The sequence below is a fragment of the Thalia democratica genome, chromosome 2 (genome assembly GCF_965202585.1).
Source record: "Thalia democratica chromosome 2, ktThaDemo2.hap1.1, whole genome shotgun sequence".
NCBI lineage: Eukaryota > Metazoa > Chordata > Thaliacea > Salpida > Salpidae > Thalia > Thalia democratica.
The window spans coordinates 28,969,188-29,113,366 of record NC_139166.1 but is presented as its reverse complement, the minus strand read 5'-3'; the positions used below and the strand labels follow the sequence as shown (position 1 = coordinate 29,113,366).

Genomic DNA, 144,179 nt, shown 5'->3' with positions numbered 1-144,179 from the left:
TTTTTTTAAATAAAAACTTTAATTTTACTAAATTTTTTAAATTATACAGATTAAACAAGTAATAACAAAGAACTGTCGAATAAATATTTTTCAAACAAATATTTTAGTCACTATGCCATAAAAACTTTTAGAGTAATGTAAAACGACAAATATAAACTACAAAATTAACAGGTCAACACAAAACTATTAACAACTTTAAAACATAAACCACCTAATAAATACAGTAAACTTCCGCTTGAGTTCGCACTTTGAACGAAATCAAAAAGTGCGAACTCAAAATATCATTAACATTTTTTTACAAAATGGCAAGTTTCAATATGTTATAATGCAATAATGTTATGAATAAACATAAAACCCACTAAAACATAAAATAAGCAGACATTAAAAATATAGATTTATATAAGCTATTAAATATCATAAAAATTTTTGTTTTATAAATACTTAATTAGAAATAGACTTTATTTAAATTAAGCTTTAAGAAAATATAAATTTCACGTTTTTAGGGTTAAAAGTGCGAACTCAAGAGGAAGTCTACTGTAATTAATATTTATTAGGAATTAAGCAAACCTGTTAAAGAATAAATAATTCAATAAAATTGTTATTACAAAAAGGCTACTTAAATACAATTCAAACCAAGTCAAATAAGGGATATTAAAAAAATCAAATAAATTTAAAAAAAAATTACATAAGATAATGTCTGCTACTGAAGTCTAATCTAATGTGAAGTATGAGCTTCATCACTGCTTGCAAGTTATTCTATATATGGTTCTAAATCAGTCAAATAAAGCCTTAAGTCATCTCCTTTAAAAATATCTAGACTAGATTTTTTGCTCAAGATGTTAATAACTGAACTAAAAGCTTTCTTAACAACATAGCAAGAAGTTCAGCTAAAGCTATATAAAACAATCTAACTTCCTCCCAAATGATTGGATACTTTTGCCTTAGTATTTGTTGAGTCCAAAAGCTTTCATATCGATTTTTGGAAAAATTTACTTAAAGTTTAAGGTCAGTTTGTAAGTCTAGCAAGGTTTCCTGTAAAGCAACGTTTACTTCAAAAATATCTGCCTTGAAGGAATCCATAATCCACTTTGGGATGTTTTATTGAAAAACGTCAGTAAAACGTTTATCAATATCACATTTAAGCTGTTCCAGATAAGATGAAAATACTTCTATTTCACCTTCACTTATTTGAAGTTTTAAGTTTTCAAAACTTGCAAACTATGAAAACTGATTATTTTTAAAATTTCTTCTATACAGTTCAAGTTGGTTTCTGAAACTGGTTATCTTACTTTTAACTTTCACAAGGTTCAAGTTTTTACCTTGTAAAGTTTTGTTCAGATCGTTAGTCTTATCCTTTTCAGAAAAAATCAATAACTGAATTAAAAACAGCCAAAGCCCTTTCTGGACAGTTTCCTTTTGAATACCATCGCGCTTCTGTATGCATTATAAAATTATCAAAAACCTCATCGTTGTCATTGCACAGCTGTTTAAACAGACGACTTAGTAAAGCATGCCTTTTTGTTTTGCTGACAGCTTTTATCACTAAGTTTAATGAGTCGTTTAAACAGACGCTCTAAATTTTTGCAATTAAATGTTGGCGATGTATAACGCAATGAAAGTAAATATTTCAGGGTTTAACTTTTTAAAATATGTGATTAATCCACGATATTTTCTTAACATAGATAGTGCATTATCTGTTGCAATTCCTATAAGATGTTTTGAAGGTATTTTATTTACTTCAAAATATTTTTAATTTTTTCAAACACAGCCTTCCTATGCTATGCGTTTCCATCAGTAGGAAGGACGCTAGTTCTTTGTATGGTGTATCATCAACTATTAAACGCACGCAAACAAGAAGAAGACATTTATTTCCTGGAAATGTTGACTCGTCAACGTGCATCGAAAAAAAAACTTTTTTGTTCAACAAATTTCGAACTAATTTTTGTTCAACACATTCTGACATTTCATCTATACGTCTGTTAACAGTTGTTGCTTAGAGGAATAGAACGTAAAATATTACTGGTGTTTTTGTAGTGAATGACTTTTTCCACAACTGTTTTTAAGACAGGAATAAACGTTTTATCCCCAATGGTGTGAGAAAGTCCTTGTTTAGCAACTATGAGAGACAGATAGTAAGAAGCTAATTTTCCATCTTCAGTACTTTGTGTAGATTTCTTGAACATGTATGTGATTTTACACTGTTTTGCTTTCTAAACTCGACGTTTTCTGAAAAACTTTACACTTTTATTTACATGTTCTGAAAGAAATTTTTTAAGATGATCTTTAATTTTAAATTGTCAAATTTCAGGTTTTTCCAGGTTTCCAGGTAAAGTGGCAACCCTGTATAGCTTTATTTTTTAGTCTAACTAAGTGACTTTTCAAAAAACAACTGGAAATATCATGAGGTGAAAGTTAATAATAGATAAAATAGATTTTTACAAACTATTTATTATCCCAAATATCATATATGTCAAATTATGAAATGGTGAGAGGGGTTCCGATCGTTTATGACCTATGTAGTTGTTAAATAAGAAAATATATGAATAAAAATATGTAATTTAGTCGAAAATAGGAAATATAAGATTTTTATTTTTTCTATATTTTACGTAAACAAAATGAACTTATTTTGTTAAAGTTTTACCTCAGGGTCAAATATTTTATAGCAAGCTAAAACTAGTGAAATAGCAAGATAAAGAGTAAAAGTATTATGACTGCCCAAAATTTAAAAATCGCCCCCCTTTTGCCCCCTTAATAGTCATTGCCCCCCTTTCGCCCCTTTACTAATTATCGCCCCCCTTTCTACTAAAATCGCCCACTTTGGGAAACCCTGATCTAAAATCACAATTTTTCTTTAAAAAATGAATATGTTTTTAGTTAATTAAACATAAATGTATGATAACTCTTTAAATATTTGAAAACCTACATTACATATTTTCATTTTTTTAATATGTTATATTATTAATTATTGATTATTTACTTGTTTATTTTGATAACTTTTTCTTAAATATATATACATATACAAATATTAAATTTTGTTTTATTTTTAATTGTTATTTTACTTAATTTTTATTATTTAATTTTGTTTTATCTTTTCTACAAGGATTTTTTTTTTTTTTAATAAACAAAAACCGTATCTTATCGAAAAAGGCCGGATCTAATAAATCTCTAGTTATAATTTTCCATACCGAGAAATTTAATTTAAATAACTTGATGATGTTGAATTATCGATTAACAAATTTAAAAAATTATAAAAGTTCTATGCTCTAGAAATAGGTTTTTTCGAATAGATTTATTACGAAAAAAATAATGCCATTTAACAATAAAATTACGTTTTTTTCGAAATATATCTATTTTAAAAGTATATTTTCATAAAAATACCTCATTCTAAACATTAATGTAACTTTATGATATTTATAAAACACTCATAATCTATGGTGTGTTCTTTAAAATCATTTATTTCGGTTCTTTCATGAGATTTCATTCTTTTAAACATAAATTAGTTCAAGTTCTATAATTTATATCTAAAACTACAATGAAATTAAGTAAAATTTTGTAGTTAGTTTTAAAAGTCATAAGAACGTAATTAATAATAAACTTAGTTATTATTTAGCTAACTTGTCAAAAAGTTGTCAGTAGCTTTTAATTTAACAGCTGACGAGCAGGATTTATTTTTTTTGTTTTCAAAGATCAACTCTATTTACTTGCCGTTTTATTTTGTGAACTTTAAAAAAAAATATTAACCGTGCAATTAACTCTTTACCTTTCAACAAATAAAACACATTGGTGGATTTTAATCTAAAAAAAATTATTGATAGTTTCAATTTATAAAATTCGTTTAGTATTAGTTTGTAATTCTTTACTACTATAATTTAAAATCGTTATACGAATTAATCATATATTGTTTTGTCCTGGACAAGGTGTAAAAGGATATCCAAGAGGTAGGCGACTCGATAACCGAAAGGTTCTTCGTGCACCAGGTCGTATGACCAAATATTTTGAACGTATTTTTTTTGTTCAATAAACTAATAATATTATTAAGAGTAATAAAGTTACATGCTATTATTAAAACTTTAATTGAAATATACCCTTTTAATTTATTTACTACAATAAGAGTAAATTTGTTTAAAATCGTATGTTTTTACAATAGCGTAATCAAAATTATAACTGTTATTTATTGTATTACCTAAATAAGTTATACTTAATGTAGTTTTCCGGTACAGACTTAAATGCTAATATCTTTCTAGAGAACTAAACTAGAAAAACAGGAAAATAAGTTGTTTTATTATACTTAAGTGTTTATTAACAATACTTATTTAATAAACGATAAAAATAATATATTTTAATACTATACAAAGCTTTATATACACATGTTTACTAATCAAAGCGCTTTCTTTATTTTAATTAAAAATATTTACTAGTCATTCTCTATAATTTTTATCATATGTCGAGATTAAATGTGTACTTTATAAATTTTAAAATACACCTGAATTATACAGGGTGGCCACTTGTTTTTGAGAAATATCTTTCAGGCTTTCTGATATTCTTCCAGGTTTTAAAAGTACGCCTTTTTGGGTTTACTTTTAGTTTAAAATTAGGTTTAAGGTAACAAAATGTGTAAAGTAGTATAACAAGACTTAAAAATTCTATAAAGCTACTTTAAATGTGTACATGTTATTTGATAATGACAATATTTTTTAATCTATATGGTAGATTTTTTGAGTCAAAACGAAATTTACTACTAGCATGTAAAAATTGTTAAAAATTCCAGATTTTTCTAGCTTTTTTTTTATTTGTCCAATTCCAGGTTTTTCCAGTTTTCATGTTTAGTGGGCACCCTGATTATAGCTTTACTCTTATGTATAAACAAAACAAATTATTTAGCATATTATCAAGTACTTTACTCTGTCGCAAATTGTTTAAAAAGTAATACTTTCAGGACTACTTAAACAAAAGTATGCTTTCATAACATTAATTTTGTTTTATAAATTTAGAAGACTAATTTAGTAGACACTTTTAAAAACAATTAATTTATTTTTCAGACATAATATAAAATAAATAAGAAAAATTCTTCGACTTCTAGACTGTTTAAAAAGAGTCCTTATTGGGTTAAAATTATAAAATTAATATTAAATGTACTCTCATCATTGAGTTTTACTACAAAAAATTACTAGGTATTTAGTAACTAATAAAAAAATTATAACAAAAAACACTGTTGGCAAGTTAAACAACTTTATCTACACTCAAAATTCATCTAAAGACTCCAAAAACAAGTTTACGTACAAAATTAGTCTTTCAGTCTTATTTCATACATTTCAATACAAGAACTTCCGGGCATTTTACTTCCAGCTATGTCCAAACTGTCACCTTCAAAAGATTTCAATGGTATCATTGTAGATTGTAGCTTCCATTTCTCAAGTAAATACAAAATGTTCCAAGTCGAATCTCTGAATTTATAAAAGTCAATAACAATAACTTATAAAACTACTTTTTAGTTACAATCCTTAATATTTTTGAAATTAGTCTTGATTAATTAATTTCTTATAATAAAAAAATGGTTATATATTAATCGAAATATATTGAAAATGTAAATAAACTACTTTTTATGATCATAAATGTATAAAAAATAGTTCAAATGCAGTTTTTTTATAAAAAATTGGTCAATGGTGCTCAACTAGAAACTTAAGCTAGATATTTTTTAATTTATATAAGAATACACAGTTTTTTAACCTTATCAATGTAACTTAATGGTTTTTTGACTTTTTAGAAATATATTTGTTATAAAAATTAGTCTATTTTCGTTTATATTTTTCAGTGTTTTAAGTAACATAAAATAAGTAACATTTATAGTTCTCAAAAATTTTAATAATCATTAAGTCAGATACATAATCTCATAGTAATTAAACATCATCAATTGTATTATAAATACTGAAGTTCCTTAATGGATGCTGAATTTATTCCTAGATGTATAAATTAAACTATAAAAATCATTAGGTATTTTGTACAAAAAAAAGTTGAGTTTAAGTTTTGTTGCATTGTAATGAAACTAACATTTCATTTTAGTATTTTAAAGCTTGTGAATAAATATGCAATTTTTTGTAACTATAAAAGCTTTTCCAAAACATTTTTCATTATTTTCAAAACAAGCTTTTCCAAAACAATTTTTATAACTCTTAAAACAATTTTCTAAAACAATAAACAATATTGTTTACTTAAAGGAGTTACATTTATTTCAGTGCTTATAAAACGGAATTTTACTTGCTTTTACTTGCAGTAGCAGTAGCAGTATCAGGTGTTTGGTAAAGCTCGAAATGCTGTATTATAAAATGTTTAAGTTTAAGTCTGAAATACTTCGTTTTCTTTAGTTTAAGATATTCTTGTTACTTGTGTTCAATTGTAGTTTTAGTTAGTGTGTCGTGTGACTATTTTATATTTGTAAATAAACTTTTGTTGACTTTTAAGTATCTTAGATGTATTTATCTTATCTAAAAATATCTATCCCCATTTAATTACCCTTAATACATAGATTAGTTACAATAGACATCACGTAGGGCAGTGCTTCTAAAATGGGGTTCCGCGAAGCATTTCGAATTTAAAAAAAGAACATTTATTTAATTAAACATTTTATGTAAAATTAAAATTGGGGTTCCGCGGAAAAGTTGAATTTTGGAAAAGGGTTCCGCCACTTGAAAAAGGTTCAGAAGCACTGACGTAGGGTACTCTTATCGAGACAGCATCCATAAGTATTTTATAAGTGTGTATAATTAATTTTTTATAAAAAAACGAAAAAAAAGGGTATATGAAAATAAAAACTATTTTAGTCTTTAAAACTAAATTAAAATACAACCTACTTTGTTTAATCTGTTAATGGTGCTAAAATAAATGAAGTTATCATATAATTAAAATAAATATCAAAATTAGTGATATACCGGATATGAACGGATACAAATAATTTAAAAGAGCAAGAATATTTTTGTTAAAGTAAAACTGCTGTATTTGATAATTCAATCACTTTAGAATAAATAAAAATCCTGAATATACACAAGTAAATCATCAAGCATAAAAAATCCACAGTATTGATACTTTTACAAACTCTTAAGGTTAAGAAATATCAATGCTATATTATCGCTATGTAAGTTAGAAAAAAAATTTGAAGAAAAAAAGGTTTATTTTACATTTTACATTTTTTTAGCATATGTTTTATTTGCTAGCATCTTTAAAGATCAGTCTGATTTGAACATTTGCTGAGTCAACAAAAAAGCTTTTTTCATATTATTTCTAATTTTAAGGTATAAACTTTATTTTTGATTCATTTTTATATGTTTCGGAAAGATGGGTTAAGGATAAGGGTATAATAAAAACAAAGTTTTTTTAAAAAATTACAGACTTAGCAAATGTGCAAATCAGACTGATCTTTAAGTATACTTTCCTGTTTTATTTAGATCAGGGTTTCCAAATGGGCCAAAGGGGGGCATGAGATCATAATTTGAAACTTACACTAGATATTCTGGAGTTAATGAAAAGCAAAAAAAAAGGTCTTACGCGTTTTTAATGGTAGTTTTTTGAGAAGTCTTGTCTAAGGAGGCTTTTTTTAGTTTTTAAAAGGGGGTCTTTTGAAAAAAAAATTTGGAAACCCTGATTTAGATCAATAAAAGTATCAATACTACTTCCTTCTTTTCATTAAAACCCCCAAAAAAAATTTAGTGATTTTTTATTATGTACTTTTTAAATTTTGATGTTTTTTTATTTCTAAATCAATTTACTTTTTTTTTATCCAAAGTTCTATAATATGGCTTGGAAGTCTTTTTAGTCAGTGTAAATTTGCATCACAGTTTACTCTCAATTTATTTATATCATAATTGAAAAATTTTATTCTTAATTCATTTTTATAGTAAAATTATATCACTATTGAAATTTAGTCGCGGATCAAACTTCCAGCAGGACGTATGATGTTCGCCTATCACAAAACTGAATAAACAGTAATCGATAAACAGTATATTGTTTATTTAACTATGTTTTACTATTAGATAGAAAATGACTAAAGGGGTAATAAACAAAAGAAAAAATTATACGAAACGTAATTCAACATTGACAACTTAAAAATTTATAACTATCTAATCTAGATCTCAATTTGTAAAAAAGATACGGATGCAGTTCCAACCGGATGTTAATTTGAAATAAAAACTATTTTGTGTATCCGGTAGATCAATAATCAAAACAAAACTTATATATGAACCTAAAAAGATGTATATTTTAAATTGTTTGCTAAATCAAAAAATTGTATTAGTAAAAAAAGTCACGTAGATTAAAGTTGCTAACAACTGCTGACATTTTGATAGAATAATAAAGTATGACAGAACATTGTTTACTTTTTAGAATGAAAATTGAAAAAATAGAAACTAACTGGACTTATAGCTTTATAAACGATGTATTAAGATTTTCTTTATTAAGTGGTTGAAATATTTGTTGTATAATTTTTAATATACGCTTAGGAAACCTGTTAGTATACTTTAAGTAGTTTAGATATTTTTACATATTTATTTGAAACTTTTAATACATGTACATTGTATAATAAATACATTGCAAGTACATATATTATTAAAAAAATAATTAATAAATGTTCATTTTTTATTTAAATCATACATTTGAACTGTATCAGCTTTTTTTGAAAGCAACTGTACATTAATATTTATGACTTATATACAAACTCTTTTTTAATGAAAATTTAAAATTTAATACTTGCATTTTTCAGGATATTTTTTTTCAGAATTATCACATAAGAGTTGCAACAACTTAACTACTAATCTATTGCGCTTACCTAACTTGATATGTAAAGTAAAACACTGGGTCAGAATTGGAATCCATTTCTTTTTTAGTCCTAAGCAGAAAATAGACTGTTTTCAGGACAGGTTCAAACAATTCTTCCTCGTAGAAGCAGTCAGCTCCGATTATTATTTCAGGAAAAACTTGCGTTTCAGTCAACCAACTTGGTATAGTGCCCCAGTTTAGCGGAACTATTTTTGTATTCGAAGCTTCCAGGTCAACATTGTTTAATTTAAAAGCTTCTTTTAATATTTTCGTGTATCTGTGAGTAACATAGTAGCTTTAAAATTTTATAACACATTAACCTCATAATTAGGGTGTGTACTACTCTTTAAAACGAAATAGAATAGCCTAGATAACTTTAAATTAAGCTAGTTTTTAAGTATAATGAAGCCCTTAAACATAAAAATTTTTGAAACTAGCACAAAGCGATAATAATAACTAATGGTGGTACAAAAAGAACCTAAACTTAGACTAACAATGTAAGCTATACACATTACAGCTGATTAATCGTAAAAATAACTAAAATTTGTGTTTAGTTTTTGAAAAAAAAAATTTAAATATTTTTTTATATAAACGTAACATATAAAAGTAGATTTTATTAAAAAAACATATTTATAATCTAACAGGGAACATTTTATAAGTATTAATATTGAAGTGAGTAATTTTCTGCTTAAATAACCAATTATTATTATTTTGAATACTGTTTTTTCCTTTTTTCTATAAGTTAAAGGAAAATTAATTCGATAAAATTTAAGTTTTTTTAAACTCTCTCTTTTTGTCTAATGCTCTCCTACAGCTTTCATTAATAGTGACTCTGTTTTTATATGAGATTAGAACCAATTGCTAAAAAAATTAAAATGGAGAAAAACTTTTTAGTAATCATTTAAACTTACCAGAAACTTGACATTGAAAAAAATGCAGTTCATATGTTTTTGAAAACATATTACTTAAATGTCTATATCTCAAAAATTAGCTATAATATTTATGTTCCATAAAAACTGAGTTGTTATAGTTTATACTTTAGGCTCTCATATAAGATCCATTGTTAGTTTAAAAATATATTTTACCTCTATTTATGCCTTTGATGCTTTTATTTAGACAAATAATTGTATATAACTTTGTTTTAATTTTTCTATAGTGAAAAGTTTAGTTGATAAAAATATGTTGTATCTGAAACAAGAATAATTTACCATTTCATTCTTAATGATTACTATTCAAGCAAAGTGCTGTTATGCTCTTTTACTAATCTATATGATTCTAGACAGTGTTACAAAAATTTAACAGCATTATAGCTGAAATTTGAATGAATCTTATCCAAACGTCTGTTATGCTATTGAAAATTATTAGTTTTACATTAAAATAGCAGGCAGTTTTGTTAGAGATTGTTTATGTCAAGAGGTTTAAATCAAAATTGCACAAACTTCTTATTTTTCTAAACTTTTTTTACATTAAAGAAAAAGAAAAACTAATTTTCTGACCACTAAAAAATTTTGACTCTATCTTGTAAAAATTTTTACTTTTTGATTATTTCGCATAAAAAAGTTTTTATCTTTGACTTCTAATTTAAACGGCAAGCATGGCTTACCATAAAGAATCATTTCAAATAAGGTTTATATATAAGTATTCTATAAGAAACTGAATCAAAATCTAACAATTATATTGTGCCGCTTACGCGGTAATTGTCTCTTTTTTACTTTCTTCTTTTTTCTCAAGCGAGTATAAATTCAACAATCTCGAGTAATTTAGAGTTCTTTTAGTTTCTACTGCATTGCAGCAGACTGAACTCAGTGCAGCTTTTCGCTGCACTTAAGTTTTAATGGTTTCAATCTTGTTGTCGAGTTGATTTCGATTTTAGAATACTTTTTGAGTTTGGTTTAAACATTTAGTTTTTAGTTTCAATTATTCGAGTATTGTCGTCTTTTAAAAGAATTGATAATTTGGTTTATTAGTGTGTTGTTGTGCAGTATTTTATCATCTTTTCGTTTCGCAAATTCATTGTAAATATAATCATTATCACAGATTCGAACTAAGTTTAAATTAGTATAAGTAACTGATTTCTTAAACCTTTAGTAAATAGTAAGTAATTCATATTAGTTTATTTAAGTCGACTATAATTTAAGCGTTATCTTGGGGCATCTACTATACAAGTTAGAGCGCACGTTGCGTAGTAAATCAGGTCCATAATAGTGTATAAGTAGAACCTTTTGGGATAGCGACAATATTTAACGTAGAAGGAAGATAAAAACGGTATACAACTAAACTAAGCAAATGTATATAAAACAAAATCAGGAACGAGTCACTTTTGCACGAGCGTCATTTTTACACAAGTGGATACTTTTGCAAGAAGGGTCACTTTTGCTTGAGTGGACAATTTTGCACGGCAACTCTTTTACACGAGCGTCACTTTAGCACGGAAGGTCATTTTTGCACATTGGGTCATTTTTGCACGAGAGTAAACATAAAATAAAAGGAAAATTAAACTATTAAAAAAAAAAACAAGATAAAAATAGAAAAATATTGAATAATAGAAAAAAAGTTACCGACCAAGGGTAAGGGTTAGTGGTAACAGTTAAAACAAAGTAAAATAGAAAAAATTACAAAACAAAATAAGAACTAGACAAAAAAAAATATTTTGACTGAGGGTAAAGGTTAGGATTAACAGTTATAGAAAAATTATACATACCAAATAAAAATAATCAAGAAAAAAACAGGAAAAATATATATATATTAATATATAAAAGAAAAATATATAATAAAGTTTAGGGGTAGTGGTGTAAGTAAAAACAATATCAATTAAAGTTAATAAAAAAAAATCATCAACTTGTGCAAAAGTGTCTTTGTAAAAGGTGACACTTTGTGTAAAAGTGACGCTGTGCAAAAGTGTCCCCTTGTGCTAAAGTGACGCTCGTGCAAAAGTGACACCCACCCATATAAAACATATGGTCTACAAGTAACCTAACTTAAGAAAAACAAAACATTCAATGTAAAAGTTATTCTCAAGTTATAATTTCTATATCTTGATCTCAAGTAAAAATTATATATATTTAAAACGCACAATAACTTTTAAAAACAAATAATAAAAAAAAAAGATTAAATTAAATTTATTCAAAAAAGGGAATGACGTTTTAGAAACTTAATTGGTTATTTTTAACATTTATAAAAACTTTAATTAAATTAAATGTACATTGAGATTCTAAGAATACAATATTTATTAAACATTTACTTCGTTTTTTTATGTTTAAAACACGATATTATATGCACAGACTTACAAATGCAAATTTATTACATAATAGTACAGTTTTTATAAATTTTGAAAATGACCAATGAAGTGTTGAAATGTTGACTAATTTCGGATAAGTTTGTTTAAATGTAATATGTTTGTTGTGGGTAACAAAACCTAAAGTATTACCTTAAAAGTTCTGGTCATTTTCAAGTTATGATTTTAATTAACCAGGTAATATATACAACAAAACTGCTTAATAACAACTAACTTTTCACCTTGATATTTGTCAGTTACATATAGCATAGAATGCTGGCAGCACTTTGAAATTAAGATGCTTGGCAATGAAGTTCCTGAACCTATTTCCATGACACACTTGTTTGTAAACATTTTATTATGAAAATAGACAAATTGAGCGAGCACAACGGAACATGGCCACAGATAAGACCTGTTTATTACATAAATTTAAAAAAAAATTGATATATATTTCAAATACAAAAGTTGGATAAATAAAGTAACAACTATTATCTGAATATAATGTAAAATTAGCTCAATCAGTTGCTAAAATATATACTATACTATTATATATTTATGAACTTATGGATTTTTTTTAAAATAGCTATATAAAATTATTGATGGAAATTGTCCTACTTTTTATTCAATAACTTTAGACATATGAAAAATTTAAATAACTTATGCACTTTACCAACATTTAAAAATAACAAACATAGGAGTTTACTTGAAAAAACTTAAGTTTTTTAAACTACAACAAACCATACACAGTATACAATTATTATAATAAGTTTTTTTTACAATAAGGGTTAAAGTTTTTGAAGTAAATTATTTAGCTTTGAAAATTAAAAATAAAACCTTGATAAAAGCTAGTTTATATTTATGGATAAATATCAGGTAATTGCATTAACTATGCGTTAAAACACACATTTTATAACAACTAAAAATTAAATTACTGTTTATACATAATACTTGTACTCTTAGTAGTCCACATAAAGTAGTGAAAACACTAAATTATTTGTGTAAAATAAATATTTATAAGTCTTTTTGTATTTAAGTTAATAAAGACTTAACAAGCATACTTCAGCCTTTATTTTGCTGGATTTCACACTGTAAAAGTGTTGGACTAGTTTATGCATTATACACTAGTGGCATAGGGTAGTCCACATTGTTTTATAAAACTTGTGGTTATTTTGTCCAGTTATTTTATCTTAGTCATCAGATATTTTTATCTACTGAGTTATGTAAAAATTTGCTTATGATGTACAAGCAATAAGTGATTTTAAATAGGTTCTGTGTAAGAGGCTAAAACGCAAAAAAATACATTTTTTCTACTTCATTTTTAAACTAATCTTCTTCAAATTTTCATAGATAGTCAATTAATAAAACTTTAATAATTGACCCGAATGAAATCTTAAATTAAAAAGTAATAATAATGTATCAACCTTATTTTCATTTGCTTATATCTTAAACTTTAACTTTTTAATATTTTAAATACTTTCATGTGTCATTTATTTTGAACTATTAAAGGACTGTTTTGTGAAAAATTGAGTTTCCTCATACAATTCATCTAAAAAAACCAATAAAAAAAAACACAATTTGTAGTATGTGTGGCAAATGGGCTGAACATTTTTCATAGAACAGGAAAAACTAAGGTTATATTGAAGATTCTGTATGTAAAAAATACTACACAAAGTTTAACAGAAAAGCTCATCAATGTGGCAGAAAGCTAATAAAATTGATGCATTGTTGATTGGTGGATTAAGTTCACAGAGATTTAATGGTTCTGTAAGTTTACACAGGGTTCCTTACCTACGCAAAATTGTGCAAATTTAGACTAACATTCAAAAATATATAACAATTAGACTGTGATTTTTTATCTAACCCTTGTTGGTTGGCTAACTGTTAGGCTTATAACTATATGAAACAACATAACCTATTAGATTACTTCTACCTGAGTAACTTATTAATAATAAAACTTTTTAGCACCTTAATATTTGTTAATTTCAAAACATGTACTTAACTAGATATATAGCCCATGAAAATACCATTAAAGTTTTAGTTTTCTGAACTCGAAGTGTTATTCAAGTGCTACACACATAAACATTTTATTTTCAGAATGCTAGCTAACTTAGTTTATTTTAATAATTAATTACAACAACACTGATACATTGACTTTATGATATTGCCCTTGTACAACTAATGCATTCAAGAACTTCTTGCAGAGAGGTATATATACTTATCAAAAAAGTACATTTCTGGTAAGGAAGTTATAAAAGGAAGTAAAAAAAATCTAAAACTTATTATTTTAAATTCAGAAACTTTCAAGAATTTGTACTGACAAATAATATCATTTTGCCAATATTGCATTAATTTTGGTAAATTTAAGCTACAAAAACCAAATGCTTACTTTAATAGAAGTTTACAATTCATAAATTGTTTAAAAAAATATTCCCAAACTTTCTAGCACTTGAGCTGAAAAACAAAAAAAACTTGAGAAATTTTCAAGCATCTGAACTGACAAGATAAATGCCACTGTGATAGTGAGTATATCAGCAGAACTTTCCAAAGATTTCATATAAGAAAAGACCAACATATATTAAAATCCCTTAGAAGTTGAATGGACAATGGTTTGAACAAACCATCTAATAGGTCATTAGCAATTGCTGAACACTTATTAAATAAATATGATTGTGCAAAGAAATAGAATAGTAGTCATTTGTCTATTTTGAGTAAAGCACATAATGAATATCTTTAGAATATTTACTTATAAAAACGTTGGTAATTACCTAGGATGATGTTGCACCAATATCAAGCTGTAAATATATTATAAATGATGTCTTTTTTACCCATAACTTTAGGATAAAAATTTATATTTTATAATTACATAAACAAAACTCAACTTATTTATCATAAACTAATAAAACTTTCTTATGTAATTGCTTTTTTATTACAATATAAAGTTATTATATCAATACAATAATTTATAGTGATTACAATATTAAAAAATAAAATTGATTATATATTTTAGATTATAATAAACAAACTTAAATGTTACTATTTAACTATATAGCTTGTTTAAAACAAAGCATCTTTGTAGATTAACCCTAATGGGCTTAAAACATTTATTTTTAGCCTAAAATTATGGTTTAAAAAACATCATATATAAGTAATTTCAGCTTGATGTTGGTACAACATCATCCTGGGTAATTACCAAAACATTTAGACTTAAGTTATGCAAGCAACAGTAAGTTTATAAATATAATTTTTAAAAGATGTTATAAGTGTGCTGTTTTGTTGCTTATTTTATTGTCTGTTTTTTTTTAGTTTTTTTTTTTTGTGCGTATGCTTATCTTATTTAAATCACTAAATAATATATAATAATGAATTTATAAATAGTTTATATATCTATAACTACTTTTGCTTAAATTTTTTAATTTATTAATTGTGTATTTTCTGATGAAATTTAAAACTGTTTACTTACTCAAAATTTAGTTTTTAAGTTAGTTGCTATCAGTAGTATTTGATAAGGGTTAGCTGAAACATATCTTACTTGTTTGTTTGCTCAAAAAATGTTTTTGAATGAAATGTGTTGCAAATTTTGTATAATGTACCATTTATTACAAAGTTAGTTTTTTTAGCTTCAACATCATTAACAATAGAAGAAAAACTGTGAGTCATAAAAACTAATTATTTTTCATTTAAACTAGAAAATATGAATACCTATAGTTTGTTTCTATCCTTTCAATCAGTTTTAGTTGAGTTTCTGGGAGATTTTCACCTAGTCCTTTAAATGTTAGTGTTTTAGTAAAATACTTTACTTCTTCATTCATTCTTTTAGTAGTATGTAGATAGAAATTCACAGTTTTTTTTTTTTTTTTGAGAAATAGTTTTTTTAATTTGTGTTATTAATTAGTTTGTCTATTAAATTTAAAAAAATTAAATAGCATTTTTAAATGCTTCACTACTTAAAAGTACCTAACTTAAAACTACAAACTATTATAGTTCGCATTAGCTGCAAATCTAAGGCGCTTCTGATTAGCTTTTATTCTACTTATCTTTCTTGTAAGTTTTAAATAGTAAAACTTTTATACCTTTTTTCAAGTTAGGTATATTACGGTTAAAGTTAGAGAGATAAAGATGTTCTTTATACACTGCTGTATTATCACTTTATCTCGTCTGCATACAGTTATTATGAATGAAAAAATTTCCACAATTTTACGACTGCATACGAACCGACGATGTATAGAAGTCTTGTAGGGAAAGTATACTTAAAGATCAGCCTGAGCCAAAAAAAGCTAAGTCTACAATTTTTTTTGAAGCTTTAATTTTTCTTTTTTTTATTTTAGATCCTTATTCCCAACGCTAACCTACTTTACCCTAACATATTGAAAATTCATCAAAAAAAAAGTTTTTGGTAATTAAAATTAAAAAAAAACATGATTTTTTTTTTTGTTTACAGCTTTTTCTTAGCTCAGCTCAAGCTGTCTTCTAAGTGTAGTATAGTAGCCCTTCCTTCGTTTATGTATTATCTTGTTAAATTGTTCATTTTTCTTATAACTTTTTTGCAAAATTAGTAACCTAAAATTCTAATAATATTATATTAAATTTGCTTAAGGATATGACAGTAAAATGTTTAGTTTTACTGTTTAACAATATATTTTCGGCACACTAGAATTAGCTACATATAAATACCGTTTTAAAATCAAATCAAAAATTTAAAACTAATGTAGACAACATAAATTTTAGTTTGTATTCTTTTAATAAATGCTTTCTAATACGTCATATTTCAAGTCTATTTAATATATTTCAAACAAGTTAATTAAACATTTAAATACAATGATTGAAAAAAAATATTTTGATTACATGTATAATGAATAAATTGCAATTAGTTTTATAGTTTAAAAGATTAAATTTGTTTAAGTTTTTTTTATAAAAAGTAGTAGCTAAGTTAGTATTGTTTAGCACTTTTGTAGATTTTTATTTTAAGCCTTTTTTATAACTATATAAAAACTAATTATACTGTATTAAACAAAAACTTGACCACAACACTACTAACAAAAGTGTTATAGTTTTTAAACATTAAAAAAACTAAATTAAAATAGACTAAGGTAAGCAGTACTCAGTAGTACAAATTCTATTACAAAATATCTTCTTCTTTTTATAACAGTACCTTTGTGAAAGTTAATTGTTTAATTTTGCGTAAAAAATTACTAAACACTCAATTTGAGTGTCTCAAACATGTTTTACTGTCTGAACATCTTTTATTAAATAGTTTGTTTTAGAAAAATAGTTCGATTAGTAAATTATCCTGTTTACTTATTACCTATGTTGTTTATAAAAGGTTAAGCTAATAAAATCTACAATCTACAACATATTACAATCATAGATAATTTTAATCTTTTTTATAAAAGCAGAATTTCCATAATTATAGTTTTTGTTAATCATTCGGTTTTAATTATCTTGTTAAAATAATAAAAATTAAGCGCAAAATATTACAAAAAACTAGAATTCAAAGATTTGAGGTAGTGTTGCTTAATACTACAATCTACATGCCTTAAAAAATCTAAGTTGTGGCGATAATCACCATCGCTAAGCTGACAACTAAAACATAAAGCCACAACCTAAAATTGTAAGTATATTGATTATTCGAGAATTTAATGACTTTTCCTAAACTTTTCGTGAAGTTCTGAAATATCTAACGTTTTTTATGAAAAACTTTGAAAAAGTGAATCTAGGAGTAAGAAAAATAATACTATTTTGTCTGTTACAGATGCATCTGACAGATTTGTCTATTGCTGACAGTTCTGGACAAGACATTAAACTGAATCCGTGGTGTATGACTCAATAACTGGAAAGTTTTTTCGTACTCCAGGTCCTGGACAAAACTTTTTGAGTGCCTATGTTTTTGTAGTTCAATAAACAAAATTAAAGTGGCTGTTTAATATCTGTCTTAAACCAAGGCAACCTTTAAAAAATTGGTTTACCCAATTCAAGCAGTATATTGTTTTTAATATTTTTGAAATAATAAACTGCCTTCTAGAAAAATATGGAAAAGAATTAACAACACTGTGTTGTCCTGGCTTGTTAGAGTACCTTATTAAGGCTACTTTGAAGTTTTAAAAAAGCTAAGGCTTGTTTTATTTTTTGGCTTAACTAAAGCTAGTTTAGATACTTTTCCTAAATCTCAGACTAGTTTTTAAGGTGCTTAAATCTTTTTTTTTTATTATCAGTTAATTAATTATTTTGTTTATTATTTTGGTGCTTAAACTTCATCCGTGATTTAAAAAAAATTTGTCTTGTAGTATTATTTTTAAAATTTATTATAAACTTGAGCTAGTGTTTGGTCTTTTTGGTTCCTTGAATCAATTACAAGAGCTAGATTTTATTGATAAAAACTGAATTATTTACAAATCAATAAAACAGTTAAACATATATTTAATAATTTAAAATTTTTACATACCTACAAGCTCATATACTAAAAATATACAAACACTGTTTAAAAATACATAAAGCTCTTATAGTATTATGATTATACTAATTATTTTATTAATAGTGACAATACCAATTCTCCCCACTTATTTAATTTTGAGTTATTTGTTTAATTTTTTGTGGTTGCTTTTGTAGAAAGGGCAAAAATGAAAATGTGAATATAAATGATCATAAAAATAAAAATCTAGGGAGGAGACTGTATAGAGCCCATGGTAGTTTATGGTTCCCATGGTCAATATTGGCAGTAATGTGTTTGTATTTTGGCTGCTTACCATTTTAAAACTGAAATATGTTTTTTTAATGTATATATATATATATGTATATATATAAAATAAATTATTATTCAAACTTGAACGCCTTCTACAGAGCCCACTTGAAGGGCTTTTAAATATGTACCAGTATTTTTAAAATTGTACTATTCCAGTAAATTGTATATATATATATAGTTTCTATTATAGTTTTTTATTATATTAAGTCTTTCATTACTGTTTTAAAGTTAGCTTAAAGTATTAGTTACAAGCAAATGGTGCGTAGCTCAATGACCAGAATGTCTTTCTCCAACCAATCCATTGACCTTATTTGTGAGAGTTCACATTTTTCTTTCTTCTTTGAGTGAGAACCCTGTCTACAGTTATTTTGTAATAAATTTTTTAACTATTTTACTATTTAAAAAATGACCTCAATTATAAAGTTTACAAAAGAATAAAAACTTGTTTTGTTTTGTTATTCTACTTTTATTTTCTCTAAATAGAAAAAGAAGTTTTACACATTAATAATAAAAACTAATTCCAAAAATAGCTAGTATTTTTAAAAACATTTGTTACAAAGGGTAGAGTATGAGACTTATGTTAGAATTAATTATGAATAGCAAGAACAAATGACATTATCAATAGCAACAGAAAAAATTATTTAATATGTTTATTGAACAACAACATATAATGTTTAAAAATATTAAAATATTCGGTCCTAGGACCTGGTGCACAAAAAAACTTTTTGTAATACTTTTGTGATTGAGTTGCACACCACTTGAATACCTTTTACGTCTTGTCCAGGATGTATTAAAGCAACAAAAATTAAACTTAGCTTATCTATAAATTTATTTGTGCTAAAAAAACTGCAATTACAAAATACTTTTTTACAGCATTAAAAATTTAAAGTATTTGATATATCCTATTTTATTATAAAAATTTTTGAAATTTTATGCAAATAATTTAATTAATTGATAACAACAATTTAATGCTTAAGTTTATTTTTAACTCACCAATTACTCTTTAAACAAAAATCAGTCAGTGTTATTCAACTTTGAAAAGTTAAATTTAAAACAATAACTTCTCAGTAACTCAAAAATTTCCCCTTTTATGCTCATTTACTAATTTTTACCCATTAGGTGTTATAAATTTCCCCAAAAGATGGTCCTTTTCCCATTTTGGAAACCTAAGTTCCATAATCTAAGTGGTTTTATCATTAAAACTAATTTTAATCTTGTTAAATTTTTATTATTAAGCACTTAAGTTAAAAAATATCCATAAAGGAAAGTGAGTTTTGTTGAACATATTTAAAAGTATTAAATATATGTATACAGTTTTGTAGTAATAAATTCAACCATAGTTAAAATGTAGGTGTTGTCCTGTTTTAATAGGTTATAGGTTTTAATAGGTTAACTTTAAGTTCTTATTTTTTTTAGTTGATTTCGTTCGAGTATTTGGCAATAAAATGACTAACCATAACCAGAGTTCATAAGCATCAGGCTAAATCGGTTTCCTTGGCAATATTAGCAAAATTTCAATTTTTGACAGTTCAAATGTTTTAAAAATTTTATGAATTGTTCAATAAATTTTATAATATTTTTTTGTTTAAACTGTAAACTTCTTTCTTAGTAAAAACCTGGCTTTGTAGTCTTATTTTTACTAAAATTAAAGCAATATTGGCAAGTTCTCAGATTTATCAGTTCAATACTTAAAAATTTCTTGAATTCTAATACAATATTAATAATTGGTTTGTTTTTTAAAAAATTTATAAAATTTTGTAAATATAATTAAAACAAAATTTTTACTGAGTTAGTTGCTTTACAAATGTTTCTTGCTCACGCGATGGTCACTAGCAAAAAAACTCTTTTGTTTTAATTATTTTTTTATATGCACCTTAAGTGTGTAGCTAGCTCTCTAGTAATTTATTGTCTAACTCTCAAGATTAAATTTTGTATTTGGTTCTAGTTGAGAATTTAGTCTTTGTAACCTTAATTTTACTAAATTATTGGCAAAATGTCAAAACTTGTCAGTACAATAAATAAAAAAAATGAATTTCTAAAATATTTTTGAGAATCAGTAAGTTTTATTTTGAATAGATTAATAATTGTAAATTTCTTTTTAAATAAGCATTTGGTTGTTATAGCCCAGCTACAAAAGGCTGTTGTTAAATATGTCTGTAGTGATTACATGACAATTCAAGTTCAGACAACTCATATTATAATTATTTTTCTCTTTGGCCTTATCTAATAAAATTTGAATATAAAAAATTGAAGAATGTACTAAAATGACCTATTAGTAAAAGGCTATGGCTATGCTATTTAAATAAACTTATAGGCTATGTAGTTTTATCTGGTAATAAGCCCAATTAGGTGCCTACCAATAAGAGTTAGGGAAATGTCAGTCTAAATTGGAAAACATAAGTCAAGAATTGCAAAATATTTAGTACTCACCCTGCATCACACAAGTAAGCAGCTTATTTTTGATGTTTTTAATTTTGATTTAGATTTAGGTAAACTTTTTAAAACCAATGTATATTAAAGTGCTCAAAAGTTGTTGTGAATTTTTTGAAATTGGTATAACATTTTTAATTAAAGAGTATTAAGATAAATTATGAAGCATTTATTACGAACAAAAACAATTTCAACACATTATTAGTAGGTTATATTCATTTGTTTTTGTTTGAAATAGTTTTGTGTTATTTGTGTACCACTAAAAATTTGAAATTAATAATTATTTTTTAGGACAAGTTAATTTTATGCTAACAATAGTTTATATCATTAAATACATTAACATTTTACTAAATAAATACTTTTTTTCAACTAAAAGCTGGTTTTGTTAGTAAAAATAATAAAATCAAATTTAAGATAGAGACAATTGTAACCTTTTTTATTCAAAAAAATTATTTAAGCTAATATTGTTAATTTTAAGACAACCATCATTGTTTATTGTAAGACTAATAGTGTTAAATCTAAGAGTCCACTTAAGATTAAGTTTTTTGATACTCTGCAAATTCTTTGGTGCTTGTATTTATCCGTAATTCTAATTCAAATTTAATACAGCACAAAAAACATTTAAGAAAGTTTTTGTAATACGGAATTCAAAACACTTTCACAAGCTTTTAGTACTTCATCATAATCAAGTGATTTTGTCCATAATGTAAAAAAATATATAATGTCTTTAACAAGTAGATTTAGTTTAATATCTTGATATACTTAAAAATTGTAGTTCCAATTAGATTTATTTTTAACGTTCATTTTACCACTTAAAATTAACTTTTTTTTTTTAGAATGAAATAAGTACCGCTAAATGTAAAAAATGGAACGTAAAGGATTTCTTATTGAGTTTCAAAACTACTTAAAGGAAAACAATGATGAAGACTTTGAAATTGTGGTAGACAAATTAAATGATATTTTAAGTTCAAACAAAGACAAATTTGAGTTGTCTAGTGTTGTAGAAAACTTGTCTAGTGTACAATTTTCTCAAAGTCCCCATGAGCAAGCTAACAAAGATCTTGAACGTTTCAATGAATTCAACTACACAGCTCTTGATGTATCAGATACCTCAGGTGATGGGTTTTTTGAGTCTTTATCAGTTTGCTTGTTTGGAAACACTTCTAACAGCATAAATTTAAGGTTCAAGACATTAGAGTACATGTGTCAAAACTATGATAATCTGTTTCATGTTCGAAAAAATTTAGACTATTCTCCTCCAGTCAAAAAAACTATTTTGGATTGTTCAAATGATACAGGCGATTCCAATGTGTTAACTTTTTGGTGTGCTTCGAAAGCACTTGGAGCACAAATAGTTAATATTTACCCTCCATACAATGGTATATGTGATAAAAAGTTTAACTTTATGCCGAGAGTTTTCAGTCCTGATACACTTGATGAAAGTTCAACAACTTGTTTTCTTTTGTGGTATTCTGCAACTGGGTTGAAAAATAAGAAAAAAACTCTACCATTAATTCCAAAAAGTGACTTCAAAAATTTTGGTGACCACATTTACTGTTCTAAAAGTTATACTGCTAAAATTAAAAACAATGAAGTACGAACTAATTCTAAACATTTAAATATGGATTGTGATAAATCAATCTTGAATAAGAAAAGTTCAGCAATTGAAGACAATAGTTGTCAAATTCATGATTCCAATCAACAAAATAAAGGTGATAATGCTTTTAAAGCTAACAATAATACAAATACTAATCAAAATGAGGATCAATCTTTATCATGTTTAGCAGAATTATTAACCTCAAATACAAAATCTAAACTCCAAAATAAACGCTCAAATGATGGACTACCCTTAGCCTCTCCAAAACAAATGTGTTTTTTCCCTCCTAATAACCTTACCCCTTTCAGTACCCCAAATACTATATTGTTGAGTTTAGATGAATGGAATAGTAAAGTTTGTCATAATAAAGAGAATAATGAACAAAATATTATTGAGAAACTAAGCAATATAACTGTATATAAAAATAGTGATGATCTAGTACAGAATCCTCTAAATACTTCATTTAAAGATCCAAATTTTGTTAAGCACAGTTATAAAGAACAAGTCGCCCAGCTACCAGACATACCAGAGCTTGATTCTAATGTGAATAGTATAGATGTTCCTTACAGAGAATTTCAGTCAAAAGAACATCTAATAGACTACATGCTGAACACTCCCTGTACACATACTTTTTTACCACAGCATGCTCCACACTATGAACAGTTTCTTGTGCCCAAGTCTCAGATTGAGTTTTCAAAATTTTGTGGTCCTTGGACTAGGCTCAGACACCACAAATCTCATTCAAAGAAATATGCAGGAGTTTGGGTAATGGTTTCTCACTTTGTGCACACCTACTGTGGCAGCAAGTATAGAAAAGTAGTTTCTAAGCTAAGCACAGGAAAAATGTTATACCAATTTGAAGGAGATTGTCCTGATTACATAAAAAAGATGCAAACATATTCTACTTTTGCTCAAAAAACTGCTGCAGACACTTTACTAAACAGTGCACCAAGCAAACAGATAAAAGCTGATTTATCAAACTGCCATATTATTGTAGAAGGAGATGTTGATTCAATGCACAACTCAAGTCTTATAAAAGGCTGCAGGTTTGATATTAGCTCAACAAGAAGCTACCATTGTGTAGTTGAAAAGTTTAATGGTAATTACAATGCATTCTTCAATGACTACAATGCATTTTCCAACGATAGTCCTCAGAAAAACACAGTGGCCAAACTTACTCAACAAACTTACTCAAGCAAATGTTGTGAATTCTATAAGCGTATAGTATTCACTTTAGAAGGGTGCTCTAATAGCTTGGTTCAATTTGTTGGTAAAAAACCTCAAAAGTGTCACTGTGAAATAAAAGACTCACCAGTTCCTTTTTGGTAAAGAAGCAAAATTGTTATAGGATTTTATAAAAAGTATCAGTTTTTGCTGAGGTATAACATTGTGAGTGTTTTTTGTGTGTAAACATTTTGAAATATTTTAACATAAATGTAGATGTTTTTCATAGCAAAGGTCTATCAAAAAACTATTGCTAACTCAAACTTTTCTTATGCACAAATAACTAGTTCAAAAATTAAGGTATGGACAGTATTTCTTACTAAAATATTTTTAACTGTAATATTTATTTAAGTTATGCTTTTCATAGTAAATTTAGAATATGTTGTACAAGTCTAGCACAAATTTTTATTTCTTTTTTATAGTTTTTCCAATAATTTGAATAGTAAAAACTATAAATTCGACTTGATCAATTTAGCATTTGGTTTTAGTAAATTTTACAGAAACTTTTTATTTAATTATTTGTATGTAAAAAACAGTTCTTACTTATGCACAGAAAATTTATTGCTTATATATGTATTTTTTTTTAACTTTCACGGCTAAAACAAAAACTTTTTAAACACAAATTCATATAATGTTTTTGAAATTATGAATGAAAATAATTTGTCAAGTTGAATGTTGATAATCATACAAGAGTTTTTTAAAGCTATTTAAAAAAACTCTAAACGAATGAAAATAAACATTTTAATCTCTTTATTAGTTAGAGCAAAAGTCATTTAAAATATTTTCTAAAATTATTGTCTTTTTCTAATTAAAAAGTTTGTGATGTTTTAAATAGAGACTGATCTCCTTCAAGTTATTATAGGTTTATTATTATAATGAATTTAAAATTTAAGATAATATATCATCATTTGCAGGGTTGCCACACACTCAGGCTACTCAGACTAGTTTAAATTTTTAAATCATGGCTTCTTGAACTTGTTTGAACTTTTTAAGGGTTTTTGAAAAAATCATGTAACACTCAAAGTTGTTTGATTTTTTTGAAAAATCCTGCTATTTTTTGTTAAAACTAAAATGAGATTGAGTTGTTTTTTAACATACATTATTCTTAGTTAATTTATTTTGCCACCCGTAGTTTTGTTTCAATTTTATAGTGTTGATTTAAAATTTTAAGTAAAAGTTTATTCTGGGGGCTAGCTCTAATACAATATTTAAAGTGATTTTTTAAATGTTAATATTACATTTTATGATGATATCATAAACAGTTAAGATTTGAATTTAAATTTAGTGTTAAAAAGTTTTAGTATGTACTTAACTAATACAATAATTGTCATTTTCAAACTAAATGTATAGTTTAATTTGTCTTCAAGCAACGGTAATAGTTTTACAAATCACTATTCTGAAATTTAGTACTGTTGTGTAAAGAAATATGTGTTTACTTCAAACTCTTCATAAATACTTTAAAAAACTTTTAAGCGTTTTAAATGTTAAAAGTGTTTTATAAACATTAAATGTGTAAGCATATATTTAAGGTCATGATCTTGGTGGTTTGTTAACAAATTAAAATTTGTAGAATTCCAATTACAAGTAAATAACACCATGGGCTCAAAAAAAACTTAAATATGCTCAGGCTAACTTTTGTCACTCAGACTAATTTTTTGCCTTACCGAGTGGCAACCTGTATTTGTATGTATATTTAAAATTTAACATATGTACTACTTTAAATCTTGAAAATTTTTAGTTTGTGTATTGACTGTTGTAAAATTAATTCAAGAGCGTTGAAGCTTTAAAAAGGAGTTTTTTAAACTTTAAACAACTCGAAAAAGTATAAACTACAGTTGTTGTTGTTTTAGGAAATTTTCTTTTAGAATCTAATATTTTTATACTTGAAATTAACATTTAGAAATTAATAAACATAAAAATGAATTGAAGAATTTTTGTTTGGAGCAGTGGTCTTCACGGTGAGCACCTATGCACAATAGTAAGCATATAAAATGTTTTTGCTCAAAAACTCAGTGAGGTAAAGTAAAAAGGTAATGACGTTTGTTTTATATTTTTGTACTAAAAAAGCTAAATATAACTATTTTTTAGTCTGTGCACGGCTTTTGAAAAGACTCAAGATCACTAGTTTAAAGTATTTCTGATAGTAAGAAATTTATTTTTCCTTTCTAAAATGGAAGAGTTTTGAATCATAAAGGATAAACATCATGTTTTACAAGGTATTGTTTCGTTTCAAGTTAGTGTAAATAATTCAAGTAAACTATAATAAAGTTTATTAAAATAGTAAAGAATGTGCCTATTTTATTTAAAGTTTGTTTTTCAGCTCAAGCTATCTATTATTGAAATGAACAATAATGTTAAGAAGAGTTACTAATAGAAGAATAGGAAACAATTGAAATAGTCTTAAACTAGACCAACTCTTTTGATAGTATTGTTAGTGAAGCTTTATTTAAAAACTGTTTTAAAAGTAAAAGGCTAGTATTTGTATAAAGTTCTCTTAATTATCAGTAGTGAATGCTGGAGGAGATGAACTGTTTTTCGATAAAGTTGTTTTTAGCAAATTTTAACTTTAAGTATACAGTTTTACTGTTTTATCTAGCAGAATTCTAATTGAACAAAACTAAGTAACAACATTTAATTGAACTTGCTTTTTTGTTTTAGTAATTAACAATGATTATCGTTAAAAAATATGCCTTGAGTTTTCTTTGTATTTATGATGTAATAAATTAATTAACTTCTTCACTTAAGTTTTTAAAAATTAGATTAATTTTCATGTGAATAAAACTTCAAAAATACTTTGATATCTAATATTTAGTTTCTATGATTAGCCAAATCTATATTTGAATGTCTGCTAAATAAATTTAAAAATTTATATCATTGTATTTTATTACATATAATATTAAACACTGCCTTTTTATGGTTACATGAAAAATATGTCTTGAAACAGTAGTTTTATATTATTTGAAATTTTAGAAGTTTTTATTCGTTCAATTTTTCTAAAATTTCAAATATATTACTATATTAACATTATTACACTTCTTATATCTTTAATTAATTTTTTCTCACTCTATAATGGTTATCTTAATTTACACGTAACATTTAATTGATTAGCTAATAAATAAGTACACTTACTAGTTGAAAATTTTTAATTTTAGAATATAAAAAACTTTTTTAAGTAAAATATTTTTATAATCATATAAGTTTTAATTGTTAACGGTTTTGTAGAAGAAATAGTGTATCTTGATGAATAAATCGATTTTATACAAATTGATATTTTATTAAAAAAAATATTGATTTGTTTTTTTTTATGTGCATATTGGGTTGTAAAAAAAAAACATTGTTTTTTTTAAGATGAAATACAATTAGTACTTTAAAATTTAACTTGTGGCAGTTTACTATACCTCACTCTAGCTAAATTATCTATTTTTATATACAAGCAATTTCTTATTGCTTAATTAAAAGTCTTTAATTAAGTTTCAACAGTTTAAACAAAATAAAAATAAATCCTTAAAAAATAGTATTCTTTAAAATTGCTCTATAAAGTTTAATATTGTAGTTAATCATATAAACAGTTTTAATAATTGAAGATTTAGTAAAAAATTATAATATCTATAAAACCTTTATACTTGGTTATAACAAGAATAAGTTTTTAAAGTATCAAAGTATATACACTGAGTGATAATTATTAACATTTTTAAAATATTATTAAAATTTACTAGTTATTCTACCTCTTTTATAATAAAAAGTGAATTACAAACGTAAATCATTATTTAATAGCTCAACTTAACATATAAGTCCATAAATTTTCAAGTAAATTTTGCATTAAAAAAAAAAAGTTCATTGATTAGGACAAATTATGTGTCCTAAAATTTTAAGTACACAATAGAACCTTAGCTATTTTGGTCTTTATGATCAAAAGTGTAGTATTAACTAATTTTTCAATTAAATAACTTTCAAGTTCAACTTGAGAACTAACAGAGTTACTGTATATTGAAGGACCAAAAAAGCGCTCAAAATATTTTGTCTTAAGACCTGGTGCATGAAAAAACCTTTAGTAGTTAAATAAATTTAAAGTAATAAAACAACAATTTCCTTCTTGCTAAAAAATATTTCAATGTTACTTGTACCAACTGTGTCAGAGCGTAGGATAGAGAATACATTTAAAATACTTGAAATCAATTCTCTGTGCCAGCAAAATGTAAATTCATTTAAAACAACATTAAAATGTTCATTCCTCCTAGGTTTTCTATTCAATATTATTTTTCACTGTTAATTCAAAACTGAAAATTTTTTCTTTAAGGAATATAAATACTTTATACTCTGTTTTTTTTTTGTTTTTTTAAAGCTTTTATTTAAAAATGTCCCTTCGTGCATATTTTACATTTACCCGAAATATAGTCCTAAACTGTATCAATAAAAGCATGTTAGTTGATTTGTGACATTTTTGCTTGCTTCTTGTCGTAACAAAGTTTTTTATTTTTAACTCAGTTAGTCTTTGTACAGTTTTTAAATATTTATAATATGGTTGAGGACCTCCTTTAGTTGGTCGGCTATTTGTGGCAGCATTTTGTGCATAACAGACCATAAAAGTTTTACATAGTCTTTTGCAGGACACTATATTTTTGTTAAACTATGTAACTTTATAAAATTAGCTGTATCAGTATAAGAGTATAAAGATAACTAAGCACAGTTTTAAACTTAGAATATATAAAAATCAGGGTTGCCAAAAAACCTAAAGTTTGACAATTTAGACATAAAAAAAACCTAAAATCTTAGAAACTTTAAAAAATAACCTCAAATTTCAAGTCAAAGACCTAGAATTTTTTAAGTAAAGGAATAAAATTTAAATAAAATACAACAAAATCTATAATAAGTATATTTTTTATTTATATTTTCTTACAGTATCTTTTTAATGTTGCTGAGCTTTTTAACTTTATACTACAATATAATTAAAAAAGCTATTTTTTAAAAACCGGGAAAAAATTCAGAAAACGAGGAAAAATTACAAGAAACTTGTTAAATACACGATCTTCCTTGCGATAAGTAATGTTCAAAAATAACAATTGTACAAAAGACGGAATAATTTCTATTTAGAAAACAATTGATTTATACATTAATGGTTACAACAAAAATGCTAAACGATTATTTTTTAATCGTAGTCTGTATTTTAAATTTTTTTCTCTATTCACCAAAGTATACAATAGTGTAAATTCTTTTACTGTTGTATTTTATTACTTCGTTTTAGTGGGTTAAACTGACCTGATCAAACAAAAATAAAACAGATAAAGAGTATTTTGAGTACCTAAGTCTATTCAGTATACATGCATAAAAATTAGAATTCAGTAAAGATAGGATTAATTTTTGTAACCATTGAAACAGAAATCAAAAAAACTAAAGTTTATTACCTTTTCAAACTTTATATATAAACATTTTTGTAAAAAAAAAATAAATAAGTACATGTATATTCTATTTATAATAAAAATAAATTCTTTTTTTTAAGTAGATTAATATTTTATTTTTGTATAACATAGAAAAAAATTTAAAACACAACAACAAAGCATCAATGAAGTTTAAAAATCAAATTAATTCCAAAATAAACAAAGCTATATAAAGTTTATATTACTTAAGAACACTTAATAATATTTTGGTTTCTTTTTAGTTGACAATGATAGTTTTTTCTCAGGTCTGCAAGAGCTCATTTTTTTGTAAGGTAATCCTTATCTTTTTTGAACTTTAGTAGAACTTATTTCGTTTAATATTCAGAAAATTTCTCGACAATAATAAAGTAGAATAAAATGTAGCACAAATGGTTAACCAACATATCAAATATTAGGATGATAAAGAGTTATAAATATGATTTAAGATAAGTCTTGTCAAAGTCTTTCGATTTACTGTTTAATGAATAAAATGTTGAATAATAAAATATTTTTATAACTTAAGTTGATTATTAGCTAGACCATATTCATAGATCGAGATAGGCAAAGAAAGGTCCAAGGACTGGACATGGCCTACTGAATAAAAACCTCTGGCGTGCGATGCGACGTATGTTTAAGATTAAAAACAACTTGAGCCAAATAACTAACATTGATATTCTTAATTACAAGTGTACTGTTAGATTGATTTTCCGTGCAAATGATTACTGAAATAAAATCTTGCGTGTAATGATTTAGAAATTAAGCACTGACTTTCTTAATACTTTCTGCGACCTACTTTTGTCCTCATTGCGACTTATCAGGCAAATATATTCACAATGAACCGTATAATAATTCAAACCAGACGTGCTTACCTTTTATTAATAGTAAGCTATAACTTTAAAAAACTGCACCAAAACACACTTTTGTAAAAACGTTAAAATCATATGAATTTAAATCATATTTATTAATGATTAAAAAAAAACTCTAAGTTAAGTTATGAGCAAGCATGTATATTTTAATAATAAAAAGTAATTTCTTTATTCAATAAAAGCGATCAATTTGTATCATAAACAATAAAAATTATAATTCTATAAAGTTATACTGTTTGGTTTACAGTATATCTTTTTTTAAAACAAAAAAATAGTAATTTGCTTTTCTGTAACATGTTTCTTTTTGTTGTGCTTAAAAAGTAAAGTGTAGCATACGTACTTTTTATTTGAAGTTTTTACTCAGCTCAAATGACTTTTTTTTTTTGAAAACATTAAAGTAAAGTTATTATTATAAGAAGTTCAAAACAAAATAATAAACTAAGTAAAAAACCAAGTCTTTAGAAAGTATTGTAAAAGCTTTTTTAAGGAAGCTTTATTTAAGAACTGTTTTAAAATACTAGCTCGTTGTACTATGTTTTTTTTCGATTACAAACACTGGCTAGAAGGACAAACGTTTTTGTTGAAATTGTTTGGATTTCTTTAAACTTAAAACTTTTATTATTCTGTTTTTACGTAGCATATTTGTGGTTTTATAAAGTAAAAAAAACAGAATTTAAAAAATTGAACTTACTTTTGTACTTCCGGTTTATTTTGTATTTTCTACTTTTGTTTAGGTTTTTTTATGTTAGCTACGAAATTGTGGATAAATGAAATCTTTTAAGAACCCTTGTAATGTACTATAGAATAAGAATTTGAAATCTCTCTAAGTAAAATTTAGCTTAAAGTTTTAGATCAGTTATAATTTGTCTAGTTTCCTGCACAATTTTAGAGTAATAGTCTTTTACTAATTATATAAATTTTTACTTTGAAATGTTGTTAAAACTATTAAAAACGGGCTTATACTTAAATAAGCTTTTATTGAAGTGTTTTTTTTCTATATAAAACAACTGAACTCTAACTTATGACTAATTACTTTTGCTTTAAAACGGCTACATTTATCTAAATTTTGTATGATTATACACTTAAAATTTAGAATTTCAGTGAAAATGAACAATCAATTCACCTAACTTCAGTACAATTAAATAATAAAATACTGGTTGCAGCGATCCATCTAAAGTTTTCCTTCTATTTTAATTTTGCTTAAAATAGCATAGGTTTCAAAGAGATGTACCTGATCATCATACAATCTTTTTTAATAAGATATATTTAAAAGACATAATCTAATATTAAACATAGTGATTGTTTTATTTAAAAAAGAGTTTTAAAATATTTTTTTTTATAATTTAAAAAACAAAACTTTAATTATGATATTTTAAGCCCATACACAACCTACTTATTATATTTCATCATATACTTTATACTTTTTGTTATTTCAATTTCACTTATGCGAGTTTATTACAAGTAAATTAAAAAAATTGATAGTTATCGGAAACAAAAAAGTAGAGCAGTATAAACTTTGTCGTACAATACTACTAGTGCGCTATATTAGTATTTTTGAACGTTTATCTAAATATATCATGTTTAACTTAATTGGGATGGTTAATTTTAATTTGAGAAAACTTTTTCTGCTTGTTCCTAGCGTTGTAAATGCAAACAATAAAAAAAAAACTGTTATCTAACAGTTTAAAAAATATTAGATAAACATATTCTAACCTGATTGAAAAATTTGTCATTTTATTTTGTGTTAAATTAATAAATTGTTTAAGGGAGAAACCATTTGAGCCAGAAATAGGAAATTCTTTCTTCAACATTTTCAATGTAAGAAAAAAAAAATATGCCGTATAATTGAACAAAAACTCTTCTTGTATTTCGCAGTATTTTGTGTGTTTATACTGAAAATAAAAATTCAGACAACGTAATTAACAATAAATACTACAATTACAGTTACTAGCAATTTACTTACAATTTTAATAGCGTCAAGTCTGACAAGTATGTAAAATGATTTTATTTATCTTAGCTTATTTGGATAAGTTTTAAAAGTATAATACTCCGCGAACCATAATCTTTACAAAAGCCATACTTTATTTTTTCTTGATTATAGCTAATGCGTATTTCTTTTTTGGATTTTCTTACAGTGACTATTAACTTACTTGCTTTATTTTAAGTTTAGTAATTTTTATGAATTCTTTTAGTTAAATAATCAACGCCTGTCTAAACAAGCTAGGCTCAAGTATAAATAAAGTTTAAAGTAGCTATATTTTAATATACCTTTTTTAACGAATCTGCTTAAAAAAGTTACAATTACATAACGACGAATGTACAATACAATTAGATTTTCCAATGACAACTATTATATGCAACAAAATTACCATTTCGCAGTCGTATGTAATTTAACAAAAAGTCGATTATTACAAACATAATAATGTCTATTATATCTAGCGGTTTTGAATTACTTTGTTTCTCGCTTAATTCGTCAAAAACAGACACTTTATGGTATAAGTGTAATAATTAAGAAGCTTGAGCAACTACAGCTACTACATTTACAAAAATTTTAAAATGTTAGAAAACTATATTAGCAGCAAGCAAAATAACAGCTTTTAGAACAAGCTTTTATACAATAGCTAGGAAAAGTAGGAACGAACTATCGTAGGTAAAAAAAATACTTAAGTTCGTTTCAATGTATGAAACGGTTTTTTTTTACTATTTTGTAAAAACGTTATGATGTAACGAAAATTTTTTTTTGTAATAAAATTAGTACAAGTTATTTTATATTTTAAATAATAATGATTGATATTTAAGTATGTTTGCCCAAACAAGTTATTCTATTGTCGAGCAAAAAAATAGTTTAACGTGTTTACTTTAATTCTTTTCCTAGCTTTATATAAATTTAATCCGTAGTAAGGATTGTATTTACGTCAAAACTGGTTTATAACAATAAACTAAAAGGTTTTTTTAGGTCACTTAATATTATATAACAAAGTTTTCCAAATTCAATTGTATAAACGGCCCCTTGGCAAAAGTTATATTAGATACCGCACCTTTATTAATATTGTTTATTGAACGAAAAAAAGCGCACAAAATATTTGATCCAAGGACCAAGTGCACAAAAAAACTTTCCGTAACTAGTCGCACACCACTTGGATACAGTTTAACGTCTTGTCTAGAACTTTAGTAGTTAATTATCTGTTTACTATTTCGCTGCCTTACTAATTAACGACCCATGATAGCAAATATCACCCTTAAAGGAATGATATCGTATAGTTTTAAAACCCTGCTTTAATTTCATCTAAATATTTAAAATTATGTTCATTTGTTCATATAAAATGTTTTTAAAAACAAATATAACGAATTATTTTCTAAACCCTTAAAATAACTTTAAAGCTTTATCTATTTAGTTAAAACTTCTATGAAGAAAATTTTATAAAGCTTTTGTTTTGATAAAGAAGTTAAAAACTGATATTCTCCCAGTAAAATATATCAATAAAACTTTGTCAGTAAGCAAAATGTTATGAAGTTCACAGAAAATCCATAATGTATATAAACAAAAAAATAGTAAATATTTATACACACAATCACACCTTTCATCACAATATATTTGAAAACTTCGAACTTGACCTTTATAAGTGGAATTATGTCTCAACAACTGAAGAACTTTGTAAGATTTGGTCGTAAAATAGTTTGTGTTGGTAGAAACTTTAAAGACCATTGTTTGGAGTTAAACAATCCTATTCCAAAAAAACCTCTTATTTTCATGAAGCCAACAACTTCCTATGTTGTACAAGGAAACCCTATAAAGATTCCAAAAGGTTGTCATGACATGCACCATGAGGTAGAGCTGGGTATTGTGATTTCCAAAGATGGCTTTGAAATTTCAGAAAACAGTGCTATGGAATATGTTGGAGGTTATTGTCTTGCTTTAGACTTGACTGCCAGAGACTGGCAAAGTGAATCTAAAAGTAAAGGTAAACCCTGGTGTTTTGCAAAGGGTTTTGATACTTCTTGCCCTGTTAGTGAGTTTATTCCACTTGAATCGATTGATGATCCACATAATGTGAATTTATGGCTAAATGTGAATGGAAATGAAAGGCAAAGTGGATCTACCAATGAAATGATTTTTTCTATCCCTTTTTTGATTTCTCACATCAGTCAAGTTATGACATTGCAAAGAGGTGATGTAATTTTAAGTGGAACCCCAAAAGGTGTAGGGCCTCTCGTTTCAGGTGATAGTGTTGAATGTGGAATTGATTCACTTGCAAAAATGAGTTTTAATGTTCAGTAAAACAGAACTTGTTCTTATTTATGTACTTGCTGGTTTATCTTTTTAATATATAATCATGCTTATTATTTAGCCTTAATTATATTGGTGTTATAGTTAATTACTTTTCAATTGTGTGTGATCTACATATATTATTGTATATTTACTGTTTTACTCCTTCAGTATCATTTAATAACTACTATTTTTTGAAGTTCTTTATGGTATTGTTAATTTTATGTTAAAAAAGTAATAGTGTTAATTTATATATTATTTTAAAAGTTTCTAATACTTTACTAGGTAAAAAGTCTATTGAAGTTTAAACAACTAAGTATACAAAGCTTTGAAGCTTTGATTTATGTAAATATGTTTTACATAGCAGATTTCAACGCCTTTATCAGCTTAATAATTATTTTTTGACACTTTTAAATTCTTTTGCTTATAGTTAACTAAAAACTATCAATCCATTTCAACCAATTATATTTTATTAAACTCAACATTAAATGATGAAATTTCATGTTTTTAAAACTGTTTTAACTTTCTTCAGGGTTGCCACTCTTTGAGCCAAAAAATCTTCCCTGAGTGACCAAAAATTTCCCTGAGTAACCTTAAATTTCCCTGAGTTTCCCTGAGTATTTTTCAAATCTTAAAAAAAAATTTTCTCTTCTAACACAAATTATTAATAACTTATTCTCATTTTTCTTCTTTAATAATAAAAGGAAGGTTGTATGTGTATGCTTCTGCATTAAATTTATGAAAAAAACTGTTTTCAAAAACTCAATCTTAAAAAGTTTAAACCAATTAAAAATTAAAAACTAAATTTTTGCACAACTTTGTGTAAACTTGTTAGTTAACTTTCTACATAAAAGAATAAAGTTTAATTTGTTTGACATTTTAATTGATAAAATTTAATTATACTATAATAATTATTTCACATGAAGAACTCACTTAAATGCATACATAATAACTCCATTATGACTTGTATGTCTTTCCTAGCAACTGTTCTGAATGCAGTAAATAAAACTTAAAAGCTTAACATTATTGTAAAAAAACCTGCAAAAAGAAAGTTTAAAGAAATAGCTAAAGAAATATCTCATATCAAAGTACAACTTAATACCTAACAACTGATACAAAATAATCTTAAATTTTTTTTTTATGTCTTTTAGATGTTTATACACAATCTATTTTAAATAACTGAAAACATAATTTTGATTTTAAAACAATTTCACATTACCTAATAAAAAAATCTTAATACTGTTTTTTTAAGTATGCAATTTCTAAATCAATAGTTTTAATTTTATTTTCAAGTTTATTTGCGTTGTCCTTAGCAGCTATTCCTCTTGCTAATAATTCTTTCATTGCTTCTAAATCAGACTGTTTGTTGGCATCTGCAGTATATTTGTCATAGTCTTCATTCAAACATTTGAGTTGCTTTGTAAGTTTACTTTTTTGTTCTCCTAACTTGCTCAAAGCATCACCTTTATTTGGAACATTTTTAGCAAAGCGCTGTTGCTCAAGATATGCCAAATATTGGGCCCTAGAAGATTTTATAAATTTTAACAATTCAGAACTTAGTTCAACTGTGCTTGGTTCTAGACTGTTTGCATATAGATGATCTTTGATCATTCTTCCGGACCTTATTGTCATCTCTCCCATATTAGTTGATATTACTTTCTTATTTAAGCTAAAGCCCCGTTCAACACTTGCCTGGCCATTGTGAAGCACAAAAACGGTCTCAAGGACTCTTGTTAAATCTTTATACTTGCTTGGGATATCGAGTGTGTCAAAATAAAAGGTGTCTAAACTGTGACTTTTTTCAAGAAAATTTTCAAAAAGTATTTGAGTGTTAGAAGAACTTAACAAATCAATGTATTGATTAATGCTGTCATCACCCTCTTTTGCTTTTAGTATCTTCATGCTGACAAGTTGTTGGACCAACCTTGTAAAGTTTCTGACACAAAGGTCTTTACCCATTCCAATTAGACATGCCGGATTTAAAACAGCAGCCCTTCTTAAAAAGTTCAAACCAACAGTCATTCTTATTTTAATTTTTTTTATTATAGCAAATAAAAAAAGTTTACATTCATTGTGAAATGACTTGAACAAAATGTTAGAAACTTTACCTTGATTTAGCAAATCTTGAATTAAAGTAGAAGCAGCACATCCTAACTCTGCATCTTTTTTGTGAAAATTTTTATTTTGAAAATGCTCATTATTTAGTTCAAGTAGCTTTTTTTCCATTTAAATGGGCTTCCATGAAAGAAGTAGTAAAAACAATATTCATTAACTTGTATACTAACTTCTGTATATCATCATACATGAAAGGAATGCTTGGGCTGTTTTCCTGATACCTTGTTAAATATGGAACCAAAATTGAGGCAACAAAGCTAAAAAAATTCAATTTCATAACTATTAATACATCATCCTTTATAGCATTGCTTATAGTTATAAAATCTTGACCTGGTGGCTGTTTGTAACCAGGCAGTTTTTTCCAGTACTGTACTATTTTAACAACATTAGGCCAAATTAAAATGGCTCTGTCAGCTACCTGCTTTGACTCTAACCATCTTGTGGCGCAAAATGATAAAGGAAAGGTGGTTGACCCAGTTACATAGTCATCTCTTTTGGCTGATGTGTGATCAAATAAGCAATGGAGATGTTTTAAAACTTTTTTTATTTTCCAAGGTGTAGCTTCAACACCGAACTTGAATGCACCATGAATAATGTGCAAGCTGCAGGACCCTGTGTTAATAAGTTGAGGCCTCTCTATCAAAGTCAACTTTTTTTGCAAGAGCAACGTTCACATTTGGTCCATCCATTGAAATTTGGATCAAATTTTTTAGGTTTAACTCTTGAATTTCGATCAATAGGGCTTTTTTAAAATTATCTGCAGTACAGTGACCTAAAAATGCTGAAGTAAAGTATTGACAGTGTACTTTTTTTTCTTCATGCATCTCACCACCAAATCTAGTTGAGTTTTTTGCAAGACTTTATTGAAACACTCATCAAATGAAATGGAATAAAAAGACGAGCACAAAACTGTTTTTTTTTAAGACATCTTTAAAAAAAGGGGCTATACCAAAGTTTGTTATATATGAATATTTGGTTCTATTCATGCAGAACTTTTTTGCAATTTCACTATCAGGAAACATGGTAGTGAATAAAGTGTTATTATTATCGCAAGAGTTTCCTGACCAGTTTTCTTTGGTACACTTGAGAGCCCAATAAATTTCAGCAGCTGTTGAAGAAGTTGCAGCTGATATACTAGTTGAACTATTAGCCCCACCAAAATAAGAAGTAATTGCATTATTTTTACTCTTAGAGGCTTTCAATTTAAGATGTTTTTTTGACATACTGTGCGATTTCAATGCCCTTATACCCATGTTGGATAAGGCCATTGGTGTATCATCACCACACCACTTACATTTAAACTTCTCTTTGTCTACATCCTCAAATAACAAATCTTTGAAGTCTTCATGGTTAAGCCAACTTTTTTTAAACAAGGTTTTAAACTGTACTTTACTCATAATACTTAAAAAAGCTTTTAAATTAAATCTGCAAAAAAGTTGTAAAGTATATTAAAACATTCACACTAAAAAAATAATTACCATTACTGCTACTACTTTTGAAATTATTATTTATAAACAAAAATTTAACCTCTATTTTTTTAACAAAAGTAATACAACACTAATCTTTATTCATTTTAATTTTTTTTACTGAAAACAAGTAGTTGTAAACAAATAACAAATAACTTTATTATTTAAAAAATAAGAACTAATAGCACAACATAGTGTTTTTTTAAACTACATAAGTAACTAAAAATAAAAAGTTTATTAGAACTTTTCAATGAATAGTTAACAACAACTTTCATTTCTCTAAACTGTTTGATTTTACTAAAGTAAATATAAATTTAAAACTTAAAAAAACTATAATGTTAATACTAAGAATATTGAAGAACTAGCTGCATGGCTAAAAAAATTCTAAATAACCACTTGAATAATAAAAATTACTACTTTTGAACAAAATATTGAAACTGGATTAACTAAACCTCATTCTAGATCTAGAAAAAAATTTCCCTGAGATTTTCAAAAACTTCCCTGAAATTTAGAGAAAAAATCAAAACTTCCCTGAGTTTCCCTGAGTTAAAAGAAAAATGCCAAAATTCCCTGAGTTTCCCTGAGATTTTCTATAGTTTGAAAATTCCCTGAGTTCCCTGAGTGTGTGGCAACCCTGTTTCTCTAGAAATACTTTAAGAAACATTTTTAGTTTTAAGTTTAAGTTAAAATTTAAATAAAAGTTGAAATGTAACAGTGATAAGTCGCAGTACAGATTTTTTTTCTAGATTTTGAATGAGATTTATTTGATCAAGTTTCAACATATTTTCTTTTATGATTAATTTTGTTAAAAAACATGATTATAATAATCAAAAAACATTAATGAGTTTATAAAAACTCAGGATGACTCAGGACAGTTAAAGGTCACTCTGGACAATTAAAGGTCACTTAAGACAGTTTTTTTGACTAAAAAAGTAGCAGCCCTGTTTTAATTTTGTAGAACAAAATTATTAATTGTTTAATAGTTTATTGTAAGTTAAATACAAACAAAAATGATTATATTGTATTAAATTTCAATAAACACATTTTTTGCTAATTCAGCACTGTTTTTAATGTTCATATAATATAAAATAACATTATTCATATGTTTAAGTACTTCATTTTTTGTATTAAATTTTTTATTACTTGAGACAAAAATATTTTTAGTTTTACAGTCATATGTTTTTATGTCTGTCTAGTTAAAGTAATTTCAAGTGCATGGCTAACTATGATCCAAACTACGGAAGAGAGTCTGAGAAGTTTCAAAGAAAATTCAAACTTAATATACCTCCAATACTTACTGAAAGCAAAAATGTTGTCTATGAAGTTACATCACCACTTCTGACAGACACTCAAGCTGACAATACTACCTTCAAAAATGATCCTCCATATATAAAGCTTGTGAGTGTAAATTTATGTTTTGAATTTGTTAATTTAGATATATATGTTTGTTTATTTATAATGTATAAGTTTCTTGTTACCATCCAAAAGGTTAGCATTCCTTCATTGTTTAAAATTTGTGTATTTATAAGTATGTATATATAATATAATAATGTATATATAAAGTATGTATATTTTTACTTGTTTATTTAGGTATTTTAACTGAATAGTTAATAACCAATTGGTTGTTAAAGTTTTTGATAATTTTTTGTTATTTACCAATGTTTTTACTTTTGTATGCAAAATTTTAAGGTAAATTCAGGACTTAAAAATGTTCTAAATGTTAAGGCCAATTGTTTTTTTCTGATCAGGAAATTTTCATTCTCATAAGTTAAAAAGCAATTGAAAAAAGGTTTATATATTTTTTATTTAAAAACTCTTATAAAATCATCTCTAGAAAATTTAATAAAATAATCTCAGTCAATTTTTATGACTGAGCGGATATAGAAAAGTTTGTTTCAAAATTTAGCTTCAATTGTCACAAATCTTTTGGTAATTCCAAAGTTATGACAAATTATGATCAGTAAAAGAACATATGCATGACTAAAGCATAAAGCCTGTAGAGTTAGCTATAAACAAACATTTTTTTCGTAAGTGAATTATTTGTGGTCCAAGTAGAAAATATAAATTTCAAATAAGTTTTGCAATTAATAAAAAATAACATGCTTTTAGACTTGTTAAGGCCATAGGGGGGGGGGGGGGGTCCGACTTTTTTTTTTTACAAAAAATAACTTTGGCTTTTATATGAAAGCTTTAAATACAAACTACAAGTCTGTTTTTATAGAATTCAAAAATATAATTTAACTTTTGAGATATTTTATTTTTTGTAAAAAGTTTCCGATACAAACGTATGGACCGCAAATTTTTCGGGGTCAATTTTCTCGGAAATTTAAAAATTCACTAAAAACCTATCTCTTCCTTCATTTTTTGACCTAGAGACTTCAAATTTTCAGGAAATGTTCCTTTTAATATTTTGAAGAATCTGAATGTTGGAATTTTTGAAATTTTGAAAAATAAAAATTTTATCCACAAAAAACTAAAAAAAAGGGTAGTTTTTTGACAATAATTTTTTTTTACTCAAAATTTTAAAAATTCCTACAATAGATCTCTTTTAAGTATAATAATACACATTCTGTAAAAATTTGAGAAAGATTACTCAAAAAATGAAGGAGAAGATAGATTTTTAGTGAAATAGTCTTTTTTCGCATTTTTAGTTTTTGCCTTCCATAAGGAACCTATTGAACGCCCTTTCTTTGATCGCTTATATCTCAAAAGTTACTTTGAGTTTTTTAAGCAGTTAAAAGTGTCTGATAGCTCAGATTAAATTCTACAAAATAAGATCAAGTTGTAAAAAACAAAGTGGACCCCCCTATGGCCTTAAATGAAAACATGAGGAAAATTAAAAAATGTATATTTTTGTTTTATTTTGTAAACATTTAATTGGTTATTTTATAAATTATAAAACTTTAGTTGCAAAACAGTATTTAGGGTTGCAATCTAAAAATGTAGAAAAAAAAGTAATTTCACTACCAATGAAAGCTACAGAAGCAAAAAGACAGGAAAACGGATATTGTTGAATAAAATAAAAATGTCTTTAGTTAAAAGAAGTGAGTATTAATAAAAAAAATTAACTATGGTGATTGACTTAAGTTAGTGATTGGTTTCTCTAAGCATAAACTTGTTTACTTAAATTTTAAAGGCATAAATTAGAGTTAAAAACATTTAAAAAAAAAATTTAAGGGCAAAGGAAGTTTATCTTGTTTTTTAAAATTTAATTTTATTTTATACAGTTTTATCTGAGCTATCAGAAATTTTCAACTTTTTAAAAAGAATCTAAGTAATCTTTGAGATATAAGCAATCCAAGTCGGTGACCTCAATAGGTAGGTAATAGAAGACACAAACAAAAAACAGGAAAAAAATATTTCACAAAAAATTAACCTTTTTCATATTTTTACAGAAAATCGGTTATTAAATTTAAAAAAGATTGAATGCATTAATATTTTAGTTTTGAAAAGTAAAAATTATTAAAAAAACCACCTATTTTTTTTTATATAATTACAATTGCAACATTAAAAGTCTTTTAAACTATGAAACGGTCATTTCCTGAAAGTTTGAGGTCTCTAGCTTAAAAAACTAAGAAGAAGATAGATTTTTTATGAATTTTAAATTTTCAGAGAAAATTTACCCAAAAAGATTTGCAGTCTGTATGTTTGTGTTGAATTTTTTTTACAAAAATTACAGTATCTAAAAAGTTAAATAAGATTTTTTGATTCTATAAAAACTGGCTTTTAGTTTGTACTTGAAGCTTTTGCATAAGAGCTAATGTTATTTTTAGTAAAAAAAATGTCGTCTCCCAATGCCCTTAACAATGGCTTATATACAAAAGTATGAAATATTTGAAAGGTTTTGTTGGATAATAAGTTTTAAAAAAGTTTTAAGAAAAATTAAATAACATAAAAATTTTTAGATACAAGCAATATAATATAATACAACATTAAATTTTTACTGAAAAATATATAAAATCACTAGTCTATCTTTTTCTTATTTTTTAAAATAGTTGAACTTAAATTTTCATGAAATGTTCCTTGCTTTATAAAAAAACCTATTGTGGATTGTGAATAAATTAAGTAGTAATTTATGGCCAAAAAACACCATATCCTATTTTAATTTGAAATTTTAGAAGTTATAAGGTTCTTTACTATTAAGTTAAGATTAGGCTGAAAAAGTATGAGAATTATTGCTGAAAAATTGTAGGAGAAGATTAATATTTGAAGAAATAGTGTTTTTGTCTTTTCGACTTTGCACTTCTAAAAAACCTATTAAACACTCCGAATTTGTCAACTTATATCTTATAAACTTTTTTTTAACTGAAAAAATGGTGGAAACCAACTTATAGCTAAGTAAAAGGAAATTAAAATGAGATCAATATTTAAAAGTGTTTTACATCCCTTATGCTCTTAATACTTAGACAAAAGATGTATTTTAGGCATAGTAGTAAGTAGTATTATTGTTTACAAAATCGAAAAACTTAAGCTTAAAAAATTATTACGATTCCAAACATGCTAATTATAAAAGTTCTATTGACTGTGATACTTTCTTGTTAAATGTTTTATCTGATTTTTTATATTTATAAAACTATTATGTTTACAAGTTTTATTAAACCTAGGTTATTATACACAGTAATGGTGACCTACTAAAACTCTGGTACTGCACTTAGTACGAACAATATTCTCACTATTTACATTAGAGTTCTTATTCCAAGTTTTAAGATATTGTAATTGTAAATGTTTTGTTTATTATTGACTATTTAATAATAAAATTAAGCTTAGAGTCTAAAAAGATCAAAACTAATGAACTCCAAACAAAAGTGAGTGAAAGTAATTTTTTCTATAAAAAGTCACACTTCTATATAGATATAAATAAATATATATAAGGGCATAGGTGGGTAATCACCTTTTTCACAATTTAGTTTCCTTTTATTAAGTTTTAAGCAACTTAAAAGTTGCTATTTACAGATTTTTAAGATATAGCCGGTCAAAGTTTTAGACCAAGGTTTCCCATTTTTTTTTTTTAATTGCTCCCTTTGAAAAATTAAAAAGGCTATTGCCCACTCCTACCACACTACCATTTAAAACACCTAAGACCTTTTTTTGCTCTTAATCTGCAACTCAAGAATATCTAGTGTAAGTTTTTTTTATTAAATTGCGCCCCTTTACTAATTATTGCCCTCCCCCCAACTTACTAAAATTTCCCACAGGGGGCAGTACCACCCACTTTGGGAAACCCTGTTGTAGACTATAAAAGATTCCTAATGGAAGGCGCAAACTAAAACAGCAAATAACTAGAAATCACTTGAAATCTATCTCCTCCTACGTTTTTTAAGATAACTATCTCAAACTTTCAGGAAATGTTCCTTGGAATATTTAGAAATTTTTGTCAAAATAAAATTAAAAAAATTTAAAGACAACAATTTTATGACAAAAAAAAATGTTTTTTTGTTTATTTTTGTATAATTTATTTATTTTCCTAAAAGTTTGAAGTATCTCAAAAAACGTAGGAGGAGCTAAATTTTTAGTGAAATAATCTTTTTTTTGCCATTTTAGTTTGCGCCTCTCATAAGGGACCTATTATTGGCTCCGACTTTGACCTGCTCTATCTAAAAAGTTGCTTAAAATTTTTTAAATTTGTAAAAAGCATTTTTAGCTTAGTTAAAACTCTATTATATAAGATCAAATTGTGAAAAAAGTTATTTACTCCTCTATGCTTATAACTTATTTAAAATATTTGATTAAAAAAAAACCAGAACTTACATTTCATAAAAACAGAGGTTGTTTTTAGACTTTAGTTAGTACGATTTTAAATAAATAGCACTGTGCCAAACAATGATTCAAAAGTTAGACAAAAACACTATAATGTAACTATTGAATATTGTACAGTACAAATATTTAGTGCAAAAACTATTCTTCCACCACAACAAACAAGTAAAATTCACATAACTACAATTAAAACAACTATGAAATACTTTAAAAATTAATTGTATCTTGAGAGGAGCTTTTTCATATGAAAAAATTGAAAACAATCTTTGTTTTTATGAAAAGTATGTTCTGTATTTTAAATTGACTTTTCTAAATAAATTATTTAAAAGCCCTTTAAGTGGGCTCCTTGGAAAGTGTTAATGTTTATTTAAGCATATTATTTTATATATATATACATATAAAACTAAAACACACAAAATAAACTTTTGCTTGGGACAACTGTTTCTGTGTTTAATACGCGTCTTCAGCCAAGTTTTATTCAATGAAAAGCAAACTTTTAATGTACATATATATAAACATATGTAATTTTTATTTTATAACAGTCAGATTTAGTATTAAGTATTTTACTTATTATTAAGGGCATAGGGGGGGGTAAACACCCTTTTTTGGTTTTTGATCTTATTTTATATAGTTTTTACTAAGCTACAAGATGCTTTTTACAGATTTTAAAAATTCAAAATATTTTTTTAGATATAGCCGGTCAAAGTCGGAAGCTACAATAGGATCCTTATGGGAGGCGCAAACTAAAACGGCAAATAACTAGAAATCACTAAAAATCTATCTCCTCCTACATTTTTTGAGCTAACTACCTCAAATTTTCAGGAAATGTTCCTTGCAATATTTAGAAAATTCTGTCGGAACAGAATTTAAAAAAATTAAAAAATAAAAATTTTATAATAAAAAAACTAAAAAAAAACTGTTTTTTTTGTTTATTTTTTTTATAAAATTTTTATTTTTCAATTTTTTACAAATACCTTCCGACAGAATTTTCTAAATATATCAAGGAACGTTTCCTGAAAGTTTGAGGTAGTTATCTCAAAAAACGTAGGAGAAGATAGATTTTTAGTGAAATAGTCTATTTTTGCTGTTTTAGTTTGCGCCTCCCATAAGAAACCTATTGTTGCCTCCGACTTTGACCGGCTATATCTCAAAAATTATTTTGAATTTTTAAAATCTGTAAAAAGCATCTTGTAACTTAGTAAAAACTATATAAAATAAGATCAAAAACCAAAAAAGGGTGTTTACCCCCCCCTATGCCCTTAACTATTATCTGTAGTAATTATTTTAATTTGATATATAACATGTATACACCTACTTTATTCTATGCTTTATCCTTTCATTACAGTAATTATTTTTTTACACAACCCAGTTGAAGTGTGTTGATTCGTTAACACACAGAAACATATGTTGGTACAATAAAGGAAGATTACTGTACAATTTGTTTTTACATACACATATGTATATTTATAGTTTTTATAGGTTTTAGTCAATAGTCCTCAACAAGTAAGATTGGCGGTAAATAATTATTTATATAATAAACGACAGTTTTTTACAGATGTTTCATATTTGAGATATTTCTATTAGATTGTTTTCAAAATGCACAAGTTCTTAAACTAATAACAAAACAAAAAGCAGCGTATATTCAAACTTAAGCTACTTTAAAGACTACGTCACAATAATTAAAAAGCATTTAAATTCTAAATTTCTGCAGAACATATCTAATAAAATAAAGCTTTTCTGAGGATTATGTGAGATAAAAATATCTCAAATATGACAAAGTTTTGAAAAACTGTTGTTTATTATTAAGAAATAAATAAATATATATATATATATATACAGAGTTGCCACTTTACCTGGAAATACCTGGAATTTGACAATTAAGGCAAAAATAACCTGGAAAAACCTGGAATTTGAGAAATTAAAAAAAAAAAACTGGAAAAAACCTGGAATTTTGATCGAAAAACCTAGAATTTTTAATAATTCTAACAGTTTCAGTAGTAATTTTTCGATGATACACAAAAAATCTATCATATAGATAAGATTTTTTGTCTTTATCAAAAAATATTTTTATTAAAAAACACATTTAAAGCAACTTTACAGTATATTTTCAATGTTATTATACTATTTAGCACAGTTTCTTATAAATAAATTAACTTAAAACTAAAAATAGACCCAAAAATGTGTACCTTTAAAAACCTGGAAGAAATTTGGAAAACCTGGAAAAATGTTTGAAAAAACAAGTGGCAACCCTAAATATGTATATATATATTTACATGTATACAGTTTAAGAGAATATAATGATATTTAATCTTCTTGAAAAAGGCTATCAGCTTTTAAAATAATCTAATAGTTCATATTTATTACGATAAGTTTTTCTATAGCAAAGTCAGGAATTTTGTTTAGTTATTTGAATTTTTTTTTTATCAATTTTCAGTGGTAACCATATATTAAGTGGGTAGTTGTCAAATATGTCGGAAGGGAAACGTTTGCAAAAATTATCACTTTTCCACAAAGATATTTTTGTACAAAGACACTTTTACAAGGGTTGAAGTTTTTTTTGTTTTATTATATTTACTGTTATTCTTTTGTTTATATTTTAACTATCACTGTTACCTATAACCGTTACCCTTGGTAAACTTAGTTTTCTTATTGTTTATTTTCTTATTTTAATTTATTCGTTTGTTAATTTTATTACTGTTTTCTACTTTCATTGTTACCCCTAACCCTTTTCAGTCCGTTATTTTTTCTACTTTTTTTACTCTTAAGCAAAAATTACTCTTCATGCAAGATGACCACTCGTGCAAAATTGTCCCTTCGCGCATATTTTACCTCTTTGTGCGAAAATTACTTCAGGCATATTAAGTAGAATTACAATAAGTATATGTTTTGAGTATGAAATTGTGTAGTACAAGTTTTTGTAACTGTTTTTACATAATTTATGCTTTGTGTCAACTTAAAATAAGCATAAAAAGTACTTGTATTAAAGTATATACTTATTAAGCATTACTAGTATTATTATGAAGTAATTTGAGTTTAAAAAATTATAAAGGAAAAAACAGTATAAAAATATTTAATTTTATGGTTTAAATCTGATAAAAAGGTACTTTTGTTAATAATTGATTTCAGTCATACTTTCTTAATAAACATTTGATGATGATGTAATTCTAAAATGAATTGATTAAATTGTTGTTATAAAGTCTTAAAGGTATAACGTTTATATTAAAAATTACGTTTTCTTAGATTAAAATTTTTTTAAGTATTAAATATTTTTCATTTAAAATGGTTAAGTCTCCCAACATTTGCAAGCTAAAATCTGTTTAGATAATCCAATAAGCCTGTTACAGTTGTACACCTATTAACTAAGTTTCAGTTAGCACTAGATTTAGGTGTTAATAAATAAAAAATAAGTCTATACAGTATACATTTCTAACCTAAATTGGATCAAAAACTATATTATGTATTATGTTTTGAACCATGTTCAACTTAGTTATAATGTTTTTTTATTGTCTTAAGAAATTTAATTTATCTAGTATTTGTGATAGTTGCATACATACTTTTTTAGTTAAAAACTCTGACAATTCAATAAGTTTTAGAGGTCTTTAAACTAGATTATGTTTAACAAATTTTTCTTTCTATTGCTTTTTTGAAGCTTATTATTTTATAATTATTGGAGCTAAATGTTTTATTATAGCTGATCATTAATTTTCTAACTTCAATTCTTTGTGTTCTATTTTTTCAATATTATCATGAAAAAATGTTTGATTCTGCACTAGTAGAATAGGTAAAATCTCTTCCCAATTTTGATTGTTATAGATAAGTTTATGTGTTCATGATTACAGAATCATTAATAACTATAATTTTATCTTTTAATAACAAAAACTACTTACAGGGAACAGATGACTTACTAATTACATCACCAATCTTACAAAACAACATTTCTGAACTGACTGTAACAAAACCTATAGTGAAGATTGGTAAAAATGAGTTTAGTTTCAATAGTTCAGTGCTCCGTACTTTAAAAAACAATGACAATTTTTCCCACTCATTGCCACAAATGAGCGCTAAATCAAGCAGCACTAACTTAAGTTATTCTACGGCCAAAATGAGAAAACAGGGCAAAGACAGGTTGCATCACAATGTTCCGGCAAACGTCAGAAGATCATCAGGTGGTAAGTTCTACTGGAAGACACCAAAGATGACAGCAAACTCAAAAGGTAGTCTTAGTTTTGCAGGACCACGTATAATAAACAAATACCAAGGAAAACTGGTCCAAAATTTACCGAAAATAGCAAGAGGCAATTCGACTTTGAAAACAGCTGAGCCGCACCTGAGTCGAGGAACTGACGTTTTCGAAATGGAAGAGGACATTGAAAACTATAAGCTAATTGGAGGAAATTTAGAAGGTACTACATTGGAAATGAGTGAACCAGTCATAGATATAAGACCAGACGTGCTAGAACGTTCGGATCCTTTAATTGACCTTAGGGAGTCTATTTTACAAAACCCAACTCCTTCTATCTTGCTTAAACCAACGACTTTTGAGCATGCCAATCCAGAAGTTGACTTCAGAACAAGTGTTTTAAAGCACAATGAAATTGTTGAGCTTTCGAGGGAGTTTGAACTCCTACACAGTTTACCTGAGTTTATTAAAGATCAAGTTGTGTTGTTCATTCTCCCTGAACCTCTTCTGGTGATAAAACCTGACATATTTGAAATCACTGAACCTGAACTAGAAGAACAGTAAATTAATTCAAAAATATTTGAAAGTTTTTATTTCAAAACATCTTATATCCAAGCTAAATTTTGTGTATTACAATTAAATTGTAAACATGTTAATATTAAAAAAAGAAATTATTCATATTTTTTTTTACATTTTATTTTGCACATTTGTTTTGTTTTTTACGATTTATTGATCTATATCATCCACATAGTTATATTTGCAAAAAAAGGTTATGCAAACATTTTATAAAAAACTAGTCTTGTTTGAAAAAACCAACTGTTTTTGTTTACTGAAACTGTTCAGTCATCATGAATTTAATGTTTGTTTAGTGAGTGCCTTTAAAGGTTTGATAGTGCGATTTGTATTTTTAGATACTTTATTATTCTTTACTATTTCTAATATAATTAGTGAGTTTCTAAAAATCTACTTACAGTTTGCATAGTTTCTTTAGTTTGTTTTGCTGAGTTTGTCCAGTATAATAATTTTGTGTAGAAGCTTGGTGATTTTAAATTTTTCCTTAATTTTTTTTTTGTTACTCAGTTTACTAACATTCTCAAACTTTTTATTAAAGTATTGTTTATACTTGATCAATAGTTTCGCTTTTAGAATTTTCTTCAACTACCTATCAACTGCTTTTTATTACTTCGAAAGCTATTGCAATGCCTACATATTTTATTGTCTAATGTTACAAGGTTTCTGCATTGCACAAATTCTTTTATAGGGAAGTAAGTGTTTTTATATTTTATGCGTGACTACCTTAGTTTTTATTTGTACAGTAATTTAGATATACTTCCTGTATAAAGTATTAATATGTTTTAACTATCATACGTTTAAATCTTTTGTTGGTTTATTTGTTCACTTTACGAAAACTGCAATTGAACGTAATTACTTTAATTTTGTGCACAGCAGTATAAAATATGTTAATTAATTAATAATACTAATAAAATTCAGTTTGTTCTCTTTTTTTAAGTTATAGTTTAATATTAAACATTTATGTTTAGAATAGATTGCAATATGACCTTACAAAAGATTATTTATGAATCTTTAGTGATAGCTAACTTACTTAATTTTTTTATAATTTATTAGGCAATTGAAAAAGTTATATTCTAACTAATTGTATTATGACTTACATTGTAGCGATGACTAAAGTACTTAGTGATAAGTTTTTACTATTTTTTAATAATTAAGTTTTTTTGCAATTGGTTGTCAAGCATTAAACTGTTTCTATTTTAACTGTTACAAAAATACTTAAGGTCATAGCAACTATCAATTATCAAGAATGAGCCTTTAAAAAAGTCTTACTATTTAAAGATTATACTTATGTTTAGATGTAAAGTTAATAACATTTACTTAAATTTGATAATGTTTTGTGTGGTTTTAACTTATTCTTCGATTTAATAGGAAATCTTAAAGTAAGTTTGTTAAGTAGATATACTTATTAGCTCAACTACAAATTTCTGTATATACACCATTAGTAATACTTGAGTATTAACAAATGGATACAAATATTTGAAAATTTACATTAAATTAAATGTTTTACCTTTTTAAGATAGGTAACAAGACGACTAATGAACCGTGCATGTGAATTATCTTTTATGTAATTAACAAAAAACTTAAGATTTAAAAAATAAAGTTACTTTTAGGTGATTTTTTTTATGATTTAGAAGATTATTTGTTTGATTTAAACTGTAGCATTTACAATAAAATATATTTTGTTGTATATGTTACAGAACTAAAGCTTTAGTTCTTGAAAAAAAAAAGAAGAATGACCTTAACAGATTTTCAACTAAATATTAATATAAGTTTATTTAAACGTAAAAGCTAAGCTTTGATGTAGACAAATAAAATTATATAATTAATTAACTAAAAGAGTAACAAAGCCTATTTACTTTATACATAAAAAAAAACAAACATTACTTTCGCCGTGAACTAACTTCAGAAATAATAACGGTCCAAGTTTTAATTTTTAGGGCTAACTAATTTTTCTAATAAGGGTTTTTATTAAGTTAAGCTTAATCATCTATTGCTTTTTTATTGATGCACTGTTTATTATTTATTCTAGATTTTAAGAAAAATTTAAGAGTTTGCGCTTTGGAATTATTTACGATATTCTCTATATGTATTAAATGGTTAAAAACGTTGAATTATTTTTTTATGTAAAAAAAAAGTAGTATTTGCATATTAAGGGCGCTTATAAAAGTGGCTATTTTTGAACTTTCAGCTGCAAATTAATTTACATTTAAGAAATATCACAAACAATATGTGAAATTTTTTAACTATCTGAAGAAGCGTAGATTGGGGAGAAATAGATTTTATGAAAACAACCCTTATGTAAAAGTTGTATAGAACCTTAAAAAATTCACCTGAAATTGTTTGTTTGAAAATTTTCTACATATAGCAACTATTACAAAAACACACTACGCATTATAAGACAATTTGAAAAAAGGTTTATGGAGGCAACTCTTGGTTTTTTTAATATACTTAAAATTATAAAATCAAAGGTTTTAATTTAGTTGTGTTTTGCACATTTCACATATTTTTTAAAACTTAATTAAAACAAAAAAATATTTTTTTTGCAATCATTATGACTAATAAAATAATTCTAGAAGAATCTAAAAGTAACGCTTTTTTATAAAGGAAATTGATAACAACTATTTTTTTAATTATTCTTTTGAATCATGCATTTAATTATGCAATTTATGTAAGTTTTTTTTTTTTGTTCAAGTATATGATATTTAAAAAAACCTTATTTTTCTTAAAAGGGAGATAAATGTAGGTAAAATTATTTGTTATAGTAGTTAATAATTCTACAATAATAAGTATGTTTTCAAAAAATGACGCTAAATTAGTTTTAATAAAAATTTAAAGTTTTTCTCCAACGAAACAAAGATTATAAAGCGTGTTTTTTAACTAATTCATATCATAAAAAAGAACTAAATTTAAAAAAAAAGCTCTTTACAAGCCGTTTGTGAATAAATCCAAAAAATTGTTTAAATGGCATGTTCATGAAAAAAAAAAATATCAAAACGTTTTTGTATAAAAAACTAATTTGTTTAGAAATATCAAAGAGATGTTATTAAACACATACGTATATATTTTTGTTCATATAATTTAAACAAATTGTTTAGAGATTAGTAATTTTTTTTAATATTTACTGATTTCATGTGACTTCGTAAGTCAGTAGTCTTTTAAGTAAATTATAATCTGTATTATTTCACTACTGGATGCTTTAGAACTTTTTGGTTTAACAACTAATAAAAACACTTCAATTTCTGTACTATAAACTGTTTTTTTTTTCTTATTAACACTTACTAAAAATGGGTTATGTTGTTTCTAACTAAAGTAGTATCGTTTTTATTCCTTAAACTTTTCGTGTTGGTCTATTCTTGGTTTAGAAAAATGACTACAATTTTTAATGTACTTTTTACTTTTTTTTTAGGAATTAAAATCAGTACACACTCTTTCTTAATCAACGAAAAACATTATGTGAAAGAAAAGCAAGTTTTATCATGTGTTATTTAAGCTACAAGTAATATTTAAAATTATTAAAACTTTTTTTTAATGCATAAACGATTTAATTTGATTGTAAAAATAAACAGGAATTGTAATTTAAACTGACTACAAGCAGCAAACTTATTTAACGGTTTCAAGTCAATTTTTTACTATGAAGTTTTTATTTGCACTTTTGACTTTAGTTAAAAATGCTAAATTACGCTATAAATCAGGGGTCGGCAGCCTTTCATAAGTCGCGGACCAAATTTCCTATTAAAAGTTGCTCGCGGGCTCACTGTATAAAAAAAAAGTCTTTTGCGGGCCGCACTTATTTAAAAACATTTTTAGTATCAAGATAAAAACACTATTTCAAGCCCAAAATGTTAATATATAAGCCATAGTAGAGCACTAACATTGAGTAATTGTTAAATTAAGAGCCTATCTATAAGTTACGACAAACACTTTTCTTCTTATTACTGTTTTTGAAAAAAATATATTTTGAGTACTCCGTCATTTTGGCTTTTAGGACCGCAGTTTGCCGACCCCTGCGATATATGAATGATTATTTATATTTTTATCAATGTTGTATTTGGTAACCATTTTAGTATGCTAAACAAATTTGAAGTAGTCTTAAGTCAAATGTTTGAAAACTAAAAGTTTAGTACTTATAGTTTTCTGTTGTAAGAATTATAAAAACATTTACCAATTTTAGCTTTAACAGTTTAACACACTTTATCAAACTGATTTTTTTTAGTTATGTGATACTACATGCTATAATGTCATATAAAAGTTTTTGCAGTTTTTACGGTTTGTGTTTTATATTTTTAACTTTTTATCATCCTAATATCTTATACATGTATTTTTAATTATTATTTTTTGTTAGTAATTAATTTTATTTCGATTCAATTATTTTTTTATTTAATTAAAATATAAGGTAGTCAAGGCTGATTTGTTATTATTTCTCAATATTCAAACGTTTTTAGGCGTATGAGTAATTGTTAAATTAAGAGCCTAACTATTTTATTTATTGTTATTAAAAACGTATTTATTATAAACTTAATAAAATAATAAGCGAAAAAGTACTTTACGACGCAATAAATAAGTAGTTTTTTAACGTTTTCTCCATAAGCTCTTTGTTAGTTTTTTTTTTTCGTACTGAGACTTGTATTCCTGACTAATTAATATTTTTATCAAAGTTTGCTAACCAAAGTTTTCTCTTGGCTTTTAATTCTGTATAACAATTTATCTTTTGTATCTATCTAACAGTTTTTTAGTCGCTTTTATTTCGTTTTTTCAAATAATATTAATGTTGCTACAAAAGTTCTATCAATAAAAAATATTTATTTTTCATAACACAAACTTGTAAAACAATTTTAATATACATGTATAAGTCAGTTGCTTTTTATTTCATAAAACTTTAATTGAAAGAATCTTAGAAACTGCGACCAATTCAAAATAATTCCATCATTATTTTAAATCTTTAAAACCTAAAGAATTTAATGTTTTAAAACAAGCATTTGCATTTCATTTATTTCATCATACAAGTACATCAGAAAGCCTTACAGTATTAACTATAACTTCAGAGCATGGTATCAGAACACACTTTTTGATTTCACAACGATGATGAACACTATTTCTTATGTGTTCAGAGTTGCAGTTAAGCGAGTTATCAAACAAAGAATTAAATTATAAAGCTCTAGTTTCTTCTGCAAAAGAATATTTATCACTCACTTTATCGTACTTCACGTTGAATAATTTATACTAAACCAATATTTAAAGGTGATCAAAAAAATTTCAGAAAATAGCCTGCCGCATGTGCAAACTAGGATTGAAAACTGCAAGTCGTTAGGTTATCAGCTTCTGTTTAAGCTGTAAATTTGCAAAGGCTGTTAAGGGTGAATACTTATATGGGTCGTGTAACATAATCGTTGTGCTTACAGTCAAAGAATGTTATCAACAATCTTCACAGTTACTACTTTTTAAAATAAAAATAGTTTTAAGTACAGAACAGCTACTAGTAGAAATACTACTAATTATATAAAAAAAATTAAAGCTTACAATTAAAGTCCAGGCGTCGGCAGTATTTTATGGGGAACAGGACAGACTTACTAAAAATTTTCTTTGCTGGTAATAGTATTTAAAACATAAAAGTTGAAAAAAAATCTATGTAAACGTAAATCAGGCAACATAGGTTAATCTCAACAAATAATAAAAGTTTTAAAAAAACTTTTATCATACATAGCGTATAATAAGAGTGATAACTTGCGAAGCTTGAAAGAATTGGGCACGTCAAGTAGCTTAATAAAGTTTTATAAACAGTATTTGTTAATGATGTCACTAAATTTTAAAGGTAACTTGTATTAAAATGTGTTTAGTTATTTTGCAGTATTAGAAACTAATCTTCTATGTAAAAAAAAATTACTATGTGCCACTTAGCTATATAATTTTTATCAAAGTCGATTAAATAGCTTTCTAAAGAAAAAATCATTGCTACAACTATCCTTGAATAAAAAGGTTGTGAAACAACTCTTGCTTTTAATAACTCAAAGCCCTTTTATTTTAACCACAGTAAAAAATTATTTTAAAGTATCAAAATTGTAAAAATGTTTTTAACTGATCTTTAGTTAATTTTCATAAATAATAAATCACTAGTATTCATTATAGAATTAAGCAGCAAAACAAGGGTTTCCTTTAGTAGATGTTATAAAAACCTAATTTAATTATTTTATTAAAATTGAAAAAAATCCGAGTTTTTATATTTTTATAGAAATGTTTTTTGTTTTTACTTTATTTTAAATTAAGAAGTTTGCTGTAGGGGTGTAAAATTTTAAGCTTAAATTAAAAAAAAAAACGTGCTTTTGATCTATAGATTGAATTCAAACTATATTTAGCAACATTATTCTGATTCATATGAGGTTTTGTTATAACGTTTTTTAGTTTTGGAATTTTCAAGATACGTCTTTGTTAAATTCAAATAAATTTAAAAATAAAACTATTAAATTGTTTACATTATAAGTTATTTACAATAAATTTATTGTTATCTTTGCTTAATGAAGTCAATTGCGAATAAAAATCTCTTTCCGAGAATAATTTGATATTTGTATATATTTGAACTTTTTAAGTACCACTTGCAGATGTTATTCTTTGTAGGACTTTTTAAGAATTGTTAAATATTTAATTGATAAAGGAGCACCTAGGATAACTCTTTTAGGAACTACAAATTCTACTATTGTTAAATGGTAGTTGATTTTTAAGTTTAATCGGTAGTTTGACTAAAATCAAAAAGTAAAAGTCTATAAGAACTTTTAACTTTATTTTATAAGTAAACTACGTTCTATTTGACAGCAATAAAAAATGGAAACTGTATATTATTAAGGTATTAATTTTCAAAGATGATTTTAATTTATTTTTGTCATATTTACGAGTAGTTCAGAAGAAGTAAAATTTGTACTAAGTCTTTCTATATTTTCTACTTTGCTTAACTATTTAATAATAAATATGCTTTAATATATGTATAAAAAGTTTTTTTAAATAAACGTAAACAATATTCATCAACTTATTTGGGTTTATTAAAATAAGTGTAGAAAAAACTAAATGAACTTTAGCATTTAAACTTAGGTATTTAAAATCGAAACACAATGGTAATGAATGAAAGTAAAAGTTAACAACAAAATGATAGTTCACACAACTGAAAATGTTTCATCTTAGTTACATTTGCTTCTTCAATTTCAACCACTGCTCACATGTTTGCAACCAAATCGCACACTTTTCATTGTTTCGTTCATTTACTGCTTCAAAAAGTGAATCCATTTCATCCTGAAAAAATTGCGCTTTGTTTAGTTTTAAATGTTTTTAATCAAGTTTTAATACATCTTATCCTAAAAATAAACCAAACAAAACTGAATCAATGTATAAGAATTAAGATTAAAATTATTGAAATTTTTATTGAAAAATAAACGTAATATAAAGATAAAAATTACTAAATAAACAAAAATTACTTAACATTTATATTTTCACAAGTGTCGACTATCTAAGGTTTAATTTTTACTCTCAAAAGTAGATAATAAAAACCAGTCTAAATTACGAAAATAACAAAACTGAATAAGATAAGGTTCACACCAACACAAATTCAAACCATTAAAGGAGTAGTTGGGTTTGTTGCAAGAAAATACAGCACATTGAAATCAGAAAAGCATTCTATTAAACGGTTTTTGTCAAAGAACTTCATATAATCGAGGAGTTTCTCAACAGTTTGTCTTTCTCCAAAACTTTGTCTGTTGGGAGCTGGAAATTTGTGCTCTTTGCATGATACTGTGTATGTTGGTGTTTTCGAAACAGCAACGTTCATCTAAGGAATTTGTTTTAAAGTCTATTTAGGGGTTTAGATTTAGTAGTTTTAACAGTCAACGAATACTTTAAAAAAATAAATAATCATCGTTAAAAAAATTTTTAGACCTAAGCAATTATTTAGTTGAATTAAAAAAGAACTTTTAACCAAAAAAATTAATATAATTTTTCGAGTAATTAGATTGAATTTTAAGCTAACAGTAATATGTTAATTAACAAAATTCAATATATTATCAGGTTAGATAGTGTTGATGTTCTTTTTAGTAATTTTATACTATCTTTATTTTTTGGCTTTCAAATTATCAATATTTTAGTTTATTTTAAGTTTAAAATTTATTTTATCAATAAATTAGATTTAAAATATAAAACTAAGCAACTGTTACCTCAGTAAGTAGGTACCCTATTGAAAAATTATCAGCTTTTTTGCTCACTATATTTCCATATTCATCTTTTTCTTTATAGTAAACGTCGGACACATTATGTTCTGAATCACTTTTTCGAAGGTAACCAAGCTCTGGCGTTTCATTTTTGTATCCCAAGCATTTTCCTGCTACTAATGACATACCTTGAAGAGAAATCTGGTAGCCTTCAAACGAAATTTGGTTCTCTTCGTTACCACTAGCAACCACAGTAACAAATTTAGACCCGTAGCTTTCTTCGGAAGCATACCTGCACTTATTTGGATATAGATTTTGAAGAAATCCTGCTCGAATACATTCATTCGCAGACAAAAAGTAGGATGAAGAATTTCTTGTGTACTCAACTTTTCCCCCTTGTAGATCATTTAGGTCAGTAAAAATCCAACCTACTCTTTGTAAACCTAACTTTTTTGCAATTTTGTCAGCAGCATTCAAGTTTGCATCTTTTAAAATTGTGTATGTGTTGGTATCATTTTTTTGGTTAGGCTCATAAATTGCTTTTACCTCAGCTTTTATACCGAGAGGAACATCTTCAAATTTAGTATATGTTCCATACAAATAAGCCATTCTTTGAGCATCGCTTTTGCGCCAAAATTCAAGAAATCTATCTACAATATCTCTATTTTCAAAAACTATGTTGTCAACAAATCTAAACTTTTGTCTGCATAAAGTCATTGGTGGTGGTAAGTCCCTGAGGCTAGTTTGAGAACCAGTATTTTTTCTTAAAGCAACTTTTGGATTTTCAAGTTTAAAGGTCTTTTGATGTGACAGTTTTTCACGCAAAAATGAATGAAATGACATAAGTTTAATTCCTTTCTCCTTTTTATAGCCTTCATCCCATGGTTCCAATGCAAGGTTTTCAACCTTGAAAATTTTAGACCTACACTCACTACCTAAAATTCTACCACCATCTTTCCAAAGTTCTTTGTCTACTGCATCTTCTTCAACATTCAAATTTCGTTCATTTGCAACTTTTATTGGCTGCAACGAACCTTTAAGTTCTTTCAAGCAGAGCAATTTGCCATGTTGTATACCGAATGTTGAAATTGTTTCGTCGGAACACGGAACGGGTTCGAGCATTTTTCTAGACTTGTAAAGAAGGCACTTTTCACGATCTGCTTTTATTATGGCAAACAGCTTGTCGTAAAGAACTTTAAGCTTGTCATCTTTTTCAACTTCTACTTTTTTAACGCCGTTTCGGGTTTGAACACGTACAGTCACCATTTCAAAACTAGTTTTTGCTTTAAACTAATTGAGCTTGTTTTAACTGTTGAACAACAAAAAGAGTGGTTGTTTTAATTGCTATGAAACTACTTGTAGTTAAAAGAAATAATAAATAGTTCTACTTTTTATAACATACTATATAAAAACTGTTAGTTTTATTTATAGATAGTGATAAAATAATCTAAAATAAAAAAACTAAGCGTCTAGTACAGATTAAAAGTTTAACACATTAAATTTTATAAACTTAGGAATAATTTTTGTTCACTGCCTTAAATAAAGATATTTATTTGTATATATATATATAGGAGTTAAAGTAAATATTGTAAGCTTAAGATATTTAAAAAAACTCTATATTAAACTTAATAAACAAAAAATAAGTAATTTAGTAGTATTTTGTTAAAATTTAAAATATAAATTTGCCATTAAACTAAATTAATAAATAAAGCTATTAAAGATAGCAAAACTTTAATTCTTATGTGCTTACTCAAGGTTTGTGACTAACTGAAGGTTTTAAAAGATAAAATCATATATTAGTAATTGACTGATTTAATTACTTAATGCCAACAAGATTTAGATCAAAAGAAAACTGTTATGTTTCGAAATCTACATTAATGTTTTTTACTAAATTAAATTTAACAATATAGCTTCAACTTGAGTTTAAAATTACTTGGAAAGATATTTTGATATCATGAATTCATTAGCAAAAGCAAAAATGTACGCTTTGTAAAAGGAACGCAGAAGCGGAAGGTACAAATTAAATATCGAAAATGAATTAAAAAAAAATCATACTTAGAAATAAAGTACGTGATATTTGTTTTTTAAATAAAGTTAAATGAACGAAAATGTATTATTAACACTTAATTGATGCAAGTATAAAACATTTATAAAACTAATTTACTTTATAAAAAACTGTAACAAAATAAATTTTTCTTAAAAATGTTAGCGCATAAGCTTTTATTCAGTGGGAAAAGGGTTAGGTTTGTCGCAAAACTTAAAAAACGCATTTTACTAACGTAAGGCACGCTTTCCTTGGTTCAAGGCATACCTTACTATTGTCTGTAGTGCAGACTCTGTACTGTATTTTTTAGTTGTTTTAACTGTGTTTTGTGGTTATTTTATTTACTTCTACAGGTTTCTATTGTTATTAGGAACTTTTACCATTCTGATTTTTCATGCAAAAAAAACAATTTTTTTTGGCACATAAAATACTTTAATAGTAAATTAATGTAAATATGTGTTTTTTAAATGTTTTTTAAATCTGTTTTTCTAGTCCTTAAAATTTTTTTTTTCAATAAAAAATTTCTTACATTGCAATATGTATTGAAGTTATGTCATTTAACATTCATAAAGATGATTTTTATTATTCAACCTAAAATAATTTCGATCAGAAAGGTAAAAATTATTTTAAACTTAAAATATCTTCGATATATCAAAGTAGTTTGGGAAATCCTGATATAGATAAAATCATACACTATTGAGCTAAATAAGGATAAATTGTATTGTAGTTCATCAGGTCCTAGGACGAAATATTTTGAGTGTCTTTTTTTTTCGTTCAACAAATTATAGTTAAATTTTTAATCAAAAATTATGATTACTAAACTAAATGAAAATATCTTTAAAATATTAATACTTTTAGTTAAGTTAGTACTTTGAAATTTATGCATAATTTTTTGTTAATCTTTTAAGTAATTATAAAAGTATATCGCAATTTGAATTTTTTTAACAACAACATAAGTTAAGAACTAAAAAAATGATGTAAAAGAAACAAATACTTTTTTTTTAAATTTATAAAACAATTGATAACATGTATTTAATTTAAAAAAGTCGACTAAAATAACACTATAAAATAGCTTTTTTACTCAGATTACATGGTTTAAATTGATTTCATGTTTTATAAGTTAAAGTGTTTATTTTTACAAAATTTTTTAAAAATTTTGTAAAATTCCAGTTGATTTCTAAAGTTATAAACAAATTTTTAAACAGTTTGACAATTTTTAAGTTAACAAGTAGTTTTATCCTAGCTTAAAATACGCATTAGGTAAAAATGCTACCAACTTTTGCCCTATAAATTAAAAGCTTAACTTTTTTAACTAAAGAGTATTGTCAAATTTATTCTACCGTTGACGAAGTAGCATTTAGTTTATTTCTAAATAATTATTTTTTAAATTTAAATAGCCATCAAAACGTAATAAAAACTACACTAATTAAGCTTACTGTTACTTTCAGTAAAGATTAAGGATAAGTGTCCAACATTAGTTTTGATTTCATTAATCGATTTTATATTTTCCTCGGTCTTACAAAAAGTATATTTTATATAAAGTTTTAAATTTAAATTGAAGCTACAATTTGGAATATCTTTGGATTTATAAATGGTAAAAGTACTCAAACAAAACTCTATAATTTAAAACATACAAATGATTGTTAACTTTTCAACTTTTTACAAACTCTTGAAATAACTTAAAAACAGCATTAACAAACTTAAGTAATACTCAAAGCATTGATATTATCATTAAATATTTCTTATATGTTTAACTACTTACTTATTGTGCTGCTTAAATAAAAAATATAAGAGATGTATTTGTATAAAAGTTAACAGATTCTTATTTCAAATTTAGTTTTATTTCTAAAAGTACTTGTAAAAATTAGGGTTTTTAGAATGATAAAAAGAAGAATTTTTAATACTGCATAAAAAATTATTTTTCTCACTTCAAGTTTCATGTTCAAGTCGTTTTTAGCGACTTGCTTATAGCAAATCTAAGAACTATGCTGCAGGTTGTTAGAAAAAAAAAGAACCCTATTTTCATTATTTTTATTAATATTTATTAACTAATTATATCAAAGTTTTCACAGCTTTTAAATTAAATACTAACTTGTTACTTTTTTTAAAGAAAACTAAACAACAAGAACAAAGGTGTTTTACATTATTATATCACAATGTACAAATACAAAGTCTATCAATATTTTATCTATACTGTATGTATTAGAAAATTTTAAATTAAGTTTAAAAAAGTCCCCTTAGAGGAACAAAAAAATACTAATTTCAAATTCAGCTAGTCATTTGTACAAAAATTGAATGTTAATCTAATAAAGCAAAAATTTACTAAAAATTGTCACTTTTGAAAATTATTTAGTTATTCAAAGTTATAATTTATATCAAAAAAATTATGTTTTATATGTTTTTTAGTTTATGTAGTTATAATTACTAAAAAATAATAGGTTATACTTAATTTTTATAAATGTTTATTATAGTATCAATTTTTTAAAATAAGTTAATTAGCTAAAAAATTGGTAACTTAAAAATTTACTCTAAAAATAAAAATTTTCAATTAACTAAAATGATGTCGCACCAATATGAAACTAAAACTATGTTCATATTCATTTAATTTAGGCTCTAAAGTGAGTCTAAACCATAATTCAATAATGTACTTTTAACAAAATAAATAAATCTATAAGGTACACACCCTCACACAAGGTACTCACTAAATTTTAATAACACATTTATCTATTATATTTAAATGTTTTTATTAAGAAGTACACATCTGTGTAAGGTACACATTAGCATAAGGTATGCACTAAATTCTTAATGACTTATTAATTGTTTATATTTAAAGGGTTTCTTTAAGAAGTACGCACATGTGTAGAGCTACACAATGTTTTTTTTATTTATTACGGGGTTGCCACTTTACCTGGAGAATAGAAAAACCTTGAGAATTTTCAGGAAATGTTCCTTGGTATATTTAGAAAATTCTATCGGAAGGAATTTTAAAAAAATTAAAAAATAAAAATTTTAAAACAAAAAAACTAAAAAAAAACTGCTTTTTTTTTTGTTTATTTTTTATATAATTTTTTTTTTTAATTAATTTAAAATTCCTTCCAACAGAATTTTCTAAATATATCAGGGAACATTTCCTGAAAATTTGAAGTAGTTATCTCAAAAAACGTAGGAGAAGATAGATTTTTAGTGAAATAGTCTATTTTTGCTGTTTTAGTTTGTGCTTCCCATAAGAAACCTATTGTTGCCTCAGACTTTGACCGGCTATATCTCAAAAATTATTTTGAACTTTTTAAATCTGTTTATTTTAGTTTTTTTATTTTAATTTTGTAGCTTAGTAAAAACTATATAAAATAAGATCAAAAACTAAAAAAAGGGTTTTACCCCCCTATGCCCTTAAACTGAAAATAGACCCAAAAATGTGTACTTTTAAAAAACCTGGAAAAAATTTGGAACTTCTGGAAAATTTTTTGAAAAAACAAGTGGCAACCCTGTTATTTAGAGATTCAAAATAATGCACATACACTTTTCTTAGTGGTGTTTTTGGGAATTTCATTAAGTACTAAATAACAATAACTGTTTACTGGTCAAGATAAAGACAAGCTTTTTAGAGCAAAGATAGAATACTTATCAATGTATTTATTTTATTAAAAGCAAATTCTTAAAATATGGTTTATAGCAGGGTTTCCTGGACAAGACATTAAGATTTATCCAAGTTGTGTGCGACTTGATAACCATAAGGTTTTTTTGTGCACTAGGTCCTATGACCAAATTTTTTGAGCAATTTTTTTCTGTCTTAGGCGTTTTTAATGCTAGTTTTTTGAGAAATCTTAATGGAGGGGTCCATAGCTTTTTTAATTTCTTTTAAGTGGGTCAATAAAAATAAAATTAAAATCCTTGGTTTAAAGTCTAAATTAAATGAATATGTGTATAATTTCAGTTTGATATTGAAGGGACATCATCCTAGTTAGTTACCAATTAATTTTCCTGAGAGTAATTTAGTTATACAGCATAAAAATGAAAATAAATATTTGTAGCGTTATAACATAATACAGGGTTGCCACTTTACCTGAAATCCTGGAAAAACCTGAAATTTGACAGTTTAGGCAAAAATAACCTGGAATTAAGAAATTTTGAAAAAAAACCTGGAATGTTTAAGAATTTTTACATGTTCAGTAGTAAAGTTTTGGTTTGACTCAAAGATATAGATGAAAAGTTTTTGTCATCACCAAAAATTTTTTTATTAAAAAACACATTTTAAGTAGCTTTACAGTATCTTTTCAATCTTTTTATACTGTTTAACACTGTTTCTTACCTTAAATTTAACTTTAAACTAAAAATAAACCCAAAAATGTGTACTATTAAAAACCTGGAATAAATTTAAAAAACCTGGAAAAATTTTTGAAAAAACTAGTGGCAACCCTGATAATAAAACTTAAGTAGTAATTCAAATCTAAGTGGCAGTCACATGTTGAAAAGTTTTTGAATATCTTTTTACACAGTATTTTTAAGAAAGAAACAAGTAAAGTTAACGATTACTACTGATCATTAAAAAAAAATATTGAGGTAAATATTTAAAAAATATTAAAAATTGTTTACACACTGTTGTTTGAGTTTAATTCAAGCATTACAAATACTAAACTAAAAGTGTTTCTATAAAACCATAAAATGGAAGGAGCTGGAAAGCTGTGAAAAAATATACTAATTCTAAACAGAATAAATACTACAAATTAAAAGCACATTTGTGGGTTTTAGCAACTAGTAGACTTGAAAAACTCATTGACTTCTAACGCTAGTACTCTATTTCAAACTAACTATTTCTAATCTTTTAATGTTGTTATAATTATCTTCAACAACTATTTTATTCACTCAGTTATTATTTAAAAAAAATATATTTTATATTCAATGCATCAACTTTTAAAACAATAAATTATTTTTGTTTTTTTGCTTATAATGATATTACAAAAATTAAAATTAAAAAATTAAAATTGAAAAAAAATTAAATTTTATAGAAAATATAAACAAAAATATCTGTTTTTTTTTGGATTTTTTTATCTTAAAATTTGTATTTAATTTTTATTTTTTATTTTGCTCCAACAGAATTTTTTAACTACTGCAAGGAACATTTCCTAAAAGTTTGAGTTAATTATCTCAAAAAATGTAGGAGGAAATAGGTTTTTAGTGACTTATAGTTGTTTGCTCCTCCCATAAGGAACATATTGTAGTCTTGACTTTGACTGGCTATATCACAAAAATTATTTTAAGTTTTAAAATTCTGTAAAAAGCAGCTTGTAGCTTAGTTAAAACTCAATAAAATAAGAATAAAATTTTGAAAAGGTGTTTCATTAGGTAAGGTGTTTAAAGAAGAAATTGGATATAGTTGAATAAATTATAGGTTATTTCTAGCCTGTTTGAATTGTTTCAAGCCATTTCAAAAAACTCAAACTTATTCAAGTTTTTGAAAAAGTTTGAGTTTATATTGCATGTTTATAGAAAGTGCTAGTTTAATAACGTTTTTCTTCGATATATTTTCTTAAAGGTATAAGGTTTTTGTTTTTGGTATTTAAAGTTTATTGTATTATTTTATTCAGTTTTTGTTTTATTTCTACACAAATTACAAAAAACTCGGCTGACTTTTTTGCTTCAAAGAGTGGCAAGTTTGATTAAAATAATATGTATTAGTAAGTGTTTAAAATTGTTTGGTAATTGATTGTAATTAAGTACTTTTTTTAGAAGTAATTGGTAAATGGAACTGTATTTTAGTAGAAGGCATTAGATAAAATCAGTTGTAGCTAAGAAATCTATGACTCACAGCTTAAAATGTAAAACTTATTTAGGTTAAAATAAATATTAAACAACTAAAGTATAGTTAATAGATTTCTAATTAAAGTTTTCTGATGAATTAGATGTTAATGTTAAAATAAGTAAGTATTTTAAGACAATATAGTGAACAATACTATTTTTTAATTGCAAATACCATCAAAATATTTTGTATTGCAATATAAATTTGCTATTTTCATAATATTTTACATCTTCCTACACCTGTTTTAAAATTAGAGTACAAGATAAGAAAAAATTGTATTGCTAAAATTAAATATAGTTTAAAATGAAATGTTATACTTTCTTCTTTTAGAACTTGATTGTTTTGTGTTGAAAATTTAAAATATTAAGATTTTTTGCATTAATGTGTAGGATATAAGTTCAATGTATGTAGTTTTTAAACAACTTGAAAGTTTAATAAAACTTAACTTGTTTTTTTATTTTTTGCAAAGCTCCTGGTAAATTAGTTTTTTTTTCAAAATTTCAGACTAATTTTTATGACTGCAAAGTAAATTCTTTCTTTGAAAGTTATGTTTTATATTTCTGAATACCAAGTCCTTTAATTATTAATATATATTAATTTTAAAGTCTTCAAGCTTAAATAGCAGTTGTTTTTGAAATTTTTGCTCTTACTTATTTATTAGTTTAACATTAATCTCAGGCTAGTCTAGTGTAACTTTAAGGCAGTTTTTTGTCACTTATGCTGACTTTTTTACTTCAAAGTTTGATAACCCTGTTTTAAAAATGAGTTAAAAAACTTAATACTTGAATAAAAAGTCAGTCTTTAAATATATATTTTTTTAAAAAATGTTAGACTACTACATATAATTTTTTTTGATTATGTAAAAATAAGCATGCTTTATTTCAAAAATATTCTAATTCTTTAAAAAAAATTGATAAAAATTTTATATATTTTAATTTTTATTGTTTAATTTGTATCATTAAATACAAACATTTCAAATTTAGATTTTACGCTTAAAAAAAAGTTAAAAAAAATATTGATATTTTTGTAATGATTTTTTTAATGTTTCAATTTATCTGCTCAACAGAAACTTACTAAGCTCTAAACTTTAAAACCATTAAAAATATTTTTATTAAAAATACTATTAAGTTGAAAAGGTAAAAGTTGTAACTTTTTTTGTTTTCATACTTAAGTATTATAATTTTTTTAAATATTGTACCTGATTATTGATGCTAAATTTCAGTTTTAAAGCAGTAATCTTTTGACCAACATCATACTAAAATAATTTACTTTATCTCTTAAATGTTAGATAAGATTGTTTCACTTATAAGTCATTTTTACTTAAAGTATTATTAAATATCAGTGGTCTTTAACCTTCTCAAAAGGTGTGCACACTAAATTACTATAGAATAAATTTGGTTCACACGGTAAAACCACTGCATTAGATAATTTTAAGTTTATTTGTATTTGATATTAATACAAGTATGTTGTAAAGATAAAAACTTACTTTTGAAACTAGTTTTAGGCAGTTGGTTTTTACAGCATTTTGTACTTATTAACCAATTATTTTTCTTTTCTTCTATTTTTTCTATACATTAGACTTTTTTTAGAACTACTTAAATATTATGCTTAAAAATATAGATTATATCAAGTAATGCCTTAAAGGTTCTTTGTTTTTAGTTTTGAATACAAGTAGTTAAACAAGTATTCTCTCTAGAAATTATATTTGTTAAAATGGAAAGTAAACCTACACCAGAGGAGTATTTGAGATCTTTGCAACAAAATATTTCAGCTGATCTGAGTGAATCATTGACTAATATACAACAACTGTACAGTGATAAGTTAGTTATAACAAATAAAAACCAAAATAATAACTAATTTAAATATTTTCAACTAAGGTTAGCTTCTCACATTCTTTACGTTTTTAAACTCTGCATCATTGTCATGTTCTTTTTATATGGTGCAACTGCAATTTAAAACTGACTTGCTATTTTACATTATTATATTTTTATAACAGTTAATTTTACAAGTTTTACAGTAGTATAAATATATAAAGTATAATTTTTATTAAAATTTCAAAATTTAGTAAACTATGGAATAAAAAGTTCTAGTGTTAGTTAATGAAAAAATCAATCAGTGTTTTTATTATTCAGCTATAAAAATGGTATCAAATAGATTACATTAAGTAAATAAAATGTAAATAATTTATGCATTTATGTATTAGTTTGTACTGATATAAGATTTAAGCTTTAAAACTTGATTTTTTTTCTTAGTTTTCATAATTTTTTTTTGTTTAACAGGAAATGGCACCAGTTGACTCAAGCTTTGCTACAATTTGTCAAGAGTGATCATTTTGTAAGAGTTTTTTTTATAAAACGTTTTACTTTTTAATAAAATTTTTACTCTTAGTATCTTACTATAAAATATTTTTTTAGTAAATTATAAGAGTAAATTCTATTTTTAAAATTCTATTTTTTTAAGTAAAAATACTAACAAAAGGAATTAAACAATTACTGTTTATTTTTATACTTACTGTTTATTTGTTACTTATAATTGTTTCATACTATTTTAAAATAGTAATTATACATTTTCTTAAACTGTTGAAATTTTTAGAATAAAAGCTATTGATGTTGTAATAACAATTTTAAAGTGTTATATATTTTCAGAACAACACCAAAGACCTCATTGATTTGTACAACAACTTTATAAGTGATTTCGAAAAAAAGTTAAATCCACTATCATTAGTTGAAATGATTTGTCCTTATGTTATTCGCCAATTTAGAGGTAAGTTGTTCTACTTTTAAAAGTACTTAATACAGGGTTCCCACCTCCCTATAAAAGCCTATCCCTAGAAATTTGCAATATTCTGAAAAATCCCTAAAAAAACTGAAAATGGTTTGAAAATTGCTAGAGATCTCTAGAAATTACTATTTTTTTGCTTGGTGATTGAGATTTTTGTGATAAAATAACCAATATTATTTTATTTGTTCTATAAATGTTATTCATATTTAAAAGTTATATGTACTTTTTTTCACATTGCAAAACATCAAGTGCATTTAAAAAAAAAGTAGTGCATAAGAATAAGTGCATAAAGTCCATTTTATAAATATATTTCAACATTTTTGCATTAAAATTGTTTAGTGACGTAACATGCTTATTTCTCCTATGGAAAATAATATTCTTTAGTGTACTTATCTACTACATTGTTATTCAGAAATAAAACACTGAAGTGTTTTTAATTTTTTAATTTACTATATGTTATAAATTAGACCTTTAAAAACTATTCAAAATGCATCTTATATCTTAGCTATTATGTTTATCTACTAGAATACTACTCCTGCACGTAGTTTAAAGTCCATAGCATAAAGTTTTTATTCTATGCTATAAGCTACAGCAATTGACATCAAGACTGTTGTGAAACATTAAACTTTATTCTATAATAAGTTTTAACTTAATAACTTTGATGATAAAAGTATAGTAATATTAACATATAAATTGATATAAAAATTAAGTTAAAGAAGACTGTGAACAGTAGTTTAATATAAATGTTCTCTAACACTATCTATCAATTTCTCTATAAATTTGTTATATTTTATGGATTTCCCTATTAATTTCTTTTAGAAATTTTAGTGGCAACTCTGTTAATATTGTTAACTTTATGACAAAAGAAGTTTAAAACTTAAAATAATTATTTAATTTAATTGTAAAACCTAAAATATATTTCATATGTATATGTGTATATATTGAAGTTTTTTGAATTTTTTATAAATCTGTTTACAACCTATTTATAAAGATGGGTAGGTGTCAGAAATGCATGCAGTGTGACTTTTGCACGAAATGACTTAAGTTTAACCAAAAAAATCAAACTTTTTAATGAGTGAGCACACTTTTTATTTCTTTGTCTGAAAATGATGTTTAAAAAAAAAAAATAAGTTTTGAAAGTTCTTAATTATTACATTGTTTATTGTGCAATGTTGGACACGGGCATAAAAACCTGAGCCACTTAATTAGGACACAGAATGAGAAAAATAAAAATAAAGTAAAATACATTTATATTCAACAAAAAATGAACATAAACAAAACGTTAAACAAAGTAGAAGTTATAAAAAAATCATTAATAAGTTTAAACTTGTTTGCTTATAAAAGGCGATAACTAAAGTACATACTAAAATACATTTGTACAAAATTAATAAAAGTAAGTTAATAGTCTGTTAGTGGGAAGGCGTAGGGAAATAAAACTAATTGATATTACAAGTCACGAGTTAATTTAGATGGGATAAACACTATAAAGTTTTTTTTTTTCTGTATTGTTTTTGTGGAAAGTTACTGAATTTTACTGATATTTATACTATTTAAATTAAATCTTTTTAGTTTTAAGCAAAAATGTTCTACCCTTTCACACTATACTACATCCTGTGGTAACTTGTTCCACATAGATTTTGCTCTGTGAAAAAATGAACCTTGACACTGACTGTTGTTAGATTTGTGTTTATATTTTATTTTTCTATTATTTCCTGTTAAGTGATATTTATTATGGAAAAAACTAAAAAGTTAACTGAAAAAAACCTTATAATTGCCAAAAATAATCTTATTAAGCATAAATAAATCGAGTTCCCATCTTCTATATCCCAGAGACTTCAATCCTAGTTTAAGCAATATATCATTATATGAAGTATTAGATATGTTGCAACGACTACATATCAAACAGGTAAAATTTCTGTGCACAGACTCAATTTTGTTAATGTTTTAGAACGGCTTCTATTTCAATAAGAATTGATAATGTTTATTAATTAAACGAAATATATTTTCAATTTTAGTGTTTTATAAAAGACTGAGACAGTGGTTTTTTAATGGTTTCTAACCATTTTTTTGTTTTAAATTTTCAGAGATATATATTCCTAAATCCTTAAAAACTTTAACTGTTGGTATCTTAGTGTTATTGATTAATAGGTCAATAAGGTCAAACGGTTTGTTTTTCTTTATTGTCAGAATTTTATATTTTTTAGGATTTAAATCGAGTTTTCTTATTTTTAGCCATTTGTAGATATTGTCTAGAGTAGATTGTAAAGAGATATTTGATTCACTAAATTATTTTGTATCGTCTAAAAATAAACTCATATCACTTTTAATATCAATGTTTGAACTAGTATCGTTAATGTAAATTTAAAAAAGAAGTGGACCAATTACACCACCTTGTGGTACTCCACTGTATATCGATAAAGGGTCTGACAGCGTATCATTAATGACCACTCTTTGTGATCTCCCAATTAAAAAATTATTGAACAACTTCACTAAGTATTCATGTAGTCCGTACTGACTCAATATTTATAATAATCGTTTGTGTGATACTGAATCGAAGCATTTTTTTATATCAGTGTAAACTACTTTAATACATTTGTTTTTGAGATAAGGAGCTACCCAGATTAGAACATTTTAAGCTCATGAAAAAGTGGTGCTTTGTAAAAAAGTAATTCGTTCCATAAATATAATATCTATAGTGTATTAATTTTTTTCTTTACAGATGCAAACAAAGCATTGGAGTTTTTAGAGGCTTTGAAGGAAAAAGTGAAGGAGTCAAATGAAGCTCAAGTGTTGTGCTTGAGTGCCATGGGAAATATCAAGTTGATGCAACATGCACATGTAGATACTAAGGTATGTGTGTTTTTCATAAGTTTTTTAAATTAGTTAATAGCTAAACGTATATTACTTATTTAAGTAAGCTTAGTAGTTTTTTATTCTTTTTACTTTTTTTTGATTGTTGGTTAATTTTATTTATGTCTTTTCTTTTCAATAATATTAATGTTGCCTTGAAAATATTCATATTTTACCTTATATATACCAATAATTTGAAAAGTTTAATTTAACTAATTGTTTAAAGTTTATAGTTTTTGATTTAAATTATGGTTTCCCATACTCATCAACCAAATTGCCCATTTTTTCTTTAAATTTAAAATTTTCCTTCAATGAATGTAATTTTAACTAAATTTTTAAAATGAAGCTGCATCTTACACAATTAATAAAAAAAACTTTAGTATTAATTTTACATTAAAACAGAAACTTTTTATATATAAGGCAAATAAACAACTTTTATCTAAAGATAGTAAATAAAAATATGAAGAAGAACCAAAAAAAAGTAAAGAAAGTTCTGAAAAAAAAACTATTATACAGTTATTTTTGTGACAGAAAAAAATATTGATTATGCTTACTTGTTTTAATTCTAAATAGTAAGCATAATAAATATTTTAAACATAATTAACAGCAATAATATATGTAATATTGATAATAAAATATTATAATTTTAGGGTTTGATTTGTATAAACTGTAATCACTAAAAACACCAATAAAAAAACAAAAAAAAATAAACACAGCTTTGAATTATTTTTATACTGAGGATATTATGATAACAAGAAACTTGTACAGTAAATACCATTTTCAGTGTGTTGATGTATATTTTTTAAATTAGAAAACCTATCTTTTAAGTATCTAAATATATGAAGTGTAAATTGTTTTCAGAAATGTTATTTAAAAAGTTAAAATTATCCATTGAAATTTTATAATGTTTTAGCATTTTTTATCTCAGCAAATTGTTCTTTGTTCTTATATAAAACTTACCCCAAAAATAAAAGTTCTATAATAAACTAAGAATTTTAATAACAAAGATGCTAAAAAGTTTTTTATTTCTCTAACCATTCACTATTAGTTGACCTACTAAAATTATTTAAAAGAGGGCGATATCGCCCTGATCTTGACAAAAGTTAAGGCCACTACTAGCTTTTGTGTGGTTGTGTTGAAAAATATAATTGTAGTGGCGAAGGGTTTATGAGTCAGCGTTTTTCAGCAAATTAAAACTTATGCATTCTTGCCTTAGCTAACCAGAAGCTTAGTTATGGTCATAGTAGTTCAAGTTTTTAAGTATAAAAAATCTAAATAACAAAAGGATCTTTAAAAAAAGTTAAAGTATGAGCTATTATTACTTTTTATAAAATTAAAAAAACTCCATATCTTTTAGGATATATAGTCACATTTGTAAATGTGTCTGATACAAATAAGTGTAAAAAGTTTTTGTATGTTAATTTTATTGGAAATTGAAAAATAACTTAAATTACATTGTTTTAGGTTTTTAAATCTAAAGACTTCTAGTTTTTGAAGTGAAATTCCTTGCATATTTATAATTAAAACATAATGCCCCATTAAAAAAAAATCAACCTAATACTAAAAATACATTTATAAACTTTGTTTCAGTACTATTATTGGAAAACTAGAAGATATATTTTTCATAATATAATATTTTTAGTTGTTATAGTTTGTTCCATTCATGAATGTACCTAATGAACTCTTAAACTTTGATCTATTACATCTTAAGCTCCATTGAGCTTTTAAAAAAGCCAAAAAATTAATTGTTGCTTGGTTTAAAATGTTCAAAACAGAACAGTTTGTAATAAAAAAGATTATAACCCCGATGAAATAGGTTGAATACTATTTTTTAGGTATATTAATTAAAAGAGAAATATTTTAATATTTTACTTATTATTAAAGCAAACAGAAAAGTAACAAAAATTTAACTAAATTTTTAATAAATTAGAAATTGAAACAGTTTTTATACAGGCTCAAGTTTTTGTATTGATAAATTGAAAAATATGAAAGTTTATATAAAATAAAATTAAAAATCATTTTATTCAAATTTTAAATAACTCAAAATTCAAATATTTTAAAAATATTGATTATGTGTTCCTAAAATTCCATATAAGAATAAATATGAATATAAACCTGAAAACTTTCGCCACGTTGAACAGGAAATAGTTGAGAAGTGCGAGGAGTTGCTGCTGGAGATGCCGGGAATGACGCCGGTTCACGGCAAGTACTACGAGATGTGCTCCAACTACCACCAGGTCATGTCCGATCACAACAAGTACTACAGGGACGCGCTGAGGTACCTCGGCTGTGTTGACATCGATGAAATGTCGAGTTAGTTGAATTGTTCACTCCGAGTCTGTTTGTTGTTTTCATTCACTAGCTCCTCTATCATAAATAATTTATAACGTTTAACTTTTATTCACTAAGAATCAGGCAGTAATGATACCTAATTTTTTATTGTCCAATCACTGTTGGTAGTATAAATTGCGTTGTTGATCCATAAGTTTGAATTATGTTAAATTACAATTTAGTTTTACTCCTTGATAATTTACAATAGACTTAGCCTAATTTAGATACTTGTATTAGTAAATCTTAGATGAATTATTCATTTATAATGAATATTTTTTAATTTTGGTATAAAAAAAATTACTTGAAATTAATTTACTATCTTGAATGAAAAGTATTAAAACTTATAGTATAAAATTAATTTAGATTTTTATAGTTGCAAAGTTAAGAATCTTTATAAACGAAACAGTTTATCTAAAAATATGCCTTCTACATTTTTGCGAATTGTAATTATATCTATAATAGTATACTTTAGTTTTGTGTTGGTCAATTTTTTTTAAAGACATAGTAAGTTATTTCATAGCCAAAAACTTTTTAATTTTTTAAAGTAACATCATCTTAAAGTTTGAATGATTCTGTTAATTTTAGAGAAAATTTGTTTAAGTGAAGTATTCTGTTGTATACGCACCTTGTATTCACATTTTTTATGAATCTATAAAATTCCTAAAAATTTATTATTTATCTGTTTATTACATATTCCTCGTAATAAAACAATTCAGTATACTCATGTAATTAGCAAGTGGATTTGATGGGTATAACATTCCTAAAAAATTACTATTTATCTGTTTATTACATATTCCTCGTAATAAAACAATTCAGTATACTCATGTAATTAGCAAGTGGATTTGATGGGTATAAATTTCCTAAAAATTTATTATTTATCTGTTTATTACATATTCCTCGTAATAAAACAATTTAGTATACTCATGTAATTAGCAAGTGGATTTGATGGGTATAAAATTCCTAAAAAATTATTATTTATCTGTTTATTACATATTCCTCGTAATAAAACAATTCAGTATACTCATGTAATTAGCAAGTGGGTATGATGGGTACAACATTCCTAAAAATTTATTTATTATTTATCTGTTTATTACATATTCCTCGTAATAAAACAATTCAGTATACTCATGTAATTAGCAAGTGGATTTGATGGGTATAAAATTCCTAAAAAAATATTATTTATCTGTTTATTACATATTCCTCGTAATAAAACAATTCAGTATACTCATGTAATTAGCAAGTGGGTATGATGGGTACAACATTCCTAAAAATTTATTTATTATTTATCTGTTTATTACATATTCCTCGTAATAAAACAATTCAGTATACTCATGTAATTAGCAAGTGGATTTGATGGGTATAAATTTCCTAAAAATTTATTATTTATCTATTTATTACATATTCCTCGTAATAAAACAATTCAGTATACTCATGTAATTAGCAAGTAGATTGGATAGGTATAACATTCCTAAAAATTTATTATTTATCTGTTTATTATATATTCCAAGCTATGAACTTTAAAAACTGGTGTATTGAAAGTTTATTTGAGGTACTTCTGTAGAAGTAAATAAAATATTGAAATTACCAACAGAAGTTTTGTGTCGTTTATGAATTTATTTTCTTAAAAGCTAACCTAGTATAATTATTTTATTAAGCAATTATTAATATATTTATTTACTATTTTACAAAATATTTGAGCTTAGTAATAACGATAAATTTAATTATAAAACTTTATTTATCTAAACATATAAAATAATTTTACGATTTTAAATCAGCAGCTCAAATTTTCTATGGACAATAAATAATTTAAGAAATTTTTTCTCTCCACATCAAGTTATGCAGTTAAATTTTTTTCATAAAAAAATACAACTACAAGGGTTGAATACTCTCAAGTTTATAATATATTAAAAGTCTTTTAAAAGTACTAAAGTAAATTTTTGATTATAAGGCATTGTTGATTGAAAACCTGAATATGTTCTGAAATAATTTGATTACATACCAAAATTTTTCTGCACAGTTTAGGAAACACAAGTTTTGTTAATAACTAAGTACAACGATTTTAGTTTTTTTTTATCAAACATTTCAAAACAGACAAAGAGCAAATGGAACGTGCTTTCAATTTGGGACTGGCTGGATTGCTTGGAGATAAAGTTTACAACTTCGGTGAACTCGTAAGTTTTCATATGATTGTATATAGTGTTTTATAAAAAGAGGTTAAATCATAAAACTTAAACTAGAATATTTACAAATTATTTATACTTGTAATGTATCGAATAAAACTAACAAACTGATTGTTTTTATTAGATAAGGTTGTATGTTAATACTAAGTGTTTCTTAGTTTTATAAATTGATAATTGAGCACATAGTTTTAGTGGTACATAGCAACTTCGAAAATATCTTTACAAAGTTTACTTTAAGTCATGATCAAATGCGAGTATTTGAAGTAAAGTTCTTGGTAATAGGTTTTTAAACTTTTTCTAAGTTTTTTCTTTAACAAACTTGATTTGTTAACTTTATGTGATCATTTTTTTTTAGTCTAAAAATATTTCAAATTGAGATGAATTAAAATGTTGACAGGTTCTTTTTCATTAAAATTCTGTTTTTTGTAAAAAAAATTTATTAAAAAAATTTATTAGCTATAGTTACGAAAATATTTATACTTAATTTGTTCTCGCATAATACTAGTTTTAGTTTATACAAAAAATAGTTTTATGCCGTTAACTTTGTTGTATAAAAATTTATAAAAAGACTACTATTTCAAGAAGTAAAATATTGAAGTTTACATCACATAAAAATTGAGTTATTAAAAAATAACCACAGTTGCAACACAAAGTACTGAATTCCCTAAGAAATTCTACAAGGCAGTGGCTTGTTGATCTTTTGTATGCTTTCAACAGCGGCAATATCAATAAACTGAACGAGTTGAAAAAATACTGGGGCAAACAGGTTGATGAAATAAATTTACCAGAAATAAATTTGTTAACATTGTATTTTTAATTAAATTGATTTATTACCACGCCTTTTCTTTTAATTAAATACTAATTAAATTTTTCACATTTAAACAGCCGGATTTGAATACTAGTGAGTTGAAGTTGAGACAAAAGTGCATGTTGCTCAGTTTGATGGAGGTAGGAAAATAAATATTTTGAATTTTTTTTATTTTTCTAAATTTTTGAGTTGACTAATTTACTGTTAAAATTCAAACCAGATTATCTAAAAGAAAAACTGTTTTATTAAACGTATGTTTTTATTCTATTAAAACATACAAGCTTTTACTTGTTAATAAGATTTCCAGAAAAGTTCGGTTTTATTAAAGTTTTTGAATTAGTATACTTGATTTAATACTTACTAAACCAGATATACTAAACTAGTCCATGTTTTATATAGTTTCTTTCCAAATTTATCACCTAATTTTTTCACAATAACTTTAAACAGATGACGTTCAAACGGCCATCAAACAAGCGCCAACTGACCTTCGAGGAAATTAGCAAGGAAACGACGGTTGCAGTGCAGGAAGTAGAAATACTGGCCATGAAGGCCATGTCTCTCGGGCTTGTCAGGGGCAGGATTGATCAGGTTTGTTGACTTTTTTATTAGCCATTGTAAGTAGTATCTGTACCTGATGAATTTATTATTATTGTTTATTGTGCAATGTTGAACTCAGGCATCAAAAACTGAGCCACCTAAACAGGACACACAATACTAACTGAGTTTATTTAAAATCAAATATAAAAACTATCAAATCACTCAATCTAAGTTTTCTGAAGCACAAGGTCAAACGTTTTACAAACGCTGAATTATTTAGTTATTTGAAAAGGAATAGCTTTATTATAAAAATTTGCTTTTAATTGAAAATTTCATAATTTACTAAAAGAAGTTACTAATAATATCTAAATATTAAGACTAATATATATAGTTTTTTCGTTACCAACAATTCGTTATTTGAATTTATTAATTCTATCAGACAATAATATTAAATATACTAAAAACTACTTCTTTACAAGAAATAAAACTCATATTCTTTGTTAACACGTTAGTTATTTTATATTCTTTCACTTAACTATTATTGCTTGAAATTGTATTTGTACTAGTTTAAGAAATTCATCCGAATTTTTAAAGAAGCTTAATTCTGTTTTAAGAATTGACTCAAATTTGTTCTTCTGTCGATAAAATTGTTATATGTTATTTGAAAAGTATTATTCGTTCATTTCTTTATAAAGTTTCATTCTTACTAAGCGACAATTATTGAATAAAAAAATTATACAAGTATTTTTGATACGCGTTTGTTTAGTGAAGAAAAATTTCTACTGAATCTTTAAATTGTCTTGTGATATAACATGTTGAACAGATTATAATGTTCATATATTTATTATTACAAAATGTAATAAGCCAACTCAAAAAAGGTTTAAATTAAACAAACAAAATGTGTAGTTTAGTAAACTACACATTTTGTTTGTTCAAAGTATTAGCTCAAATGTTTTTATACTATTTTAGCAATCTAAAAAGTATTCAAGAAAATTTAAGATATTTTAATTTAGCTTACAAGTGCTTGTATGTAACTACAAATAAAACTAAGGAGTTTTTAAATACTTTGAACTTAAGTTGTTTTTTTAGATAATTGAATTTTTATTAGATATACTACAACCAACTTAGAAAACAGTGCTAATTTATTTTTTAAAATTTCATATACAAAATTTTAATGCGCTTTTTTTTTAGATGGAAAGGAAAGTGATAATGAGTTGGGTGCAGCCAAGAGTACTTGATCCTACACAGGTTTTAAATTGGTATTTGGTTGTCAAAAGTATAATTTTGACAAAGATTAAAAAAATTCTAACTTATAAGATAAAAGATATGTATTATTATAGAATATATCTATTTTAGAAAATAGTTTTATGCATTTGAATACATTTTAAGTTAAACGTGAAATTTTGCTTGTTATGTTTGCAACACAATGGGTGAACTTATTTTTATTTTACTAAATTGACTTTTAACACAGCTAGTGATCAACAGAAAAGTTAGATCTTATTCTACCTTAGTAAAGTATTAAATAATATTTTAATCAATTTCAAGTAGTAACTCATGTGTGTGTAAAACTGGTATGGCTTTTAATTTTACTTATATTTTTTTAATTATTAACAGTAAGTTAACTAAACAGTACAAGTTACTATCTAATATAAGTAGCACTAATACAAAATACAAAAAAGTAAGCAAAGTAATAAACTAACAGGTTTAAAATTTTAATTGTTTTTTTCAAGGTTGAAAATATGATGAAGAGGGTGGAAATGTGGCGTAATGACGTCACTCACATGGAAAAGGTCATGGTGGCCGGTGCCGAACCAATTATGACCTGATGTGTGTTTTTTTCGTTATTTATCTCAGTAAATTTTGCGTTCAAATAAATGTTTACCGTTTAGTGTATTAAGTTTTTTTCTTTTTTGTGCTCATGTGTTCTGAAACTCAACTAACTTAAAAAATAGTAATATTAGGTTTATATAAAACTTGCTACTTAGTATACATATTTCATAAAGTGGAAACTTTTTTTTATCTTTGTTAAATAGTTGTAATGTTCAAAGTTTTAATTTTTTACAACATTAGTTAGAATTGTTACAAATTAAATTAACTTTTTGTTGAACTTTTATAAATACTACCAATGTCTTTATAGACTTTTATTAAATGCTACGAAACACCTAAAGATAAAAAAATTACGATAAATGTTGAATAACTTTTTTTTTCAATTTTAAAATATATATTTTATGTGTGTTAACGTTAATATGTTATTTTACAATATTTAATTAAAAATTTTATTGAAGATTTTGTTTATAGTTCATTAAAATATAAAGAGCTAATGAATTATTTTAGAGTTGCTTCAGTCCTAATATACTAAATTGCAATGTAGATTACGAAGTTGAAAATCATTGAACTTGTAATTGTAAAGCTTTCCAATCTTAGATAGTTTAAACAATCAATTTTTTTAAATCAACTTTAGCAAGTTGTTATTTAATTTTGCTTCATCTAAAGTTTTTGTTTAAAAAAAACTCAAACTTGTTATTTATGAAAGTTATCAGAACAATTATATTAAACATTGTTCTAAACTTATTAGTGTTGTTAGTCAGCAGAAGTGTCTTTTTGTAATGTGATCAATACTTCAAAGACTTTTTGTTTAGTTAAAGTTCGTTTTAATTTCGTAGCACAGAGAAATTATTTATTTGACTTATTTTTGTGTAAAAATATTTCAGTGACTTGCTTATAATCTTTAGATCTTTAGCAATATACAGTAGACTACCGCTTAAGTACGCACTTTTTTTGGTACGCACCCCGCCTTAAGTACGCACTTATCCTGAAAGTCAAAAAATTCTAATTTTATTTTTATTCAAAAACTTTCAGAATATCTGCAAAAGAAAGGCTAATTTTAATGTGACATGGTAAAAAACTAGTTAACCACAAAAACTAGTTACAAATTTTATAAAGTCAAAATAAACATATAAAAAGAAACAACAACAACAAAAAACTAAAATTAAAAAAAATTAATGACCATCTTATCATTTTGCACTTATACTATAAATGTTTCTACTGATATAAACTTTCTTACAAAAACAGTCCTAAAACGTTTTTCTTTCAAAAAAAAAAAAATCAAACACTTTTTAGCTAATGGAAAATTATAATAAATGTATTACACTTTCTAAATTAAATGTTTTATAAAAATCTCAGCTATAAAAAACTAAACTAGGTTTATTCTAAACCGAAACTATTTAACAATAACAGAAAAATGGTTTTAAGTAATAAATAAAACTAAACTTAGCTTGACTAGCAATCTATTCAGAATAAAAAAATAAATCTTGGCTCTATTTAATCATGTCAAAAAGTGTGAGCTAAATTTCATATTATACTATGTCGCCAAAAAGTACGCACTACCTGTGCTAAGTACGCACTTTTTGGTCGGGTTCAATTTGCGTACTTAAGCGGTAGTCTACTGTATTTAGTTTGAGGTAGTAATTTTACTTTAGCTATAAAAAGTTTAGCTTTTTTCAAAAAGAAAATTAGAGACAACTTTATTTACTATTAAGCACCAAAACTTTAAAACATCACAATAGCAACCGGAATGTAGAAAATATATACAACTAATGATTTTTTCCTACTAAACATTTATCTATAAACATTCTATTTAAATACATCAAAAAAATTTTATAGAATAAAATTAAAACAAAAGTGAAATTGATTAACATAGTGAAAGTACAGTAAACTGGCCAATATTTTACCCCAGTCATTATTTTTCTATTGCACTTTCTGCTAATATTGTAAATTTTTTCTTTTTACTACTTCTTCATACTTAGAAGTGTTTCGATAGGCGATTAGTGAAGATATACTAAACATGAAAAATATGCAAGTAGATAATGTTTTTTGATGTGCAATAATGATGATAAGAATTTCGTTTAGGGTAAACATTAAAAGTTTACTACTTATAACAAATAATCTGTATGTTAGTACTAATAGTCCACTAAGGGCTGGCAAGCGGAAATCGACATTTTAGTCGCTACAAAACTTAACCAAGTGTTAAAATTATCAAAAATAGCTGGATTTCTTGTTTAAAAATTAGTTTTTTATTTTTAGCTCCAAATTTTATAAAAATAGGTTTAAGTTTTCAAGTTACAAATACCCAAAAAATTTGCTTTTTTTACCCTAAAATTTAAGACACAACAGTATTTAATATACATATATGGTTACATTCTTTCAATTGTTCTTGGATGTGGACTATGTTTCGTGAAAAAAAAAGAAAAGCTATTTCAAAATGAAATTTTTGATATTTTACTTTTGTTGATGTTTATCAAGAAAACTTAACGGTGTTTTCAAGGCAAGGGTCAGCAAACTGCATTCCATAGTCCAAACGCGGTCCTCAAATATGCTACCAGCAAGGTACTTGTAGCTAAAAACACTGTTTAATTCTTTTTGTTTGTAAAAGGCTGCCGAACCCTGTCTTATGACAATTCAAATTATGACATTTTAAAATCACTGAATAAGTTTTAGGGGCGACATCTTATAAAAACACTGAAACTCAAAATTTATTAAAAAAGTTCCTTAATATTAAGTTCATAAAACTATGGTAGTAAAGATAAATTTCAAACATTTTTTTGTTTATTATAAGAAAGAAACGGTCATTTTTGAAAACATCTATACTTCAGCAATGTTTAAAACTTTTTTTAAATCTATATATCAAATATAAATCACAGTTTAGTACAAGAAAAAATCGTAAAGGTTCAATTAGCTAGAATATAATTGTAAAAAAAAGTATTTATAAAATAAGATAGTTCACAATTAGTGAATAACAATAGAACTTTAACTGTATGCTTTTGAATCGTCATGCACCCATTTTGGGTTAATTTAAGGATATATTGAGGGTTTTATAACACAAAAAGTCTTTGGAAGCCTCACCTAATAATTTTTAAGACTAAAGCAAACATATTAGTGAGGCTACAAACAAACTTACAGAAAACAGGTAACAAGGAATATTTTTTTCTATGTTTTTTAATGTATGTCTTGAAGCCTTTTTCTCTTAGTTTTTTAGTTAGAAATTAAAAAAATTTTATTTAAGCAAGTCATCTGAACTTACAATAAGCACGAAGATACAAAATTTTATAGAAAGGGACGCGATGGGGCAGCACGTGACCGTGCTTGAGTGCTTCGACGGGATAAAATGGTCGCCGATGTCTGGATTGGTCGAGCAGAGGAACGGGCACTGGAGGGTCACGGTGAAGGACAAGATGTTTGTTTGAGGGGTAGCAAGAGCTGCGAATTTCATCACGGTAAGAATTCTAATTAAAGTCGCCCTTTTTCAATTTTAACTTATCGAACGCCATCGGAGTCGGTAAAGATGGTCGGTATGGTTGTTGTTTCTAGAAAAATTCAAAAATGCTTTTTACGGCATGAACGGAAGTCGGTGGTCGGAAGAAGAATATTATAGTGAAAACAATCTGGTTTTTTTTGATTGTTCCACAGTACCTCATGTTTAAATTTAAACCTAAATTTGGGTTGGTGACTGGTTTGTCTTACATTATAGTTTTTTGTTTAGTGAATAAAAAGATAGAGTTGAACTTTTCAAGATTATAAAAACTCAACATGTCTCTTTGGTTTTTTTTTGACTATTTTGCCTCGTTTTTATTTTTAAAAGTTATCGGTAAATACCTAACAGGCCGAAGCCTGGACTTTCGTGTGCCGTGGGATATGCTGAAAATAATATAAAAGCTTAATGATATGCAAAAGTGGTATGATCAAACCTTTATGTTATTCTTTTCTAATGTATTCGTATTTAATGATATTGTTTTAGAATTAACTTCAAACATATTAAGTTTTTCTTTGTACTATCAAAAGTTTAGTAATTTAGTATATTCAAGCTAAATTATAATATTTTAAAAGTGTCTTTCACACTTTTAAAAGCATAGATTTATACTCTTTAAAAGCTTAAAATTTGAGATATATAGACCACTAATATGATATATCTATTTATAAACTATATTTTACAAATTAAGCTTTGCTAGCTGAGTATCCAAATGATGTAAAAGTAGACGGTGTTTAAAATTGTTGTTTTTTTTTCATTTAAACAAAAGAAATGAATTTTTAGATACAAAAAACACTACAAATTTTATTGTAAAAACCTTGTTTTCAGCACTTAACTAATTTATTTATCAACATTTTTATAAAACCTTAGAAAACTACTTAGAGAAAAGTATTATTTCTATCTACTTTTAAAGTTAATTTAAAGTAATATACTTTTTTTTCAGTTCATATGTTACTAAAAAAGATTCATAATACATTATTAAACACAAAATTCATTTAATTTTCGTTTAGTTTTGTTTTTTTTTTCATTTTTCTTTTCGTTTAACTGATTGTTTATTACAGTTAAACATAGGCGCGACTAAATGCAATTTCCTAGATATATCTCTAGACACTGCTAATAGCACATTCAAACCATACCAAAAAGAAAACTCAAGCACCAAATATATTAACAAGTATTCGAACCACCCGTCCATTATCAAAAAGAACCTACCAAAAATGATCGAAAAAAGACTCAATAGACTCTCAAAAACCAAAGAAATTTTCAATGAATCAATAACTGGATACCAGAATGCTTTAACCAACTCAAATTTCAAAGACAAACTCACATACTCCAACCACCAAAACAACCAAAGCAAAAAGAAGCCAGCACGAACAAGAAAAACAATCTACTTCAACCCACCCTACTGTCAATCAGTAAGAACCAATTTAGGTAAAGCTTTCCTGCAACTAATAGATAAACATTTCAAAGAAGACCACAAGTTAAACAAAATAATAAACAGAAATAATTGTAAAATTTCATATAGCTGCATGAGCAATATTAAGAAACTAATCCAAAAACACAATCGAAAATACTTAAAAACAAGAAACGATGATCCAAACGAAACACTTTGCAACTGCCGAACAAAAAACAAATGTCCCCTTAAGAATAAATGCTTAGTTGAAAATGTGATATATAAAGCAACAATCAAATCGGAAAACGAAACAAAAAACTATTTAGGCTCAACGGGTGGAACTTTTAAAAAAAGATGGTACAACCATATTAATGACTTTAAAAACTATAAAGAGAACGGAACAGAATTATCGAAGTATATATGGAAGCTTAAAAATAAGAACATCGAATACAAAATAGATTGGGAAATTATCCACCACATTGGCAAAGCAAAAAACCCACAAAGCATTTGCAGTACTTGCATATTAGAAAAGGTCGCGATCGCTAAAGCAGACAGAAGGGATAATCTAAACAAACGGTACGAACTCTTTTATTCCTGCCCGCACTTCCGAAAACTCCACTTCAAAACTTAAATTAATCGTAATACAGGTTTTATGCATGCTTTTTAATTTTTGTAACTATAATTTTCTTAAAGTTAATTTTCCTTTTTTTTTTTTTTTTTTTTTTTCTAAATTATTCAAGCAAAATTTTAAAATTTTGGTAACTATTATAAGCACAAAACTACTTAAATTTACAATATTCAAGTCACAATAAAATTCAGCTTGATTAAAATGCATCTTAACTTAAGCCTACTTATTATTATTAACCTTATTCTTATTTATTTGTGTTGTTCTTTGATTTTTAAATTTAACTAGAATTTAAACTTTGCCAAAAATTCAAACTTAGTACCATAATTTAACTTGTTTTGTTTTAAGGTAAAAATTTGTTTTAACTGTAAGCTTTCATATAAAGCATTTGAGCGGAATTTTAAATTTTGATAACGATTAAAAGCACAAAATTGTTCAAATTTTCAATAATTACGTCACAATTAAAATAAGCTACATCAATTTCAATTAAATTTTAAGCTCATTTCATTAACTACACTTTTACTTAAGCAATGTTTAGTCTGTAAATTATTTAGAAGAAAAAAGAAAGCTACATACAGCTTTGTTTATTGTTAGTATTGTTGTTATATTGATTTTGAAACTTAGCTAAAAATCCAAACTTCTACTAAAACTCAGTCTTAATATTAAAATTTGATCTGTTTAGTTTCTTAAGTAAAAATTTTCAGTAATATTTTGTTTTTATCTTAATTTAATTGTTCAATTGCTATTTTCCATGACTGTCACATATCTTTTTTTTTAGATTTATTTAAGCACTGAAGAGGTCTTTGACCGAAACTTAGTTTGTAAAATAAATTTTTGAAAGAATAAATATAATAGATTGTTTATTACTTAAGATTTGAATATTTAAATGATAAAAAACTATGTGTAGTAGCTCGTAAGAAACTTTATACACATGTGGTGTACGACTCGATAACCGAAAGGTTCCTTTGTACACAAGGTCCTTACACTAAACTTTTTAAGCGCTTTTTTATCGTTCAATAAAATTTTTTGTTCAAAATAAGTAACAATCAAAGACTTAATATATAATTCAGATCGAGAACTACTTATAACATAAAAATGGAAGCTCAAACTAATATGTAAATATGACTTAACTTAATTTTTTTTTTGGATAGTAATCAGTAGTCATATTTTTAAGTTTTACCAAAAACGATTAAAAACTAAAATATTACACACAAAAATGCACATTATAAATAACAGTGTATAAATTAAAGGCGGGCAACATTTTAATCGGCGAGCCGGATTCGAAAAAATTTAGTTCTTGCCGGGGCGGAGCATTTCGAACTTGTGATCTACCGGATCTAGTATCAGAATATGACCAGATAATGCCTTTTTAGATCCGGATCCAGCCGGATCCTAATTTGAAATATTATTCGTATCTAGCTGGATACTAATTTTAAAATTATGTCAGGATTAATTAAAAAAAGACTTGGATCTGGCCTGATACTAATTCTATGAATCCGACTAGTCACTATTTTGAACTCATTTAATTCACAAGAGTTTCTCAAGTATGGCATGTTAATTGTTTATTAAGTATTCAGAATTCTATATCTATTATATCCTTGTGCCAAACTAATACTAAGTTTATAAATACAACAATTTTTTGACTAAAAATTACTCGAGCGCAACAATTTAAGCTATATATGCATATTTTTTAATAAGTATTTGGAATCATTTATTTTTGTCAACCCTTGGCTTTAGTTTTATTTAATAATACTAAGCTTGCTAGAACAAATTTTGTAAGACTGATATTGGTGGACCGGATTTCATTGAATTTTAAAAACGATCAGGGGGTCGGATCCGGCCCGCGGACCGTACGTTTCCCGACCCTAATCTACGATTTGAACATTTAGTAATGTACTAATTAGCTATTTGATCAATTTACTTCAATTAAGAAAAATAAAACTAAATATTTTGTTTAACAACTAAGAACGGAAGCTCATATCTAAAATTAATCTTTGTAGAATAAATTTCAACAAAAAAGCAAACTTACTTTAACCATTTTTTATTAATTTACAAAGGTTAAGTAATAAATTATTCTAAAAGAAAAAATATATATAAATAGTACAAGCTTAAGCAGCAGAAAACAATTTTACTTAAGCCTCTTTTTAAAAACTTAAAGTATCCTAACAATTAAAAAGTTACTTAAATTTATAAAGTTTTAAAATTAATAACTAAAAATAAGCTAAAAAAATTATTCTAGTAGACGGTGTTTAAGCTAACTTTAGCACAAAATTTAGTTAAACAAACTTATATTTTTCAAAACTTCTAGTTAAACTTTATATAATCAGTGATTTAAGTTAAACTATAAAACCTGAAAAAACTAAGCAACTCTTAAAAGGGGACTCACTGAAATTTTAGCATAAGTAAAACTTACTGACCATTTTATGACACTACCTACTTCTCCTAATGTTTTAATTTTTTCAATATTGTTGTAAGATTACAAAATGTAAGGCTGACAGTTTGTATTTACTGACCACTAAAAACACTTAATTTTATATCAGCGTTGATTTTCAAGAAGAAACACAAAAACTTTGGTGTTTTAATTTATACATACATACGTGAAGTTTTACAAGTTGTTTCTATATGTATAAACTTGTATCATCACTAATTTTATAGGATATGATTAATGATGATTATAAGCTGTGCATTTAGTCAGTCTATTCGTTTTATATATCTTTATTATTTTGGATGTTTTTAAGTAGTCTCAAAATTTTAAGCTACTCGTTTTTTAACAAAGATCACAGCGAAGCAAGTCTACAAAAGTAAAATATAATCTTATGCAAATATAATCAATTTGCACAGTACTTTTCTTTATAATACTAACAGGACTAACATATGTTTCTGGGTGTTAAACGAGTCAAGACACTCCCACGGAGTTGTCGAAATTCAGTAAGTAACTTTTTTGTAATAATTCGTTGGATGTTTGGTTTATAAATTTTACGAGAAAAAAAAAATATTAAGAAAAAATACCGCGCAAAAATTATAAAACTAAGATCTAACTGTTAAAATATAGATTTAATCGCTTGCTAACAAAAGATCCTAGTGAAACAAGTTCACTGGAATATAATAACTAAGATCTCGACTTTGCTCCCAAGTATTCTAGCCGCATATTTTTCAACATTTAAAAAACACTGTAAAATTGTTTCATAAGTTTTATAAATTGGAAGATTTTAAGCATTTTTTTCTTTCATTTCGTTTAATTTATTTTTTATTACTAAAGATTTAAATGTTTAGATGATAAAAAAATATGTGTAATAGTATTCTTTTGTACACCAAGTCCTTAAAGCAAAATTTTGGAGCGCTTTTTTTATCGTTCAACAAATATAAATAAATAAGCAATACATAAAAAATGGCATTGAAACACGGATGTTCATCATTAATTCGATATAAGTTATTAAATACTTTTTGAAGCATAAGTAAGTATAAAAGTGTAAAAAAACTTTATAGTTTTTTTTATACTTCCGGGTTAAAAAGACTGCGTATGGAATATTACTATGCGTATACCTTATAAAACATATGTCAAATTTATCACGGAAAAATTTGTTTAAAAGCTTAGATTATAGTCACTACATAGTTCTTTTCAAACCATGTTAATGAAGCTAACACTTAAGTAAAAATATTTACGACTGTAGTTGGTAGTTCATTATAAAATATTAATATTAAAAAATTATTAACTTTTTTACTGGTAATTTCAGTATAATCGCATTAAAGTTAGGGATATTAGAATAAAATACTAATTATATATTATTTTATAAACTTAACACTATAATTAACTAGTAAAAAAATTAATCAAAGACATGTATGCTAGACACATCATAGAAGAATAAGCAGAATTATTTTTGTAGTTAAAAAAAAAAACGAAGAAAATTCTTCAGTAAAGTATCACAAACTTTTTAACAAAATATAGTTTTATTGAAAACTTGGTCACAACTTCATTTAAATAGTAATAAAGAGCATGTCTTAATTTTATACGAACATCTTAAGATGTAGCTAAAGTAATTTATTGTAAAAAAGTTTATACCATGATTCCGTTTTTTAGATATGAATAATAAAACTTTTTCTCAAAACAACTTGTTTTGTATATAACTCTTTTTTTCAGATCACATTATTGGGTCAGTTCAACATAAATCTGTGTAAATAACAACAAAATAGTCTATTTTAGGAAAAAAAATTATAAAACTTTTCGTCAATGATTAAAAAGTAATTTAGTATTGAGTGGTAATTCAATCAAATTTTGTTGAATTTGTTCTTCAAACTTTTTTCTAATTTCACCAAACATCATTACATTTTCTGGTTCACTTTCAATCCAAAACTCGTCAAAACTCGATAGCAAAAAGCCTTAAAGAAATAATTTAAAACATTTACAAAAAATATTTTTTTGTTAAAAATATTGATTTTTAAGACAAAGCAATTTATTGCAATAGTTTTAAAATAACTTGATGTCAAAAGTAAATTATTTTATTGGTTTAAAAACTAAACTGATGTACAATGTACTTTCTGAACAACCGCTTTAAAACATTGTAAACTAACAGTAAATCTGATTAAAGAGAGTGATGTAGTCATCAAAACAGTAAGACTGTTTGCTGTCCATAAATATGAGAAATTGAGATTTCAGAAGTCCATTACTAACCAAGTCGTAGGTCAAACTTGTTATATTTATTCCAACTATTGCATATGAATACCTGTTTAACTTTGCATGACAATTGTGCATTCGGTTTTGCTAAAACAAAAAAGAGAATAACTAAGTTACTTGATTTGTGTTTTAAAAAATATATTAAATAAAATGATGAGTTAATGAGAAATCAAACATAGGTTTTAGATTGGATTATAAAACTATAATTGTCAGTTTATAGTAACCTACAGTAACCTCTCGCATCTTTACGCACTCGTGACGTTACGCGTTTTAGAATTCTTAAAAACTCAAAAATAAATTTTATTTTTTAAATATTGCACAAATTATGTTTATTGTATACTTTTAATTTAAAATATGTTTTTAAATGCTAACTATCCTCTCTATATCGTTAGACTTTGTAAACATTATATTCTTTGACTAGTTAATAAACATTTACTTATACCTCGAAAAATTCATTAAGGCCATAGGGGGGGGGGGGGTAGAAGCCATTTTTTGACCAAAAATAACATATAGACTTATATTATAGTAAATTTCATAATCTTTCAGATGCTTTTTTTAGATTTTAAAAATATTAAGTAACTTTTTTTTTATGACCGGTTATATAAAGGGTTGTCTTTATAAAGGGTATATAAAGGGTAACTTTAAAGCCGTTTTTCTCGAGTTTTTAAAAACGGGCTTTAAAATCTATCTTCTCCTTCATTTTTCAAGCAATCTTCTTCAAATTTTCAGGAAATGTTCCTTACATTATGAGAAAAAAACGTTATTTGTGAATTTTAATAATTTTAAAAAATAAAAATTTTATGACAAAAATATAAAAAAAGTGATTTTTTATCAAAAAAAAATTTATTTTTTCAAAAAAAAGGTATTTTTATTTAAAGTTTTTAAAGTCACAAATAACGTTTTTTTGTTATTGTATAAAGAATAGACTGTGAAAGTTTGAAGAAGATTGCTTAAAAAATGAAGGAGGAGATAGATTTTGAATGCATTAGTCTTTTTTCGCCGTTTTAGTTTTTCCTTCCCCATAAGGAACCTGTTATGCGGCCCGACTTTGGCCGGTCATATCTCAAAAACTAATTCGAATTTTTAAAAACGGTAAAAAGCAACTTGAAGCTTACTAAAAACTCTATAAAATAAGATCAACTTGTAAAAAACATGGCCTTAATATATCTTTAATACAATGCAAGACAGGTTTATCCTTATGTTGGCAAAGGTCAAATTAAAAAAATGTGTAGTAATATAAACAATTTTTATTAAACACTTTTCTTATATTTTCGTTCATAAGGAGATATCCATTATAGCACCAAATACAAATTTTTGTAAAAGGCTATAAAAACAAATTTAAAATATAGACACCATACCATTTCTTAATTCTAAACAAATGCTTAATTATAAATTGATTTTGCTAAGTAGAATAGAATATAAATGTTTAGTATCAAATAAGTCACATACAAACAAAGATAAAGACAAATCTACTTATTATTAAAACTAGTAAATTCTTTCTACAAGTATTATTATTTTATATAAAGTTAATTCCTTTTTTCTTAATATATGTATAGATTTGTCTTTTGTTTTCATATTTTATAAATAAAGTAAACAAGTTCTTAAAAGTGGGTAAGTCCCTAGTCTGCTTTTAACTAGAAGCAATATCAAAAAACAGCCATTATAGTATATTTAGTACCTCTCGTACCTTTACAATCTCTCGTATTTTTACGCATTTTTTCTGTGGACACAATGTGCGTAAGTAAGCGAGAGATGACTGTACTTACGTTTTTAACTTATTATCTCATTGTATTTAAAATAAGATAGTTATTTATTTTACAGCTCAATACTTTGTATTTTTCTATTATTTACAGTTTTTAGTTCAAGTCCGGGATCGGCAGCCTTATAAAAAACGCAGTCCATTTTTACTAGAAAATTTTGCTCGAGGGCCGCATTATATTGAAAAAATATTCTTAAATTTTTTTAAATAATCTTGGTGATCAACATATAAATTCTAATTAAACAAAAATTTAATAAAAATAGCAGTTTGCCAACCCGTGGTTCAAGTATTTATACTACTAAAAAGTTGTTTTACATCTGATTATTACAAAAAAAAATAAAAAAAGGTTCAAGTTAAGTTTAGTGGCAAAGTGCAATATCTGTGGTGAGCACTATGTGGGACAGACAATTACGTCTTTTTCCCAAAGATGGTGCTCTCACAGACATAACTGGAAGAACATGACCACCAGCGAGACAAATGATCGAGCTGCACTCAAACTTCACTACGCCAACAAGCATCCAACATCGAACAAAACCTTTGAAGAAGCATATTCAATCACTTTTACAGACTCAACAAGCAACCATACGAACTTAGATTATTTAGAGAGTAAATGGGTTAATTTATTACAAGCAAGTATAAACATAAACAAAACAATACTGCCTTTTTATAGATAATAGAAAACTTATAAAATCAATAATTTTACAGTAATCGGTTTTTAATAAGATAGTTTCACAAAGAATATTTTTTTGTTTCACAATAGTTTTTAACCGTTTGTTTACTTGATAAAATGTTTACCTTAAAAAACAATATATTAGAAAAAATAATTTGCTGCTGAAACAAGTTAATTTAATTCTTTATATAATTTTTGTATTATTATCTTATTTAGATTTAAGTTTCGTTTCAAAATAGTTATTTTTATTCAGGGATTAAACTATCTCTTTTAAGATAAAAAGTTTGTAAGATACAGCTTGTTATTAATAAAAGTTTTTATAATTACTTTAAGTATTGTTTGGGAAAAGTTTTTATTCTTATTTGTATTTCGCCGATAGCAGTAACTATTTATTAACAATAACTAACATCAAACAGTTCCTTACTAAGATAGTTTTAATTTAGTTTAAAGTTTATATTGGTAAAGTGTTTGTTTTTATATTCATTTCATTTGGATTTACTTTTACTTACAAAAATACTATTACAATGTAAAAATCGCCTAGATTTTAAAATTTTAGTTTTATACACAGTTTTGAACTACTACGTCATAATATATATTTTAACTTTTATTTATTTTTTTGTTGCATGAATGTGTTTAGTTCTACTAGTTTTAAATTTTCACTGATGAAGGACGGTTGTCCGAAATTAATTTGAAGAAAACGTGCAATAAACTGGTAGATTTTTAAACCATCGTTAATTTATTTTTTGTATTTACTGATGCAGGGGAAAAAAATCACCAATAAAAACAATTGACTTGTGTCCTGGACCGATTTGCGAATTATTTATAAATCTTTAAGATGATCCAGACTATAAATCTCCAGAAAAGACACATGTCAAAAGAAATTGCACATTATACTAAACTAAAAGAACTAAACACATTCTTGCAACGAACTCTTAAAACAAATTTAATTTTACAATCAAATTTCAAGAAAGGAATAGACAGAGACTTACTTCTAATTCAACAAAAAAGAAACTTAAAAACTAGACTACAACAAATACAAATTGAAATCAAGAACTATGAAACACAAATCAGAAAAGAAAACAAACTACCAGAAGATACAGCAGGTAAACTAAGTTATGCACATTTACAAAACAAACATAAGAAACACTATATTCAAAAATTTAATTTTTTATTTAACAAACAAAAAAGTCAAATCATTAGTCTCAATAGAAAAACTAAACAAAAAGCTAAAAACAAAAAAAGTTATGCAAGATATAAATACCGTAAAAGAATGAAGAAATTAACTTTAGATAAATGCATTTTAGAACAAGCAAACTCAACAGTTGTTAACAAATCGAACATTGTTTTAAACAATGATCATAAAGTTTTACTATCACATGGTTTAAATTTTGTACCTACCCCTAAGTGGAATAACAATCTGAAAGATAATGAATGGTTAAGACTTATGAAACATATTAGAACGGTTGAGTGGCAAAATGTCTTCAACAATAATGATAACGAAACAACCTTAAAACATCAAATTAATTTACCAACTAAATTAAAAATACAAAAGTACAATCGACCTTTGAATGTACAACTTGACGACAAAATTAAAACTTATTGTAATATGGCTAAAAGTAAACTAATAAATTTAGAAGAACAAGTAAACAAACAATATTTCAAACGAAATAATTTGAATCCAAAACTTAGAACTGCTTTATATGATTTAAATACAAAAGTTAAAAATAAAGAAATAGTGATTTGTAAATCAGACAAAGACGGAAAGTTAATTGTTTTAAACCATGATGATTACAAACTTATAATGAATCGCGAACTTAAAACGTTTGAAAAGATCGACACATTAAACTCAAATAACATTGAAAAACATTTTGAAAATATACGTAATAAAGTTAAAGATTTTATGATTAATTTACACAAACTCAATTGCATAGATGAAAATATCCTAAAACACACAGTCGGAGTAACATTTAAGAACGGAATCTACACTAAAATCAAAGGTACACTAGCAAAAAATTTTCAATGTAATGACCCAGCCTACGCCTACCCATTATTTAAAACTCATAAACTTGAAAGTTCTAAAATAAGCAAAACAAGAGTTCTTGACATACCCGTACGCCTAGTACAGTCTGCAGGTAAAATAACCACTACAAAAGTAACCACCTTTTTAGAATTAATTTTTAAACCGATTTCAAAAAAATTTTGTCAATATAATGTTAATGAATATTGCAAGGATAGTAAAACATATTTAGAAGAATTAGCTAACTGGAAAAATAATTTAAGCAACAAAAAAAATAAAGATGAAACTCTTTACTTAGTAGCTGCAGACGTGCAAGGTTTGTACCCTAACTTGTGTCGAGAACTAATTAAAGCAAGTATTTCAAATGCTCTCCAAAAGTGCACAAATTACACCAAAGAAATCAGAAAAATCCTGATCGACCTCACAATTTTCTGTCTTGAAAATATTGTAGTAAAAAACGGCAATTCCTTCTACAAACAATCCAAAGGAATTATAACTGGTGACAACAACTCAGTGTCAATTGCAAATATTGCACTGCACCACGTTATAATGCCTATTGCAACTACAATTAAAACTACAAAACTCTTCAAACGCTACATTGATGATATTGTCTTTTTGTCTGAGACATTAGATGTTACAGATAATGTTAAAAGACAATTGAAATGTGCGTTTGAAGAACACAATCTTAAGCTAGTTTTCAGACAAATATCTACAAAAAATGATGGTGACGAACTTGAGTTTTTGGATATTAATCATGTCATTGACAAGACAGAAATAAGCGGGTTTTATGTAAAAAACTACATAAAACCAACAGCAAAAAATCGTGTATTTGTAAATGGAAAATCACACCATCCACGCTCCATTTACAAATCAATTATATTCGGTGAGTCAATAAGACTAAGAAGATTGTGCGAACGTGACAATGATTACTTAGAAGCAATAAAGTCTTTAAAAGATAAATGTTTAAAATCTTGCTTCTGTAAGGCTTTAGTTGAGGATATGATTAATATCACAGTAGAATGGAAAGATCGGTTTGGACCTCCAATGAAGAAGGCAAGAGAAATTAACGATAATATAAGTGTTTGGACGACAAACTTTCCAAAACTATTAAAACTCACTGAGAAAGAAAGAGAACTAAACCCGAATGTTTTAGTGGCATATAAACGTCCACAAACAATTGCGGCACTATTAACAAACTATAAGATCCAAGCCTATGAAAATAGTGTAGCAATTGGTGGATCTCACCCTTGTGGAAAATGCTTATTGTGCAACCGAGGGGGAGTAGGCGGAATGGTGAAAAAAACTAACTTAATAAAATCAAAAAGTGGTAAAACAATTGAATTAAAAAAGAATTTGAATTGCAAAAATTTTGGGATTTATGCGGCAAAGTGCAATATCTGTGGTGAGCACTATGTGGGACAGACAATTACGTCTTTTTCCCAAAGATGGTGCTCTCACAGACATAACTGGAAGAACATGACCACCAGCGAGACAAATGATCGAGCTGCACTCAAACTTCACTACGCCAACAAGCATCCAACATCGAACAAAACCTTTGAAGAAGCATATTCAATCACTTTTACAGACTCAACAAGCAACCATACGAACTTAGATTATTTAGAGAGTAAATGGGTTAATTTATTACAAGCAAGTATAAACATAAACAAAACAATACTGCCTTTTTATAGATAATAGAAAACTTATAAAATCAATAATTTTACAGTAATCGGTTTTTAATAAGATAGTTTCACAAAGAATATTTTTTTGTTTCACAATAGTTTTTAACCGTTTGTTTACTTGATAAAATGTTTACCTTAAAAAACAATATATTAGAAAAAATAATTTGCTGCTGAAACAAGTTAATTTAATTCTTTATATAATTTTTGTATTATTATCTTATTTAGATTTAAGTTTCGTTTCAAAATAGTTATTTTTATTCAGGGATTAAACTATCTCTTTTAAGATAAAAAGTTTGTAAGATACAGCTTGTTATTAATAAAAGTTTTTATAATTACTTTAAGTATTGTTTGGGAAAAGTTTTTATTCTTATTTGTATTTCGCCGATAGCAGTAACTATTTATTAACAATAACTAACATCAAACAGTTCCTTACTAAGATAGTTTTAATTTAGTTTAAAGTTTATATTGGTAAAGTGTTTGTTTTTATATTCATTTCATTTGGATTTACTTTTACTTACAAAAATACTATTACAATGTAAAAATCGCCTAGATTTTAAAATTTTAGTTTTATACACAGTTTTGAACTACTACGTCATAATATATATTTTAACTTTTATTTATTTTTTTGTTGCATGAATGTGTTTAGTTCTACTAGTTTTAAATTTTCACTGATGAAGGACGGTTGTCCGAAATTAATTTGAAGAAAACGTGCAATAAACTGGTAGATTTTTAAACCATCGTTAATTTATTTTTTGTATTTACTGATGCAGGGGAAAAAAATCACCAATAAAAACAATTGACTTGTGTCCTGGACCGATTTGCGAATTATTTATAAATCTTTAAGTTAAGTTTAGGTAATGTTAGTTTTGAAAGCGTTTAAACTCTATTTTATTAGAGCTAGTAAAACATTTAAGAGATAGTATTTTTAACACAAAGTTATACCACTATTATATGTTATTCTTAATGCTAAATGTTTTCAAAATATATTCTGAAAATTAAAAACATTATAAAACTTTGATAAGTTTACTTATACTGGTTTTAAAACCTTTAAACTTTTAAGTTTAAAAACAACAACTATAACTTTAAATTAATAAATAAACAGTTACATTCTTAAAAGAACAAAATTATACGGTCAGTTTTTTAATTTATTGTTAATGATTTCTATGATAAAAAATTACATCAAAATAAATAACAAAAATATCACATACTTAACTATTACATACTTTACTGTGAAATATTTATAATAAAAATTAAACGTAAAATAACCCATATTTAGGATGATGAGAGTGTTGTAGCGCCTTTAATGCTTGTTTGTTGTAATTTTTAGCAAAATAAATCAGATTATTAAGTCCTAAAATTCCCATACCCCTGAAATCAGTTGCTGGATCTTCTCCCTATAACAAAATTCATAAAAATAAACAGAAAGTATATGATTAAAAAAATCACTTATATAGACTTTAAGGATGAAGCCATGCTGTGCATAACGTGAAGTTTAAAAAACACTCTAAAGTAAAAAATATAAACTAAATTAATACTTTGTTAGTATTAAGTGAAGAATTTTGTAAATGCCTTATAAGTTTACTTTAAGTTATTTTAAAACAAAAAGTATAAAAACATGTTAATTAAAAATACTATAAGACTAAACATTTAACTATTTATAAATTGAGTACAGTTATTAAATAATTGTACAGAAAAATCGTATCTTATATTATTTTTTTTTTGACAAAGCTTTTTAGCATATAAGTACAGTAACCTGCCAACTAGGTACGAACTGCCGGTATGGTACGCACGTTTTAGCCTAAAAACGCTGTGTTCAAAATATTTTTTTTTGCATTTATTCTTTCAAGAATTTATTTTACAAACTAAGTTTCGGTCAAAGACCTCGTCAGTGCTTAAATAAATCTTATTCAGATATATTGAATATGATTTATTTAGCACTGACGAAGTCTTTGACCGAAACTTAGTTTGTAAAATAAATTCTTGAAAGAATAAATGCAAAAAAAAATATTTTGAACACAGCGTTTTTAGGCTAAAACGTGCGTACCATGGAGTTGAGATCTCTCTAATTGTTTTCTTAAAACCAAAACATACAATATTTTTTTGCTTCAAAATTACAAAAACAAACCTTTAGGTAGTAAAACAAAAATGTTATTTTTAAAACAAACTATATTGTTTTAAGCTAAAACAAATTGAAATTAAAGGAGACAGAAAATAAGTTATGAACTTACAAACTGCATATCAAATCCAATATTTAAAAAGTACACGTAAGTTTATTTATTTAAAGAAAAAATAACAGTGCAATATAATTTTGCATACCCCATAATTAAAACATAGGAATGTAAACTACTTAAAAAGTCAAACAAATTTAGATAAACGAAAAATATGAGCAGTGCAATTAACATTTACATACCAATTGATTGAAACATAAATGTAAAAAGCGTATAAAAATCTATAAACAACGAACAGTGCAACTGACATTTATATACCCCATGACTGCAACATAAACGCAAAAATTGTAAAAAAAGAGATACTAGCGTAAATATATAAAACTGCAATTGACACTTACATATTCAATGATTAAAATATAAATGTAAAAATAGTAAAAAAAGCGATATCAATGAAAACAAAGAAGTTTGCAATTGAAACTTATTTAGAACTAGATGCAAAGTGATTGAAAGTATGAATGTTAGTGTAGCTTGTCGTTTGGGTTAAGCAGACACTTTTTGTTGTTTTTTTTATAAAATTTATAACCCTAAGTTAGCTTTTTTGAATAAACACAATTTAATAAAAACATGATCAATATTTTCAGAAATATTTATTTATTTGGAATTATTAAACACATAGTTATATGTACTACGTAAATTTTAAAAGTACAAGAAAGTAGAAAATAGATTAAAAAACATAGTGGTTTGAATATAAATTACATACATAAATAAATACTTATTTATAGATACATATATTAAATATTACTCAGGACTTCTAATACTTTTCCAACAAATATGTTTAGTTTTTATGATGAAAGTTTTTGTTTTAGATGATTTTGCTTTAATAATCATTTGTAAACTTTAGTGGCTTTTTATATGTTTGTATTAGGCTAAAATATAGGTAATTAAATACCAAAATTTCTTAGGTACGCACTGCCGGTTGGATACGCATTTTTGCGCTGTGTTTAAAATGCGTACCTAGGTGGCAGGTACTGTATTTCAAACAGACTAATAAAAATTTTACAGTTAAAAAAAAAAATTAGCATTCCTTTAAATTAAACTTCATTGCATTAAAAAAGCGTTACATAATTCTTATTACAAAAACAACTTCATTGCACTACAAGTGTTTAAAATATTTACTCATTCAATTTATAATAAAAAAATTCCTAATATGAAAATAACAATTTGTAATTCTGTCTTACAAAACTTATAGCTTGATAAAATTTCTCAAAACAAATCGATTTGATAGCAGTTTTTAAATTAAAAATATCAAAACATGTTTTAAGAGTGTCTAAAATTAAAGAAAATTTCAATTACTAATAGGTATAGAAAGATAACTAATAATATTTTTTTATGTTTAGTCTACCATCTCTGTAAGAGACTTATGAAAATTTATAACGGCATTGCAACTATTTGAAGCCTGAGTACGCAAAAACTAGCCTCAGTTTATAAATAAGTTCTAAAATTTTTAACCATCCTAAGCAATGTAATTTAACTAGAGATATACTAAATCCAAGTACTCGGATCTGGCAGGATAATGCCTTTTTCGATTAGAATCCGGATCCGGCCGGATCCTAGTTTAAAAATTCTACCCGGATCCGGTCGGATCTTAGTTTTAAAAAACTATCCAGATCCAGCAGAGGCTCAATTTGAAAAAATAATTTGATTTGTATCATTACGGATCTGAAATTTGTGGATTCGGTAAATCATTAGTTCTATTTGTTTGTTGTAACAGTAAAAAAAAAATATTTAAAGTTAAACATAAAATGTTCTACTTTAATTATTTATTAAAGTCGACATTTTATTTCTTTTACTGAATAGAAATAACCGTTAATGTTGCTTAAATGATTATAAAAAAAATTAAGATCTTGTGTACGTAGCCTGATATTTTTTAGCAAGATGTTCATTTTTTGTTCGTTTTTAAAATAAATTATTACAACAATACCAATTAATTAATTTATTAACACGTTAAAAATATTTATACTTTTTCATTATTAAATAACTAACAAAATAATACATAATTATTAGTTGTAAGCTTGTGATCTATTTACATTACAAACAACTTAAATCTTTAGGATTGTAATTATAAAAATTACAAGTTCCGAATCCGGCGGGTTCTCAGTTTGAAAAAATATCCAGATTCGGATTTTGCCTAATCCAAAATTTGTGGATTTGGTAGATCACTAATTTCAACGATGTTTTACTTGTGGTTTATATATAGTTAATTTATTCTAAAGCTACTAAGATCATGTTTGTTTTGTACACTACATCTAAATCGATAAAAGACTTTTAAAAAGCAAAATATATGTTATAGAAGATTTTAAAGTGTATATAAAAGTTTAGAGTAAGCTTTTTTTTTTTCTTTATGTGTTGTCAGTATAAGATTATAAGATTTAGATAACAAACAACTATAATTATTAATAATAGATATATAAACGTGTACATAAATTTTATTGATCGAAAACAATTTGGACTTGAATATAATGATAAACAATAAGTAAACAAAACTAAATTATTAACTTAAAACTTTGTATTTTATCATCATAAACTTTAACTTCAGCACTCAAATAATACTCAGAAAATTGTCTAGAAAGAACAGCTAACCAGATGCAGGCGAAAAATTACCAATTTATTGAGATCATCAATTTCAAATGAGCAACAAATAAATGGTAGAAAACAAGTTAAGTAAAATATAACAAATATTAAAACTAAACCAACTGAATCAATTTTAGGCTTTTAATAAATAAATAATTGAGCATGAATTAGTAAAAATAAAATCAAACTAGCAGTAGACTGATATTTAAAAAAAATATAAACTTGTATGAGTGTGTAGAAAACCTGCTATTACATTAGTTCTAGTTTTTTTTAATTACTTAATGCTTAAAAATCTTGAAAATTCTAAAAAGTTTTTGATTTTGTTTATTTATAGAAAATTATATTTTACAAAAAAAACCTGAACTAGACAGACAAAATTAGTTCAAAAGTTTTAAAGTTAATAAAGAAAATTTTTTTTAAACTTTTTAAAAATTAAATATGAATCTTGACATAATGTTACAACTTGTTTATCTTTAATTGGTTTGTACTACACTAATTTAAAAGCTTTACTGAAATAATATTATTCTGTTCTAATTAAAGTTAAGGTTGAAATGCTCTGCTAAAAAATTAAAACTAACATACTTTTATTTCTATTTTATACTAGACAAATCAACATAAACTAGTTCAAAATTATTCTTTATAGAAATACAATAATATACAAAACTAAAATAAGTGTAAACATCAGCAAAAAAAAATAGAAGTCAACTTACTTGAAAACCTATATCTCCCCAGTCTTTACATTTTCTTTCAGTCAGCTTTCTACCAGGTTGCATCAAACCCCACAACTATAAACTTATTTCATTTGAAAAAAATTTATTAAAAAAACTTTTCAACTGGAGTACTACAAATAATTTTGAAACATTTTTAATTCGATAAATGTTCAAGTTTTCTACAAAGTGTGGACAAAAAAAAAACTCTTATCAGACTTTAAAAATATATTTCAAAAGTTATTTACTTATAGAAACAAACATTTACATTTAAAAACAAATAAACAAGGTTATAACATAATAAAATATTTCTAAATTTCATCATCTCATTTTTCAGAATTTAAAGTTAAAGTTTTTCTTTAAGTAATTTTTAAGTGAAAAGTTTGCAATATTTTAACTAAACACCATTTAGATTTTATTAGAATTAAATACTTGACTTAAAAACTATATATAATTTTTACAAACACAAATGTAATAAGATTTACCAACTTCTAAGAGGTTTTTTTCATGGGTCTCATTATCACAGCAGTATTTTTGTGTTCTCAAATTTTCAAGTTCAATATAAAATTTCTCAAAATTTGTTAATTGATTGATGACATGTGTTAAACCAGCCTTAAAGCTAAAAAATTACTATGATAAAATATTGGTAGCTAAAAAAGTAAAATTATTTAAATTGAGCTATTAGTAAAAGTGTAAACCAATTGAACACCAACAAACAATCAATTAAATTATTTGCGCAACAACAAAAATAATAATAATATTTTTTTTTTATAAAACTGTAAGAGTATACAAAGAACACATTATACACATCTATACAAAAAAGGCTCTTACAATTTTTTATTTCAAACAAGTTTTATAAAAACTTGTATACTACTCAAAAAAGTATCATATGTTTATATAATGTCTAAACCAGGCTTTCCAAAAGTTATTTTAATAAACTCCCTCAGGGCAAAAACTTTAGAAATAATTACTCTTATTTATTGGATATTATACCTTCACTAGTTTATAACCCATCAATTTTGTCGATGTTGCCCACTTAAGGAAACCCTGGTCTAAACAATAAATAAATAGTTGTAACAACTACCTTTGCTCTGCTTTAATTTTCTTTGCTATCATTACATCTTTAACAAACTGATCTACATCTGATAGTTTTCTTTTGTGTATTGAACTCAAAACAGGAACTTTTGAGCTGTATAGGCAGTTTTCTATGTCAAAAACAAAGTAAAAATTTATTCATAGCTGGTGTAATTATAAAAAGGGAACTTAAACTCAAAGCAGTATTTAAATAACTTTTCAGAGTTTTACTTATATTTAGTGATAGTTAGTGTTAATTAATTGCATGTTAGTATCAACAAAGGCTTTTAAATATTTCTATAATAATACTGATGGGCTTATACAGTCTACTCAAAATGATTATTTGAGAACTCCAAGCTTATATATTTTAAACATGCAAGTTTATTATACTTTTAATGTACAATATTCCTTAAGCTAACTCAGGCACTTACGTAACTATAAAGATATCGGACTTTATAGGGATGACGGCCTAGCAATAATAAGCAGATAGGTAACCAAGAGCTAGAAAGACTAAAAAAGAACACAATAAAAACTTTTAATGACCCGGTTTTAAAATAACAATTGATATAGGCACAACTAAATGTAATTTCCTAGATATATCCCTAGATACTGCTAATAATGCATTCAAACCATATCAAAAAAAAAACTCCAGCACCAATTATACTAACGATTCTTCATATATAACCATCCGTCCATTATTAAAAAGAACCTCCCAAAAAAGATCGAAAACACACTCAACAGACTATCAAAAACTGAAGAAATTTTCAAAGAATCAATAACCGGATACCAGAATGCTTTAACTAACTCAAACTTCAAACACAAACTTAAATACTCAAATCACTAAAACAATCAAAACAAAAAGAAACCAACACAAACAAGAAAACAATCTACTTCAACCCACCCTACTACCAGTCAGTAAGAACCAATATAGGTAAAGCTTTTATGCAACTAATAGATAAACATTTCAAAGAAGACCACAAATTAAACAAAATAATAAATAGAAAAAATTGTAAAACTTCATATAGCTGCATAAGCAATATTAAGAAATTAATCTAAAAACATAATCGAAATTGAAAAAAAACAAAGAAGAAAACGAAACACTTTGCAACTGTCAAGCAAAAAATAAATGTCCTCTCAATAAAAAATGCTTAGTTAAAAATGTTATATATAAAGCAACAATTAGATCAGAAACCAAAACAAAAAAAAGTTTGGGCTCAACAGGTTGGACTTTCAAAAAAAGATCATATCAGTGATTTTAAAAAGTACATAGATAACGGCACAGAAATATCAAACTACATCTGGAAACTTAAAAATAACAACATTGATTATTAAATATACTGGGAAATAATCCACCATATTGGCAAAGCCAAAAACCCACAAAGTATTTGCAGTACTTGCATACTAAAAAAAATCGTGATTGCCAAAGCTGACAGAAAGGATAACTTAAATAACTAGTGCAAACTCTTTTATTCCTGCCCCCACTTCTAAAAACTACACTTCAAAACTTGAGTATTAAATTGTTTGTTATATAGGCTTTATGCATGCTCTTAAAAAGTTTTTATGAAGTTACTATTTTCTTGAAACTAAAAGTTTTTATAAAAAGCATTTAGGCAAATTTTCAAACTATCATAGTTATTACATAACTATAGCATAAAAGCATAAAATTATTTAAATTTTTGATAGTTACGTCACAATTAAAATTAGCTACATTAAAATGTATCTCAACTTAAAGCTCTTTTACTACTATTAACTACATTTTTATTTAAGCGATGTTTATTTTTTAAACTCACTAGAAGAAAAAGGAAGCCTTCATAAAGGTTCTTACTATTATTCTAATGATTATATTAATTTTGAAACTTAACTAAAATTTAAAGTTTACCATAAATTCAACCTTAAAATTTAATTTGTTTTGTTTTTAAGTAAAAAATAGTTTTTTTAAATGTTGAAATAATATTTTCCAAGACTGTTACATATCTTTTTAGCTTGCATAATAAAGTCTTGAAAAAATCAATATACTTTTAATGTAATAAAAGTGCAAAAACACTTTAAGTAGTTTTATATCAAATTGATACTTTTTTTCCTATGTATCTTTTACACTTAAAATTTAGTTAAAATAACCAAGTTATATCTCTATTAACATGTTCTAATTTCTTCCTGCTTTTTAATTTTTTTTGAATTCCTTTTAGGTATCCTGGTTTATGGTATAACTTTATTTCTTATTTTATGTAAAACAAGTTTTACTGCTTTATAATCAAAAAGTCAAAGTAGTTTGCAAACAGTAGAAGCTATGCCAGAGCTAAGCAACTATGGATGTCTATGACACTTTTGTGACTTATGCTTTATTGACACACTGTGACTTCTAAGAGAAACAATTCCCATGTTAGACAGACTAACACTACATTTCTACAAATTGCAATAAAACTTAGCACTATGACTGTTGGTTTTCAAGCCATATTTCACAAAATCTAAATCTAGGCCCTAATTTTACTTCTTATTTTGGAAACTTTACTGTTTAATTTTAATTCTATTGGGATATACCACTCTGGTTTTAAAAAAACTTAAGTTGTTTATGTAGGTTATTTTTCATCTAATCTAAACTTCATTATTTATTTTATTAAAATTGTTCAAATTTACTGGTTTTTCCATATCCTTTTTTTCAAAATTCCAAGCTTTTTTTTTCAATTATCAAATTTTAGGACTTTTTGCCTAAATTTTCAAATTCAAGGTTTTCTCAGATACTACTGGTAATTATATGATAAATAAGTACACAACTACATATTTGAACATAAAAACATAAATCTTAAACAAAATTTATAAATTATCAAAGTATATATATTGCTCATAATTAGTAGTATAGTTATTTTTTTTAATATACAATACAATATTTAGTATAAATTTTACTTAATCCTACTAAACTTTTTAAATAATAATTTATAATAGAGTATTATTTTTTTAACTAGAAGCAAACCTATTAGTAAAATTTGCTGACATCCATCATAGCTTTCTAGCAACCTTTCCAACTCACATTTGCCAGTAAACAAATGCACAATATACTTGTAAAAACTTTTCATCAAACCAAAACTGTAAATGATAGAAATTAACCAGTTTTCAGTAAGTAAGTTGTTAGCAACTATTAACTCTTTATGAGTTGATCTTTTTGACATTTTTGTTTCAAAATAAGCTTAACTGATGCTGTAAATTAATTTATTACATTAATAAATATCAAAAAACACAAAAAGAAACATTAAATGCTCAAAAATAAAACTAAAGATTATACTTTAAAAGCTTTATTGTAGTTTATATTATGAATATATATTTTAACTGTACTAAAGTGAATACTATTTTTATTTCTATCTTTTAATATAGTAATTAGGTAAAATAAACTAACTTACATAACCTGTTTCACATTTTTAGTATCTTAAGAATTTTGTTCTTAAATCAACACAAAAAATTGTGAAAAAATCATTTAATTGTTTAACTAAGAAAATTTTAAAAAAATTAAATTTTTTTAAATATAACTTTATATATTTAGGTTTTAAGCTATAGTTTTCCATTGTATTGTAAAATATACTTTCATTTGCAGCTTCAGTAAAAACTTTTAAATAGAAATATTTTGTATATTTTTGAATTACTTAATATTAACAAAAATCATTAGTCTAGACTGGATTGTAGTTGTTTCTCATAAACAAACTAAATATTTTTTTCATGTTATGTGTTTAATTCATTATTTTAGCAGGACTGCCACTCTTTGAGTCAAAAAACTGTCCTAATTGACCTGTCCTGAGTCATCTTAATAAAAAACTTTTTGAAAACAATAAAAATCAAGTTCTTTAACAAAATTGGTCATAAAATAACAAATTAGTGAAACTAAATCAACTTAGTCTTAGTTAAAATATAGAAAAAAATAGTCTTTTTAGAAATTTTAAAACTAAACTGATTTTTTATTTGAAAAACTAAATTATACTGAGTTAGTTTGAGTTTATAAAAAAATCATAATATCCTGAGTTGTCCTGAGATTTTAAAAATTTCAAAACATCCTGAGTATATTCAGTATCTTGAGTGTGTGGCAACCCTGTATTAAGTTAAATATTTTTTATGTTTTTTTAATTACATTTAAAGTTACTGATATAAGTTTAAGTTTTACTATTTTATGATTTTTAATTATTTTAGTTTAATATATTGGAGTAGTTTTAGTTTAGTTGATTGATGCTATTTAAAAGGTTTAGTTTTGCATTTATAGTTTTTAGTTTTAATAAAAACTTTAGACATATTTTTTTTTTACAACTTTACTAGCTGATTCAAAGTAGTTGTCTAGGAAAAGCTTTCTAGGTTTAATAAAATTATACTTTTAGTCAGATAGAATAATAGTTTATTCTTTTTGCATTATTTTTGGATACTTTTTGGATTGTTTATGAATACCTGCTTTTAATTTTGTTATTGAATTAACATTTGCATTCTTTTTAGTTTCTTTTGTAAAAAAATAAGGAGAAAAAAAAAACTAAAGAAAAAAGGATGGTGTCTAAGGTATACTGTTGTGTTGGTTTATTGCCAACTTTAGCACTAGTATGTATAAATAAAAATTTAAAATATTACAGTTTGTTTCTAATAAATAAAAATTTATTTAATATATTGTAGTTTATAAGATGTAATGTTAAAAGGCGTTAAATCCTGGAGATCCTGATAAGCTAAGCTTATTGGAATATATACTACAGATGTTCTTGTGCTTAAACTTTATTTCAACTAACGGCGTTTCACTGCTCTCAAATAAATTTAAGAACAGATCTACGGAGTCTCAAAAAGCTCTAAGAATAAACTATTTAATAACTTAGCTTTTTGAGACTCCGTAGATCTGTTCTTAAATTTATTTGAGAGCAGTGAAACGCCGTTAGTTGAAATAAAGTTTAAGCACAAGAACATCTGTGGTATATTGTAGTTTATTGATCAAAAAATATGCTTAAAGTATTATGTCCTTTTGGGTATGTAGTTGGATAAAAAAATTGGGTATGGAGTTGTACACCACAGTTAATTTTTAACAAACGTCTTGTCTGGGATATAGGACTTTTATTATAATTTTTATAGCTAATAAACAGTTTAAATATTCCAATGGTGCCTATATTTTTTATGTCCAGCCGTTGAAGTTCATATTATGAAGAAATATAAACAAGCATTGCAGCTTGTTTACTTCTGCAAACTTTTACAAAGTTTTGTTATCTGCAACATAACATAGTTGTCTTCCCAGACATGCAGTATTTCCAGCTGCTTTACAATTCACTATTTTAAAAAAGCATTTTAAACAAGCCAACAAGGTGCACAACTGTTTAAATTCTGACAACTCACACTCCGAGATTTCAAATTTCTAAAATTAAAATTCCGACTTGAGAGTACTTTATTTTCGCCTTAAATTTCTTATATCATAGCATTCTTTACTAAAGGTTTATGAATTCAAGAAAAGTAAGATAAGTTTAAAGTTAAAAATCATTTGTAAAAATAATCGCCACACAAATACCAAACTCGAATATCACATTTGATGTTTTCAAAAATAAATTTTTGGTTGAGTATACAAGACGTTTGTTACTGTATACTGTAGTATTCAGTATACGGTCACTTAAAAAAAATAACTTATTTCGATACACTTAGTTATGACTATTTTAAATAGCCGACGCTTTTTTGTTATCTCCACTGTTTTTATGTAAGACATGACCCATGCACGTGTTACTAAAATTATTATATTTGAACATGAAATCCATCATAAAAGAAATACAACAAAGACTGCAGTGCTAGAATTTTTGGATATCAAACGAAGTTTTGACTTTTACAAAATATATTAGTATTTATTGGGATTAAATTTGTGAGCAGGCATTTAAGTTTTATTTTTATCACGCAATGTATAAGATTGAAGAAGTTCTAAAAACTCAATATTTTTATTTTTCATATTCAAAAAAAAGAGTATTTGTGACTTTTTTTTGCTGTATAAATAAAATACATAACTTTGAAAAATTGATTAGAAATTTTTGTATACTATTAGAGGTTTATCTAAATCTTCTTGCAAAAGTATTGCTCTCATTATTTTTCAGATTCCCTTAAACTATTGTTTGATGGTAAACTGTTATTATTATATGATAACGATAGTAAATGAATACATAGATTTTACTATAATAGTTTTTGTGTGCACTAAGAATTATGAGTACAGCACTTTTTTTCAGAAAAAGTTCAAAAAATTATCAGTTAAAGGGTTTGCTAAGAAGATATCATTAACTATGTTAAAATATACTACTGTGACATTTCATTATTTACAAATATCAATAGTACGAAAAATGATTAAAATCAAATTAAGAAGTCATTTTAAAAACAGTAAATATTGTAGGACTATCTACTGAACTATTTTCTGATGAAATAATTCAAGTTCATTATTAAACACTTAATAAGTATTTTAAATTAACATAAATGTTTTAAAAAGCTTTTAATTAATTTTATAGTGTAAAAGGTGAGTGCAGGTTGTGTCATACTACCTACATTTAATTACTTTTTGAAAATGAAGTATATAAAAATGAGCAATATCTTATTACTACTACTCCATACTTCGTCTATACTTTATATAAATAAACTTTAATATTAAAGTTGTTTCATTTTTTGAAATAGAAAAGATTTATAAAATTTTAAGATATTTACCAATCCTTGAAAAATTATAAAAACATAGAATTAAGGTTTGTCATGTCTATCAACATAAAACTAGATAGAAACGACCTATTTATTAAAATTTAAACATAGTTCATGCTTGGCGTAAATCAACTCTAACATCTATTTTAAATTTAAATATATTTTTTTAATAACTCAGAGAAGACTGTACGGTGTAAAGTATATACTGTACATTATATAAGTTGTTGTCATTAAATATAATTACACTACTAAAACAACTTGATTGATTTATGCAAAAATTATAAGACTAGACTTCAGCTGTTATTTTTTTATATTGAACAAAGCCATTAAAAGAAAATTTTTACCTATTAATGGAAAACAACGCTGTAAGTTAATGAATAATATAAGAAAACTCAAAGAATAGTAGTTTGTAAAATAGTTAAAAAATATTATAAGATTACTCATTGAGTAGTACTAAGTGTTATTAAGTTTTTTAAATTATTTACTTATTAGAACTATTTAGGAAATTTTATCAGAAATACTCTAAAAATAAATATTTATTACAGTGCAAAGCATTCCAAAAACTCAGTTATAGATAAGATAACAAAAAGTTAAACTAAGGATGTAAACTTTAAACAAATTTCATGAAAATAAGTCGAGTCAAAAATTAAAAATAACTTGTTCTGATTATTTAAAGTTTTAATATTTTGAGTCTGTTACTATGTAAGTATTTAAACGAGCTAGGTGTACACCACTATTTTTTTTACGTTTATTAATAACATTAACAAAGTTCAATATAAACACAACTATTTAATTTCATACGATATAATTAGTTTGCTTTAGCATCATTGAAGTACTTTATTAATAAAGTTGTTATAAGATATTTTCAAGAGGTAAATAAATGAGCAAATATGCGAGACGTATCCTCTTGACAATCCGTTTTCCTTTGCTTTCGACGCCGGTTTTGGAACAAGTAGCAAGTGAAACGTCACCATTCAGAACTATCGAAGGCTCTAGTTTACTACTGGAAGAAATAAATAAAACAAAAAAAGGATTTTTATCAGCACAGATCGGCACCCTTCTTTACAAACCGGTCTTCCAACCAAAACTCGTTCGAGCTGTTTGTCTGGGAAACTTTGTTCGACTTTTCATCGCTCGACTCAAAAGATGAAAAAGCCAAATTGAAAGTCGGCGAAGCTGAGGTGAACAGCGTGCAAGCCACCGCTCGAATGGCCAAAGCGAGAGGCGATTTTCAGGCGGTCTGCTGGAACAACCAGGTCTACTTCATCACCTGCCTCATGGTCAGGACGTTCAGTCCGTGGAAAAGTATCTTTTGGCCTCGAACGCGTGGAAGAGGGTCGCCAAGCTGCCCGGCTACGGTGACTGTTTATGCGCGTGCGTTCTCATCGACAGCATGCTCGTCTTCGGTGGCTACGACGCGTGTGGCTACGACGCGGACCTCAACGAGATGGGCAACTGCGTCGGGTTCGGCTTCGAAGCTTACGGCGGCTTTGAAGTGGCGAGAATGGTGGTAGGGAGTCCGCCGACTGCGCCGTGTTCCAGGGCAAGGTGATAGTTTTGGGCGGATATTCGCACGAATTTAAAAAGCTTTGAAGCGTACGAGCACGTTACGGATGAGTGGTCACCGATGCCGAGTGTGAACAAGGGCAAGAGCTGTCACAAGTTAGTTTATTTTTTGATAACGCTATAAATTTTTGATTTATAACAGCCTATGATTTTCGTATGAGGAATGCTTGTAACACCTTATAACATTTTAAGTTTTTAAATAACAATAAACTTCTCATAAAAGTAAACTAAGCTTGCGAACTGTTGCGTTGGAGGTGAAAAAAGGCAGGAGCTTTCACAAGTAATTTTAATATGTTAATTTTCAAAATCAGTAGTAAAAGCTATTATTAATTTTACTTCGTTTCTGAGTACAATGTTGACTTTTTACGGACTTACACTGTTTTAGTAAACAGAAAAAAGTATTTATATTAGAAATAAGCTACATGAAATAAGCTGGTGGTGATAGAATGATTTGTGAAAAAGTGCAAAGTTTTTGATAAGCTATTGTTTATTGAACGACAAAAAAGCGCTAAAACAGTTTTGTCTAAGGACTTTGTATACGAAAATCCCTTCCGTTTATCGAGTCATACACCAAGGATACAGTTTAATGTCATATCATTAAACAAGTTGTTACAGCAAATTTGTGCTGATGAAGCAATTAAAGCTGTACAATACAGATTGTGTAATTGCTATTACACCTCAAATTGTAACGATTGGTAGCAAGGTGGTGAGGCTTAATCTTGAATTCAGACTGACGATTTGTTACGACTTGGAAAGAGACGTATAGAGGAAAAAACATGCAAAATTTCACCCAATAAGTATGCTGTGTTAAATTGCCTGAGATGTTGTAAACTCATTAAAACACAAGAAAAAACGTCTTCGTGTGGCTAAAGAAATCAATAAAGTATTATTTTAGTTTTTTTAGTCTGAAAACTAAATTCAAAAACATTTCAGGACACTTTATTTTTTACGCTCTCTGATAAACAAAACTACTCCCTAGGGCCGATATTACCTTTTTTTTTGGGGGGAGGGGAAGCTTGAAAGTGTTAGCCGAATTCGTAGCTGCTTCATATACATGCAGTTGTTACCGATATTTTTGAGTAAAATTGTTCAATTTTATTTATTTAACTTATTTTGTTACCTATTACATGTAAAAAAGCAATCAATTTTTTTGCAACTAGTAGAGCTTTAAATTTGGCAAAAACTTTAAAAACTCTCAAACTTAGGAAAAGCTGGTAGAGAGGCAAAAGTTTGGTTTAATAATGAAAATGTTAAACTGTTCTAAATTTGCTAACTGACTAAGAAAATGCATAGAATACTGTTATCAGTATAATAAGATAGTGAAATTAATATTTAAAAAATCTAACTAAAAAACTTTCATTTAAAACATAAAATTGTTTGATTTGTAATGAGCATTTTTGGCTAACTAGCAAAAGTGTAATTTTTATTTTTATATAAAAATATATTTGATAAACTATTCAAAACTTGTTAAATTAAAAAACTTATTTTTCTACAATCGTTTTACTGCTAAATAGAACATCAAGTTCATTTACAGTATAGTAATATAACATTGTAAGATCAAAATCTCCTAGTCGACGAAAATAAAAACTAGACTTTAAGTTTTAAACGATTGTTGCCATTTCAATTATTTTTTTGCGAAGTTACTCTAATATCTAAATTATTAATAAATAAAAAACATTTTTTGAAAAACACATTTTTTGAAGTTTAAAAAAAAGCTAAATTATAATTATTTCACTTTTATAGTCACTATAAAAACTTTAACTATACAGTTTTGTCCTACAACTTTGTCCACGACAGTACATTGAATTAAAATGTGTCTGTGGAGTGTAGCAGCAGAGTTGTTAAAATGCCAACAGTTGTTATGTCAATTGAGCACATAAGCGTATAAACTTTTGTTTGTTTAAGGTTGATAGTTTCACGCTCGCTTGAATAAAGCAATGCCTTATCACAAGTATAAGGTTGAGTATGATTCGATTTCCCAAAGGTTGATTCGTACACCAGGTCAGACTTGGTAAAAGGCAGTGTGTGAAGTATTAAAAAAATTCGGTGGTAGGATCTAAATTTGTTATGAAAGAAGTTTGTTCAATAAAGTGAATAACTCGAAGCGCTCAAGCGTACTAGTTATTTTTCTCTTTTAGTTTTGATATTTGTCTAATTCTCTATCTATTTTATATTGCTGTCAAAACTAAAAAGCTGTAATTAGTGGTTTTTCATTTATACCAAGACTTCACAAAGTCATTAAGTCCTAGATAAAACTTTAAAAGGTATCCAAGTGGTGTGCGACTCGATAACCAAAAGGTTTTTTCGTGCACCAAGTCCTGGGACCGAATATTTTGAGCGTCTTTTTTTTTGTTGTTCAATAAACATTACATTAGTGCTCTTTTATGTCGTTTAATTACGTTTTTTATTGTTCATACGATTTAAAGTAAGGGATACTGTCATTATTAAATTAAAGTTAAACTAAACCAGGGCTGTCCAAATGATAATGAGTTTTTATGCAATCTAACCATGAATGCTTTATAAGCGTTAAGTTAAAATGGCATGCCCAAGTAATTTTTGTAATTTTGTAAGATTTACATATGGCATGCTTGAACTGAACTATCAAGTCTAATTTAAAATGTAAAGTAAAAAGTTGTACTCTTAAATTAAACAGTCTTATAGTTACTGTACTGATAGCAGAAGTGTTTGAAATTTAATTAATTAAAAAAGCATTCTTTTATTAAAAACTTTGTAATACATCAATTTACTTAAATTACAAAGTGTAAAATTATAGTTTTTAAAACTTAACCATTCTTAAGTGATAAATTAAACATATTATGAAATAACCAAAATGTATTTAAATGTGTATTATAAATTATTTGTTCCTGCTTTAGGTCCTTGAACCAAATATTTTAAGCGTTTTTGTTTTGTTGTTTAATAAACAACAATGTTTGATAACTAATCTAAAGTTAGGTTACAGTGTTAATTAACAAATAGTAAAATTGTTTCTGAAAAAGTATTCTTTATATCTGTTGAAAAATAAATTCTTCGAAAAAATACTGATTTTATTTCGAATTGATTTGGATGAAATTAAAACTAATCTAGGAATTAAAGTAAACTTTGCTGATTAGTTTTACTTTAATAAAAATAGATTATACTTAAAATGATTATATAAGAAAAAAACAGGATGTAATTAGATTAAACTAAAGCTCGTTAAGCGGTATTGATTGCATAAAATAGAAATTAGTTTGCACTAAAAATATCGAATAAACAAATTGTATATAGTATAAAATACATTTAAACAGGAAAAATTTACACATAAAATTGTATGAAGTGGGATAACATATATAGACTGCCTTGTTATTTTTTAGTTTTTAATTAGGGAATTAAAATAATTAAAATCTGTAACTATATAGCTAGGAACAAAAACTGTTGCAGCATAAGTAGCTTAATTAAATACAAAATATAAGGCTTGATAGATAGTAGTGTTTACTACTGGCAGAAAAACTTTAAACTTATTGTAGAGCTTTTATAAAATTAAGAAAATTATATTTCCAATAAAAAAAAAACAGTTTAAATTTTGATGTTGTTAAATGTACAGTTAGGAACTTGTTTGTTTTTTACTGTTGTTACTACAAAAAATTAACTCACTGTGTCAGGGTGGTTAATAGACCTAGAATCCTGGAATAACCTGGAACTTGACAATTAAATTTTCAAAAACCTAGAAAAACCTGATTTTTGAACCAAAATTTATAAATTACCTAAAAACCTGAAAATTTAACAGTTTTACGTAAAATTTTGATTTAAAACAAAAAATCTATCATATAGATAAGGAATTTTATCATCAAGAAGTAGCTTTACAGTATCTTTGCAATGTCGTTATTTAACACAGTTTTCAACATTAAACTTAACTTTAAACTAAAAACAGACCCAAAAATGTGTACTTTCAAAAAGCTGGAAGAAATTAAGAAAACCTAGAAAAAATTTCTCTAAAACCAGTAGCCGCCCTACTGTCTGAACTTTTCCTTCAGAAACTTTTATATTTGCATTCTTTAAGTATAGACCATTCTAAAACACTCTAACGCAAACAGTTCTTTATATAAATTGTTCAAATTTTGCCAATATGTTGTTAATATTGTACAGTTGGGTGATTATTTTTACAGCTACTCTTAATTTTCCGGCTGGAAAAGTTTTTATGCTACAATAATTGTAATATCATAAAAACACCCTGTGTAAAATTTTAGATGATTTGAAGAAACTTTCACCTTGGCATCAACTGATTTTTTGAAAACCATCCAAGTACAAAACTTATGCGATACAAAAAAATGCAACCTTTGAGTTTAAAGCTTGAAATGTTTTTACATTTGGCTATGCAGCACACAAACACATTGTGAACAATTTAAAACAAAACAATAAAAAAAGTTTTATGGTTGCATTTCTTGTTTAAAAAAACTAGAAATTCAACAAAACTTACAAAAAGTGATAAAAATTACATAAAATTTCTTTAAATCATTTTAAATTGTTCACAATGTGTTTGTGTGATAATTGGCCAAATGTGGAAAAAATTTCAGCTTAAAACTCCAACTTTTTGGATCCTATACATTTTGCATTGGGATGGTTTTTAGAAAATCAGTTGGTGCCAAGGTAAAAGTTTCTTCAAATCATCTAAAATTTTGCACAGAGAATTTTTATGATATGTCCAAAGCATAAAAATTTTCCAGCCGGAAAATCAAAAGTAGCTTTAAAAATAAGCACCTTACTGTACAGTCATGAAACTGCTTGTCTTTTATTGTTCCAACTAGTCTATTAAAATCTTTACAAATGTCTAAACTTTACCTTAAAAAAATCTACAATAAGCTCACAATTCTACACACTTATTTGATTACCCAACCTTGTTTTGTTACCGCATTTAAGAATTCTCAATTTTTTAAAGTAAGTATATATTTTGGTTTTAAGGAAAAAATAAAAGCAAAATTTTCAAAATGTAATAAAATAGTTAATTTATTTTATTTTGAAATTATTCAAATGAAAACTTTTTAAATAATGAAAGGAACATTTTTGTAGGTGTATTTGCTAACAATTTTTTATTAAGCTTTTTTGCTGTGGAGGCAATGTGCAGATTTTCCTAAAAATTTATGGTCTCTCACTCAAAAAATGACTCACTTATAGAAGTTTAACAATCCCGATTAACTTATATGTTACTTATACGCGCGATGCTGGTTATTATCTGACTCCTAGCGCGTTATAAATGTATCGGTGATGTTATTTAAATGTTTAGATATGACTTAGCTAAGTTATTTAGCTAAGTTGACTTAATGAATTGCAAACTAAACTTACACTATCTTTTAAGCTTAGTTTAATTAAATAGTTAGATTGTTAGGCTGCTTAACTAATTGTATATAAAGAAATTAAGTCTAGAAACACAAAACTGTATTAAAATAAATATAAACTGAGATAACATGATAACAAAATATACAAATAAGCTACTCCAATTCACAAGTTAATATAAAAAACAGTTGCCTTTGTACAAGAAGTACGAGGCGAACACAACCTTTTAAAACAATATATAATATTATTACAAAGGTAAAACTAGACTGGCCCAGAAACTTGCGTTTTACTCAACTTAAGCATTTTTTTGAGAGAAAAGAAAGAAAGAACAGCGCAAGATGTTACAGAAGAAAATAAATTTTTAATGAAATTCTCAATTAAAATTGAAAAATTTTTGCTCATACATTTGTATTAAAGCATTTTAACAAAAATATTAATATCTCAAAAACTAATCAAAAATTTTATAGTCTATAAAAACTGGCTTGTAGTTTGCACTTTAAGCTTCAATATAAGAGCTAATATATATTTTTATATTCATAATAGAAAAAGCAAATCTAAAATGTTGGCTCCCCTTTGCTGTCTTTTTTGTAAAAAAAAATAATTTTTATTCATTGTTATAGCACTTTTTTGAGTAATTAAAAGTAATTTATAACTTTATTACTTAGAATAAATTTGTTTGTATTGTGCTAAGTATTTACTATTAGTCTTATTGTTACTTTCAGAAGACATCAATAAATAAACATGAGTATACTAATATCAACCAACACCAAAATAATCTTCCAAAACATCACCAAAAGGCATCCTGCTATCTTTCAAAATTGCCACAAGTCCACAAATCTACATGATTTTGATGAAAAAACGCGCCAACTTTATGAGAGAATCATTAGAGTAGACCATGCTGGTGAATTTGGTGCTGACCGCATCTATGCAGGACAACTTAAAGTTTTAGGAAAAACAGATGTAGGTCCACTCATTCAACATATGTGGGACCAAGAAAAGGCCCATTTAGCCAAGTTTGAGGAATTGATTGGGGAGTACAGAGTAAGACCTACTGTTTTGCACCCTTTTTGGTCTATTGCAGGGTATGCTCTTGGTGCCGGCACTGCTCTTTTGGGTAAAGAGGCAGCTATGGCATGTACAGTCGCAGTAGAAGAGTCAATAACAGCTCATTACAACCAACAACTCAGGGATCTTTTAGCATTGTACGAGACAAACAAAGATCCAAGGCACAAAGAGCTCTTGGAGATAATAACAAAGTTTAGGGATGAGGAGATGGAACACCACGACACAGGGCTGGAACATGATGCTGAACAGGCTCCTGGGTTCAAGATTATAAAAGATAGCATTCAAGCCGGGTGCAAAGTTGCTATTTGGATGTCTGAAAGAATTTAACTGATTGCATTGGTTTTCATAAAAAATATTTTATCTTAGTAAAGAGTATTTTAATTTAAAACTTCTACTTGATTACTTTAAGAGTCTAATTAGGACATTATGAATCGCTAAAACTGGTTTGCTAAATTTTTGTGTGTATATCTAGCTATTTAAGATAACCACTGTAAGTTATGTGGAAACTTTTAGTTTTGTTCTCTATTCTTTTTGTTATTAACATAGTTTTTGATTTAAAAAAAATTAAAATGTTATACGTAGTTTGATTTCTTACATTAATAAGTTTTTCTTTTTGTGCATTAACTATGCAATTAGTTTTATTGTACCTTTTGAATAAACTGTAACTAAATGAATAACAGTAATTTTCCTGCCTTGATGTGTTCTACTGGGCAAAAATTTACTAGGTTAGTATACTGATGTTCTCATGCTGGTTAAAACTTTTGTAAATCTCAGTTTAGTTTTGAATTAAGTTTTTACAACTATAAGTAAATCTTTATCTAAACAATGTGTGATGTATTTTACAATTATTAAGATAGTTTACTTAAATCTTCTGTCATTTAATCAATTTACAACTTTTTTCTGATATTTACTTTTCCACAAAAATATTATAAAATTATTACTGTTTTACAGTTTAGATTTTAAATTTTATTTTTCAATCAAGTATAAACAACCTAGGTATAAACTAGTTTATGGTGACTAAAGCTATTTTTTATAACAGAAAATTGCTAAACCTGTTTAGATAATTTATACGTTTATTTTTGGTTGTAATTTTTGTTTTACATTTTTCGTAATTTTTCTGAAGTTTTAGCTAATTGTTTGAAACATAATAGTAAATAAAACATTAATTTGTAGTTACTTATTTTTAAGTTAACTTAAAAATAAATTTTTCTCTTGAATATTAAATTTCTATAGTACTTTAAAAGTATAGATATTAAAAGTAGCTAAATGTCTAAAAATAGAACAAGTGTAAATACTTCATCAAGCAGTGATTCAGATGAGGACAAACCAGAACAGCTCTTAAAGAGTTTGGATTTTGATGGAGTGGCTGGTTTTATTAAATCAGATAAATGTAAGTAGACCATTAAGTATTGCTTATTTAAAAATAAGTTTATAATGATGTTTTTAAGTTTGTTATTTTATTAACTAAGTTACCTAAAGTGTTTTTTTTTAGAAAATACAATACTTAATTTTTTACAACATTTTAACTTTTGGTGTGAAAGACTTTAATAAGTTTCAACTACAAATTTAAAGAAACAAAAATCCGAAATTATAATTAATCATTCTAAGTATTTCTTGTTGTCTCAGAAATATTTACGTATGATATTTTAGTCAAAAAAAAAAACTTTTTTGTGTTTAAGTCAAATTAATTTTTCTTTTTTACTAAATACTTTACTTCAGTTACAATTACAATTGCTAATTGTTTATTACTGTTTTAGTTATAAAAAATATTTAGTACGAAAACTTGTCAAAACTTTTTACAGTGTGTTAAATTTTTTTTTTCAAAAGTAAATGTCTTTAACCTCAGGTAATCACTTCTTTAAACAGATTGAAAAAAAGAGTTTTGGGTAAAAAGCTTCACTGAAAATTTTAATAATTAAACTGTATTTAAGTTGTAGAACTTACAAATATCTATATTTTTTAATAATCTTAGTAACTATAATTATTTGTTGTTACTACAATTTTTTTAAAGTCTTCGGTTTTACGATTTTGGTTTAAAACAAGTTTTAGGGATCTACTAGTTTTATACCCTGTATAATGTATTGAAATTTATGAAATAATGTTTTCATGTTGTTTTAATAATGAAGTTTATTTATTATAAAATCTTAACAAAGATAAAATTTAAATATGTAAATAATTAACAGGTAAAAAGATAGTAGTGATGTGTGGAGCAGGTCTATCAACTGGTAGGTATTTAGTAGTTGTATTTTTTCTTGATTTGCACAATTAATTGGTTAGCATAACTGTTATTAACTAATGTTATTTTAGTCAAGAGCAAAGTTTTATTAATGAAATACTTTTTTGTTAAACAATAATAATATTTTTCTTAATCGACATGATAGTATAGCTTAAAAGGTCAATAATTTCTTAAAGTAATTCCATATTGCTAAGATTGTAATCAAGATGAAAGAAATAAATGAATTTTTTATTATACAATCTATTTTATAACTGATTCTTTTTATTAATATCTTCTACCTGAATTAAAACAACTTCCAGCTTTAAAAATAGTAAAACCACTAATCTTTTCATTAACATTGTTTTCAAAAGTAAAACTTTTAAAGTTTTGGTTTAAATAAGAAGTATTAGTATATTAGGACTCAATTTTTTTTAGGTTTTACTAAAGTAAGGTTTTTAAAATTATTATAGATATTTAAGTTTAAAGTTAAAAAAAAGTATTTTAAACGGCTATAATTTTTTTTAAACAAAACAATTTCACTAAAATGACCAACCATAAAACAACTAAAAGTAGCTAAAAAAAAAGATCAAATTACTACCCCTAAGTTAGCATAAAAAATGCTGCTTTTTGGCCAGAACTTTTACATGATCCTAAGTTCTTAATTTGCTAAATTTTGTACTAAAAAGTAGCTGTATTAACATGTTAATACCATAAAAGATCCAATTTTTTAATAGAAAAATTAACTCTTATAATAAAACTTCAAGTATAAACTACAAGCCAGTATATTTTGTTTAATTTTTTGAGATATAAACGTTTTTGTAAAAAGTTTCCAGTACAAACGTATGGACGGTAATTTTTTTATCATCAACTCTATTGGAAATTAAAGATAACAAAAATTCTATTTTTACCTTTGTTTTCCGAGCTAGTGACCTCAATTTTTCGGATACATTCCTATATTAGTTTAAAAGAATTCGAATATTGTGATTTTTAAAATTTTAATCAATACTAATTTAAGATTAAAAAAAAGTTAAGGTGGTTTTTTTATATAAAAATTATTTTTCAAAATTATAAAAATTTCTGCTTTGGATCGATTTAAATATTAGTAATGGGCTTACTGTAAAAATTTGAAGAAGATTTGTTGAAAAATGAATGATTAGATATATTTTTAGTTAAACAGTCTTTTTTTGTGTTTTTGGTTTGCACCTTCTATAAGAAGCCTATTGAGGTCACTGACTTCGATCACTTATATCTCAAAAGTTACTTTGAATTTTGATAAATGGTTAAAAATGGCTGATAGCTTAGATTAAACTGAAAAAAATAAGATCAACTTGTAATAATCAAAGTAGTCCCCTATATGATTTTAATCTTTTAAAGCCAATAGAAAGTAGTTGTTTTTTACCACTTCAAATCAAAATGAAAAATGATTATCTAAAAACATGCATAGAAAATTATAAATATTATGTTTTAGTTGTAATATCTAAGGTAAATACTTTAAAACTATTTATGGAATGAACACAGAATTTTACACAGTTAACCCGCAACAACCAAAGACATGACAATTTAAATTGTTTATTTTAAAACAATTAATACACTAAATTTTTGTATTAATATGAATTGTTAGATAGTAAACTGTAGTTTTACAACTTGCACAACAAATCACTACTATAATGCGGAAAGACTAGCTCATCATAGGGGTAGGTGACTTTTGCATGGATCAACACTTTTGCATAGTGTTAGTTTAGCATGACGTCATTTTGTACTTATTCATCCAGACTCTTAAGCTAACTCAGGATTGCCAAAAAACCTGGAATCCTTGAAAAACCTCAAATTTGAAAATTTAGACTAAAAAAACCTGGAAAAACCTAGAATTTGAGAAATTTTGAAATAAACCTGGAATTTTGAACAAAATCACTAAAAAACCTGCAAAAAACCTGGAATTTTAAACAATTTTTACATGTTTAGTAATAAAATTTTATTTTGACACAAAAAATCTACCATGAAGATAAAAATTTTTGTTATCTTCAAAAACAATTTTTATTAAAATACACATTTAAAGTTGTACAAAAGTATATTTTCAATGTTGTTATACTACTTAACACAGTTTTTAGCCTTAAACTTAGCTTTAAACTAAAAATGTATCCAAAAGCGTGTATTTTTAAAAACCTGGAAGAAATTCAGCAAAACCTGGGAAAAATTTCTCCAAAAAAACTTTGGCAACTTCGCTAACTATAAACCTAACTCTAACTCTCACCTTAACCTTAATTCTAACCCTGACCCAACCTTAACCATGACTCTAACCCTAACCTTGTGCAAGACTGTAACTGGTGCAAAATTAACCCTCTGTGCAAAAATGACTGTTTGTGTAAAAACGACTTTGTGCAAAATTGACAACTTGTGCAAAAGTGGAGTTATGCAAAAGTGACTTGGTGCAAAACAGACCCCTCACCCTGCATAGTGGGTTACTTTATTAAGTAGAAACTTCACTTATATATTACAAATAAGTCATAAAACCCACTAATACATAGTCAACACACAAAGTTTGAAAAGTTAAGATTTATTTATAAGCTTAGTTATAATAATAACAACAAATAAAACAGTATTCTTTATTTATTACACTAACACATGTTTCTGTGTGTTAATCGGGTTAATACACTTCAACGGAGCTCTGTAAAAAGATAAATACTGTAAGCAAAGAATAAAAACTGAAATAGGTATATGTGTAAATAAAAATTGAAATTAAATAATTTAGATTATTGTAGATTAATGGTTACAATACATAATATTAATTCTGACTGTTATAAAACTATATAGTATTTTTTATTACTAGGTCTAAATTATATAACTTGAAATATTTTTTCACTATACAGTCACAAGGTAAAAAAACATTTTTACTTAAAAAAAAAAAAAAGCACATAAAGCACATCTGATTTGTTCTTTTAGTTCTAGCACTTATTTGTTGTTTTAAATAAGTATATTTAACTTAATACAATTTTTGAAAATTTAAAAGTATTGTATAATTAAATAGCTAAATAATAATAAAACTAACAAATTAAAGCTAACAACAAATTTTTATATATTTTCTGACTATTTACCTTCATCAATTTAAAGTCTTTAGAACAATCATATGAAAGAAATCTAAACAACATTACATTATCTAGTAATTTAAATATATCAAAATGCATCTTTTTTAACTTAAGTTTGACTTACTACTAAAAATAATCAAAAAATGTTCTTTCAAAAACCTGTAAAAAATCTTAAAGCCTGGAAGAGTTTTTTAAACCTGGAGAAAAAGTTCAAAAATCCTATGCCAACCCTGTTAAAACAACTAAAACCTGTGGTCTAGTTTCATAATTTATTTAAAGTTTAAAAACTATAAATTCATGCGTTGTTTTATTTTTTTTATCAAGATTGAAAAACAAAGTTCGGATCAACTTAATGATTTTTTGTTTAAACTTACAGCTGCAGGTATACCTGACTTCAGGAGTCCTCGTACTGGTCTCTACGCCAACTTACAGAAATACAATTTGCCTCACCCACAAGCCGTTTTCGAGCTTGATTATTTTAAGGTATGTTCATTTGGTTATAAGTTTTTAGGTTTGTTTTTTTGTGAGAATATTTTGAACCTTACATAGACTCTTACAGATAACGTTTTTTAGAAAACTTCTAGTTATATTTTACTTTATTTTAAGGAAATGTGGAGGGTTAAATATTTTTTATGAATTAACACTAATTTCTATATAAATGTAAAAAGTATCAACTAAAAGTTTATTTGTAAATCAGTATAATTAAGATTATAATCAGTTAAACAAAAGTTTTTATACAATCTTTAGTATACATCTTTTAAGAATTAAGAAATTGGAAAACTTTAAAAGTTTAATTTTTTGCATTAAAATGTAATAGATTTCCTATTTATACCCCTTATATATGTTAAGAACTTTTAATTTAGAAAAAAATAATTCAAGTTTTTGTTTAAAATTTAACCGTTAGAAAAAGTTACCCACTTTACTAAAAAAATACTTTTTCTCTTAAGATTAAAATAAAAATGGGATTAAAGTAAAACTTAAAGCAAATTTAGTATATACTACCGGAAATGGATTATTGCACTATAGTTATTTTAATTCTAAAGTTTGTATTTTCATAGAGAACTTTACAATTATCGATTTTGAGGTTTAATAAATATTAATCAAGTTAAAACTAAAATTTCAATGGAATTTAGGAGCTAAAATAAAAGTAAAACGTGTACAATAAATTTGTTGAACAAATATAAGATTTGCTTTAAGCCTCCTTTTTCAAACTAAAACAGTCTTTTTTTTTTAAATATTGGTATCATTTAATTAATAGAACAGGTATACTTTTGATAAAACAATGAAAAAACTATCATAAAACAATAAAATTTTTACTCTAGTAAGTACTTTAATCATTTTAGATGTAAAAAAAACTTATGGTTGTTATTTTTTTTAAACTAGACAATGTCAATGTTGTCTTTTAATCGACACTTTTGATCATTTAAGCATCTGCGTTTAAAGTTTTTAATTCAACGTTCTAAAATAACAACAACAACAACAAAAGCCATGTTTTAAATGAAAGTACTTTATTAATAATAATAAATTTTATTTGTAACTACTTGGTAAGTATTTGGAGATAACCCAGACTATTTTCACTTTCTGAAAAAGTTGTCTAGTTAAAAAAAAAGGGAGTTGATTGTGTTTGACTTATTTAAAAATTTAGTTTGACTATTTAATATGACTTTTTATATTTAAATTTGTTAAGTTAGTAAGCTTTATCTTTTGTCTTTAACCATGATTGTATGCTTAAAATTTTTAGATTTTTTTGAGTTTGCTAGTACATATTTATCATATACAGGAAAATCCTAAACCGTTTTACACATTAGCAAAAGAATTGTACCCTGGAAATTTTAAGCCAACCCGTAGCCACTTCTTTTTGAGATTACTGGAAAAAAAGAAACTTCTTCAACGTGTTTATACCCAGGTATGCTAAAAGCTTCTAAATTGCTAACAAAGTTTAATTGTTTTATTACAATTTTATTTGTTCTATACAATGTATTAAAAACTTATCATTAGATGATGTCAAAGATTTTAAATACAAAAAAACGACTACTAGCATTTAAATAATAAGTATTAACGTTTTAGAACTAATCATAAATAAAAACAAAGTTTTTTGAACATAATTTATATTATATATTTCAAAAATTACGGGTAATAAATTAGATAGTGTTGTTCTCTAAAATAGTTTTTCTAAAGTGCGCACACATACACAATAAATACTTTTGTTCTCTAAGTTATAAATTTTTAGATTTAAATAAAATGTACATAAAAAGTAAGTTAAACATCTTTTGAAGCTTTTATATTTTTATTACAGAGTTAACACAACATACTACTGTTTTTTGTAATGCTGTTTTTTAATGATTTAAGTAAATTTAGTTTTTTTGGTATTGTTTTAAATTTTCCTTTTTCATGATACCTTAATTCTGGAGTGCCAAAAATCCTGGAAAAACTCGAAGTTTGACAATTTAGGCAAGAATACGTTGAATTTACCTGGAATTTCAAACAGTTTTTACTTGTAAAATAATGATATATTGATTAAATACGAAATATCTAAGTAGTACTATTTTTTTAATATAATTTATTCTTTTATTTATTGTTAAACACTTTTAAAGTAGCATTACTGTATCTTTTCAATATTTTAGTACTATTTATAACATTTTATTACCTTACATTAAATTTATACTAAAAATGAAAAAAAAAAACAACTTGCACTTTAAAAAACCTAAAATAAGTTTAGAAAACCTGGAAACCAAATAAAAAACCTATGGCAACCCTGCTTAATGTAATAAAAAAGTATAAGTTCTATGATGTAGTTTTTATTCTGTTGTTTATAAAATTTAAAAAATTTGATAGAATATTGACACGCTGGAAAGAAGAGCTGGTGTCAGTGATAAGATGTTAGTAGAGGCCCATGGCACCTTTCACACTGCAAAATGCATTAAATGCAGAAAAGTTTATTCAGAAAGCTGGGTCAAAGGTTTATTAACATTTTATAATCTAAAAATAGTTTTTACTACAGTTAAACCTGAATTAGCAGAGTAATAAAAAAATACTGAACAAAGTTATTTAGTTTTCAAAAGCTTATATTCTCAAAGTAGTCAGATGCAACTATACTACTTATAGAATTGTAATGCTTCAACAACGTTTAAACTTGACTTTTTTTTCAGAAAAAATATTTAAAAACCAAATACCAGTATGCACAAAATGTGGAAAAAATGCGTATGTTAAACCAGGTATGTTGTTTTTAAATATACTACGAGATTTATACTCTACAACGTTTTTTTGGTATGAGTATGTTAGACATAAAAACTTTATAGAATATTATTCTTGTGATTTTTCGAAAACATTTTCTACCTTACTTATTTTGACACGAAAATGCATAGTAAGTTATTTAAAAACAAACTTTTAACACTGCAAGATAAGGATTGAAATAGATTTTCATGTGTATTTTTTATACTTTAACAACTTTGGAATTAAAAAGGATAAACAATGTTGCTGTATAACTTTATGAAATTTTAAATTTATTTAATGATGTTTTTTGAATAAGTTGATTTTGCTTTTGCAACATCAAGACTTACTATAGAAACAGTTAGGAACTTTTAAATTTCTTAAATTATAGTATTTAAGTTTTTCACCAAAAAGATACAGTAGCAAATACAATGATACTTCAAACTACATATGTTGCCTGTACAACAGTGGTTCTTATACTTTTTTCGTGTTTTATCCCTTTTTGGAAGCATATTACCAACTTTACCCCCACTATACTAAATAAAGTTTAAATTTGAGGAAAACAACTAGATATTTTGAACTCTGAGCTTATTAAATATAAAAAAATGTAATATTTAAAGATTTTATTAAACTTAAAAAAAGTACAGTTAAGTATTAACTTATAAATTTAATAGACAACTAATAAGCATTAATATACATAGCTCGTAATACAGAAAATTTACCCCCAGCTTAAGAATCGCTGCTGTGCAATATTGAAAAATCAGTACATTTATACTGAAATTATTTTTTTATAATATCTTGAATATTTAAAAAGTACACTTAAAAAAATATATTTTGCTTTATATTGTTATCAAGTTTAATGATTCGCAGATATTGTGTTTTTTGGCGAGCAATTACCCCAGAGGTTCTTCAGACTGCACCAAAGTGACTTCAAAAAGTGTGACTTGCTCATTGTCATCGGAACTTCGCTCAATGTTCAGCCGTTTTCTCTTCTCACTGGAGAGTTTGTATTAGCTATTTATATTTTTTCAAACCTTACTAGTACAAGCATATGGTAGGTGTTTATTGTCCTTAGGAAATTTTTTTGAGAGTTATAATTTTTTACTATTAGTATAACATTAATCTGTGTTACAGCATAGTGTGCACATTTTATCTTTTGTAATTGATTGTAAACTGTTTTAAAAAGTTTCAGAAACGTTGTACTTGCCTTATTTATTATTAATAGTTGCTTCTATTTTTAGTAGATCACTAAACTACTGAGAGATATAAGCAGGCAAAAATGTGTTTTAATAAAAAATGTTCTACAATAACAATTCAACTTTGAAAAACTAGTTAGTTAGTTATTATAAGCTGCAGTTTCATTTAATAAATTTATTATTTTTAGAGTTCAAGAAACTACACCTCGAGTTTTAGTAAACCGTGAAAAGTGCAACTACTCAAAAAGATTCACGTGTTACGGCTCAAGTAGGTTTGACTTTGACACAGAAAAAGCCTACAGGTTAATTGATTATGTATATTTATTTCATAAGCTCTGTACAATTTTGCTGAAATTTCAAGTTTAGTTTTTATCTGGTGTACTGAGTTGAACTTTAAATACCTTTTTTTATTTGCGAATCATTTTTCAAATACTTGAAACCGAATTTCGACAAACCACAGGGACGTAGCTCTGTTGGGGAACTGCGACCAGGTCATAGACAGGCTGTGCGAAAAACTCGGGTGGAAGAAAGAGCTGGACGAGCTTGCCGCAGATGCTGACAAGATGGAAGACCTCACCGCCACCTTTAGCAAGTTGACTTCCAACGGCTCGTCTGAAACCGCCAAGTGTTCCAGCGACACGGCAAGTTCGAGCAAGCAGTCGGTGACGAGTTCCGAATCAAAAAAGAGCGACGAATCCAGCAGCGAGCGTTCTTCTGAATCTGCCGGTTCAACCAGCAGCAGCACAAGCTCCACTGAAAGTTCTTGAGTTTAATCAGTTATTTGTGGTTTATTTCGTTAGCAACCATATCTTTATGAGAAATCTTAATATTTTTTTAAGTTTTTAAAACGCATTTAAAAGTTAAATAATGCTTCTAAAACGAAATCCGCAATCAAGTATGTGTAGTGTATACTTACTTACTATGTAATATCTCAAATACTGTATTTAATAAATCTACTACAATATTTTTAGCACTTTTTATCAAGTTAAGATCATTAGAATTCTTTTATTTCTTTGCAATAGCTCGGGTTAGTTTTTTTTATAGCTAACAAAGATAGAAAATTCAAAACCTTTTTTTGTAATTTTTAAAAATAAATTGATATTTTTTTAAACAACAACAGTTAAAACTACTTGATACAAGTTTAAAATATTTTTTAGTTTCTAACTTTGAATAAAAAAAAAAGCTTTTATCTATGAAAAATATGCTACAAAGTTTTAAAGTTTCTATAATTATTTTTACAACTGAATAACTTAAAGAATTCTGTATAACTTTTTACATTTTAATGGAATGTAGTTTTTTTTAATTCGTAGAATAAAATATGATAGTCAATCAGAATAGCTACTACATAAAATATATGTTTATATAGTAAACTAAGAAAATATTGAGTTTTTTGATTTTATTTTTATAGTTATTTATAATTTATTTAAATTTTAGTGTAATTTCAGTAATATTTTTTGAATTAATTTATAGATGGTATTTATTTTCGAAAATTAATACTTTTTTAAGCAACTTTTCATTATGAAAAATAACCAGTTCTATAAATTACTACTGCTATAAACTGTATAATAAATATAAAAAGAGGTAAGTTAGGTTAAACAGCAAACAATATATGTTATATATCATGTAAATATTTTATTTAAGACAAAATTTAAAATATGTTGTTAGTTTGGTCTGTTGAATTAAAGGAACATTTATCCACAATAAAGTAGGCTAATGTCCGGCTAGCGAAGTTTTCTTAATTTTGAAGCAACTTATAGAAATAAATATAGATGAGCTTTTTTATAACAAATGTATGAAAATAGTCTTTTAATTTATTTTGAGTACACACTACACAGTAGTGCATATCAAATGACTATTTCAACATATCGTTTCCTCTAAAGAGTATTTTTGATTTTTATAGTACAATTTTTGAAATCACGAAAACCGTGAATACTTTTTATGGTAAGTCTGACCAGCCGGCTAGAAAAGTTGCCCAATCCTAATTTAAGCTATCTTTTAAAATTTTCTTTAAAGTAATATTTCTCTGTGAAGTGCGTACAACAAGTTTTAATTTGAACTTTAACAAGTAGTTTTTTTTGGATTACTATATTCTTTACTGTATTTGGGCTATGTTTCAAATTCTACTTAACATAATAATTTATAGTTATAGGTAGGCTTCATGTGTACCGTTTTAACAAATCTTTGAATTTTACCAGGCTAAGAGTCAAAATTTACTTAATTTTTATTACTTTTTCTTAACGAAAGTGAAATTTTTAATTAAATTACCAATTAAACTTAAAAGAAAATTTAGAGATATTTTATCAAATATATAGAAAAGAAATAAATACTTCTTTGATTTTTTTTTGAAACTTTCTGTCAAGATTTTCTTGTATTAGATATACAAGTTTTGTTTATGTGAAATTCCTTCAAATAGCTTTACGCTAAGTGGCATAACTTTAGTTATAGTCGAAACTTTTAAATTTCATTTGAAGCTTTTTGGTCGTTAGAATTAGGGTTTTGACGAAATACTTTTTAACATAAATCAAAAACAGATTTTTTTCATAATTCAAGTTGTTGGCTTCTGTGAAACGGTCAAAACATTTTGAAAATAAATAAATTGAAAAATGATGTAGTTGCAGGCGTGATTTAAATAGCTGAATGTTGACAGCAATAAAACTCAAAAGTGCAATGTCATTTATAAGTGAAATAATCTTGGAAAATAGTTTTGAGATCATGTTAGTAGTAACAGTTATTTTGGAAAACGGTCAGAAAAGCACTGCGTCACTTTAGCACAGAGTGAAAATTAAGCATGGAGTGACCCTTTCGCACAGAGTGACACTTTAGCATGGAGTGACCTTTTCGCACAGAGTGACACTTTAGCACGGAAGTTTTTTTGCACGATTCTTTTTTTGTGTTTATATAGCATTTGTACTATTGTGCTTAAAAACATAAATAAATAAAAAACTGTGTTATATGTAAACTTAAAATTAACAAGTTATAAGTGTGATGCAAGTTTAAGCTTTAACTAAAACTTCGTGTTTGAATTGTACTACTGGTTATTTAAAAACAAACCTTAACTTTTTACTTACTGGTTAAAAAAAACTTTATTAACTTTAAAATATTAAAAACTTTATTAAATAATTTTACTATAAAATTATAACGAAGATAATTTGATACTTTATTTTTATACTTTCTACTTGAAAACTTTTTTTATAAAGCCAGCAATGTAGACAAGCTCTAGATTTCTTAAAAAATTTTTTATAATCTTATTTTTTTTAAATGGCTAAGCTTTAAGCGAACATTTTGAAGGAAAGGTGTAAAGTATAAGTATTAACAAATGATGATAAATAATCTACCTTTGTTTATAAAAGCTCTGATAATTTGATATGCTATTAAACACTTACCTAATTCATTTCTATAATACATTTTGTTTTAAATAACGTAATACAATAAGATTTTAACTTCCTCTTATTTCTACATGCACACGTCACGTAAATTTTATAATACTTACCCATGTATTATAAAACTTATACATAGACTAATACACGGGTAAATAAACTTGATGCAATCTATTTTCTCTCTGTTTAGCTATTTTGTATTTTTTATCGTTTTAAAACTTTAAGAAACAGCATTATTTAAAGTCCTACTAATTTAAGTTTCTTTGTATAAATCTTTGTTTAGAACCTTTCTAAATAACTTTCAAAATTTTTAGATTTAGTTTTTGCTTTTTTAGTTTGTTAAGCTTAATTAATATCAAGTAATTAAGCTTTACTAAAATTTACACTTAAAAAGAATTTATACTATATGTCTACTAATATTTCAACATGTTTTATGGCTAAAGAGGTTTGCTAAATACAAAAAAAAACTAAAAACCTTTATTTGATCAGTTTATACAGTATTAATTAATTAAGTATAGTTTTAAACGAAAGTAACTTTGGTAAGTGTTCTTTCCTTTGAATTCACACTTTAAAGTGCCTAATATCCGTACTCAACAGAATGCTGACTGTATTAGGTTAAGTTTTAAACATTTTATTCTTTATAGTTTTAACTATTATTTTAGTTATTTTTAAGATTATTAACTTAAAAGTATAAATTATGCTTTAGTGAAACTACTTGCAAAAGTAACACTATGTGCTAAAGTCACACTCTGTGCTAAAGTAACACTCTGTGCTAAAGTGACACACCGAGCAAAAGTAACACCGTGCTAAAGTTACATTCTGTGCTAAAGTGACGTTGCACTTTTCTGATTCCTACCCATTATTTCAGTTGAGTAAATGAGACGAAAAACTTTAAATTGTAGTTTAGTAATACAATAATTTAAGCCATATTGTTAAGTTTATTAAAACTAGGTTAGCTAAAAATATTGATAAAATTTTAAGTCATATAAAATAACTTGATTAAAGTAAAGTCAGTAAAAACATTAGAAAAATTATTCTGATTTCGTAGAAAAAAAAAACTTAACATGGTAGAATGCAATTAGCTTTATTTATTATAAAGTTCATTAAATTTATCTTTAATGCGAAAAACGGTTTTAAAAGTATAAAAATTTGTAGCTTATGACCAAAAAACTGGAATTGAAATTTAATTACACTGTTACAAACAGATGTAATTAAAACAACCCAATGATAAAAACATCTACTTATCAGCTTAGTTTTTGTCATTGGCATAAAGAAAGCAAATAATTAATAAAATGCATGTTGTAAAAAGTAGTATAATGGGAAAATTAGTTCCTACTTTTTTTTATAAATCAAACAGAATTCTTTTTTAAAAGTTAATTCATCATAAGTCAACTCTGTATAACTTCCACTTGCTTTTCACATAAAGTAATTCAAAATTATGTCGTAAAATAACTTTTGTAAATGTCTTCCCTGTAAAAAATAATATATATATATATATCAGGTTTTCCTAAACATTTTTTCATAGGGCCACTTTGAAAAAATTATTTAAGTTATGGTATTCTCTAAAATATTTCTCAAGAACTAATATTGAATACGCTCAACACCTTTTTCCTTACCATCAACTCCAGCGTGTCTAGTATAAGTTTTATTATTATGGCTTAATAACTTCCCTATGGCCCCATCACTAGTTACGGTCCCCCCTTTGCAGCTTATGGCATCAAGGGGGATATAACTTTAAGCAAAAATAAAGTTGCTTGACGTATGAAAATGTTAGACATCGTAAGATTAAGTTTGGAAGTTAAGTTATTTTTATAGTAATACTAAATATAAAAATAGGATTATTTAAATGATATAAACTAAACTTGTTAAGATTTAATGTATTGGTTCATAAAGTTATAATTTAAATAAAGTTTTTGACAAGGAGCAAATTTTTTCTTTAATCTTATTTGTTGTTGTAACTTTGTTTTAAAATATAAAGAAAAGTAGTTAAAGGATTTGAATAATCTTTTATAAACTTTAGTGGAGTAGTATTTAAGTAATTTCAGTTTAAATTTTTTATAAAATGTTTAGTAGTTGCTATCAATAATATACGACTAAATATCGTAAAATTATGAGCATTTTTTATGGTTTTAGTTTGTCCTCAACTCCGTTTGAACTTAAAACACATTTTCTCATTAGTAATTGAAACATATTTTATTTGAAATTTTATACTAAAATTTTTATGTACAAAGTTTATGCTACAAGAAACAGAAGTAGTAAGATATTCGATATACTTCAGAATGCTATTTTACTCGTAGAAATCAGAAATCTAATTGTTAGTTTATTCAATGAGAAAAATGACGCTCAAAATATTTGGTCTTAGGACCTGGTGCAAAAAAAACCTTTCGGTTATTGAGACCACGGATACCTTTTAACGTCTTGTCCAGGACAATAAAATTTGCTTATAGACGTAAACAAAAATACAATACTGAATTATTACTCCTGTAGAATTTTTTGTTAAAAAGATAATTAGGTGTTAACTTTAACATAAAAATTAAAAAACATAAAAAAAAAAATTAATGCCCGGTAAAAACACAACATTAAATTTTTTTTATCAAAGCTATGAACGAATAATATTTTGTTTTGGACGAATAAACTTTTACTTAATAATTTTACTTAACTCTTTTAGTATTTTTATATCTAAGAGATGGTAAACTTCATTCAATCAATAAATTATTTTACCGTTAGTTTTTTCTTTTATCCTAGTTTCTAACTTAAGTTATTTTTTAGTTCTAATATTTCAAAAATTTCATAAAAAATTTCTGCATAAATTATTATCGAATATTTCCAACAAACAAAACTTACTAACAAACTATGTGTAAATAATACTTATAAAATACTGACAACAATTTATTTTAGTATATTATCTGTAGTATATAAAATATTTTTATGACGAACTTTTAAAAACAAAACATATTTTTGTATTTATAACATTATCAAATTGTTTATTTGCCTTTTAAAAAGCTACTATTCGAAAAAAAGTTTGTTAAATAAAACGAGCTTTTATAGGTATAGTGTTAACTTTAGGTAGTTAAGTACATTAATTAGTCATTGATATAGTATAAAAATATACTATAAAATAGTCATTAATTTTCTTTAGCTTTGAACAAGTACACAAACTAATACCAATTAAAAAAATGGTTATCTTTGATTGAAAAATTATTTATTTTATAAGTCTAGAACAATCGATACCGACTCGTAAAAATTAATTCAAAAATACAAAATTTACTTTATTTTATTTCAATTTTTTTGAAAAGAAACGAAGTAGAAATATACAACATATTTTATTGACTTATTATTTTCCAGTCCCCTGAGAGCGCAGTTAAGCTAGTTATCAAAAAAACAATTAAATACTTTCTGATTTGACGAACACTTTGTAATAAATAAAATAAAAACTTAAAAGTAAATACTTTTAACTATACATGAACTTATTATTATAATAAGAAGTTATATTAACAAAAAAAGCTAAACAACATTTTAAAAATTTATTTTCTATTATTCTTATTAATTGTTGTAACAGTATTTCTTAGATGATTTTCAGTTGTTTTTTGACTACTTTTGTTCCTTAGTAACTGTAAAGTGTTTATCTTTTACTTCCACAGCTGCTTATTCGTTATGCAATATTTTTTAACTATAACTTTTAAATACTTAAAATTATTTATCTTTTAATTCGAAAAATAAAACTAAAACTTAAAGCTAAATAAAAATAGAAAATTATTTATAATAATTTAATCTTAATAACGTACCTGAAATAACTTACAGAGTAGACAAAACTTCATAAGAAATTGTTTGATGTCTTTACGAAAAGTTACATCTTTTATAATTGTTACGAACACCGTCATTAATCTAAGACAAAATGTTATCTTCATTATAAATATTAAAAGAAAAAGCCTTTAAACTATATGGTTATACCTATTGTTGTAAATAGTAAGATCTTAGGAAAAAACATAGTGAATTAGCAGAGTATAAATAGTTAATTGAATGACAAAAATAAAAACACTCAAAAAAAATTTGGTCCAAAGACCTAGTGTACAAAAAAACCTTTCGGTTATCGAGTCGTTTACCACTTGGATACAGTTTAACGTCTTGTCCAGGAACAGGAAAATTCATTAATACTTTTAGCGTCAACTTATTTTTTATTGTTATATTTGAAATCGGATCATCTAACTCAAATTTGTTGTAACTTTATTGCTGTACAATGAGCTAACAATGTATTCTGATAATTTTAATTTTATTGAATTATTTTTTTATTTACAAATAGCCTGTTGTAAAGTTTAATATGCAGTAGGTTGGTCACTAAATTAGTCTAAAGTTTAATTTAGACTGCTTTGTTTTATAGGGTTTTTTGTATTATCAGGTTTTGACAATATTTGAAAGCAATATAATTTCAAAAAATATAACGTCTAAAATTAATATATTTTAAGACTTATAAGTATTAAAAAGATTAAAACTAAAACTGTTTGAAAAAAAGTAGTTTTTTTGTAAACTTACAAATACTTGATTAATTTCCTCATTAGTACTTTATCAATAAGCATATAAATACTTAACTTTGAACTTATAAATACATTTTTTGGTAGTTTTAAAACAGGGGACGGTAGTATTATGTAAGTCGCGGGCAAATCTTTTTAGAAAAGTTTTCCTCGGTCCGTAGTTATTTAAAGTAATTAAAGTAATTAAAAAAAACAGTATAAAATTTATATTCCAAACTACAAATTTGGTAAAGTAATAATAATAAGCACATATTGTCACTATTTACCAAACTAAGAGCCTACCTGTAAGGTTTTATAACAAAGAAAATATTTTATTTGTTTTAAAATAGTAGTTTTTAGCTGAAAACAACAATGCAGTCCGTATTTTTGTGCTTTGTAGGCAGTAATATGCCGACCCTTAATCTAAACTAAACTTGTGCAAATTATACTTAAATATTTATAATAAAATTATTTTACTTTAACTACAGTCCAACTAACCCCATGCAGTGAGACAAGTATGTGCTAATTGAATTGAAAATTGGATTGTAGTCTACATTAAGAAAACTTAGAATTGAAATGACACAAAACGGCACTAAAAGAAAATTTAGTAAAGTTTTATATAGAATCACCTGAAAATCAATATAAAAATTAAGACTGATGTTTTGCACAAAAAATAATAAAAACAACTAAAGTTTTTAAGGAAACTGGTTTATAATTAAATTGAGTTTTGTTTTACTAAAACACTTCAGATCATGTTCTTTTGAGTGACAATAAATTTTATGATAGTAGAAAAAGGCAGTGGTTTAGTTAAACTTAAGTTTAAACGGTGATTTCTAGAAAACATTTATAAACATTAATTTGGTAATTTTTTTAAAACGCTAATAACTTATGTTCTTACTTATTAATATATTTAATACCACGATGAAAAAAAAATATTACCTATTCTAATTACAATTTGACTCTTTAAAATTTAGAGATCAGCATTAATGAAATTTTAAAACTAGCGTCAGCTAATGAAAAACAATATAGACAATATTTTTTAACTTAAACTTTATTAAAAGACTGCTTAATTAGTGTAAGCTGTCATATAAAGTAGCTTTATTTCAAATAGTAGGTTGTATTAAAAATTACTTTTACTAATAAAATCACATGAAAAATATTACACTTCACCATGAAAATTTAGTAGTTTTACATTATAAAATTAAGCAAAAACTTTCTATTTCCAAATTAAAAATAAATCGATGAGCCAACTATAACTTCAGTAAGAATAAAAAAACATTCATTACATTTAAGTTGTTAGGTTTAAATACTTAAACTTGTTACTGACTTTTTATCATTAAAGGTTGTAGTGAAAAAATCATCATCACCTACACTAACTTACAATTGTCCCCCCTCTTTTACTCATTAGCTATGTATTTCCAATTGGTCTATTGAAACATCGAAAACAGAAAACCAATGGTTCAAATAAATCTAGCCTAAAACCTTAACCTCGTAAAATTTATATTTGAAACACTTTGATTTTACTTACTAAACAAAACGAATCCACCAATTTGTAGAAAAACAAGATATCTTAACGCCAATTTTTCCTTTTTAATTCTTTTAATACTTTTTGTACTTGACTTTAACAAAGCTGATATTTTGAACTGCTGTCGTAGTTTTAGATGAGTTATAAGTGTAATGAGTGCCTAAAATGTAAGCTAAAATTAGTTAATGAAGCTTAAAAATCGAACATTTCTGACTATTTTTAGTATATCATGCTAAGCAATATTTACAGTTTAACTAGAACTATTTTAAATGCAAACAATTAAAAACATATGTTAATTAAAACTTTTATCTTAAGTAGTAGAAAGAATAATAATGACTTTAAGTTCAGTAGAAAAATATATTGTGCGTACTTGATAACTTTTTATACAGTAAAGAAGTATTTTTCCTGTAATTTTGTAATGATTTTATAAAACTATGTTCATAACTTATTTATTATAAGTGGTATTTTGGTAAAAATAAAACAATTATTTGCTTTTAAAAAGTAAATTCTAAAAAAAAGTTATAAATTTTTATTTGATAAAAATAACTTACCATAGAAAAACAAGGAATAATAGTAATCGTTACAAGGTAAATTATGAGCGATACCTTGACTTTTGAAATATCTTTAATTGTGTAAAAGTTGTACATAAGATTTGTATTGTAAGCTACTCCGAGTTGTTCCGGAAAATATACTACAAAATTTGTTTAGAATATCTTAAAACTCAAAATATCTTTTATTCTGACTTTTTTTAATCAAAAAAATTAGAACTAAAAGTAAAATTCCCTTCAAATTTAAAAAAAAATTATGTTTAAGTAAATATTATGATTTTTTTCGTTATAAAACTGTATCGTTAAGGAACGGCTCACAGATGCACGGAACGGAACGTTACTTTTGTACAAACTTAAGTTTTTCTAATCAAGAACTTTAATAATTTAAAACTTTTTCTTTAAAAACGTCGTTTTTTAAAAGTGTCAGTTTAGGCAAAAAGGACGCTCCGTGCATTTCTGATACCTACCATGTCTTTGTTTAAATGATGTTTAATTTTATAGTAAAACTAACACAAAGTTATTCCAACGAGTACTGACATAATCCAATTCAAAACTAATCCCTTTTTAGTGATGTCAGAGTTCAAACGTTTTGATTGAAAAACTCTTGATACGGCATACAGCCTTAGAAAACTGAGAAAAAGTAAGTGTAAAACTGTTGAAGAATACGTAGTTGTTACAAAAATAACAAGCAGGTATACATTTGGGTCATTTCGTAAAATTAGGCTTTGTTTTTTCAAATTGCCAAGAGTCTGATTGAACGTCCATATTAAGCTAGGAATGTAGTTGAAAGAAATGACAAAACCTAAAATAAAAGTTTATAAATAATTGAAAACTTTAAAATATTTTAAATAAAAATACATGTATGCTTAACAATTGATTTAATTTAAACCAACCATATAATATTCCGCACATAGCTAAAGACGATTTAAAGTGATCAATAGGTTTAAACCTATTGAACTTTTTTTGTCTTTTTGTTGACCAGATTAATAGTGTATTGAGAAATATTGTAGTAAAACAAGCTAAGCATGCTAGGGTAAGAAGAAGTAATCCTAGAAAAAAACTGAAAAAAAAATTATATTGAAACTTTACTAACTCTGTTGAATAAACTTAAAACTTTAAACAAAATAAAAAGTTTTATAAAGAGAAAAGCAAAAAAATACTTAAATAATGTGAACTTTGTCAAGATACAAGTCGAAAAGTTCAAAATAGAAAGTATTACAATTTATTTTAAGAAAGCGTTAGATTGCTTCATCTAAGAAATGTCTGTGAAAAATAATTTATTAAGCTTTTAATACGAACTGTGATACTTTAGAGCAGGGTTTCCCAAACTCATTTACTAAATCGCCCCCTTTTCAGTAAGTTGAAAAAAAATCGCCCCCCCCCCTGATTTCACAAAGTAGTTTTTCTTTTGAGAACAAACTTTTGAGCTAAAAAAGTTGTGTTCGAAATGTAATTTAGTCTGGTACTTCTTATGCACGCACTTTTGTGTTCAAAGTAGTTTACAGGGCTTGAGAAAATAATTTACAGTTATTTTCTTAAAAGCCCAGTAAAGTGTATTAAAATACTTAATTAGTTAAAAGCCTTGTGTTATCTGTAATCATATCCTGTTTAAAAATGAACTGTTTTGAAACTAATGAAACTTTTAGGTCAGTGGTGGACAATTTTTGTAGTCAGCAATTCATATTTACTAAAAAAATCTTTTCTAGTTTCAACTCGTTAAAGATATTAAATGGCGGGCTGCATGATTTTAAAAAAATAACAAATAAGAAAATTAAAAAACTCGAGCAAAATTGTAATAAACTCATGTACTATTATTGTGATCTAGGAAATAATATTGTGAACTGAAAACGAAATAAAAGCGCATTTCAAAATATTAAATATCAAAAAACTAAATTTTATTTATTATGCACAAGTAGTTTTCAATTTACTTAGCGGGTCAAAATTCGACTGGACCTGCGACTGGATCTGAGCCTTACGTTACCTATCTGAAATCTTAACTGAAACCTGACATTATAATAATATCTCATATAACAAACTTCGGACATTTAGAAGTTAATACTAAGTAACTTATTTAAGCCGCACAAAATACTTAAATTATTTTATAAATAGGCATATTCTAAAATAACTATACCAGAGATTAAAAAAACTAAAAAATGAACAGTTTATTATACACATAATAAAATAAAAATTAAAAAATAATTTCTGATCTAGTTTGAGGAAGTTTGACTAACTGGTTGATTTTCTCACATGAAAAGTGGTTTCATCAACAGCTTTAGTTAATGCAGTAAATTTATTAATTTCAATACTAAGATATAGTGTAAGCAAGTTAGTTGTAATATTAAAAATTTTATTTTAAACTTTTTAAACTATTTGTATCGTAGTAGAATACCATGAAATAGTACTTGACTTGGATGATCTTTAGGGAACTAAACCTTAATTCTAACAATTTTTTTTCTTTATTTAATCTAAAAAAAAATCCAATGTTCTACACTTAATTCTGTGAACAGAAAGTAATCAATTATAAAAAACTTTTAACTTGGTTAAAATTTTGTTTTGTAACTGTTGCAGTCTTTTTGATGGCTTATTAAATTTTGTTTAAAAAGTTTTTTTTTCTAGCTATTAGCCTATAATAATTTAAAAGAGGAAAATAGTGAAAAACTAAAAGTTAGTGTTGAAGTATTAAAATAAACTAAGTATATTCTAATTGCTAATATAATTGTATTAAGAAAAAACAAAAAACAGTTGTGTTAATAGTCTAAAACTCCTTATATAATAATAACTTTTTTAACAATAATAAATCAAGTTAGAAATTAAAATTGAGTTTAAGAAACTTTTAAATGAAAGAGTAGAAGTCATTTAAAATAGAGATCTCAAATTTATACTCTTTTAAAACCAAAAAAATCATTTTACAATTTAAAACTTTAATGGTTATCAAAATTTTACAATCAGATAATAGTTATATAAGTTATATACAGATTAAACAAGTAATAACTGTCAAATAAAGGTCTTTCAAACAAATATATTAATCACTATGCTATAAAAACTTTTAGTGTAATGTAAAACGACGAATTTGAACTACAAAATTAACCAGGTCAAAATAAAACTATTAACAACTTTAAAACATAAATCATTAAATAAACATAGTAGACTTCCGCTTAAGTTCGCACATTGAAAAAAATTAAAAAGTGCAAACTAAAAAATTATTACCATAGTTTTTTTTACAAAATGACAAATTTCGATATGTTATATGCAATAATGTAATGAATACACATGAAATCCACTAAAACATAAAACAAACTTTCATCAAAATAAAATGAATCTATATAAGCTAACAAATACTTTATATATTTTGTTTTATTAATATTTGGTTAGTAATAGACTTTACTTTAGCTATATATAAGAAAATATAAATATGCTCTTTTTGTTTGGGTAAACAGTGCGAACTCAAGAGGAAGTCCACCGTAATTAAGATTTATTAGGCATTATGCAAACCTGTTGTAGAATAAATAGCTTAATAAAGTTGTTATTATAAAACGACTAATTAAGTACAATACAAACCAGGTTAAATAAGAAATTTTCAAAAGATCAAATCAAATTAAAAAACTTTCATAAAATAATGTCTGCTACTGAAGTCTAATATAATGTGAAGGATGAGGTTCATGACTGCTTGCAAGTTTTTCTAATCTGATTCTTAATCAGTAAAATAGAGCCTTAAGTCACCTCCTTTATAAATATCTAGATTAGATCTTTTGGTCAAGATGTTGATAACTGAACTGAAAGCTTTCTCAACAACATAGCTAGAAGGAAAAGCTATAAACAACAATCTAAATTCCTCTTAAATGATTGGATACTTTTGCCTTAGTTTTTGTTGGGTTTAAAAGCTTTCATATCGTTCTTTGGAAGAATTTACTTTAAGTTTAAGGTCAGTTTGTAAGTCTGAGAAGGTTTCCTGTATGTTGTTTATTTCAAAAGTATCTGCCTCGAAGGGATCCATATTTTAATCTATATGATAGTTTTTTTGTGTCAAATCTAAATTTTACTACTTAATATGTTTAAATCGTTAAAAATTCCAGATTTTTTCGAGGTTTTTTTTTTGCCGAACTTGTCAAGTTCCAGGTTTTTCGAGGTTCCTAGGTAAATTGGCAACCTTGTATAGTTTTATTTCTTAGTCTAACTTGGTGACTTTTTAAAAAACAACTGGAAATATCATGAGGTGATAGTTAATAAAAAATAACATAGATTTTTACAAACCATTTATGATCCCAAATAACATATATGTCAGGTTATAAAATAGTGAGAGGGATTTCAATCATCTATGATATATGTAATTGTTAAACTAGGAAATATATGAATGAAAATACAGTATTTACTTGAAAGTAAGAGTCATAAGGACTTGATCTTTTTCTATTTTTTACATTAATGAAATAAACTTTTTTGTTTAAGTTTTACCTCAGGGTCAAATAATTAATAGCAAGCTAAAATTAGTAAAACAGCAAGAAAAAAAGTAAAAATCTCATAACAGCCCAAAATTTTAAAATCGCCCCCTTTTCGCCCCCTTACTAGTTATCGCCCACCCTTTCGCCCCCTTACTAATTATCGCCCCCCAAATTACTAAAATCGCCCCCAGGGGGGCGATATCGCCCACTTTGGGAAACCCTGCTTTAGAGCAAGGTTTCCCACTTAAAGCGATGCCGTCCACTTTTGGATAAACATAGTTGATGAATAAAAAAACACTCATATATAATCAATGTTGTTCTAAAGTGGGCTATATCGACCCCTGAGCTTGGAAGTTACTGGTTTATAATTTCTTAAAAGCTTATTTCTACCAATGGTACTTGTTACCTTTCTTGTTTTAGCAAATGTTATCTATGAAATTGAGTTTTTTACGATAACTTTTTTAAGTAGAATTCTACTTAACATATATTTCAAATTATCTGAAGAGGGTTGTTCAACTTATTTTTTTATTTAAACTAGCTTCACTGGGGTTTGCTTTTTTTTTTTATGATACAGTAAAATTTATCAACTTAAAAAGTAAAATAAAACAACAGTAATCAAGTTGTTAAGTAACTTTCAGCACTCAAAAATGCTGAATCTTAATTTACTTTTATCATAAATAAATAATTTAAAATGAAAAGTTAGTTTATTAGTGATTGGAGAAAGTTCCTTATAATAAAAAAGACTTACAAAATAGTGCTTACCTGCATTGCGGACTTTGTGCAAGTGTTTTGTTTAAATCAACTTCATTATACCGATACAAGTTACATAGAACAGACGGTCTTGTTAGAATAAAATCCTGCAAAAAATTGTTTTAAGTTTAAGATACTAAATCTAAATACCGATAAAAAACACATTGAGACTAGTTAGGTTTTTAGAATTTAGTTATGGTCTTTAAAAATAATCTTTATTCAACTAACAGATATGTTTCCGGACATTTTTTTCTGTTGTATAGTAGATTATAAATTAAATTTTGTTTTCTTAAAACTTTTTGAAAAGTAGGTCATGACAAATTAAACTTCTGTAAATAAAGATTGATAAAAGCTGTTAGCAAAGATCTAAGCTAAATATAGTCTGATTTACAGAAAAAAAAAACTTAGTTTGAAACAAAAATTTATTTTATATAAGCAAGTTTGTTGTGAGAATTGACAAAACTAACTTGTTTGTTTTTATTTAAGTGTGAAGTGTTTTGTAGTTTAAAAACATATATTAAACAGTTTAAAGAATAAAACAAATGAGAAATTAACAAAACACTATTAAAAAACTGTTTAACATACAACTAATAAATTAGAAAATTTAAAATTATAGTAGTAAAATAGTTTTATAGTAAAATAAATTTATAGTTTTTTAAGTATTTAGAACAAATTTAATACAACTTTCAAGTTTTCAGTACGAAGCTATACTTACAATTGACTTTTATACTTATCGAATCTATTATAAAACGCATATGTGCTTGAAAAGAACTTAGTAAAAGTATTTTAAGTTTTTCAAAGCAATATCGTGACAAGGAGCATGTTTTTGAAACTTATAATTTGAACTTAATTATAGTTTTGTCACCTGTAAACTTATTTTGCCCTTGTTATGTTATAAACTCTTTTCTTAATAGTTACCATGTGCAAAGCATTTCATAAGCCTAAAAATAAAAGCAGCAACATATTTACTCTTAAAACTTATGACAAACAGCTTAGTAATTTTGATACTTTTAAAAGTTTATTACACTTTTATTTTGATGCAGTAGTTTTCTAAGCTAAGCTAAAAAGAACTCAAAATATAATTTTTTCCTTAAATATTTAATACCAAAAAGTAATATTAGAGGGTCAGAAAACTGCGGTCTGCGGAACGCATTAAAAACTTTTTTCTTTTAACTTAATATACTTTTGTTTACAATTTATATTTATATTTCTAATGTTATCTAAAAAAATAATTTAGCTGCTATATTAAATACAATTAAAAATATATTTTTATGCCTATTCTAAACGTTACTTTTCACCTCTGTATTGTGAATTGTAATTTACTGTATTGAAGTCTGAATGAAATACTAAAATTAAAATGAATTTACAAAACATTACAAACTTATATTTATTGCTAAAACTAAAACAGTAATATTGGGATATATAGGTTCAATAAAAAAACGACACTTATTATAAAGTTATAAAGAAAAAAAACTTCAATGTTTTAAAAAACAGCTTAAGAGTAGCTACAGTTTTGCTAACCAGCTTTAGAACTGTTTAGAAAATCTGATTAAAGGTATAGAGAACTAAGTTTATTTTAATAACTTTTAAAATTTGATAGAAACTGACAAAATGTTGTTAAGTTTAAATGATTTTTCGACTAAAAGCAAATAGTAACAAATTAACTATATGAGGGAAAAATTCAAATAACCAATATAACGATTTTTTTCAAAATTCAGGTCACGCCGATTGTTTGAACAACTATATTGATTAGATTAAACGCTATTTCGTTGTATGTATTTACGAAAGTAGTAACAAAATTAGTCTCTTTTTTAACAGTTTGCTTTGTAGTTAGTTTTTGTATATCATGAAGTTATGTTGCCATTTTATTTTCTCTATTTTAGCTTTTATTGATTCCTATTTTCAATTGAACTTAATAATTTCTAATCAATATTTCAAAATAAGTACTGCGTTTCTATGCATTTTTAGTTTTTTAACTACCCTTTTAGCTCTTTAATATTTTTATGACTTAAAAAACTACTAAATAATTAAATTATAAACGGTATTCACTATTAGTTTTTCCATGTTTTAATGTATGCTTTCTTCTGCTTTACCTAGCTAACTTTTTTAAAATCTTTTATTGTAACTAAACGTAAAATTATACTTTAGTTAAAAGTTTTGTTGTAATAGTATTGTGAGGTTAAAACTTAAGTAAGCAATAAATCTTATAGACTAATTTCTATATTTGCCTAATTTACTAAATAAGAATGCTCAATTTACTGGGATGTAAAGAGCTTATTTAAATATATTTATGCAAATTATTATACTCCTAACATTGTTATTTGCAGTTTAATATTATACTTTTTGCTTGAAAAGGTCGCAATCCCTTGCCACCGAAACCGGTCGCGAATAAAACATATAATTTGCATAAATCTACTTATAGACTAATTTCTAAAGAAATAATAGTAACAAAGATACCAGTATGATGTTATAATTATTAAGGAAAATATACTTATTTATAAGATTTTTTTAGTATTTTTTTTTCCCGAAATTATTTAGTGTTGCTTCATTCCTTTATCACAGGGGTAAGAAAATTATTGCTTGCAAAAATCTCGGCTCGCGATGTATTTTTCAGCTTAAAAAATTTTTTTTTTTAAACATTTAAAAAAACAATATTCTGGTGAAAACTTACAATTTAGTTCTTGATTTAGTAAAATACTATTACTAGTACTTTGATAAAAAACAGTTTAACTTTAATCAAAAAATTATCTGCTTATTTAAAATAACTTATACACTAATAAATTAAAGTGAAACTGTTTCTATCAAATTTTATGCTCCTCTTCTTGTGAAGCTACAACTTAAGAACCACTGTTGTTTAATGCAAGTGTTCTGAATGTTAATTGATCACTTATTGGCTTGAATAAACTAAAGTTAACGGTTCGAAGTCTGACAAGTTGGTCATTAAAAGCCTATACCAATTATCTAGTGTGACGTACCTAATTACTACAGCTTAAAAAAAACAAAATAGTTTAATTTTTTGCAAATTTTTAAAGGCCTAGGTTTACATCTTTTTTAATGTAAATTTTCAATCGAGACTACAACTATACTCTTAAGTACGCTTTATTTAAATTAAGACTTCTAATGGAAACGAGGACAGCTACTGAAACTTTGGATAACTACCTAAAATATTTCAAACAAATTATGATGTAGTAGCTATGGTTTTTACACTCCTATAATTTTTTATACACAAAGCTTATCGGACTATTTAACTAATTTTTTCAATCGACTGTTAAAATAACGGTTTGAGTAGTGATTAGAAATATATATGTAAAATTTTTACTTAAAATACTAATATGTAAAATCATATTAACTTGTTATGACAGTAAAAGCTTTTTTTTCTTTTTTATTTATTTTTCACAAAAGAATTAAAGTAACTTGCTTTATTTTAACATATTTTCAACATTTTGTACGTTTCTGCTGAATTGTGAAGTAATCTAAACTTTTTTTTAAACAAAAAAGAACGAAAACTAAACTTTCCATACTTCTTAAAAAAGATGAGCGACTCAAAAAGGTTCTACCGCAACTACAACAGCCAAGACTTTAAAAAGTACGAGCTGGCCGCCGACAAAAAACCCCCTCCGTCCGAGAACTCCACCGAATGCTCCCAGGTGAGCTACCAGAGCAGCTTGAACCCCTCAACCGCCTACACCGACGACTACTGCGAGTTCTGCTCCTCATCTGACTGCTGCCGGCAGCATCACGCCCCCCTGCCCGCCTGCAACCACCCTCAAATGATGCACCACCCGCAGATGATGCACCACCACCAGCCCTCCTTCGTCAGCCAACCC

General features: G+C 25.6%; 9 protein-coding genes and 1 long non-coding RNA gene across 10 annotated transcripts; 6 read left to right on the top strand and 4 right to left on the bottom strand.

Annotated features, from left to right (window-relative positions):
* Positions 1 to 5,118: 5,118 nt before the first annotated feature.
* LOC145829583 (histone-arginine methyltransferase METTL23-like) lies at positions 5,119 to 15,912 on the bottom strand. The gene is made up of 4 exons (XM_082937423.1): positions 15,779 to 15,912; positions 12,315 to 12,491; positions 8,816 to 9,082; positions 5,119 to 5,444 (listed from the first exon to the last, which is right to left on the bottom strand). Exons 1-4 carry the CDS (start codon positions 15,886 to 15,888, stop codon positions 5,285 to 5,287), a joined length of 714 nt encoding a protein of 237 aa, XP_082793549.1. The 5' UTR covers positions 15,889 to 15,912; the 3' UTR covers positions 5,119 to 5,284.
* A 10,052-nt stretch (positions 15,913 to 25,964) lies between these two features.
* Positions 25,965 to 26,486, top strand: LOC145830139 (uncharacterized). Its single transcript, XR_014369625.1, has 3 exons — positions 25,965 to 26,096; positions 26,155 to 26,282; positions 26,387 to 26,486. It is a non-coding gene; the product is annotated as an uncharacterized LOC145830139 (long non-coding RNA).
* A 7,439-nt stretch (positions 26,487 to 33,925) lies between these two features.
* On the top strand, positions 33,926 to 39,366 carry LOC145849567 (oxaloacetate tautomerase FAHD1, mitochondrial-like). The gene has a single exon (XM_082954528.1). It carries the CDS (start codon positions 33,978 to 33,980, stop codon positions 34,623 to 34,625), a length of 648 nt encoding a protein of 215 aa, XP_082810654.1. The 5' UTR covers positions 33,926 to 33,977; the 3' UTR covers positions 34,626 to 39,366.
* Positions 34,970 to 37,981, bottom strand: LOC145828519 (uncharacterized). The gene is made up of 4 exons (XM_082936275.1): positions 37,655 to 37,981; positions 36,829 to 37,398; positions 36,270 to 36,509; positions 34,970 to 34,999 (listed from the first exon to the last, which is right to left on the bottom strand). The coding sequence occupies exons 1-4, from the start codon at positions 37,979 to 37,981 to the stop codon at positions 34,970 to 34,972; spliced, it is 1,167 nt and encodes a 388-aa protein (XP_082792401.1).
* Positions 39,363 to 49,612, top strand: LOC145849566 (uncharacterized). The gene is made up of 2 exons (XM_082954527.1): positions 39,363 to 39,592; positions 47,838 to 49,612. The coding sequence occupies exons 1-2, from the start codon at positions 39,410 to 39,412 to the stop codon at positions 48,690 to 48,692; spliced, it is 1,038 nt and encodes a 345-aa protein (XP_082810653.1). The 5' UTR covers positions 39,363 to 39,409; the 3' UTR covers positions 48,693 to 49,612.
* A 6,256-nt stretch (positions 49,613 to 55,868) lies between these two features.
* Positions 55,869 to 58,150, bottom strand: LOC145828518 (nuclear protein localization protein 4 homolog). Its single transcript, XM_082936274.1, has 3 exons — positions 56,891 to 58,150; positions 56,296 to 56,508; positions 55,869 to 55,976 (listed from the first exon to the last, which is right to left on the bottom strand). The coding sequence occupies exons 1-3, from the start codon at positions 58,148 to 58,150 to the stop codon at positions 55,869 to 55,871; spliced, it is 1,581 nt and encodes a 526-aa protein (XP_082792400.1).
* An 8,275-nt stretch (positions 58,151 to 66,425) lies between these two features.
* Positions 66,426 to 78,100, top strand: LOC145830258 (26S proteasome non-ATPase regulatory subunit 13-like). Its single transcript, XM_082938203.1, has 11 exons — positions 66,426 to 66,545; positions 67,005 to 67,059; positions 67,371 to 67,488; positions 70,226 to 70,356; positions 72,498 to 72,669; positions 74,779 to 74,858; positions 75,508 to 75,633; positions 75,753 to 75,815; positions 76,123 to 76,263; positions 77,404 to 77,460; positions 77,943 to 78,100. Exons 1-11 carry the CDS (start codon positions 66,439 to 66,441, stop codon positions 78,036 to 78,038), a joined length of 1,146 nt encoding a protein of 381 aa, XP_082794329.1. The 5' UTR covers positions 66,426 to 66,438; the 3' UTR covers positions 78,039 to 78,100.
* Positions 78,101 to 87,378: 9,278 nt separating this feature from the next.
* On the bottom strand, positions 87,379 to 104,097 carry LOC145829736 (ELMO domain-containing protein 2-like). The gene is made up of 7 exons (XM_082937605.1): positions 103,878 to 104,097; positions 100,920 to 101,040; positions 100,325 to 100,454; positions 99,839 to 99,913; positions 95,596 to 95,723; positions 88,102 to 88,253; positions 87,379 to 87,909 (listed from the first exon to the last, which is right to left on the bottom strand). Exons 1-7 carry the CDS (start codon positions 104,071 to 104,073, stop codon positions 87,758 to 87,760), a joined length of 954 nt encoding a protein of 317 aa, XP_082793731.1. The 5' UTR covers positions 104,074 to 104,097; the 3' UTR covers positions 87,379 to 87,757.
* Positions 104,098 to 115,166: 11,069 nt separating this feature from the next.
* Positions 115,167 to 116,183, top strand: LOC145849749 (NADPH-dependent 3-demethoxyubiquinone 3-hydroxylase, mitochondrial-like). Its single transcript, XM_082954796.1, has one exon. It carries the CDS (start codon positions 115,181 to 115,183, stop codon positions 115,829 to 115,831), a length of 651 nt encoding a protein of 216 aa, XP_082810922.1. The 5' UTR covers positions 115,167 to 115,180; the 3' UTR covers positions 115,832 to 116,183.
* A 563-nt stretch (positions 116,184 to 116,746) lies between these two features.
* LOC145849716 (NAD-dependent protein deacetylase sirtuin-2-like) lies at positions 116,747 to 126,250 on the top strand. Its single transcript, XM_082954748.1, has 9 exons — positions 116,747 to 116,894; positions 117,688 to 117,729; positions 121,179 to 121,285; positions 122,583 to 122,708; positions 123,638 to 123,761; positions 123,952 to 124,017; positions 124,883 to 125,015; positions 125,397 to 125,510; positions 125,669 to 126,250. The coding sequence occupies exons 1-9, from the start codon at positions 116,771 to 116,773 to the stop codon at positions 125,973 to 125,975; spliced, it is 1,143 nt and encodes a 380-aa protein (XP_082810874.1). The 5' UTR covers positions 116,747 to 116,770; the 3' UTR covers positions 125,976 to 126,250.
* The last annotated feature ends 17,929 nt before the right edge of the window (positions 126,251 to 144,179 follow it).

Bases quoted from the DNA above. Each gene is read 5' to 3' on its own strand.
- LOC145829583 (XM_082937423.1), bottom strand. From the start codon at position 15,888: ATGAATGAAGAAGTAAAGTATTTTACTAAAACACTAACATTTAAAGGA. The intron at 12,492-15,778 runs GTATTCATATTT...TGTAATAAACAG, and splicing joins AGGATAGAAACAAACTATAG to GTCTTATCTGTGGCCATGTT. The intron at 9,083-12,314 runs GTTAGTTGTTAT...TGTTACTCACAG, and splicing joins GACAAATATCAAGGTGAAAA to ATACACGAAAATATTAAAAG.
- LOC145849567 (XM_082954528.1), top strand. From the start codon at position 33,978: ATGTCTCAACAACTGAAGAACTTTGTAAGATTTGGTCGTAAAATAGTT.
- LOC145828519 (XM_082936275.1), bottom strand. From the start codon at position 37,981: ATGGGTATAAGGGCATTGAAATCGCACAGTATGTCAAAAAAACATCTT. The intron at 37,399-37,654 runs GTCTTAAAAAAA...GACCAAATGTGA, and splicing joins TAGCCCCTTTTTTTAAAGAT to ACGTTGCTCTTGCAAAAAAA. The intron at 35,000-36,269 runs GTAATATCAACT...ATAATTATTAAG, and splicing joins GCTTTAGCTTAAATAAGAAA to CTGATAAAGGCGTTGAAATC.
- LOC145849566 (XM_082954527.1), top strand. From the start codon at position 39,410: ATGGCTAACTATGATCCAAACTACGGAAGAGAGTCTGAGAAGTTTCAA. The intron at 39,593-47,837 runs GTGAGTGTAAAT...AACTACTTACAG, and splicing joins ATCCTCCATATATAAAGCTT to GGAACAGATGACTTACTAAT.
- LOC145828518 (XM_082936274.1), bottom strand. From the start codon at position 58,150: ATGGTGACTGTACGTGTTCAAACCCGAAACGGCGTTAAAAAAGTAGAA. The intron at 56,509-56,890 runs GTAACAGTTGCT...CAAATTCCTTAG, and splicing joins TAGGGTACCTACTTACTGAG to ATGAACGTTGCTGTTTCGAA. The intron at 55,977-56,295 runs GTTTGAATTTGT...CAATTTTTTCAG, and splicing joins ACCCAACTACTCCTTTAATG to GATGAAATGGATTCACTTTT.
- LOC145830258 (XM_082938203.1), top strand. From the start codon at position 66,439: ATGGAAAGTAAACCTACACCAGAGGAGTATTTGAGATCTTTGCAACAA. The intron at 75,816-76,122 runs GTAGGAAAATAA...AACTTTAAACAG, and splicing joins TGTTGCTCAGTTTGATGGAG to ATGACGTTCAAACGGCCATC. The intron at 77,461-77,942 runs GTTTTAAATTGG...GTTTTTTTCAAG, and splicing joins GAGTACTTGATCCTACACAG to GTTGAAAATATGATGAAGAG.
- LOC145829736 (XM_082937605.1), bottom strand. From the start codon at position 104,073: ATGTCAAAAAGATCAACTCATAAAGAGTTAATAGTTGCTAACAACTTA. The intron at 101,041-103,877 runs GTTTGCTTCTAG...TTTTTGACATAG, and splicing joins TCAGCAAATTTTACTAATAG to AAAACTGCCTATACAGCTCA. The intron at 87,910-88,101 runs GTTAGTTTACAA...TATTTCTTTAAG, and splicing joins TCTCTTTAATCAGATTTACT to GCTTTTTGCTATCGAGTTTT.
- LOC145849749 (XM_082954796.1), top strand. From the start codon at position 115,181: ATGAGTATACTAATATCAACCAACACCAAAATAATCTTCCAAAACATC.
- LOC145849716 (XM_082954748.1), top strand. From the start codon at position 116,771: ATGTCTAAAAATAGAACAAGTGTAAATACTTCATCAAGCAGTGATTCA. The intron at 116,895-117,687 runs GTAAGTAGACCA...AATAATTAACAG, and splicing joins TTTTATTAAATCAGATAAAT to GTAAAAAGATAGTAGTGATG. The intron at 124,018-124,882 runs GTATGTTGTTTT...AATGATTCGCAG, and splicing joins AAATGCGTATGTTAAACCAG to ATATTGTGTTTTTTGGCGAG.